The following is a 123,678-nucleotide window of genomic DNA, read 5'->3' on the forward strand; positions in this document are numbered from 1 at the left end:
AAAGCAAAGGGAAGAAAAGGGAAGAAAAGAAAAAAACGACACCACAGTATAGGCCTTTTCATCGCAGGGATCACTGGAGCATCAACAGGTGGGCTACCGGAGGCTTCTGCCAAGTTTCTGTTGACTGACTGGCCAGTTCAGCTGGATCTCAGTATGACTGGGGAGGGATAAAGGTTCAATACAGCAGGGCATTACAGAGGATCTGCCTGCTTGGCCGTGAGGCAAGGGTGTCTGCCTTTGTCAAGCTCTGCAACCAGGCAGTTAATCATATCAATTAATAAGCAAACAGTGACAGCCCCCCCCCCCCCCCCGCCCCCCGCCTCTTAAAGGGACACAGTCTTGGCTTGACAAATTCAATACAGAAAAGATTATTTAAGCATGCATCTGTCCTTTTACTTTAGGTGAATTACCCTGTGTTTTATCTTTAACAGCTTTATAGAAGCCTTATGGAGGATACGTTTGGACGTAAGCAATCCAATGACATGTAATAATGCAAGCATTTGATTTGATTGTATCGTTCACAATGAGTGCCTGGGAGTCAGGTGATTGAGAGAATTCTGAATCAACATTAAATCTGGGTGGTTTGGACTTGACATTAGATTAGAAACCTCAAATCTGAATCTGGGGATTCCCATGAAAACAAGCACACATTGACGATTACAAAACGATGGACAAAATGTTCTGAAAGATTTTCTGTGAACAAATACTAAATCAGCCACCATCAGAGTGATTTTTTTTTCTAAAAACATGCCTTCATTTTTTCCATATTTACCATGTTCAGTGGTCTTGCCAATAAAGAAAGTTTCCCACAACCTTCATAACCGTACACCCAGTTCACTCAGTAAAGTCAGCAACCCAGAGAACAATGAGTACCAAGGAGCATGCAGAGCAGAGCAGAGAGAAGAAAAGCCAGCTATAATAAAGACTCCGGTCCAGTCACCCTCACACAAAACACTTAAATTAGTTTTCTAATAATCCTCAGCTCAGTGTTTTACATGACTGAGCTGGATTAAGCTTTTTTAAAATTAATTAAGCACTTAATTAATTAACTAATTAATTAAGTTATTTAATGAGACAGATGTGGCTTATTTTTGAGGATTAGTAAAATCACTTGCTGACTAACCACATGCAACATTAATTGTGAGTGTTTCTCTCTCTTTCTTTGACTGTTCTTTAGCTGTATTATTTAGATTTTTTTAAATAGGAACAGTCAGAAAAGACGACACACATGCCCTTCCCATGTGTATTTGAGATATGTCTTCTGCAGATACGGTCTGTCACAAATGAAAAATGCAAAGGGGAATGCATGGTACATGCTGAGTGATTTTAAGTCACTTTGATTTATTATGCTTGTCAGTAAACGATGTGACACAGAAAATGTTAACATTCTTTACAGATTACAGAAGGAACACGGTACTCAAGTTGAGAGATAGAGTACGGTTTCATCTGAACCCAACATGTGTGAGCTCAAAAGCAATTCAAACTGTTTAAAGGTATCTGCTCCCTGCGCCTCTGCTTTTCAGCATTTCACTTTTTCGTTTCTGATGAGTGGGCGATTTAGTATTATTACTACAATCTACTACCACTGAAGAGCTGTATTCTTAAACAGCATACCAAAACACCAGACTCATGTCCACATTTCACAAAATAACTCCTGAAAAAAAACCTTCAAAACTTCTTGAGTAATATGTAGATAAATTCCTCCAAACATTTGTCTGATATGTAGCCTTTCCTTTAAAAAAAGCATCTGCCAGAAGTCAAACTCTCTTCAACTCCTAGTGTGACTGGAATAATCAGAGGGGATTAGCCAAGTTAGCCAACAGTGTTACATTTCTTTGCAATTACAATGAGGCTCCTCTGGGTATTGAGGTTAGGAACACTTCTAAAGCAAAGACTATTCAAATGAGCTGGAATGTGGTATAGGATGTTGACCAGGCCCATGGTATTTCCTCGAGGAGAGTCTGATTTACACACTTGCCAATGCACTCTAGTCTTTCAAAACAAGTTTTAAGCTCCCGTGTAAGTAAGTGTGTGTTGATTTACAAATGAGGAAAACAAGACCCCATTTTGGCCAAAAATGCAAAACAACTAGATCATTTTACCCTTGGACAGGTGATGTCAAATTTGATTCTATTCAGTGGACCAAATTTAATACTTTATGATGTTAAACAAGGACATTATTTTTAAAGGTAGCTATAATGCCTTCATAATGTCGTTATAAACCTGTTATTACATGTGTATGTGTTAAAGGCCAAATAAAGAGAAAACCATTACCACAAAACCTTAACGTTCCCTCTGAGTTACAGTAATATCAGACCCGTCTCAAAATGTAAGAGCAGTCTAGACATAAGTAACCACTGGGATAGCATCAATACTTGGGAAAAGCCAACTGATATAATGGACTCTAGCAGCTATCAGGGTCAGTGTTACCATAGCCATTATCTTTAAGCAACTACTGTGTGTGCTTCTGCATTATCACAGGTCTGAGACTGTGAGCAAGTAAAAACAACAAAACACTAACAAAAACACCAGCCCCTCTGGGATTTCAGCATCAGGGGATGAGAAAACTATGCAGTCCATCAGATCTAAGCAAAACCAGTGGGACTGTATATACACACAGAACACTGCAGTTGACTGTGTTAGTTCTGAAAGCATGAACAAAGAGAATAAGGACAGTAGAACACATAACACCTGGGACTAACAGACTTATACTGATTACATGTTGCTATGGACAGAAACCAAAATTTTTTTTGTATACTTGGTTTATATTTGTGTATACTTGGTCTACTCCCTATTAGTAGCCTGTAGTCCTGTCCTTTGATGAGAGTTACATTATAGCTGATTAGTTGGAATATTTCAGTTTAATGTTAGAGTGAGTCATGAGCCTCCAGACATAACTTTGGGTCGGGACCTGCCTCAGCGAGACACATCCAAGAATTTGTTTTTAAGGCACAACCAAAGGGTTTAGTGAATCATTTTGTCTGCCGTTCCGTCTGAAACATATGGCCACGTCTGCTGTTCGTGTTTCTTGGCTCGGCTTTCTAATTGGGAAATCTTTCATATCATTGCTTAGGTTTTAAGATGTCTTTAGCAACGTTGTAAATCTGACATGGAGAAGGGCCTCGTAGAGAATAGCATTGTCCTTGTCTAGAATGCAGAGGTTTCAATGGCTCAGACAAACTACGCCATGGCCAGGATCATCCAAAGACAAGTTTGGATGAAATCTCGACTGATTCCTTAGGCAAATTTCCGCTCCCATCTGTTAAAATGGCTCCACAGTTAACCTAGTGTCACTGTCATTGTGGGCTGAGTTTTCATCATTCAGATGGATGAACGTGTTGATCGATCGAGAGTTCCTGAAAATATCCCAACGAAGCTTGTCACAAACTAAAGTAAGCACTCGAACCAAGTGGTCATGATTTCTCAAACCTTTCTAAAACATGGCTTGAGGCCTCAGTTGGAGTTGCTGTTGGCTTCATAGTAGTCACTCTGGCCTGTTTCCTACTTTTTCAGTCAACCGGCACACGGGCACATACCAGTATAGGCAGTTTAGTGATGTTTAAACAGACCATCTACCTCAAAAGTAACAGCGCTCCAAAAAATATTAAAGCCTTTCAATTTATTTTTTTCATACATACCCCTAATACCTCCAGCATTGTATTTTCCAATAGTATGTTCCACTGTGTTTTCCAATTTATGGAAATTATTCACAGTACTCTCATGGAATGCAGACCTTCCTGTTTAAAATCTTCTATAGCTTGGCCTGACTTGAAAACAACCTGAAATTAATACAGACCAATCTCAAAGGTTGCTTTTGCTTTCCCAGAATTTTAGATCATATTGGCCTAAGATAGATTTTGTACATCACTGGCATTGCAAATGCTATTCAGCAATCCTGCTCATGACATGGAAAGCAGACATCTCAGTGGAAACATTTGTCTGCTCACCTCATATGGCTGACCCCAGCTCCTGCATGCAGAGAACTTAAAAAGCATTCGTCCAATCCTGTCTTGGCCCCGCCCTCAGGCTCCCAGTGGTGTGGTGTTTCCCTGAGCCTCAGACATCATTAGTGGCTTTGGGACTGGAGGCTGACGGTGCGTCTACACCGTGGCTGCTGTCTCGGTCTTTAGTCGTCTAAATCACACTTTTTTAGAAACTTCTAGTCAGTCCCCGACCGGGGCTGTCAGTGTCAAAACCTCAACACAGGCATCTTCAAACATTATTCTTCTTCTTGTTACATTCAGACTGGCAGTGGGAAAAAAATGCAAAAAAATGTTTTTCTTAATACACATAATATAAACTGCACAGGAAAGCTGCGTCAGGACTTTTAAAAGTGCTGTTTCAGAAGCAGTAGGGACTTTGTACTATCTCACAAAAATGGGAAAGAATGAACCACTGAAACATCAAAATGAAAACCCTCCAGCAAGTCAAGTCCAAGGGAGGTCATCCGTATTACACACCTTTGCAGGCATGTCAGTCATAACGTATGGTTCCTACATGTCTTAATGTGTATTTGGTATCTGACCCTCCGTGTACTCTGAGGGGAGGATTGGCGCTGAATGAGAATGAGCAGGTAAACGGAATACTAGGGATGACTTCCCTTAGTGAGCTTGTCCCAGAGGGGCCCCTTGTCATGGTTTTTGTGGAATGTTGGAAACACTCACTCAAGAAAGATTAGGTAAATATGGGTTATGAGATCTCAACTGATTTTCTCAAATACGCCAACTTTCGCATGATGTTTGCATGAAAAGAATGATAGACTCCTTCACTTGTAGAACATATTTAGCGAAAGGTAACATCTACCAGAAAGAGAGCGTATAAGCTGTTGTTGATGTACATTTCTCTTTCAAATGTTGTAGAACCAATATGAACTTGCATGTTGGGACATGTTGTTCCTCAAAAGGCTTTCTCTTCAGACATCTAGACATGCAAATCCTACCTATTTTTCTGTTAAAAGATGTGAAGAAATGGAAAGAAACATTCCTGAAGTGGTCATATTCTTACTGACACTAGGAAAACATAGCAAACCAGTGAGCTATGCCATCCTAATGGGACAAGGGCTAATTGTTTTCACTGTCAAATCATGTTATTTTACAATAAACGCCAAAACATGAGACATTTGTAACAAAAACCGTCAGTATTACAAAGTTGTGTTCAATTTTATAAAGATATCATTCTTCTTACATTCATGGTGTTTTGTTTACATTTATATAGCATTTCATTGGACTGTGAGAATGTATAAAACAGCTCTTGCCCAATCAAAACAATCATTATTCAACGTCAGTGTTTCTGGACGATGTCATCCCATCACTCTGGATTTCCCAAAACTCATCAGCATAGACAATGAACATTGGCAATGTCTCCTAGCCACAAGAGTGGAACATTTTCAGGGTTGCTGAGCAACTAGAGAGCACCTTAGTTCGGCTGGGTATAAAAGAGCAACAATTCGCCTGCAGCTAGTATTTGCCTTCAATCAAACAATTCCCCTGCGCATTTCAGCACATATTATATTTTACACAACACAACGCTGCCACGGACACATCACATCTGCATGCCAGTAACAACACTCAACTTCAACGTTACATGCATTAAAATGAATGATCATCACAACTGTGCTGTCACTGTTTTTGATTTGTGTCAATGTTTTATTTAGATCGACGTAAAGTGATTTTACAGCATTCGAATGATTTGAACTGAGCTAAAAAGTAAAGATCTTCCCAGTGAAGCATATGGAGCTTCCACAATCAGTTACTGTACGAAGAACAGGAATAGGCTGCAGCACTGCTGCAGGGTGAAGTTAGATTTTGGGTGAATGAAAAATTTCGTGCGTAACTGTTTCATAAAAACTCTTCTAGCAAATTTCACACTTTTAGAAGTCCTGAAAGGGTCAGAACTTGGTGGATGATAAATACTTGTGTAGAAACAGCAATGCAATACAAGAGAAAACTTGATGTTATCAACCTATGAAGACAATTTCACTACCATATTTTAACTAATGCTGAGGTTTCTTTTTGATCATGGCAAAGTTGCTCAAATCATCCACACCCAGACTCATCCACTGATGTAATCTGATGAACATTAAAAATTCTCATATCAGCTACCATTAATTTGCATTTCAATTTGAATGGCAATATGAATAAGTATACAACAATCATATTAGAATTATACTGACTCAAGAACACAATGACACCAAGAACACAAACTCAAAATGTGCAACAACTAATTGGACATGTGTTTGAGAAAAGTTTCAGATGAATACTTTCCCTATGAGCTACATTAGTTGTTAGCAGTAATCTATGAGTATGAAAAACACGTTCATAGATTGTCATACACTGATGTTAGAAAACTTAGATGGATTATGGTTTATGAATAACTAACAATTCAATTTCCTTTTCATGTTCATCAAAGTGCTGCTTTTTAGGACATTAGCAAACAGTTCTGACAAACAGAAGCTGTCAGATATGTGTTAGCTAGCATTAGCGAACATTAGCAAAGGCAAATCAGGTGACCACCAAAGAAAGGATGACGTTGCTCAGTGCGCATCTGTCTGAAACTGACCCTGAGTGACCTCTGAAGATGATTAAACAGGGTGGGGAGTGAGGAAGTCTTGCCCTGTTCTGTCAGCAGTTTGATAAAAAAAAAAAAAGAGGCTCTTCCAGGCAGTGGGGTCACTAAGGGCAGTGAAACGAGGTATGCCCAGCACCTCAAAGGTCCACATTCTCCCACCCCGGACCTGTGCAATAGCTTCACCGGGGCCTCTTTCAGTAGCTTTATCTGGCAATCCTGAGTTGACAAGTGACAGCACTGAGCAAGCAGGGAAGAAGAAGAGCATTATGATCAAAGGCCCGCAATAGATACTGGGCAGAAGGCTATGGGAGGAATAAGGTTCCTCACCCATCCTGATCTCAGTACAGGACAATGAGTGATAGAGCAACCGAGGGAGCAGCAGAAGAGAAGAAATGGATTCAGAATGGTTCCTGCTTACTCAAGTACCCATGGAGGACCATTAGGCATGGGTTTTAACCTTTCTATTGTTCCCCCACAGCAGGTAAGATGCAAACATGCATTAAAAGGTCAAAAAAAGAAAAGAAAGAAAGAAATTACTGCCATACTCAGTCCACTAACTTATCTCTATCAGACTTCCAGAAGAGGTGGGGTGTGCAAGACGGGAGAATTGGCAGTAGAACAGACAATCCAAATCTCTTATGAGATTGTGCAATCTCATAGTTGCCAAGTTTTAACCCCTCTAAGGTGTGTCCAGGACTGCAGGGTGGGAGTTATCTGATTACACACATAACTGCCACACAAGGGTGTCTCATGTACAAATTTATGGCTGTATTATCTGGATTTACCCTGAAAAAATGGAACGGGCATGTTACGCATCACCTCATGATTCAGTTCAGTTCAATCCAACTTGATCTGAAGAGCACTGTTTGTGACAGACATTTCCCAAAACAGCTTGTTTGAAAAAGACCAAGTCTAAGATCTTGTTTCGGAGATGTCCACAACAAGATTCTTATAATTCCTTCTGAGGGACAAGGAAACACCAGGGACAAACAAGGGGATGTGTATGTATGTATGTATGTATGTATGTAATATGTCCTATGTGAAGACGTCTTGCTTTACATACTTATCAGTACAATGAGTTCTTGCCCTTTATCTCTTTATCTCAAAAAACTCTGTAACTGCAAACAGAGCTGGGGCATAATTAGCCTCTTTTTTAAACAGTAGGTTACGTCTCACCTTGTCTAATGGCATTTTTTACCATGTCACAAATGTGCTATTGGGTAAATTTAGAGGCCTCTAAACATTAAGTTATATTCTAATTATTTCTAATTAGTTTTCATCAGATTTTTGTAACACTTAAACACAGTTTGCAATAGACATCAAACACTACTGGTCAAATTAAAATTAATAATGGAAAATATTTCCTTTTTTTGGAGATATACCAGTTCACTGAAATGACTGGACCATGAAGGGTGGAAGCATCTATCAGTCACACACTTGAAAACATTGATGAATGTAACACAGCATCAGCTTTTATTTAATTAAATTGGATTTATTTTCTCTGTTTCAAATCAGAATTGAACACAATACATTCTGTGGACAACAATAATTTTAATAGACTGCTAGGTGAAGACTGGAACCGTACATTTCTGTGAACGTCTGACAGTTTGCCCAGTGGAATCTGTGTCACTCTGTCGCTCTGATCAGCAGCTTGTACCTGAATCACTCTTATGTTCAGACATGACAATTTGTCAATCAGTGTTTCAGTATCTGTGTGTGGAGAACATAAGAGGTCCATGCGAAGTTTCACCTCACTTCAAGACATGTCTTCTATTGGGTTGAGTTCTGTTAACCTGAATATAATCTGAATTATTGCAATCAAAACCAAGCCAATGATAAACCAATGGGAATATCTACCATAAGGAAGTAGCTGACCACATCTTTAAAGTTAGGGTCATAATGTAACTCAAGGATCGCTCTTAAGCTTCATTTCTTTTAAAGCAACACTGGCACCTAGTGGTTTACTGTGATATAAATTAATATTACGTCAAGCAATCAAGACAAACAGTTGTGACAAGGCTGAGGCAAATTATTCATTATTTTATTAAATAAACCAATAAATAAATAGTTGGCAAAATAAGGGAGCCCTGAAATGAGAGGGCAAGTGTCTAAGGGCTTTTATGAACATACTGAAGGGCTGCAAAAATGCTTTTAACTCCAAACAACTGCACACAACCAGGCTTTGTCCATCCTTCCAGCCAGCTTAAACAGATGGAATTTAAGATGTCAACAACTCGCTTAGAAAGCACAGCTTCATATAACACTTTACACGTCTGCTGTTATGACCACTGAGGGGTGGATTCGTTGACTTGTTTTTCCCCAGCTCGCTCAGAGTTCTCTGGGGCTACACAGATGTTCCAGTCTATGAGTCAGCACCTTATGGAACATGAATATGAAATATCACACAGAAGCTGACCTGCCGCATGGAGAAAGCCCATCCATCCAGCTGTCTGAGGGAAGGTGGTGAGAAGGTCTTTCCGTTGCTGGATGATATAAGGTAGGATGTGCGAGGGCCGTTTGTGTTAGACCCACCAGGTTCAGTGACTCGAGCCAAACTTTTGTAAGGTCGTAGCTCTCCCAGCTCCCCCGGTCGCCAGGGCAACCGACCCACCTCATAGTCAAACGGTGGACTGTTTAACACAGCAGCCTACCAGACATATGGAAGTGGTGCCTGTTTTAAACCCACTACAATCCATGGTAACGTTGAGTAATAGCATGACAGGGAGTCACGGCATGCAGTTTTTGAAATTGCTAATACACAGGAGTGTGGAGATGTAAACAAGTGAAAACGAAGACGGGTTGAGTTTGGAGGTATCTTAAGGACAGGGTGTAGTGCTCCTACTTAGTACACCCAACTCATCGTGTTCCCCCAGTATTGGAACCAGATCCCTGTCCAGGGCATACTGAAATACTACCTTGGAAGATCATTTATCAAAACACATTTTCAGCAATTTGGGAGAACCTTGGTGCAATCAATGAATGGCGGCTTACAAAACAAATACACAGATAATCACTAGGTGTTAAAAGTTCTGACATGAGTGTTAAAAAAATGTGCCGTGTAAATGCCCAGATAAATCAAGTTGCCCACGTTTTCTCAAAAGATGTTTTGCAGTAGCAGCATAATCCCCAGTAGACCACATTTGAAATGGATAATTGGTCAGATGAAACACTATACAGCAGCAGGAGTTTAATTAAACAGAATGGCCGCTGTACAGTTGATGTGTGGGTTGACCCACCCGCGGTACAAGCTTTGGACTAGGCTTGCCCTTTACGTCATTCCTGGATGACGTCATGTTCCCGGTGAGGTCACTATAGGCACATAGAAGTACTGTAATATTGACATAAGGTCCTGCTGTTGCCTGCAAGGGGGAAAAAGTGAGTGGCATGCAAGAAAATCTCTATGGTCAAACAACGAGGATTTAACAGCCTGGGAAAAGAGACAACCGTAAACAATGTTCCTTATTTAGAACAGCGCACTAATCTGAATTGTGCGTGCACTTTTCCTTTTCTTTTCTTTTCTTTTCTTTCCTTTTTTTGTTCTTTTCTTTTTTTAACGTTACCTCCATTGTGTTTAAATGATAGACACCCGTAATTGCCCATTAAGCTCAGCCTCTTATGAACAAAAAAGAGAAAGATGTTTGCACAATTTCCTTGAAAGCAACGATTGCACTGTCGTCATACTGTCTAACTGCGTAAACCTGTGTCTCATTAGGCTGGCGTCAGAGGATCAGGGCTATTCCAGCGCATCATATTATTATACCTGCGAACACAGCTTTGGACGATGGAAGAATCAGAAAAAGAAAAGTCTAAGACAGAGCCATGTTGGCTTAAAAGGAAACAGGTCGCATTTTCATTAAATTCTTCCTCATCGCACTAATCATTTTTCTCATTCTTTGATGACACGGGTGTGATGACGCCTTGCTCATACAACAGTATCCCTGTAAGACGAACTTGGATTTGCACGAGAATCTCACGGCTGGCTTCTCCGTTTATCATACAAATAACTGTGGATATTTTGAAACTGAACGTAACCGAATTTGTCTTGTTACACATGAACACGCAGTTAGTTAAACAGAAGGTTTTCATCAATGTTTAAACACAGTGCAGTCCTTCGTGCCAACGGTTACAGCAGGTGGAAAAAACCTGTAATTCACACTCGAGACTACCTCTCTGTATACAGTTTTTCCAGAAAATTCTCACCACTCCCATGAATCAAAAACAGAACTTCGATAGGTTCTTTATTTATTTATAAGGCAAGAATTACACGTCATTCGGTTACAAAGTAACTGAGTATGAACAAGTAAATATTTTGTCATTTTAAAAAAGTAATGTTGTTTATTCAGTCACATGTATGAACAAGTGAGTGTGGCGTTGCCTCGGCCTCTAATAACAATACAATATTAAGCCGATAATTGGCAGACATTCTGAACAAGCAAACGATGTTTTTTTTCGATTTGGAAATTGATATCATGAATAAACGAGCAATAGTTTAGTAGCCTGGTGATAGGCAGTAATACGGTATCAATACAGTAAAGACATTGGCTGAATAGAATGATCTTTCCTATCATATGTTTTGGTTTATTTGGTTTGTTTACTTTTTGTGTCGTCTGTTTGTTTGTGTTTGTTTCTTTACTTTCAGTTGAAGTTACGGTACATGGTGGTAAACGCCTGGTTTGAACATGGTGTGTTGGTCTAACTTTTTGTATATAAAAATTCTCTGCTGGTCGTGAGGTATTTTATGATTTCATGTCCTCGTGCCCGCCGGGATTACAATTAATCTCCCACCTAATACCTTGAGATATTATGCTTGACCCGAACGAGACGGTTTTTGATGGACATTACCGGGTACCAGGAATTCAAAAATTACACCGAAGAAACAGAAAGAATTGCTTCAGTTCCACTGTGAAACCTTAAGCGCATTCTCCCTGTCTCATTCCTCATACTGACTGTGACGGCATTCCGCCGTCACACGCTAACGCTGCGTGAATCTGTCTGGCTTTTAATGACCCGAGTGAGAGCCTCCGCTTCTCCAAAATGGTAAACCAAAAGTATCAGATAATATTAACTGTACTTTTATGTGACATATAATCAAAAACATATAGATTTAGATGGGTCACTCCAGGAGAGAGTTAGAAAAATTTTGCACGTCGACAGCAAACCTTCAGCCAATACTCACAATAAATTTATTTTACTGACTAAACAGAAGAACCACAAGGTGGCGATAAATACAACAAAATCTCAACAGAATGCCAATCTGTACGGCCTCTTTCTGAAAGAAAAATCAGATAGGTGTTATTCCGTAATTTTATGGCCACGTTTAAGTTTCATAGCCTGCTATTACATCAGAGTTAGACAGGAATCTCTTTGTCTCCCTCTGGATGAAAGAAACTTGTGTAAAAGCGTGTCAATAGTGCTATGGAGCCAGCAGTTTTGGACTTACAGAACCTTCAGGGTAGAGGTTGGTCACTTTCTATTTAAACCTGTGGCAATGACCCCTGAACCATTTGCCGCCTTACTGTTCAGGTGTAAGAAACTCGTCTTCTGCACATACAGGCACTGGTCCCAGTCTATACGCAAACACACCTGATGCAGCCGATGACAGCTGTGGTCAAACAGTTATGATTTCATGAGGTCTGGAGAAATACCATGCTTGCTTTGTGGTTCCGTAGGAGAACAAGCCGCTGCCGTTATTTCACCTAGCCAGGCGGATGGAAGGATGGATGAAACAACAAACTGTTGATGGTTGAAGTGCAAACTGACATTAGTCGTCAGTACGACCTAGTTATTCTCTTCTCTTGTAATGTCATGTGTTTAAATCGAGGAAATTGTACAAAGAGGTTATAATACAGCTCAAAACAGTACGTTGAATCAAAAGCATTAATTAGTGGTTAAAAGAAATATTTCCATTTCGCTCTGTAAGACCGGAAATAAGAGTCAAGCGCTTTAAGTACGTATGCTGTATCATGACAATGTATTACAACAAATACGCTCAATTTGGCTGTTGATGGACTCCTCAAGCCGGTTAAATAAATTTGTTAGGTCCACCTTTACTGTTAAATAATACCACTGGCAAACGTCGTTCTCACTTTTTTATACTAAAGTAGTTTTGCTCCCCAACAGTGATGCAAATTGGTTTAGGCTAATTGGTTTTAATGCGCTATATGTTTAGGATTGTGGTTTTTAAACCGGAATCACGGCGTATAAACTTGAATCTGTCATTATTTCACGCACAACTATAAAATCCCGTTCCCTGAGGTTTCTTCATCACACTGACGCCTTTCATATGATTTTTAGATGCCATAATAATAATAATAATAATAATAATAATAATAATAATAATAATAATAATAATGTTATGTGAACAATAAGCTCGATTAAGTTCGTTGATTTAGGGAAAAACCTCGGAGCAAGTTAATCAAGCACCTCTAAAACCCTCTTCTAATGGTCTAACCAGAGCTGTTTTTCGAGATGTGGAACAGTGACGGGACTTTGAAAGGTCATCAAGTGAACCGCCTCAATATCAGCCTAAAACATGTTTGAGTTCTGTGGACCAGTATGTCGATGTTCCTGTTTTATAGGCTACCCTGGAATCTTCCACATCGATTAATAGCAGCTGCACAAATTCTATGCCCTTCTTTTGAAATGAATGTCCTAATACGAAATTGTTTGTAAATATTTCTTAAATGTTTGTTGATAACCTAATTAGGCTCACTTAGTTGACCTCTCATTACACTGTATTATTATTATTATTATTATTATTATTATTATTATTATTATTATTATTCGGACACAACCCGCTGCCAATTTGATACGAGTAAACGAAATTCTGGTTGGGTAAGAGTGCAACTATTTCTTATGTAGCAATTCGCTAATTTATTCCAACAGCGAATAGCAATGAGTTCAAATTGCTGGCAAATTTAACAGGGTGGAGCGACTTAATCCCATTTGATACCGTGTATTTTAACACCCTGAGGACTTTGTACACACTCAAAAATCCTTATATAATTGTGAAAAGCCTGTGTTCTTATATTGTTACATTTCTCAGAGTTTAGAGAAGTTTCTAGAATAGCCTAGACAAGATAGCAGTTCTCAGTAACTCAAGAAAGCAGAAGTTCCTCTACTTGTAATTAAAAGGAAAAAACACTGGCGAACAAAAAAAGACAGACAAGAACTAGGATTGCAGGCTAACAGCGTTTCACACATTTTCATTTTTGCATTTTAGCGGTTTCAAACTGGGGAGTGAAATCCGGACAGGTTGTTATAGCTACCCAATCCACGGGGGGTTGTGATGTCTATTTAAAACCCCACTGACTCCCCCCTCCCGCCTCTGCCTTTAAACTACATTATATATCACCCTGTGCTTACCAATGCCCACACGTCCCAATGAGCCGTAAAACACTATCTCCAGAAAATTAGCTCATTCTCGTCTGTGTGTGCATGTGTGTGTGCGTTCAGGCTGGCTGACTCAGGGAAGGTGAGCGCAAAGGAACAGTATCATCAGAATTTCCCCTTTGGCAATACCTGCTGATTGGGTCCTAAAAGCAAGCTGCTCTTAACTTTTAATATTTGCCTCCCGTATTCTGCCATGACTGGTCGCAGAAGATCAGTCCTCTAACACGACTTAAGTACACGGCGAGAACATACTGGTCAGCGCCGATTTTTTTTTTCATTGAAAAACGCGTGAGAGTGTGTGTGTGCGCGCCCGTGCGTGCCTGTTTTGCGAAACTTTTTAAGGATGATATACGTTGGATGTTTCCTGTTTCTTTGTGGGCTTACTCGTGTCATGGCAAGCTACCCAATCTGGTGGTAAGATTTATTTCTTTTTTTTTTCATCTCCCCTTCTCTCTCTGTGTACACGTAAAACATTTTAGGAACTGATAGCAATTTAATATCATTAACTGTGCAATTTTGATCAAAATGTGAGTCATTTAAAAAATTATCGTTTCCCACTTCACTACTCCTTTCCTTTGCTCTTTGTATTACATTTTCAAGGAGAGTGAAGTTATATAAATGAATTCACAATGTCAACTGACAGAATTAAGTTGATGTGTAAACTCATACGTTGACACGGTCTTTTGAGGCTGGCTCTTGCGCTTGTCAAATGAATTTAAAGAGAGTAGCACGTGAGCTAATGACGCTCTTGATTTAAAAGCACAACTGGATAAAGATGGAGATAAACATTTTCGATTATAGAAAATGCTTTTGTGAGTTTAGGGCAATTTTCTGGAAAGGGTTAAGATTGGATGGACCCGCCTGTGAGGATTTTACCTTGGATTCTTTTTTCAGCAACAGGTGTTTAACTGATGGGGTCTATCTATCTATCTATCTCTCTGTCTGTCTGCCAGTCTGTCAGTTTATCTGCAAGGCGACTTGTGGTCCACATTTAAATAAGATGTCCGATTTAAAATATCCTTCATAACAGATATTATTTTGTGAAATTCCTGGGAAATTCACAAGTAAACTATTACTGAGGGCTACAACTACAGATGAATAGTGATGCACCGATTTTCTGAAATTAGCAGAAGAAGTCTAAAACGTAGTCATGCCTAATATTTACAACTTTTTTGTACCACATTGTGGAAAAACGGCACCGCAGTTTGGCATAACTGATTAAAAACATCTGTACCTTATCTTTCCGTGACCGATAATCTGATATTGTTTTATTATACGTAATAAGTAGGCTAACAGATTTGAACATTTTAGAGCTTTGTCAGAATAACTGGCCATGCAGCACCGAGAAAAACGCAGAGATAAATGAATCAGGGAGAAATTACATCACAGGATAATTAAAGAAAAATATAAATAAAAACATAGGCTATTTTCTTTTGTTTTGCACAAATACGCAATGATATAACAATAATGATCTCACTGTTTCTCTTTTATGTTAATATCTCTTAAAATTGTTAAAATAAAACCGAGCATAAATTATTCGAATGTATAATGTATGAACATTGTAGTGTCGATAAATTAAAAACACTCAGTCACGTGATCGGTAGATAAACTTGTGGACCTGCATAAACATGCAACTTCATGTTTGTGAGCAGTATTACAAAGGTTATTTACAGTATTTTAATTTACAATAACTTATGTTGAGCTTTAACCTACCAACTGAAACCAAAATTAGAAAAAAACTAAATAAACAATTGAAACAAAATAATAAAATCATTATTGTTGCTGTCCTTGCTGCTGCTGCTGAAATGTTTTAAGTATTCTTTTGAGCAACATTTTAAGGAGCATTCATGTGGAATCTTTTACAGCTCAGAGAGAGATAACAGACAGAGAGAAAAGAGAGGAAAAGCATAGGCTAGAACTTACACAGCAAGACAGTAAAGCTGAGCTTTTGGACCCCTTCAAAAGCTATAATTGACTGGGCTATTAGCCACAAAGCAGGTTTCTCCCCTGCCATCAGCTGTTACCTGTCTGCCCCGGTTGATGGCTGAAAAGAACTGCTTTCTGTTTTTTTTCCCTCAAAGTAATCCAGGGGCTTCTTAAGACCCCCAAATCAGCACAGCTCCAGAGAGAGAGCAAATTGCCCAAACTGCCAATAAACCAAAAAGGAGATGAGGTCTATGCCTGACCTAATTATAGCGTTGCTGGGGCAAATTCGAGGATTATCAATATCAGTCAACCTCCATCGTTATCTTGTCTTACCTTAGACAGTAATCATGAAAGTCTCTGTGAACTTCTTTCAATAGTCTCCCAGTCAACTTCTTAGGGAATTTCCTCAGAGGTATCTTGACTTGAAGGCAGACATTTTTCTAAACTTTGAGTGAAAATTATTGTCAGTTTAAATCAGCATGGAGAGCTATTAGTGCTTGAGAGAAACTCAAAGCTAAGTGTTTCTGTCAGATTACATCAGAACTGTTTACTGTGTATGGAAGCCATGACCTTTGTTTGGTGGCTTCAAACAACCCCCCTCACTTCTCAATATACATCAGTCTTAAAGAGGGGCCAAGTCTTTTGTCTTGAGGAAGGAAGAGGCAAAACACATATCCACCAGTCACCACTGCCTACCTGAGACTGCCAGAGCTCCACTTGATAAAAGAAAACAGCCTCTGGCAATGAAACAAAGTCAACAACTTGGGTGCTTATGATCTTGGTTCAACAGGTGGGTGAAGGCACTGACCTGGATACAAGAGAAGGAACTCTGCTGCTCTGCATAACAAACCCATTTAAAATAAAAATGTAATAAATAAATAAATAAGCAGCTAGAAGTGACAGGGCTTGGTTTTAAATACTATTAAAGAACAGAAATGCACTGTAGAGAATATTGTTTTTAGGACCACTGTGTTTTGTATTGTAGCTACTCGTGCAGTTTACAGAGAATGTTCGTGAAACATTGCGTAAGGCGTTCTTGTAGACAGTTCTTGTTGTGTCATAAACTGGTGCCAAATGATATGTTCCAAGGATATTTCAAGAATGTCTGCTCAAAATATTTAGAACATTCTTTGAGTGTGCATTCTGCAAGTGCTGAATAAATATCTCTGCACCTAAATCGCATTCTAATTTTTTAGGTGAATGGGGGAAAAACACTCCCTGCAACTCAGAGTTAAGTCTTCCTCCGAACTTTACGAGAACGGGACAGATCTTTGTTCCCAGAACATTCACAGACCATATCCTCATTATCCTTGAGGCTCTGAGAACTTTCCTAGAACCTTTCCTAGAACCTTTCCTAGAACCTGATATTATATAAGCCGTATAAGTTTTCTAACCACTGCCACTGCATCCCCACTACTTTGACAGTCCCCCAGCTGTTCCCTCATTGCACTTTGCTGCTTCATAGGAATCAAATACCCAGTAAATACATAGTCCAGTCTTTGAGGGGTTTGGGCTACGGTCTGAACCTAGACCATGGAGAACAGGTCCATGGCTGTCTGTCAGCTACTCTCAACTTGACACAAGTCAGGCTGACTGCAACCACAACCCCCCCCCCCCCCCCCCCCCCCCCCGCCCCCGGCCCCCCAACTCCAACCCACCCCACAAACCCAAGCCTCCTCCACCTTCCCAACCCCACCTTAAAAGATAAATACCTGGAGGTGAAAGCTTGTCGCACATTCCTTTTCCCAAACATGCTCTCTTGATGTCAAAGTCGGCTCTCTGGCCCCGGGGGCCCAGGAGTAAAGTGGTAATTCGGAGGGTGCTCTTGCTTGGGCTTGCTAAAATATGCATTAAAAAACCTGGGCTGAATGCACTTCAGATGAGAAGGGAGAACAACTCTGCCATGGACAAGAAAGAGAGAGCAAAGGGCGGTGCTTGATCCTTCTCTTTTTTTTTTAATTAGCGAGAATGAAATGATTTGAGAGGAAAGTAAACAAGTGTGTGACGCGGAGAACAAATCTTGTTTTCTATCTCGATTTTTGTTCTGAGTGGCACCTCAAATATTCCTGTCAGGTTGAGAGGGGGTTAGGCAGAAGTTTAGGAATGCAACGTCTAACCACAAACAAATCTACAGTATGCAAACGAGAACATAATTTAAGAGTGATTCATACTTCATTCAAAGGAAAATGCCATAAAATGCTTCTTGAATGCTCATACTAACCACATCAGATTAATTCAGATCTTTGACATACACACAATAAGAACATGGAAATCAGCAGTGCCAATTTTCCACTGTGAACTGTGTACCACGTTTTAAATCAGAGGAGTCTCATGTTGGTGTTTACTTCGTTACAGGAACTTTTATAGGTTGTAAAGTCAGTATAAATTTAGTCCTATCTTGAGAATTTTACAGGATCACTGAAATAAAGCAACCTAAATTAGAAGAAAAGTTGTTTGAGACAGCTGCGCATTCCCTTAAAGTAAGGATGCTCAGTATTATCTTTTTTTTTTTTAATTCTGGGTCTAGACTCTAGAGTGAGATGTAAATTGTTTTCATACATTGCCCTTTTTTTCTTACTATTTACTGAAGTATACATCACTCCAGTGATTATATCAATTTCATAGGCAATGACAGACAAGCAGTGCCCAAACGCACGCCCAAGACAACTCACACCGAGGACTGTCATCGATACACCTGCTCATTTCACTCAACAGCTGTGATGTCGTCCAATTCATCAGGGTTCCTGACGATTTGAAAAAGTATGCGATGGTGATTCTTCCAGTCAGTGTTACCTATTAATTAGCCTGTTTTCTTATGACTGAGGACTGAAACGATACCTCACAGAGGCTGCCGACGCTCGATGTCACATTACACCATGACTAGTTTGTCCTCGAACAAAGAGATTAAGACTATTTGATTACTTGACCTATGACGAATTAGCTTCTGTTTGAAGTTTAGAGCACAACACATGTGTTTGAGGCAAGTACTGTGCCTGGATACTGGTTTCAAACTCTGCTAAAACGCCTGAGGGTACGCGCTGACAAGGGCTAAAGAAAGGTCAATTCGTAATTGGAGTTACTTAGTGAACAAATGTCCTAGTTCCAGCTACACCCCTGCTAGTCTGACAGAGGGAGAGAGAGAAGGAGAGAGACAGAGAGAGAGAGAAAGAGAGAGAGAACCACTCTTGTTCATGTTCTTTCTTGTTTCACGTTTCCTCAGATGATAAACCAAGGGACCTGTTTAGCTCACTGATTGAGAAACTTTGTTAAATTAGCCTGACTCACCACTCGGCCATTTAGAGGATCAGCTTTAGACGGCATTAAATGTTCAGTGTACTTGGTTACCTATTTAAATAAACTCAGACAAGAGTCTGCATGAGCTAACATCAAAGCAGTATGAAGGAAACAAAAAAAAAAAGACGTTCACCATCACAGTGACTTCTGGCTATGCATGCCTTTGTTCAAAGTATTCTGTTAAGGAAACAAAACTTAAATGTTACACCTTACTTTACAACTCCAGCAAAAGACAAACACAAACCAATAAGGTGGTGTTATCTCCAAGGACAGGCTGTTTTTTTTTTGTTTGTTTGTTTGTTTTTTGGGGTTTTTTTTTGATTGAGTAGTATAGTGCCGTGGCTTTTGCAACTAGATCAGCGGTTTACAGGAAATCTGAATGAATCCTAACTTTTACTTTCCTGAGAAGGTTAATTGCAGACGACAATACGTTCTGTCAATTTGAGAGTGCCTAAGTACACTCAGAGCCCCAGTACACTCCACAGGGGTCAGTCACCAACATGCTTGTTGTGACTAGTGATTAGCCTTTAACATAGCAACAAAGGTCAACAGGCAGTGATCTAATTGGGTTGCGCAAGAATGCTCACACCTTCATTCCCTCCACCTTTCAACTGTCCAGGTCAGTATTCTGCTCTGGAAACTGCAATAGCAAGAAGTTTTCATTCGCTCTGCCTTTAAAAAGAACAGTCAGTGTTTTGTCATTTTTTTCTGTTTTCACATTGAATCCTTCCTCTGTGTGTGACCATTGTCAAAGAATGTATGAACGTGCAAACAGAACGTCCTTTAAAATCCTGGCCTTTACATCTCCAGGATGGACAGCAGATCTCCAGGTCTAACTCAGCTGTGATTAGGTGCACCGGTCATGAACTGACAGAAGAATTAACTTTTGAGCAGCCTTTAACAAAACTTTGTTAAAGTAAAAGTTTAACAAAAGTTCTTCCCCTACATCTTCTTCTTCTTCTTCTTCTTCTTCTTCTTCTTCTTCTTCTTCTTCTTCTTCTTCTTCTTCTCCTTCTTCCTCTTCTTCTTCTTCTTCTTCTTCTTCTCCTTCTCCTTCTTCCTCTTCTTCTTTTTCTTCTTCTTCTTCATTTTTTTATTCATTTCATTAGTAAGTTTTTATTGTCCGTTGTATGTTATTCATTGTTTGTCATCATCTCAAAGCACTCTTTTGGGTAATCTTTACAAAGTCAAAAGTGGGCACAAGCTAAGTCACTTATGAATCAGTTAGACATATTGAACAGGTAGAAAGGACAGATAAACCACAGGATAAAAATAAACTGCAATTCACCTATTTAGCCAACAAACTGATGTGGAGTTTTCTCTGTGTGTGACTTTGCCAGGGCCTTTGTGAGGCCAGAATGATTTCATCTTCAGCTATCACGGGCTATCAAAGCTGGCCAACTTCCACGTAGTCTCAGATGGTCTCAGATAGTCTCACTGTCTGATGTTACTGAATTGGTCTCAGGACTCTTCAAGTCAGCTTTCCTCTGAGTTTCTTCAAAAGTATTTATACTCGCAGAGAAGGCCAACAGCTGAGTGCCCAAAGCCGTGAGCCTCAAAGAACTTCTCAGCCTCAGTGTGTTTGATTGACTGTGTATAGAGCAGCTGAGTACACGGAGAAATAAGGAAAATCACCTCATTATTTAAATAATATCAGTGAATGATTTTATTTTAGGTTGAATCATTTTAGTTTAGAGTACTCATTAAAATGTCCTGTTACTCATTTCTCCTGGCTATTTTTAAATGTTAAAAGACTGAAAACTAAAGGATACCTTTAATCGTTTCTACAACATGCAAATGATATGAGACAGATGAGAGGGAGAGAGAGACAAGGTTTCACAATACAAAGTTCAAAGTCTTGCATGTGTTTGGAACACCACCTGAAAACCCACAGGGAGTCCTTTGATTTGTCCACAGGTAAAGACAGAGAACCATAATTCTTGGACTGACTCATGTGACCCACACCTCTGTCTGTTTGTCTGTCTGTTTGACTGTCTGCCTGCCTCTACATTTGTCTCTGTCTGTATGTCTGTTTGTCTGTCTGTCTGCCTGCCTGTACATTTGTCTCTGTCAGTCTGTCTGTCTTTATGTCTGGGCCTTGCCTAACTTTATCGAACTCCAAACATGCCCAAGAGGGAAGCAGTCCAAGTAAGCTAAAGTTGACATTCATTGTGTTAGCACATTGTAGCTTAGCACAATAATAGTACTTAAGAGGAAAGTGACATGACTCACAAAGTGGTATTATGAGATTAGACCAAAAGAAGTCACCTGGTAGCTGTTTATTGACACTGTGTTTACTGCTGCCTCTCATGCACAAAGTTTTTCAACAAATTGTTTTCTTGTCAAAAATTGTAGAATTTTTCAAGACCACGTGCACTGGCTCTTAAGGTGACTAACTGTTCCATCATAAGTTTAACAGCGCTTCTTCTCTTTGACCTGCTTCATTATGTATTGCAGTAGACATTTGCACACTCACCCCAAAAATACAGTAGACAGGAAGGATCAGAAACCAAAATTCAAGGTTCCAGATTACCAGAGAGAGCTCTTTTGGGATGTGTGGAAACTTTCTAAAATTGCCTGGGAGGTCAAACTTTTTCTGGTTAGAACAGTACAGTTGCTGGCTGTGTCAAGCCGATCGGCAATGCCATGAATGCGTGAATGCAAACTGTTGTTCTTTCGCAATGTTTTTAAAGTGTCATTGCAAGATTCATTTTCATTCCTCAAAGGGACCACAAAATTCACAAAGTGACATATCTTGAGTGTCTCGCAGGTACACTGATGACATAACAGGGGGGTAAAGCAGTAGCAACATTTTCTGTAGCCACAACAGTAGTAAACCAAACTGAGTATGCAAGTAAAGAGCCAGCATGTTTGTACTTGCAGTTGCCTCAGCTTAGCACCATCAAAGGACAGGCAGGTTCAAAATGATACACCACAAACCTCCTCTGATGCTTAGTCAGGCTAATGCTTACTGTATCAGTACCCTTAAGCCAAGGGCTTGTTTAACTCACGGATGGTTAGAGGTTTGTGTTATGGTCTTTAATGATAAGCTGCCTTGCTCACGCTCTCAGCTCCGGGTCCATAAATTGTTCCTGATTCACTGAGGCCTTTCATGTCTGGGTTTCTTTGCTTTCTTTTTTTTTGCTTTTTTTTTAGGTTCAGCTCCTTCTTGAAGGCCAAAAAGGGATCAGTAGAGGGAAAGGATTACACTAGTATCATTTATAAGTAAAAGTCTTAAAACAAAGAAGAGGCTTTTGTACTCTGAATCTCTGAAAGTTAGACCTGTTATCCATGCTTTGACATTGAAAGCATTTTGGTATCTTCCATGTAAACGATTTATTCTATCATATGAACAGTGTGGGGTTTGTGTGCAAGTATTAACCAACAAAACATATTCAGTGATCTTCAGTAAGAAGAAAGGAAGTAGCCCTGACAGTTAAAGGCCATTGTTAATAGACCTGACGCTACACCTGATTAACACCCCCCTCTCCCCAATTCTCTGCCTGTGACAGGTCACTGGCAGTGGGTCACCAGTACTCCTCACTTGGCACCCAGCCCATCCTGTGTGGCAGCATTCCAGGCCTGGTGCCCAAACAGCTGCGCTTCTGCCGCAACTATGTGGAAATCATGCCCAGCGTGGCGGAGGGTGTGAAGATTGGCATCCAGGAATGTCAGCACCAGTTCCGCGGACGTCGCTGGAACTGCACCACCGTTAACAACAACTTGGCCATCTTTGGACCGGTGCTGGACAGAGGTAAAGACTAAAGACCTCTAAAAATGTTTTTTTTTTTTCTTTTTTTTTTTTTTTTAGTATCCCCACAATCCATACATCAATCTAAATATGACTCATCTTCTGGTGCTTACATTAAGCTGTTTTGATAACACTTTGCTATTCACCAGGTTTTGGAATTACACGTCAATTTCTATTAACTCTTCTCGACAGACGTGTCAAAACACACAAACCGCGTATACATTGCTATGCAGTGCAGCCTGTCATTGGCATTGCTATGTAAATGTCGTCATGACGAGTCTATTTAAAATGACACCTTTTGACAGATATGAGGTCATGTGCTTTGCTTTATAATAAGCATGTCAATAATCCACTATATTCAGAAAGATCAGAGCCATTTCCTTTGCTCTGCCACGCATCAGATACGTCTAGCTCACGATTCCACACGTTTGCTTTCATATAGGCAACTCGTATGAGTATATAAAGAATACTGTTGGCTCACCAGTGAGATGTTTAAGTTCCAGACAACTTATTTCTTACTGTTTTAACCAGACACTCCCTTGTGACTGAGTCCCCCCCCCAGTTTTTTTCCTCCACAATACAGAAAAAACTACATACGCATATTCTCATTTTCAAAGATATGATATTGTTGTGTCTTGTTGTATATGTCATGGTGGCGTAACTCTCTGACCTCCTAATGATGATAAATAGCGCTCCGTGTTCGCTTTTTTGATTAGACGGCTTGTTCTCTTATCCTCACGTATCATTTATTCGGCCCTCCTTAATCCTACTCTCAATAGGCTTGTCAGATGCACTGAGCTATGAGAAATTTGGATAGATGTGCGTTGCGTGTGTGTGTGTATATGTGTGTGTGTGTGTGTGCGGGTGTGTGTGTGTGTGTGTGATGTATTTGCGCGCACGGGAGGGTGGAGTGTGTGTTTCTTTGACTCACAGAGGGAATTCCCTTTTCTCCATGCTTTCTATCCTTCAGAAAAGCCAAATTCCTCCCCGGGTCATTCACTCAACTTTGGTTATCATTACCAGTTTCAAGTGAAATGCTCTGCAAAAGATGTTTTTTCAGTCATGCCGTGTGAAAAAAGAGTCATTTCAGAGCACACACACACACACGCACACACACGCACACACACACGCGCGCAAACACACACTCACACTAAGTCATAGTTTAAAGTAAGTAAACAGTACTGTTCTCAGGAATGGATTGCATATCAGGCTGAATATTTGCTTAAGGTGCGACTTTTCTCAATTTTGTTGTTTCTGTCTTTTTTTTCTTCCCCAAGGTATTTTGAGAACACAAAGGTGGAATTCCATAATGATGGATTCTTTTTGTTCTTATAAACCTTAGTAGACAGTGATGCTTAATTGAATTATCAAGAGATAATTAAAGTCAAATATGCAGCACTACTTTCCACGTTATGTAACCACATTCCTCAAGGATAGATGGATAGATAGATAGATAGATAGATAGATAGATAGATAGATAGATAGATAGATAGATAGATAGATAGATAGATAGATAGATAGATAGATAGATAGTTGGGTAGATAGATAGATAGATAGATAGATAGATAGATAGATAGATAGATAGATAGATAGATAGATAGATAGATACGTAATGTATAAGATGAAAGTAATGAATACAAGTAAGAAAAACTTCCAATAAAATAGTATTAATTTTTCTTAAATGGATTTGACACTGCAGGGTGTGAAACCATCGCTCCTAGTAATAATTCCTTATGTGAACACCACACTTGTTCCATAGTAACCCATGGTGGCAGGGAGGATGAAGCAGGGAGGAGAGTGTAAGTGTGGAGGAGCCAGGGGTGGAGCAGAGGATCATTTCTGTGCTGGGGAAGGTGGGATTTGCTGGGGTAATTGCTTTTTATAAACTCTCGAGCAATTGTTACACTGGTAGAGAAGGTTCACAGAGAGTCTGAGTGGGTCAGTAATGATTGGGGGGTGGGGGGTTGTCACAGATCCCCCCGAGCTCATTGTGGCGTTAAAAGCAACACCCATTTCTCTTCATACACCCCCCCCCCCAACCCCCCTCAGCCTAACTTGCAGGGGTTTGACTGGAAGTAATGGAGGTGTGTTTAGGGGAGGGTGGGTCTGAGTGGGGTTGGGAGTTGGGGCAAGGAGGCAGCCCTAGTAAATCATTTTGATTGGATTAAGGTCGCTGAGGCCCTTAATAACGTGAGAGGTCGAAGCAGCTAAGATTAAACATTTTGGTCGAGGATTTGGGAGGGGGGTTTTGGGAAGTGGGGTCTTGAGTGCTGGTTTTGAAAGACCACAGTACTCTTCAGATCTCTTTTGATGGGGTTTAGAGTCTCTGAGGCCTTTTTTCAGCTTGATTGATGTGGTTGTTTGGCCATTGTGTGCTGCTGTGTCTGTTTGTCTGCGGCAACAGACGGATGCATGTCAGTATCCTCCTTCTACTTTTTCTTTCTGACAAAAAAAAGAAAAGAAAAAAAGATATCGGCATAACTTTACCACACAGATTATGATTGAGTTCTTCCGCCACTTCTGGAATTAACAAGCTTAAGAGCAGCCAAGACAGCAATGCTTTAACAGAAGAGGATTAATGGAAACAAGTATTGTTCATACCATGCATGTTTCTTACTGCTCATTTTTTAAAGATTTCTCCTTTTTTAAAGGAGATTTTTAAGGATTTCTCCTTTTCTAAACACATTGTCATCCGTTCTCCTTTTAGCCTGTATTACTGTACATTGAGTCGATTGGTTCTAAATTTTTAAGTTTTTTGTAAGGTTTTTTTTTTTCTTGAGAGGACAGTTTGTGGAAAAGGAAAGTGGGAATCACACATAACTAAGTAGCTATTATAACTCAAAGGGTTTGGAAAGACTGAATGGAAATTACACGTCATGAAAGCATGACTGTCATTTTCATATGCAGGTTCTGACAACTATCAGTACTGCTTCTTTTTTCGCTCTCTTTCACTCACCCCTCCTTTTTTTTCCTTTCTTACTTTTTTCTGTCTCTCTCTTGCTCTCTACTTATCTGTTTTCCTGTCTTTCTTCAACTTCTCTTCCTCTTGCTTTCTTTCTTCTTGTTTAAAAGTCAGATGCTTTGACATGACAAGGACGGTTTGTCGAATTTCAGCAATTAGTTTGTCGCAAGGTTTTTTTCACAGGCTGATTTCCTGACATCACTAGGAAAAAGACTGACCACGTACAAAGCACATTTAAGAGAGCGAGAAAGAGACCGAAGATTTGTAACCTTTCATATTGTTTTTTCCTCTTTTTTCTTTGAAACCATGATCTTTCTCTCGCTCTATCTCTTCCTGCCCTCCCTCGTCTGCCCATCCATTCCTGAGGGCTGCCTGGAGCTACGTCTGCGTCAGCCTTCATTAATTTACATTAGCCAAAGTGTCAAAACACAGCCCTGCAGGGACGCTCTCTCATGAAAGGAGAGTCTTTGCAGGTGTTCTCTCAGGGCAGGTCCAAGTATTGGAGCACAAACCATACAACAGAGCACAAGGTAGATATAGGGTTTCACTGCCACATGCAAGCTGTAATAAGATATGAGAATTAATAAGGCTGCACCCTTCCACTATGTGTTTGGTTATCTAAACCAACTTGCTGGAGGAAAACACCGATTTACACAGACACACACACACATGCACGCATGCACATGCGCACCACACACACACACACACACACAAACAGAGAAAGACCATCTCAAAATCATGCGCAATTTATCATCTTAGACCTGTTCAGAGAGACAGAAGGGGGAAGTTTAAGTGAATTTATAAGCTGGTTGGCCATTTAACTGAGACAAAGGGTCTGTACAATAATCTCCTGAGGCAGGAACAGGTCCTGGTCATTCTTTTCTTCTCTTTATCTTTGGTCTAGAATCTGAAAAGTGAGAAAAGGGCATCATGCCTTCTCCTAAAAATATCACTTTGTCTCATCATTTTCATAATATTCAGATTACATTTAAGAATATTCGAATTATTTGATTTACATTTTTTTTATCTGCATAGAAGTAACCCATTCCCATCAGATTGTTGTGCTGAGGACAGCATCATGAGATGATCAGAAATTAACATGAATCCAAGACAGGGAGAGAATTTACAAAAAAAAGCACAGTTAACATGCTTCCCAGTGCTAATACCCCGCACTAAAAACCAACTCTGAAAAAGGTCAGGCAACCTGGGGTTACGACCTTTGCCCGCAGGAGGAGAAACTGTTACAATTTAGGATGTGCTAAGAGCTCCCTGCTTTTCATCAAATGCATGTTTCTCCATGCTGGGGTGGGGTGGGCTGAGGTAGGGGGGTCAGCTTACTGGTATATCATTACCTCTGGTTTAGAGAAAAAAGAGGGAGGGGGGAGTGGTAAATGGGGTTGATGGGGGAACCTTAGCTCCACCCCCCTGCTGGGCTCCCTGCCCGTGGCACAATATCTCAGCAGCCGTGAGATTAAGCCAGAGAGAAAGCGCCTTTCTCCATTCACACGCCCTTTGGATTGTTTTATTAAAGCATTTGAATAGGGATTTCCCCCGTCTGCCGACGAGCCTGGTCCAGGCCAGCACATAGTTCTCCGTTGCTATGACTTAACTTGGTCCCTGCTAATCACCAGCCAGGGCAAATTTCATATAAAATATCGGTGGCCCTTTGTGCGGCTAACGCGGCGTGACAGTGGCAGCACAATGGGAGATTCAAGCCCACAGCAGGTAATGGAGGACCGCCTGCCAAGCCAGGGTCCGGGCTAAAGTCGACCGTAGGGTGGGCGACAGGGGCCAGGGTTGCCGGGGGCCGTTGTCACGAGCAATCAGTATAATCGGGCACTTCTGATCGCATTTCTTCCACAGATAACGATCCATACCACCTCCAAGGTGCTTGCATATCTCTGTTTAAGTATGGTTATTCTTACCCACCCCCCCCCTTTTTCTTCTTCCTCTTCTTCCTCTTCTTCTTCCTCCCCCTTTCCCTTCTCCCTGTCTCCTCTTTCAGTCTGCCGTATCATTGTCACAGTCTGCCTTACGGATTTGACCTGCTCTTTATTGGCTTCCTGATCATAAAAAGTGGGCGACTCAGTGGGTTTTAAATTGAAATTGAATAGCAGTCTTTCAGGGCCAGACCCTTCACACCTCCAGCCCCTAACATGGCTAGCCTGTGGATCTGTGGATAGGGAAAAGGTGGCAGATTTGAACAAAATGCCGATAAAAGGGGATTTGATCTTATGAAGAGTAGATCTTGCTTTACTTCTGGATTACATTTTTCGACACACTGTAAAATTTTCATCTGAGTTGCCAAAAGGGTTTTGATTGACTGCGCTGGCACCATTACCAGTGGTTTTGATGTTGGTTTAAGCGTAGTCATCATTCACTACCTCTGTCTTTAGTGAAATACATTAAGAAGCTAATGACATATTTTGTGATATGACTTGGGACACTTCAGAATACATGAAAATGCTCCTGTAGCATATTCACAACCAGCTTTCAGCTTTTGAAACACCTTCTTTTCAGAACATGACCCTTTTTGCGCAAATTATAAGAGTTGGAACAGTAGCTTCTAAAAGACATGTACTGGCTCCTACCATGCACCTGAAATGATGGATATTAACGATGGCACTGATACAAAGCTAACACTATCAAGTCTAACATGCCAAGACACAAATTCTCATTGTTTGTCAGTTTTACTTGAACAATATAGAGTGAGTTGGGTTGGGTGCTGTATTCCTTTTTTTTTTCATCATCAGTTTTCCTTGCCCCCTAATTTCTAAACCGGTTTAGACCTGCAACAAAGGAAGACTTTCATTCTCCACAAGTCCTCTCCTACCCTTCTCTCCCAGCCGTGCAAGACTGCACAAGATCTAAAAATATTTCAAATTTGCCGGTCACATTAGGCAAACAAGGCTAAAGCAAGGAAGACGTTAGCATGGTCTTTCACTATGGACATTTTTTTCATTATAAAAGTGACCTAACATTCAAAATTACCTCAATGGAAAACACAGAGACCTTCGTTGTATCAGTATTTGGTGGAACAAACACTGAGCTGTTGCACAGTTCCATATAGTGCATCATGGTCATAAGTAGTGAAGCTGCTGCTCTTATCTCTTTAGATTCATAATAGAGTCGTTTTAATTATAGTTCTGGCCGCCACATTCTTAGCCATAACCCCCTAGGAGAATGAGTAATCAGTCAGCTATTCCAGACATAACTCACGCCTTACATAGCAAACTACACTGTTAGCATTTACCGCAAAGATTCCTTAATCACCTGAGAGGAATCTTTCCTATCTGAGCGGATGACTCAGGAGTGAAGGATCATTTAAGGGACTGGTCTGAGAAAGGTATGAACACATGTCTTCAATTAGATGCAAATTATGATGATAAAAAGATGATGGAAGAATTAAGAAGTTCTCTCTTGTTTCCGTCTTTGATACTCGTAATTTGGTGTTACCAAAAGGATATCTCTGACTCTTTGACAAACATTCTGGATAATAAGAGGGGCTGTGTGCACCAATCAGGGATGTCTGTCCAACCTAACAACAGACTCTGAATATCTCCTTAACAGTGTTCTGAAAAACAACAGCAAGTTGGCCACCTTAGATTAAGCTGATTGCACTTTAACTATCTTAACCTAGATACAGCATGGCTTGTGCAGACAAGGTCCCCTTAGGCACAGTGTGTTGAACTCCTTGTTCATTTCCTTGACATGTTCAGGATCTGATTGGCTGGGCCTGTTGATGATTTCATGAATTTACACAACAGCTGCACAGAGGCAACATACGCTGTGCAGCGAAGACATGCATAAAATCAAAAGAGTTTTTTTGTTGTTGTTGTTGATTTTTATTTTTGTTTTTGACAAGAAGTGATTATGCAACATCAAATTGTCATGCTTTTTGCCAAGATCTTGATAATTAGGGTGATCTGCTGAATCAGGCATTTTGGTGTTGAGTTAGAACAGAAAACTCTTGCTGCTGCTGCTGCTGTCTGGGTGGTCTGAGGAAACACTGGTCTAAAATAACAGATACAAGAAAAATAAACGCAATGGCTTTTCCCTCTCTGTCTCCACAGCTACGAGAGAGTCTGCTTTCGTCCACGCCATTGCTTCTGCCGGAGTGGCTTTCGCCGTGACTCGAGCGTGCGCCGAAGGTTCGGCCACCATCTGCGGTTGCGACACGCGACGTAAGGGCCCACCAGGGGAGGGCTGGAAGTGGGGGGGCTGTAGCGAGGACGTGGAGTTTGGAAACATGGTATCCCGCGAGTTCGCAGATGCCCGTGAGAATCGTCCAGATGCTCGTTCTGCCATGAACCGACACAACAACGAAGCTGGGAGAATGGTGAGAGACGCTGACACTCTTAACTCAAAATTAACTACTTCTGTAAGTTTATATGTAACATTTATCTGTAAATTCAGCTATTTATATAACATTAATAACACTTATCAGTAAATTTAGCTTTATATACATTTAACATAAGTAACATTGACCTCATGGATAATACTCCACTAACATCACCAGCTGGATAAGCTCAATGGTAGTTTTTCCTTATTTATTATTTTTACTGTTTCAAAACTGAAAGACTTTAGTGTTGTATTTGTTTTAGCTGTTGTTGATGTCATCTACATGCGGAATAATTACTTATTCATCAATAACTGTGGTATCATCATAATTTCCTTATTGAAGATGCTCCCTATATGTCAGGTTAAACTGATACATCCACTGGCTCATGTTAGTTTAGATCCATAGGCCGTCCATTGCTCAAGTGTATCTTTATCGTGACATTAGTCTTAATCCCACACCTAAAGTTCATGTCTGTCTTCCCTTTAGTCAATCACTGATCACATGTACCTAAAGTGTAAGTGCCATGGTCTGTCAGGGAGCTGTGAGGTAAAGACCTGCTGGTGGGCACAGCCTGACTTCCGTGTGATTGGCGACTACATGAAGGACAAGTACGACAGCGCGTCAGAGATGGTGGTGGAGAAGCATCGGGAGTCTCGCGGTTGGGTGGAGACGCTACGGCCCAAGTACCCCTTCTTCAAGCGGCCGACCGAAAGCGACCTTATCTACTATGAGAGTTCGCCCAACTTCTGTGAGCCCAACCCAGAGACGGGCTCCTTCGGCACTCGGGACAGAGTCTGCAACCTGACATCACATGGCATCGACGGTTGCGACCTTCTCTGTTGTGGCCGCGGCCACAACACACGGACGGAGAAGCGCAAAGAGAAATGCCACTGCATCTTCCACTGGTGTTGCTACGTCAGCTGCCAGGAATGTATGCGCGTCTACGATGTCCACACCTGCAAATAGACGCTACCTTCAGCTACAATCATCCACTGCGTAACCAAAAGTAAGAAATACGACCTAGAGAGGGAGGCTGTTAAGCAACTGGCTCTCACAAGCCCCTACGGAGCCTATGTGGCAGAGCCAAGCTGAGTTTGACCATCTGTATCTTCCAATCCACACCGTAAAGCCTTAAGATTACCTTTATTGGCATGGCAATTGGCTGAATTGTCACGAAAAAGGAGCTGCTCTGCACGTTTTTGAGGCCTTCAGAGGACCACGCTGCTCTGAGGCATGCCATTAGCCCAGTTCTCGAAGGGACCATTGTCTTGCAGAGGTCTGCAGTGGGTGGGGATAAAGGGCAGACTGGACTCTATGGGTCCTGGAGCTCTGACAAATTAAGGACACTGAGTCTTTGACAGAGAGGTGATTTTTTGTTGGCATGGGGTGTGTGTGTGTGTGTGTGTGTGTGTGTGTGTGGTGGGGGGGGGGTGCCCTGCCCTGCCCTGCCCTGCCCTGCATTACAGTGGTAGCACACATCAGTGTTCAAACTGTTAGCTCCCCCAAAGACAGCTACAGCTACAGCACTAGCGGTCCCATATGACAACGTGTCCTCAACTGACTTTCTAATGTGATATCTTTCTTGTAATGTTACTAATGATAGCCATATTTCTAACACACCATTGTGAAAGCTATTGTATTTGCTCTTTACTGAATGGCTTTGGTGCTCCAACATGATTTTTTTCTCACTGCTAGAAAGTTTAAAGACAACACTTCAAACAGCATGTATTATTTTCCATATTACCTGTGTACGGTCATTGCAGATCATTAGGGAAGAGGTAGTCATTTGAGTATACTACTAACAACTTACTAACAGTAGGACAAGAATGCACTTACACCTGAGTTAATGTACAGATGTTACATTTTTTTTGTGTCAATGTGTTCTTGAATTTTCTGCTTTTTACAAAAAAAAGAAAGGAAAAAAAAGAATTACAAACTATTGCTTTTTTTTAATACTGAGAGTTCAAAAGTGTTTTCATATTTTTGAATGTTCTCCATCAGTTCCATTTGTCCATTGTTTTTACTATAGTATGCTGATAGACTGGTAAACTCTAGCATGGCCAAACTTTACCCAAAGACAAATGACTTTTATTCAGTTAAAGCACATGATGTAAACATAGCAGTCTTAACTGAGTTTGAAAAGTCAGCACTTGTGTCGTAAGGTTGAGAATGGAATTCATTCTCTTTTACTTGTCTAACAGAGTCAGTATTAGTTATATTCTAAGTCATACATTGTCTCAACTTGAATATATTCTATATATTCTGTTTGCTATATAGGTTTTAAGAATAGAAGTACAGATAGGCCTGTAGCTAGAGAAGTTTCCACTGTGCTAAGCAGCTGATTTCTGGAATAAATGAAAACTAAAAGGTGTTTTCAGCTTCAATATAGCAGCCATGAACTGTCACTGTGAAAGAGCTTTGGCGACAGATATTTCAAAATTTGTTTAGCATGTGTTACTTTTAGCATGAGACCTATCCCCATTCAGTCTAAAAACAAGCAGCATCTTAGCGGTAATTCAATACCCTTGCCCCTTTCTTATGCTGCTATCTAGTATTGGATTTGTTGTGTGTGTGTGTGTGTGTGTGTGTGGGTGTGTTTGTGTGTGTGTGTGTGTGTGTGTGTGTGTGTGTGCATGAGTGTGTGTGCACATCTGCTCATATTTGTGTCCATGTGTGTGTTTTTAATGTATGTTATAGGTGTATTTTCTTCTTTCTATGAAAGACACTGTGCAGGCATAGCTATGAATTAAAATGTGAAGTTTTTTACTAATTCTTTTTTTTTTCATTCAAATGTTTTTGTTTGTGTTAACCAAACAGACTTGTATTATGATGGTTGAGTACGTAAAAACTGGTTCATCTTACAATACATTGTCCATTGCTTTTGGATTTCAAAACTGCAGATTGCATGGACAAATCAGAACAGCCTTTGGAGAGGGTTTAATCTTGTATGTTTTAAAGGTACATTGTGATGGTTATTAGATTAACACTTATGACTATAACATGACATCGCTGACTACTGCAATAGATTTGTATAATTATTGTGGAACCTACACTTTTTAAGGATCACAGTAATATTTGGCCTTGAAAGTGCAAATAGTTCAAGTCTTTTACAGAAGTGTTCTTCTACCCAGTCCTCTTGTCATAGAAGTCACTCGTGCTCACTTCAACCCAAGTTCAACCTTCATCAATTGGAAACGATCTGGAAGCTTGTGCCCACCACAAAAATCATCAAATTTTATTAGTATGACTCAGTGACCCTTGGCTAACAACTGAATGACCACCTTGTTCTTCTCAAATCTGTTCAAGTGCATCTACATTTGATCCTTCATCTGTGTTTGCTTTTTTTCTTTCGTTCTTTATGTAAACGTTGATATGTTATGGTGTCAAATCCAAAGTTTTGTACAAAGTAGTGTTGTGTTTCTGTGGATTTCTGATCTGATTTTTTATGATTATTTATTTTACATTAAATGTATATATTAGTAAGTAAGAGTATATATTTGCTGATAAATTCACTTGGTACAGTGTTGTTGTTCAGTAACACTGTAACACAGTTGTTGTTACAGTAACACTGTAACAGTTTTACCTCAATGTCTGTTGTGCTTCTCTACTGACCACACATCGAATGTGCAGATTGTCCTACTCGCTTTATTAGGATTATAGTTGTTAACTTTGTAACAAAATAAAACTAAATGTTTATAAAAATTTACGTGTGACCCATTCTTTCTACCATACCAACACCCACCAACAGTGTTCTGGGAAAATTGGCTTTGCTTCCAAACAGGCAACCTCACGCACTTGGTTATCCTCAGATATTGCAGATACGCATTGCATACCTTATTTGACTATAAGCTCAGTTTTAATACATGTGAGATCATGATGATAATGCAAAAAATGTGGGGAAAAACAGTCTGTCCACTGCCAGTCTCCAACAGCTTGACTTGTACACAGCATTCCCTCTCCTTTTCCATATGCCCAGGGCAGCATTTCTGTTCAAATGGGACTGCATGCATGAAATGTTACCAGAAAGGAAGCTGCTCCTGTCTATATTCTCTTAAAGGAGATGGACTGTGTCTGCCATTTTATGTTTGCTTAAAAGGTAGAAAAAGTCTCTAACATGATATCAAAGTGTGGTAAAATGACAATTTGAGGTGTTTCTCCTGTGTTGAAGATATTTGAAAAAGTATTCACTTAGTGCAGCTGATATCTTCTGAGGCATTCTGGTGCGATGCCTTGACTACTAAAGAAAAATCAATGTGATTCCAGTTCAGCAATGAGTAAGTACACTCAATGAAAACTACGCTTTATATACGTATGTATACATGTATTTATACATTATACATATATATCTATATATGCATACAAACACACACACACACACATACACACACACACACACATACACACATATATATATATATATGTGTGTGTGTGTGTGTGTGTGTGTGTTGTGTATGTGTGAGTTTATGTATGTGTGTATATATCGATAGATATACAGATATAGGTATATAGATATGTATAAGTATACATACATTTTTAGATATATACATATATATATTTACATATATAACGTGTGTGTGTGTGTGTGTGTGTGTGTGTGTGTTTTCACTCCATGTCGTTTCTACAAGATAAACAGATATAGGTATATAGATATGTATAAGTATACATACATTTTTAGATATATACATATATATATTTACATATATAACGTGTGTGTGTGTGTGTGTGTGTGTGTGTGTGTGTGTGTGTGTGTGTTTTCACTCCATGTCGTTTCTACAAAAAAACTAAATAAAAAATAACAACGTATAAAATTCAAGTTATTGAAAGTCATGACACCAAAATATTTCTGCTATCTGTCATAACCTCATAATTTCACAAGACGCAATCAATCAAATCTTGGTCTTAGCTGTCTCATAACCACACAGCATTTTTCCACATTGCACCAGTCAGATAGCCAAGGTGTTATTGCTGTTTACATAAGGCTTTTTTTCTGTATAAGATAGTTGTGTGCTTACAGCCAACCATTACTGCAAAGTTTCACTGTACTCCATACATACATGTCTGAGGACAAAGTTCTGACAAAGTTCCCATTTTAAAGTGGCCCAGGTGTAAGTACTTTGTCTTAAGTTTTGAAACAGTGTTGCCTGAGGGGTCAATACAAAGAATTGAAATCACACAAGTTCTATTCTGTCTGGGGCCTTCACACGATACAACATCTGACAGTGCGGCTTACCTGTGTGGAAAAAAAAGAGACAATTCCCTTCTTTTCTCACCTGAGTAAAGTAAGGAAAACATGCAGCTTTGAAATATTTTTACCTTAAATTTTATACAACAGACAGATTGCTCTCTCAACCAGCCCCATGATTCTCTTTTGAGAGTATGGAGGTCATTACTGTATCAGACTTTCTGTTGTAAGAGACGTTCCACATCCCCTGCTGACCAGGGATAAGACAGAGGAATCTCACATCTCAGGAAAGACAGCCAAGCCATGCAAAATGTTATTAGGACCTTAACATTAAAAATGCCCCAAAGATTAAAATCTGGGGTGACTTGTCAGTCTGAACCACAATTAGAGGCTGGGAACAGTCCACATTTGAGGACAATACCATTCATTCTCCCCAGGATTTTTTTTTAGGGGGAGGGGGGACGGGGGGAGACACAGAAATGCCTTGATAATAATTTGATTCCATTGAGAGAGTGCAGCAGCCAGCTGAGCTCTTTAGGAGACAATGAGAGAGAAATCCTTAGTGGTGGCATGGTAGCAGTGAAGGAGATCCGATCAGGCCAGAGAAGATTAGTCGAATATAGCCCACCAATGTTTAAGCTCAGCAAGGAGGCTCCGATAACTCATTCTTCCCGCACAATATCCCTGCCCCACACCGCCTCTGGACACTCTCTAATGTCACCATTTCACTCAAACGACAGACGCCACTGCTTTCCATTCACTGCTTTCATTCACATTCCAGGTGTCATATCCTACATGTTTGGCTGTCATTAAAAAATGCTTAGACCCCGGCAGCCCCTGGGGGCCCAAGGAGAAACAGTTTCTTTTTTTTTTTCACAACTTGTTTAGAGTGGACTTTTCCACGGGACTCCTGAGTGGCGTGTCTGGCTAATGTACAACCTCCAAACACACAAGTCAATCTTACAACTAGAGTTCATTGTTTTGAAGTCATATTGCACCCTTTTTTGCTTTCTGCAGTCAGATATCACAGTGGAAGCCACAGCTGACCGCCCTCTAGTGGTACGACCCAAAGAGGTTAGTCAATGTTAACTAGCTAAGAAAAGTGCATTACCGCAATTCTTGTATGACGAATAGACCAAATGACGTCTACACATTTAAAGCTTTAGCCACATAAACTGGTACTTAATTTTATATTGTAAATATAAATTGTGAAGATCATGGCATTTAGCTCATAGAATGCTGCGTAATGAGTAATTCACATAGTTTTTTCATTGTATTTTATGAATCCATTCAGTAATGATATAAATATGTTTAGCTTTAATGTATTACATATAAATCAGTCAGACATATCTTTGACTCACCTTTGAATGGTCAAGCTGTTAAAGCGTATCCTGCTATTTCTTGATTTAACCAGTGTGTTTCCAAATGGTGCTATATTTTCCTTAGTTTTAATATTTTACATACATAATATATGAACTGTAGCAGCTAAGTGTTATGCCAATATATAAAGAGAGATCTCAGCATTCAGTTTGTAATAACATGATATCTTAATGTGACTCATGGTTATTCATTTACTTGTAGCTAACTGCTGACTGTAATTGCCCACTCTGTGCTAGCTGGATAAATGTGTTGTATGGTCCATTCATTGTCAGTCAGCTCACACTACTGATGTGAATAGTCCCCCTACCGATGTGTGTGGTGTAATCTACCGTTGCCTCAGAGTGAAACTCCTGTACATTGTGTGAGTTAAGCATTTAAGCATTTGCTTCCACCATGGATCCTAAGCCTTTTAAAGGACAAAGTTTACATCCGAAAAGGGAAATTCTGTTACTCTTCCAGCTTCCAATTAGAAGCTGATGAATGGACACACGCATATCAGTTGCATGGAGGTAGAAAACGCTTCGTCCATGGGAATCAGATTCAAGGGAACGAAGGGTCGGGTGAAGGGCTGCTTCTCCAGGCTTCTACACAATGACGTACAAACTTCCATCCCTCCCTTTTCACGCAAAGAAGGATAGAATAAAAACAGAACAAATCACTCGACAGTTCACAGGCCTGACTTAAATGTTGGTACTGGCACCTTGGCTGTCATGAGGGAGCCCCCCTCTCCCACACAGCAAAGCAACATAACAAGGCTGTCACAAGTGTGAGAAGCATAGAGTTAGCAGATAGTTACAAGAAGAAGGCGAGTCCAACTGCACCATGGAAGATGACACTCATAGTGTGTGAGAACTTTAACACAGTCAAGCACCAAAGTGGCACCACCCAATAACCATATAAATGAGAGACAATGGGCCTAATTGCAATCAGTGGTCTCCACCTTTTTTTTTTCTTTGTGAGCGCTGGAGAAGCATGTGATTTAGCAGTCTCTTTACATTTGAGTTTCCCCTGCATTTAAAGGTATCCTGGCCATCTCTGAGGAGATCCATCTCAAGCTGAGCACACAACACAACACAACACAACACAACACAACACAACACAATACAACATGATGTTCACCTTCTCAAGTGAACAGGGAGGAACCACAGTTAAAAAGAACAGCAAAAAAATACGGAGACATCACACTTGTATTCAAACATTCCTTTCTTTCACTATCCCCAAAGCTTTTGATGTTAGAGGACGTAAGAGGCCTTTAGGGGTACAGTTAAACAGTAATTCACATGGCGTTAACTGTTCAGGTTGGAATTCTTTAAAACTGTCACATTAGAGGTCTATAACGGCAAGGTATAGAAGTTTAAACCCTTAACCAATTTACAATGACTTTATAAAATTCCATATTTAAACATCATAAAATTCATTTCAGTTTTATACTTTTTATACAATTTATTTATAAATGAATAGAATACATTTATAATACATTTAATATTGCCATTCTGTGTTTCAAGGACATTAACTGTAGTAACAAAGAACATTGTAGGCTTTGCTAACTCTGACTGTAACTTTAAGCCAACCTTTTTTTGACACTGCTTTTTCAACAACAACAACAAAAAAAGTTTCACTCACATCACATCAGGTCACGTCAGTGCAATAAGACACTGAGGGGGAAAAGGGTTTTTTTTTTTTTTTTTTTTCAAACATCAGTTTCGCTGTCCTCTGGTAGGAGTTGGTGAACAGTATCAGGTAATGAGTACACAGAGACCTCCTCTTCATGTTGATTTAGCAGCTTGTCATGTTTTGACTGCTGGTGTCCTGCAAACATGTTCTGGTGGAGCCTTGGCACACTCAAATGAAAACAGGATTAATAGCAACAATAATGGTAATCATTTGAGAAAAGTTTGCCCCGTTAACATTACCTGAAAAACATTTTTACAACTGCATTGCGGTCCTCTCGGGAGGACCACACCTGTGAAAAGCTTCTAACTGATTACAGGAATCCAACAAGTCAGAGTGAGTAGTCTCTCACGTGGCATTTAACATGTCAAAGTAAAGTGTCAAGACTTATAAGTGAAGTATAACTGAAAAAGAAACTGAAAAAAGAAAATCCAAAGAAGACTCTGGAATATTCTACAAAGGTGTAAAACAAATACATAAATTTTCCATTTGTGCTAAACCACTAATACTGTAAGTACCCAGTTATGAGATTTGTCGTGTTCCAACTGGTTCATCTGTAATTGTTTTAACAATTTAAACATACAAATGACTTAAATAATTGTAGTCTATAGTAAATTTCATGACATAAGTCTAAAAAGTAAAGAAAGACAAACAAGGCAACTATGTTTAATTTTTACTAAAAAGGCCTCTAGTGAATAGACCTCACAGAGCTCTTTCTATGCGTGGGTGTTTTATTGTGAGCCTATCTTTGAAGTGGTAACTTTTTGATGTGTCTGTGTGTTTCAGATTGAAGGTAAGCTGCCAGGCATGGTCAAAGCCTCCAGACAGTTTATTAGAATACTGCTGCGAACACTGCATACAATGTAAGAAAAAAAAAAGAAAGAAAGAAAAGAAAAAGTGGTAGACAATTAACTTAAAAAACTGATGTGAGGGCACTTTTCTTCACAAAAAGTTAAAATATCTTGTTATGTTTTTAAGACACAAATTTGACAGATACATTTTCCTCATTCTTGTGTATGGTTTTACAATGGTATGCATTTGGACAACATTGTCAGTTACCCTAAAAATCATCCTAAACATGTACTTCCAAAGACTATGCGTCTTGAGACTCCAGTAGCAACTGAGTTGTGACTTTGTTTCAACAGTGTAATTTGCCATGTTAGTGTTGTGATCAGAGACATTACTGTGGGTCTTTAGCACATCCACTGCCTTTGGCTGGACTGGCATGAGAAACCCTGAGGCGGTACATCTGAAGCTTCAGAGTGACACAGCTGTGTGCTGTTTTTCACTTAGCCATAGAGATGTGCTGGGGTTCACACAGTTAGCTATGAAAACAAAACAAGTAATCATCATGTGATTGAAATGTACCTCAAAAACAGCTTAAACCCACATTTACACTAAATAAAATGAAAATCAGCCATTCATTTCACAAACTTGATCTGACGTTTTCTTTGGTGAACAGAAAAACAAGTTGCAGCAAGAAATATCCTGATGTGTATCTACGTCAGTAGTCGTGCTATCCTCTCCTTTCTTTGGGGAGAAATGTGAGGAAAGTGTGGCCTGTTTTGGGGGGGGGGGCGGGATGAACAGATCATCACCTTGCTTTGTTAATGAGAGTGTAAGTGTCATGAGAAGAGCCCCATCACCTGGAAAGAGCTTCTGCGTCTGTTTGATGTGTCTGTTTTCATTGTTAACAAGAACAAAAGGAATTTCACTACCTTTGTACTTACAAGGTCATGTTAGCTAAAAAAGAGAGGATAATAGCAGGAGTGCATGCAAACAAGGAGGGAGGGGCGGGGCTGGAGTGGGGGGGGGGGGACTTTCCCTTAAAGTTTAGTCAGTAATGTGACATGACCTATGGCTTAGCCATGCAACGGAGACGGAGGACAGTGTGTGTGTGTCTGTGCGTGTGTGTGTGTGTGGTGGCGGTGCCCAGGCAGGTGAAGCACGTGGAAATTTGCTGGTTTCACTCCACGGTAATATGGTTGGGTTGGTTTCATTCGTTGTAACTTCAAAAATCAGAAAACCCACAAGACAAACAAGTTAAGTCATTTTGAGTGTTTCTTTTTCTTTTTTTCATGACTCTTTTTCTGTGTTTCTTTTTATTGTGTTTCTCATTTTGAGTGTTTCTGTTTTTGATGACACAATGATAAAAGGCTTACCTCTTTTTCAGTCAGTGATGACATAAGACGGCCACCATACATCTGAGGATCCTTAAGGTTGGATCAGTTATGGGAATGGAAGGGTGTGTTGTAAAAATCAGAAACACTCTGATGAACACAGTTAATCAGTTGTTATGGTACTCGGTTTCAGCATGAGCTCAGATCATTTTACAGTCTGCACTCTTCAGAAGTCCCGAGCTTAAAAAACAGAATTGTGTAAATGGAGCTCAGGCCAAATACACTTATTCCACAATAATTTCCTCAGCCTCAATCCCAACATTTTACTTTTAATCATATAAGTCATTATATTCATGTACTCATTTTTTACATACTGTCAAGTCCAGTTTCATACAAAAAACACACTGGCACACAGCAAGACCACGTGAGACTGAACAGCACTAAAAAGTTATGTTGTTTCCCGGTCTCCTCTACAATATACACTTTTATATCAACGGAAGTATTTCCTTATTATCAGCTTTTGTAAGCATGTCATAAAACGTCTTATACAACAGAGTTGGACAACTGACAGACATCATTGAGTCAGTATCTGTATCTACGTCATTTTGTGTAGATATGACTGGGCAGCCCACTTGATAGAAATTTTGTGAAAGTAAAGTGTGTGTGTGCGCTTGTGTTGTGTGTGTGTGTGAGTGTGTGTGTGTGTGTGTGTGTGTGTGTGTGTGTGTGTGTGTGTGTGCGTGCGTGTATGCATGTTGTGAGTGCATTAGCAGTAGCCAGTGAGTGTGTGGTCAGAGAGAGAGATCCAGAGGGTTGAACAGAGGTCAGACACTGGGCAGGGGGTGGGGTCAGCTGACTCCCTCAGCCCCTCCCTTCTAACAGCATGTAACAAAAGTATCAGCATACAATAGTGACATTCATATGAATCATAGCACTTCATTTCAAACCCACATTCATTCATTCATTCGCTCTCCTGTTCAGTGTAGTGTCTGCCAGATCTGTGTAGAACAGGACCTGGTAGTCAGCTGTTGACAGAGAGAGAGAGAGAGAGAATTAGAGGAGTTTAAGTATGAACATGACTCATGCTGTTGTTCTGGACCATGCCTGTGTACTCCATCCTTTGGTAAAACTCAGTGTGTAAACTGTGAACTCAAAGAACAGATCAATCATTTTTCACCAATCAGAAGACAAGACAGGGCAGGAGGTAAGCTTAGCATGGACGACTCTGAGGACCAGCGTTGAATGTCCAAACATCACCTGGTCAGAGCACGGTTTCAGAAACTCATTATCTCAAAAAAAGAGATCACATTGTGCCCAATAAATAAATAAATAAATCAAACAGAAAACAGAGTGACCCGGGCTATTCCTTAATGGGGCCTGTATGTAATTGCCTGACTGAGGGAGCCATATTGTCCAGGTCCTTCTCATTTCAATTAAGTAAGCTCCATTTAATTAGGACTGAGAGCTTCCCAAAGGGGGTTTATTAGATTTGTTCACTTTTAGGGCTCAAAACTATTGTTTGGACTCCTTTGGCACCGAAATGGAACTGCTCCCTCAAAAAAAAAAAAAACCACAAACCCTGCACCCCTGCTGTCAAGTGGGGGATTAACTCAGGGGTGGGTGTATCAATGACAAGGTGACTGAGGGATGGAAAGAAGGAGACAAGGAGGAGGAGAAAGAGAGGGAGAGAGAAAGAGAGGGAGAGAGAGAAAGAGAGAGGGAGAGAGAGAGAGAGAGAGAGAGAGAGGGAGAGAGAGAGAGAGAGAGAAAGAGGGGTTATCATTAATGGGGATCAGGAGCTGTCCTCCACCAGTTCACACTGATTTCCTCACAAAGGGAGGTGCTGGCCTTCCCACTGATTTTCCCACACTGAACCCCAGGCTCAGAATTCCAATCGACCCCAGACCTGCAATCTCCTGACGTTTTTTTTTTTTTTTCACCCAGGCTAAATTACTAAGCTGGCCCATAGTTCACAACACTGTAATTGCATTTTAGTGCTGTTTTTATTGAGGCTGCCCCCACCCCTTTTTTTTCCTCCCCTCTTACACAAAGCATGAGGGTGCTATTGAAGGGGGGAGAGAAAAGAAAGTGCCTTCATAAAGGCTAAATTATTTGTTTATTTGGAAGGGGCAAACATTCGGGACTAAAGAGAAATTTAAAATTTAAGATTAGGGAAAAATTGTCAAAACATCGTGAGTTTGTGGTCAACTGTCCTATGCTACCCATGGTTTCAGTGTTTTAAGTTATTCTGCTGAATTCATACAAAGCATCAGCGAGGGGAAAACTCTGATATTTAAGATCAGGATGTGACCTGTAATTTCACTAATTTGCAAAAATTTCAGTTCAGATTTACAAGGCAGCATGAAAATTTGACTAACCTTTATATTATTCAGTATGCCTCAGATGAGATTGTATCACAAATGAAATGGATAATGTTTGACTAGCATTTGACTAACTGTCTTGAATATACTAGGCACAGAACAACTCAAAACTCAAACTAAAAAAAAAAAATGCTGAGCGTTGGATCATTAGCAAATTCAGATTATCCGAGGGACTTTTTTTTTTTTTTCAAGTAGAACAGAACATACATCATTACCTAAATATGAGAAATAATTTGTTGTATTTGACGCTATTTTTGGTGGAATCTGACTGGTTTTACTTGGAGAATCAATTTGGCTTAATGTCCACAACAAAGCAGTCCAAAGAAAACATGTAATTATAGGATTTATAGAGATTTACTTGCATTCTTGGCCCAGTCAACCTGCTGCTCATTTCTCACATACGGTTTCTCTTCAACACAAAACACAAATTCTCTACGTCCTAGTGCTGGACAACCAATCAGTGATTTTAAAGGGTGACAGAAAAGAGACTCGGTGCAGGATTAAGGGAGGTGAACAGGATTGAAGGATAAGAGATTCTTGGTGTGAATTCTTTTACTTTGAGAGACGGAGGGTCTTAGTGAGGATTTGAAGACTCTTAGACAGCTTAGTGTCCTTGGTTGGCTGAAGGTTTCATGGCGTATTTTCTGCCATACCCAGTAATACACACTCACTGAGTAAATACACACACACAAATGCCCACTTCGTGTTTCTGTTTTTGTTTTTTTCACTATTACTCTTCCAGTAATGCCAATAACATTGTAGGGATATTTCAGGCAGCACTCCATCCTAAAATGTTAATTTCAGTTATGTTAGCCAAGACAACATCATTACAAACATTTGACCAACAAATGAAAGACACACATACACATACACGCATGCACGCACACACGTGCACACACACACACACACACACACACACACACACACACACACAGACACACACACACAAATATGCCTCCATTCCCCCTGGGACTCACAGCCAGCCCTTGTAATTATGACTCTGAGTTGTTCAGTTCATCTCTGACCTCATCTGTACATCTCTTCTTTTCTCAGTCCCACTGTCATGTCTGAGCCCAGTGGTGAGTGTCAAACAGGCTGTCAGCGGGGTTCAGGTAAAAAAAAAAAAAAAAGAAAAGAAAAGAAAAAAGTCAGCAAAATGACAAGCCTTCACATTACTTACAGCAGGAACATCAGAGAGGTTACTGCAGTGAGTGGTTACTACCGTGAGAGGTTACTACCGTGAAAGGTTACTGCAGTCTGAGGTTACTGCAGTGAGAGGTTATTGCAGTGAGAGGTTACAGCAGTGAGAGGTTACTGCTGTGAGAGGCTACTGCAGTGAGAGGTTACAGCAGTGAGAGGTTACTGCAGTGAGAAGCTACTGCAGTGAGAGGTTAGAGCAATGAGAGGCTACTGCAGTGAGAGGTTACTACAGTGAGAGGTTAAAGCAATGGGAGGTGACTGCAGTGAGAGGTTAGAGCAGTGAGAGGCTACTGCAGTGAGAGGCTACTGCGTGAGAGGTTAGAGCAATGAGAGGTTACTGCAGTGAGAGGTTACAGCAGTGGGAGGTTACTGCAGTGAGAGGTGAGAGCAATGAGAGGTTACTGCAGTGAGAGGTTAGAGCAGTGAGAGGCTACTGCAGTGAGAGGTTAGAGCACTGAGAGGTTACTGCAGTGAGAGGTTAGAGCAGTGAGAGGCTACTGCAGTGAGAGGTTAGAGCAGTGAGAGGTTAGAGCACTGAGAGGTTACTGCAGTGAGAGGTTAGAGCAGTGAGAGGCTACTGCAGTGAGAGGTTAGAGCAGTGAGAGGTTACTGCAGTGAGAGGTTAGAGCACTGAGAGGTTACTGCAGTGAGAGGTTAGAGCAGTGAGAGGCTACTGCAGTGAGAGGTTAGAGCACTGAGAGGTTACTGCAGTGAGAGGTTAGAGCAGTGAGAGGCTACTGCAGTGAGAGGTTACAGCAGTGGGAGGTTACTGCAGTGAGAGGTTAGAGCACTGAGAGGTTACTGCAGTGAGAGGTTAGAGCAGTGAGAGGCTACTGCAGTGAGAGGTTAGAGCAGTGAGAGGCTACTGCAGTGAGAGGTTACAGCAGTGGGAGGTTACTGCAGTGAGAGGTTAGAGCAATGAGAGGTTACTGCAGTGAGAGGTTAGAGCACTGAGAGGTTACTGCAGTGAGAGGTTAGAGCAGTGAGAGGCTACTGCAGTGAGAGGTTATTGCAGTGAGAGGTTACTGCAGTGAGAGGTTAGAGCACTGAGAGGCTACTGCAGTGAGAGGTTAGAGCACTGAGAGGTTACTGCAGTGAGAGGCTACTGCAGTGAGAGGTTACAGCAGTGAGAGGTTACTGCAGTGAGAGGTTAGAGCACTGAGAGGTTACTGCAGTGAGAGGTCAGAGCACTGAGAGGTTACTGTAGTGAGAGGTTACAGCAGTGGGAGGTTACTGCAGTGAAAGGTTACTACAGTGAGAGGTTAGAGCAGTGAGAGGTTACTGCTGTGAGAGGTTACTGCAGTGAGAGGTTAGAGCAGTGAGAGGTTAGAGCAGTGAGAGGTTAGAGCAGTGAGAGGTTACAGCAGTGAGAGGTTACTGCTGTGAGAGGTTACTGCAGTGAGAGGTTAGAGCAGTGGGAGGTTAGAGCAATGAGAGGTTACTGCAGTGAAAGGTTAGAGCAGTGGGAAGTTAGAGCAGTGAGAGGTTACTGCAGTGAGAGGTTAGAGCAGTGAGAGGTTACAGCAGTGAGAGGTTACAGCAGTGGGAGGTTAGAGCAGTGAGAGGTTAGAGCAGTGAGAGGTTACTGCAGTGAGAGGTTACAGCAGGGAGAGGTTACTGCAGTGAGAGGTTACTGCAGTGAGTGGTTACTGCAGTGAGAGGTTACTACCGTGAAAGGTTACTGCAGTCTGAGGTTACTGCAGTGAGAGGTTATTGCAGTGAGAGGTTACAGCAGTGAGAGGTTACTGCTGTGAGAGGCTACTGCAGTGAGAGGTTACAGCAGTGAGAGGTTACTGCAGTGAGAAGCTACTGCAGTGAGAGGTTAGAGCAATGAGAGGCTACTGCAGTGAGAGGTTACTACAGTGAGAGGTTAAAGCAATGGGAGGTGACTGCAGTGAGAGGTTAGAGCAGTGAGAGGTTACTGCAGTGAGAGGCTACTGCGTGAGAGGTTAGAGCAATGAGAGGTTACTGCAGTGAGAGGTTACAGCAGTGGGAGGTTACTGCAGTGAGAGGTTAGAGCAATGAGAGGTTACTGCAGTGAGAGGTTAGAGCAGTGAGAGGTTACTGCAGTGAGAGGTTAGAGCAGTGAGAGGCTACTGCAGTGAGAGGTTACAGCAGTGGGAGGTTACTGCAGTGAGAGGTTAGAGCAATGAGAGGTTACTGCAGTGAGAGGTTAGAGCACTGAGAGATTACTGCAGTGAGAGGTTAGAGCAGTGAGAGGCTACTGCAGTGAGAGGTTATTGCAGTGAGAGGTTACTGCAGTGAGAGGTTAGAGCACTGAGAGGCTACTGCAGTGAGAGGTTAGAGCACTGAGAGGTTACTGCAGTGAGAGGTTAGAGCAGTGAGAGGCTACTGCAGTGAGAGGTTAGAGCAGTGAGAGGTTACTGCAGTGAGAGGTTAGAGCACTGAGAGGTTACTGCAGTGAGAGGTCAGAGCACTGAGAGGTTACTGTAGTGAGAGGTTACAGCAGTGGGAGGTTACTGCAGTGAAAGGTTACTACAGTGAGAGGTTAGAGCAGTGAGAGGTTACTGCTGTGAGAGGTTACTGCAGTGAGAGGTTAGAGCAGTGAGAGGTTAGAGCAGTGAGAGGTTAGAGCAGTGAGAGGTTACAGCAGTGAGAGGTTACTGCTGTGAGAGGTTACTGCAGTGAGAGGTTACAGCAGTGGGAGGTCAGAGCAATGAGAGGTTACTGCAGTGAGAGGTTAGAGCAGTGGGAAGTTAGAGCAGTGAGAGGTTACTGCAGTGAGAGGTTAGAGCAGTGAGAGGTTACAGCAGTGAGAGGTTACAGCAGTGGGAGGTTAGAGCAGTGAGAGATTAGAGCAGTGAGAGGTTACTGCAGTGAGAGGTTACAGCAGGGAGAGGTTACTGCAGTGAGAGGTTACTGCAGTGAGAGGTTACTGCTGTGAGAGGTTAGAGCACTGAGAGGTTAGAGCAGTGAGAGGTTAGAGCAGTGAGAGGTTACTGCAGTGAGAGGTTATTGCAGTGAGAGGTTAGAGCAGTGAGAGGTTACAGCAATGAGAGGTTACTGCTGTGAGAGGTTACTGCAGTGAGAGGTTACTGCAGTGAGAGGTTACTGCAGTGAGAGGGTAGAGCAGTGAGAGGTTACTGCTGTGAGAGGTTAGAGCAGTGAGAGGGTAGAGCAGTGAGAGGTTACTGCTGTGAGAGGTTAGAGCAGTGAGAGGTTACTGCAGTGAGAGGTTACTGCAGTGAGAGGGTAGAGCAGTGAGAGGTTACTGCTGTGAGAGGTTAGAGCAGTGAGAGGTTAGAGCAGTGAGAGGTTAGAGCAGTGAGAGGTTACTGCTGTGAGAGGTTACTGCTGCCTGGCAGCTACTGAGGTATTTGATTTAGCCCTGAGGAGGACAGGTGCGTTCAGCAGCAGCACGAGAGAAAGGGGGGGGGGGAGAGAAAAAAGGTCTTCTCTTTGAAAGTACAGGTGTTGGCTAGCAGACAAGAGCAGGAGTTAAAGCAACAAACTCAGTTCTTCAATTATCCTGATAATTTACTCTGCTGATCTTGATCTGCAGGTCTGTGTGAGTGTGTGTGTGTGTGTGTGTGTGTGTGTGTGTGTGTGTGTGTGTGTGTGTGTGTGTGTGTGTGATGATACTGCAGATAACTTGATACTAGACAGCAGACAGCAGTCTTTAATGCACATTAGATAGGCTGAGCTGACCTTTTTAACTTCAAAGTGGTCCATCCATTTATCTGACAGAGACTCATTAGAGGACTTGGAAGAAGTCTTTTCTGTTAAAACAAGGTGGCGGAAATAGTTTTTCCTTTCCCAAATTGTTTTCTTATGTGTGTACTCTGCTTGAGAAAGCCCGAAAACAAGTTAAAAGCCTCATTTTGAGGAGTTTTGTTTGTTTGTTTCTTTGTTTGTTTGTTTTGTCAATGTTATATCAGCAGATTAATATTTGCTGACATTAAAATATGGTCTTTGTTGTTCACATTCTGAAACACAATACATCAGTATGTGTATATCAGTGTGTGATCATTGCAGGCCTATTGAGAGGCAGCAATTTCACATTCTGTCTTACCATCATTACACTAGTTCACTTCCAGTGAGGACAAATCAGAACCTCACTAAAATTATGTACCATATTAAGGAGCCTACACTTGCAAGAAATGGGTTTTCGTCAGTTTTATATCTAAGCTTCCCATTTAAAGAGATATATTTTGTGCTTTAAGACTCAATTACCATCATCTTAAAGGGTTTCAAAATTATTTTAATTGTAATTATGATGTACCACAAAATAAATGAGAATTAATTTAATCCGACCAGAATTTAAGATATGTTCTGAGACAGCTGAGGGAGTAAGAACTGAAACTTTCCACAGAAGGAATCCTAAGTGTTGCAGAAACAAACTGAAAAACATTTATAAAGAGCATTTGAAAACCACAAGAAATGACATTGGCTGAGCTTCTGATGTACCCATCAGGAAAAAAAAATTGCAGGAATTGATTTATGTCTGAAGTACATGTCTTTCCACATATCTCAGTGTCTTCTGGTATCTTCTAGAATGTGGAATTGTGCCAGGTGTGTACCAAGTGTTTCCAGACAACAGAGCTAATTAACTACCACTCTTTTTTTTTTCGATAAAGTGGAGAGAACCGCCCCATATTAGATCAGAGATCTGTTTTTTGGGTCGAGCCCTTTGGACTTAACTCCTCTCTCTGGCCTCCATTTCACTGGCCCTCTGCAACATAGCATTTAGTGGGAAAAACTCAGTGGCTCATGAGTGTGACTTTTGAGGGACTTTTATCCTTGTGCAGAGACAAATACATGGACTCAGGTAAGGTCACTGATCACCTGCCACGAGACTGACAATAAAAGGGACTATGCAAAAGGAAGAAACCTTTGATGCCCTAGATTTACCCTGAGCTGGGTCTCTGCTGTGTCTGCTCCAACAAGCCACACATTCCAGCCAATTATCCAGGCTAAGGTGGAACAGGTTCACACATTTACTTACTTCCTTTACAACTGTGCGCCACTGTTTCATGTTCAACCCAGAGTGTAACATGCATGGTTAAACAAGATACACAGAGATGTGTCACATTTCTAAAAAAAAAAAAAACAAACAAACACTGGAGTAATAAGTGGGAATGTTTACTGTGTCCACATAATCAGACTGGCTTGTCTTGGCTCCACATTTCCCCATGTGGCTGAGTGTAACTGAGAGACATCTTTTACATTTGGCCACTGGTGTTGAAGGTGTGAAGGTTTGGGACTTCAGTGGAGCACACCGCTTATCCCTCAACACATTAGCAGCAGTCAAAAAATGTTTGTGTAGACTAAATGAAATGACTAAAAACTAAATGAAAGCTATAACGACAAACATAGCAATCATAACAACAGCTGTATGAGGCCATTTTTTTTTTCAGCAAACATTGTACAAAATACTGGTTTCCTTTGTGACCGGACATCACCTTGAGCTTAAGACTCTGATGGAACTTTCCACATCTTGAAAACAAGGCCAATACGGAGAACCATCGAGGAGGCAACGCACGTTTCCTGACGTGACACGAAGGAAGGATGCAAAATGTTATGTAAATCCCCTTAGTGACCTTTTCAGGCTATCGACAATCGGTGCACAAAGCTGATTGGCAGCCGACACTGTGGGGCTCATTTATCCTTTGCCCCTGCTCCCGCCTCTCTCCACATCGCCCCCTACTGTGCAAGGCGTGGGGTAGAGTGCCCAGCGACCCTCCTTGCCAACACGTAGATCTCAGCATGGTTCCTCCCATGGCAAGCGATGGGAAAGGGGGGAAGGCTTGTGGTAATAATGTTGTGTTTGTTTCCTAACCTGCACCTCTTTGGGACTTTGTCTTTGACAATACACGAGAACACTGGACGCAGAGGGGTGCATCCACGCCTGTCTCTCTCTGTTCGTGTGTTGCCCGCCTACCCAGTTTCCCCCCCATAATACCATTCACAGGGTCTCTGTTGTCACCCCCCGGATGGTCCCCCCAGTAACTTCTGATGAAGAGAAAAATGGCAGAGTGCTTTTTAGCATTGTCATCTTTCTCACGAATAATTTTTGACAGACATCTGTAACACATCACACTTCTCAAAGGCCAAGCAATTCCTTATTATGCCGAAGTTTCCTCTCAACACACACATTTACACACACACGCACGCATACACACAGAGACACATGCATTCATACACACACATCCACACACACACTCTCACACACACACACAAATGTTCTCTGTCGAGTCCACAGTTCTCAAGCTTCACACTGTGAGGTTTTCTCTCGTTCAGGCCTCCTCTCGGAGGGGAGCATGGTTGTTCCCTACTGAGTCACAAGCCACATTTCCTACTGAGAGCCTTGTTTTGTCTGTTGGCGGTCTTCCTCCATTCACTCTTCTCTCCAAGCGGCCTTCCTCCCCTGGTGTGGCTGCAACACAAACCTAAAGGGATTTTTCTCACATTTGTGCCTGAATCACCCTTATAAATGTACAACAACCCCAATAACAGCTCCAATAGTAAGGAGTATTGATGGTGTTTCAGATATGGGTCTGTGTTATGGTATTTTCTCTCTCTGAGATGGTGTGGTAGATAGGCATCTGTGAGATGGTGATTTAGATATGTACTTGTGAGATGGTGTGTTAGATGTCTGTCTGTGAGATGGTGTGTTAGACATGTATCTATGAGATGGTGTGTTAGACATGTATCTATGAGATGGTGTGTTAGATGTGTATCTGTGAGATGGTGTTTCAGGTATGTATCTGTGCATGGACAGATTTTAGGTCTCTTTTACAGTGTTGTTTGGACTAGTATGTATTGGCATGGAGCAGTGTGTATGGGCATGGAGCAGTATGGGTGTGTGTGTGTGTGTGAGAGAGAGAGAGAGAGAGAGAGAGAGGGAAAGAGAGAGAGAGAGAGACAAAGAGAGAAACAAATAAACAGACAAGGACAGAAATGTGTGTGTGTGTGTGTGTGTGTGTGTGTGTGTGTGTTGGGGCTACTTTCAGATATATGCCCCCTGCTCTCTCACTCTGTAACCCGCCGTCTGCTCTTCAGAGCTGTCAGTATTTAGACAGATGTGAGTTGAAGACAGGATTCAGCGGCCAGTCTCCAGGCCAGCCAATCTGTGAGACCTTCCTGTTTCATCCACACTGGATTTCCTCACACCATTTCACTGAATGACAGCGCTGGCTATGAGAAGGCATCATCTGCCTGGATCCCAGGCCATGGTACGTTCGCAAATTACTATTTCAGATTAAAGCTGTATTATTGCTTGCATTTTAACCGGGGCAGGAAACTAACATCCAGTGTCGGGTTTTCAGCAAAACCCTGACACTGGGAACATGTAGCTTGGCCAAGGGCGGCCTTTATGTTGTAGTGGACATGACGTGTTTTATTGAAGGACACAACAGCAAGGGGCTGCACCAGGGTTGCATGATACATCAGATGTGGAAGCAATATGATTTTGGCCAATCCTGACCTTTGTTTGTCGGTCTCTGGAGATAAATTCGACTGTAGTGGGAGTTTAACTGTTTGTTTGTTTATTTGTTTGTTGGTCTCTGGAGATAAACTCAACTGCATTAGGAGTTTAACAGTTTCGTTCACAACCGGGTCATTTCTAACTTGGTTTACCTCCCATGGCAAATGAATCCCCTGTTTTATGGTTTTCTCTTTGTTGACTGAGATTACTTAAGTATTCATAAAAGAAAAAAAAAACCCGACTCCACAGACACCAGATGAATTTCTGGTATATCTGCTCAGTATTGATTCTAGCAAATGTCTGTCTGATTTTCTCTGTATAGTTGGTTTGGGGGGGGTGGGGGGTGGGGGTTGAGCTAATTGCTATTTCTCCAACTTCTTGTGGGGTTGGATTGTCCCAAAGTCATAAAAGTACAGCAGAACCTTGACTTTCTTACAATGCCATTTCTGTATTTCTCCTAAACTGTGTCTCCACCCCACCTGTCAGCCTCTACAGGAGAACTGTGACAAGCTAAGGTGGCATCCACTGTCATCATCATTTATATTTGGAAACATTTGTTCTCAGGACAACCACACTTTCGCATCTATTAGATCAGCTTCATCTAGTTAAAGGCTTATGGCCTCAAAGTAGGTCTCTGGCAGCATCTACAAATTTTTGGTTTTGCGAAGTATTTGAAAGTATTACTCCATTGACAATACAATGACCGTGACAGTGACGACACTCTCCGTTTCTGTCTCTCTCTCGTGTGGGTGTTTACTCTGTAAGTCACTGCATGGAAAAAAATCTAGTATTCTGTTCAACCGGTCTTTTGATGTCTAAATATACTCAGGTGGCATTTCTATGGCTAAGTCTATTCAGGTGGAATTTCTATGGCTAAATCTACTCATGTGGCATTTGTATGGCTAAGTCTATTCAGGTGTGACAGTCAGTAGGGGGCTTCATCAAGTACTCAGATCAATCACATTTGTCCCAACTTTACTGTGCCTATAAACTAGCTCAAATAAAGTGAGGGTACTTTCTGTGTGTATTTATAGGTAATACCAGGCTCTGAAGCAGAACATGCGGGCGTTACTCTGTTTTCAGAGCTTATAACGTCTTTGTGTCCATGTGGACTCAATATTGTCAGTTAGTGTAACCGTGTGGTTGTCCAAATGATTTTGAAAGATCAGCCTGAGTTATCATTTTGCCATAAATGTCAGCCTCCATTTCATTAGTGCATGTACAGGTTAAGAAGACTGACATGCAGTGTTAGCTATGATCAAGTCTTTGTCTGTTCCTCATGTGAAACTTCCAATCCACATTAAGACATCAGTTTCTAAAGAAACTGAGGACTCACTCACACACACACACATGCACACGCACACGCACACGCACACGCACACGCACACAGGTTTCTGCCTCTGTCTGTATATCCGTCTCTCTCTCTCTCACTCCCTCTCATCTTCTTTTTTTTCTCCTGAAACACTTTCACATTCATGTCAGTATACAAGTGCCACACAGAGTCATGCCATGAAGACGTTCAGGTGTTAGCGTTTAGTTTTAGCACAGCAACAGGGTACGCAAGCTTGTCATAGACAAAGCCACAGTGTTTTCTGTTAGCTTAAATAGAACCGACAAAGTGGAACTAGAGAGGTTTACAGGACATAATCTCAGTGGAAATCAAGGGAATACTCTGAATTAAAGCGTAATCCCCATGAGGAACAAAAACAGTTGACTCATCTGTGTAGCTCGCTACATAGACCTTTTAAGTGCATTACGCTTTGGGAGTTAAACGTTGAAAAAATCATGTCTACAACTGTAGTAAAATCAAAAAGGCTTTAAAGTAAACTGCCTTTACACTTCATTAAGTCACAAAACAATAGAATGTCTTGCATAATTTTCTAGAAATAGAACAAAATAGATTTACTTTATAGTGTAGAACAATTTATAATTAAGAAAGATTTTTTGCTCAATCACAAATCTGATTTAGCAGCTTAATTTACCCATATATCAAATACCCATATATCAAACAGACAAATATACATCTGTTCTTCATTTCTATTGTTGTTTCAACTGTACACAAAATAATAATTTTTTATCCAAGTTTCTCTGAGCATAACTCTATTTTGTGGTGTAGGGAAAGAGCCTGGCACATGTATCACATACGTTTTTTTTATCCAAAATACTCAGATCAAAACAGGAAAAAATCGTTTGTGAGCTCATACCATTCGTGGTTTTCACACGTCTTTTGACACCACTTTGAACAAAGACATGTTTACAAGTCAATTATGTGGCTTGGATTTGTCCCCAGCTCTGTAATTTTAGGCCAGTGCTACTAGGTAACCCTTTCAAGTCAATAATTGGTAGTTAGCCAGCCTGACAGAGGTAGAGGGTGCAATCATCTTCAATATGGAATGTACTGATCTATTCCATCTATGTGGGTAATTTGTGACTGATCTCAGAACAGCTGAGAACTGCCTTCACCTCTCCGCTGGCCTTTAGCTCTGATCTCAGGGATGATCTACCAAGTTTTTGATGAGGTGAATCAGATTTGCTAGTTAGTGCTGGACAGGCACAATATAGGTAGCCAGTCCACAGATTGTCCACCAGCAGAACTAGGAAACACCATTCTCAATGTATGGAGAACCTTCTAAGACAGCCTCACCCTGCTTACTTCTGAAGACTCTCCACTTATCTCCACAGCCTTCTCTTTTCTCATTAATGAACCATTATCTGGGGTCATCACTTTTTTATAACAGAAATTTGTGAAATTAAATGTAAATTGGACAAAAACATGATCCCTTATTTATAATACAGGCAATATATTTGCATGTGCATAGTGGGCTTGATGATACAGGGGAAAATCAAATGTTTAATTTAGCTTCACTGAGCCAAACTAGTGTTGTCATACTCACAGCAAACAAACATGCCCTCGGCATTTCTATAACTCTTGACATGGTCTGTGTTTTCAGCAATAACACAATGACAGCTGGCTGATATGTCACAAAATTGTCTTTTGTTTTTCAATGTGTTTGCTTGTTTTTGTTTTGTTCAGTAGAGGACTTTTTTTTCACATACTGTGTAGGTGAAAAAAAGTGCAGGAAAGAAAGAGAAAGATGAAACTGGCAATTATGGCTCACAGAAGGATGAGAGAATAAAAGCAAAACGGAGAGATCACAGGGACAGTAATATTTGGTACAAAAAAATATACTAGAAATCTGCCACATCTGGAGGTGCAATAACCAAAAACTCAGCTCCAGTAATATTTGGTACAAAAAAACATACTAGAAATCTGCCACATCTGGAGATGCAATAACCAAAAACTCAGGTCCAGTATTATGTAACTGGGTTACTGTGTGTGGCTCCTCTGCATGTTCCCTACCCACAGTGCAGGACTGTCCAATGCTGCATCCTGCACTGAGCAGCTCCCTCTGGTGGATGCAAGCTGACATAACCTCATCTACCTTCCCCATGGTCACAGATCTGTCCAACTCACTTAGCTAAATAGGGAGCTTGAAAAAATAGGAATTATTTTATGTTATATCAAAGGAATAAACATTGTTCTATAGACAGCAGATTCAATTTTTTATGACATGAATGACCTTGAAGAGTTAGATGATTTTTCAGACCTCCTCCCAAACCTAAATCCTATACCATCATGACGAACTTAGGTGACTATTAATAAAAATATTTGTAAAAAATTAAAAAGTGATGAAAGTTGACTTATTTAGTCTTATTAAGAACCCAGTTATACTCTCTGGAACAAATGTAACCTAATAGAAAACAAAATGTACTAACATGTGCATATGCAAAGGTATTTTAAAGATAAAACATACAAATGAGATTATTTTAAAGAAGTAATTTCAGTTTCAGTGTGAATCTTCTCAAGTTGGCTACATTTTTTTGTGTAAGTATCCTACTTGTACACTCTCCTGTCAATAGGCACCTGTTCCCTCCAAACACACAGGAGATATTGTACTGTGGTACAGTGCAGGAGTGATACTTTTGGGCCCAGAGAGGAGGTCTGGAGCTTCGCTCTTTGGCCTCCTCCCCCATAGTGGCAGCAGCTGCAGGCCTGAGACCGTGAGAATACCTCATGAAAAGCCAACTGTCTTCAAGAAACCCCTTGGCCTTGCCCTCAATTGATTCTGGTGCCACTACTGGTCTGACCACATGAATATGAGCTATTGTATGCAGGCGAGACATAATGTGAAGGACCAAAGGCTTGTTCATGACTCTGCCGAGAGCACCTGGAAAGGAAGGCTTGTTGTATTGATGCATCACTATAATGGTGTCCATTTTGGTTCTAACAAGGAATATTTCTCTAAAGATGCACAAACTGAATTGTATTGTTCAACTTGTTTCTTTTTGTTGTTGTTGTTGTTGTTGTTGTGGTGTTGGTGATTGTTGTTGTGGTTGGAGCTGGACGCTGTAGTCAGTGAGAACAGTGACATGATTCAATGCATTGTGCTGCTGAGTGTTCTCTATACAGCTATGTCAGCCGTAAGGCCTCTGATGTCTGACGGTATCCTCCCTGACTCAACTGATATTTGAGTCCCTGAGATGAGTGCTGTTATATGAACAGTCACTACACACCTAGCCACACGCGCGCGCACACACACACACACACACTCACTCTCTCTCTCTCTCACACACACACTCACAAAAAATCTTTACTCTTACCACCAGTCCTTCTTCAGTTTAAACTAAAATTACTTGTTATTGTTTACAGTTAATTGGATGGAAAAAACATAAACACTGTAGCATAAGTAACTGTTCCTTTTATTGCTTATGCCAGTTAGGTAACTTAGAGGAAAAAAACAGGTTTGCTTGAAGAAAGATAGCATAACAAGGTAGCATGACTGATATAATCATGTAGGCCTATTATTGAATCTACCGAAGAGCTCTTTTCTCTCTTTCACTCCTCCAAAAGTGCACTACCCAGGCGAAAGGCAAATGGCAGTCATTGTGTCAACCCACACTAAAACAGGCTATGTAACCCAGCAACAGTGACAAGTCTACCGCAATGACGACCTTTCATAATGATCCTAGTATCGTTTTCATTTGTGTTCTCTAAATTTAGTTGTAAGACTCCTTGAAAATCCCTGCTACTGGCTCATGTGAGTCTGGAGTTGCTCAAACTGGGATGATGAGAAGAAATGAGGCCGGGCGTTTTGCTTGCAATCGCGAAAATAAATGTTCGCGACATCTTCAAGCCATTGACAATTCAATGACAGTGGTCCTCCACCCCGCGGCGAGGAGAACTAGAATAGTAATGGTGAACTTGACCTGTCTTGCGGAAGTGACTCTACACGTTTTGACGTGGCTAAAGGTCCGCCATCTTGGAAAGGAAACGCCTTGAGGTTGAGGAAGAAACATAGGAGCAAAATTTAAGATATTCTTTAGATACTCCTGCTTCAAGGTATTTTTCCTAACATTATAGAGGTATGGATATTAAGACAAGATAAGAATTATTCTGGCATGTAAATAAAATAAAACGTGTTTGAGTTGTGTTTTAGAGACTTTTATATGCGTTGTAAGTTTCAGTGCGGCTTAGCACTCTGTAGTTTACTTATGTGCTAGCCAGTTAGCCAGCATTTCAAACTGATTCTGTTGGGTTTTTGCTAGCGACTTACATGCGAGGACAAGACTAATTTTGATCGATAGTTGCATACAGTTATGAATGTTTCAGAAAGTTTTTAACGCGACTGGAAGTTATTCAATCGGTAGAGTAATTTTGTCGTGTGAAAGTTTGTTTGCCACGGATGGCTGTCCACCAAGTTACTTATGACCTCGATAGATGTGTAACTTTGCTAACAGAACTGCAGTTGTAGTTGTAGTATCAAAGTCGGTACGTATTCTCGTCTCATTTAGGTTGGAAGTGCTTGTTTCCGTACCTGTAGATTTCCAAGATCGTGCGTCACAAAATAAGCTCCTTAGAATGTTACGGTAACTCTAAATGTTAGTAATGGAGGCTTCAGTCTGAGACATTATTTTTTTTGTTGTTGTTGTTTTTTTTAAACATATTGGAGTTTTTGAGAGTTTGTTAACCGAGTGTCAATCGCTCAGGCGACGACAAAAAGTGACAGGTCTACAGACGGAGCTTAAAATTAGGTAGCACTTGGTGACAGCTGATACCGAATGATTAGCGCTATCCAGGTTTTATCCCTGTATGCTAATGTTTTAATACAAGTAAGCAGAGTGTACACACTGTAAAAAACCGTCAGAATGACTTCTAAACTGATTCATGTGTTGTTGCGACAGTAGTTACATGCGGAGTCAAGAACAGGGAGGTTGCGTGAAGGCTTAAAGATCTGTACAGTATCAGCGTAATCGTGGCATGCAGATGAAATGCATCAACAACATACAAAATCAAGGGCTTAAGAACAGATGCCTCTGTGATCAAAGTGACACAAAACAGGAGTCTATTTATGGCTTTTGTTTCATGAATAAATGAGGTAACTGTAGACACATCTGCATTAGCTGGTTAGCTTGATATTGTTAAGTTATAAACTGGCAACATATAGGTATTTTATCGTAGCTCAGCCGGTGGCATAGCTGCAGACTCCACTTCCAAGAATAAGACGTGTGGTAACTGGTCATGACGCCTTGTTACTTAACTTTGGGACGAATGCCTCTTAGGTTCCTGCCTGTAATTGCTTGAAAATTCCAACTCTGTTATCCTTTGCGTGGTTATTTACTCAAGTTATCTGAATTTTTCTCACATTGTTTGTTTTTTCTTAAGCAGTTAAGATAAAAGTTTTAAAAGGGAATATTTAAACCATTTTTATACAGTTATGGGTAAATAAACTCTAGGAGTATACAGACTCCAAGTTCCAGGTAGTGACCTAAATGATCAATTGCAGTTAATTGTGTCTGTCACCAGAATGTCTGTTTTTCCCTAGTTCAGAAAGATTGATTTAGACATCTGTTTTGAGTGGATGAACCCTAGCCTGCTAATCCAACACGTTTATTTGGTCCAGATTCCAGCAGGAGGGAAGCTGTCACTCTCCAATCATGGGCAATCTTTTTGCGAGCCTCTTCAAAGCCTTTGGCAAAAAGGAGATGAGGATTCTGATGGTGGGGCTTGATGCTGCTGGAAAGACGACAATCCTGTACAAACTTAAACTCGGAGAAATCGTTACCACCATTCCAACCATCGGTAACTGATGTTTAGTTGTTTGGTATTGTCGGGTTCTGCTCTTTATCTCTAAATTTGTAACAAGGCACCACGTGGCAGCTGAAAGAATACACAATGTGACTGCGAGTTTTTATTTTGCACTGTTTCTGTGTGTTCTTTTCCAGGTTTTAATGTTGAAACGGTTGAGTACAAGAACATCAGTTTCACAGTGTGGGATGTTGGCGGTCAAGACAAAATTCGACCGTTGTGGCGTCACTACTTTCAGAATACACAAGGTAAACACATCTGCTTTGAGACTGTTGTTAGCTCATACGAAATCCTCACTGTAAACTTGGTTGAATGATTGATTCTTAACAGTGGGTTCGTTTGGTAATTTTTCTCTTGTTGTTGTTGTTGTAATTTTTTTTACTAGAGTCCATTTAACAAAAATTGTAGTATAATTTGTATATGTGTACAGTTATCCTAACTGTTGAATGAACATGTAAAAAACAGTTCAGCCTTTGTTCCCTACAATATTTTGCAAATACATAGTGTGTATAAATTTGTATATTGGACAAAAATATTTTTTAAATGTGAATTGTGCTGTATGCAGTTTTCTGCAAGAGAAAAGACATGGGTCTAATTACCGTGATAATATATATATTACTACAAACATAACCATTCAACTAACCTGTCAAAGACCTAGTCCTCAAACATGTTTTCAACATACAATAAGGCATTTCAGTGCTGTTGGAGCTCTTCCCCCATAAATGTTCTCTCTCTCTCTCTCCCTCTGCCGATAGGTCTGATCTTTGTGGTGGACAGTAACGACCGGGAGAGAGTGAGTGAAGCTCGGGAGGAGCTGATGAGGATGTTGGCAGAGGATGAGCTTAGAGATGCCGTCTTATTAGTCTTCGCCAACAAACAGGTATGCCAGTCAAGATGATAGTAAATGTCTCAACTATTGCTTTCCAGCAGATTCTTCAAAACCACGCCACCCTCTGCTTTTCGATTGTTTTTGTTTTGGACTCTGATGCATTCAGTGTTATGACGTGAGGGCTTAGTGATAAGCCAAATAAGGTGCATCAGTGTATCTGAAAAATTAAAAAAGTAACTCCGTACGGGCCTTTTTTGCCTTGAGATACAAACTGAGAAACATACAGATGTGTCTGAGGGCTATTGGGAAGTGGTGGTTTATGTGTAGGTTTAACCTGTTGACCTGTCTCACCCTCTCAGGACTTACCAAACGCCATGAACGCTGCAGAAATCACAGACAAACTGGGACTGCACTCTCTGCGTCACAGAACCTGGTACATCCAGGCCACCTGTGCCACCAGTGGGGACGGCCTGTACGAAGGACTGGAATGGTTGTCAAACCAACTCAAGCACCAGAAATAACCCCCTCATTTTCCCTGTCTCTCTTTTTTTTTTTTTTCCTTTTTTTCTTTTTCCCTCCAGTTAGTCAACCTCCTCAACACTTGCTCCTCTGTTGCAAACTGAGTTCCTTTTGTGGTTTTGTAAGACGACAACAACAGTAATAAACAATGTGGAGGCTTCTTCTAAACCGCATAACAGTAAATAATAAACTGGTCACATCCTTTTATGTGAGGATGGAGGCCAAACATTCTCTTAAGTCTCGAAAGCTGTCAACCCTGTTATTTAATGTAAATAATCAAGTTTTTGAGGCAGCTGATTGAGCACTCTGATGCAACGTGTACCTTTCTTGCCTTTCTTCCTCTGTCCTGTCCTGAATCTAACCATGCTGAACCAGCGTATAGATCAAGCAAAAAAAAGGGGGGAGGGGTTAATAATGATACATTAAGGCCTGTTCAGATTTTTTTTTTTTTAATTTCAGATTGCCTTTTAAAAACTTTTGCGCTTAAGATATGAATTACATGTACTGTAAAGGGAGGGAGTCCTTTTTTCCATTTGTCTGAGGTTTGAGAGAGAGCAGAGGAAGCCAACTAGTACAAACACTACCTGCTACAACTGTGCATCCATTTTAGAGGGAGAGTTTGTAAAACCCAGTGGTTCACCTGTCTGTCAGCCGCTGGCGCTTGTGTCCTGTCTGTGCTGCTTTGACAGTGATCTGACATCACGTGGTTCATTCAAACTTCCAAATCCGTTCTCTCGTATGTTGACTCTCTGAGTGAAGAGCAGGCTTCAGTGTACGGGAAGCTCCTGTCTCAACTCTTAGCCATACTCTGTGGCCAAGCATTTGGTTCTGTAGCCTTCAGCCTTTCTCGCCTTTAGCCTCTTACCTGGATGTTGGAGATCGTCACTGCCTCAGGTTAATCATGGTTTGCCTTTGTAAGAAACAGAAAGAAAGAAAAACTGATATAGCAAAATGCACAAGTATCCAAGGGTTGTGTGGTTTTTGTTTTGTCTGGATGTGGGGGGTTTGTTTACATTTTTAGTTTTCCGGATCATCTGATCACTCACTCTGTGCCAAGGGGTTTCGGACATGTGTGCTAACAGCCACCACTATAAACCTACGCCACTGAGATGTCGTCTGGGCACCTCATTCTCCATCTCAAGCAGAATCTTGTATACAGTTAGGAAGGATGTCAGGGAGATGCCTTAGTTTAGGCCTGTTGCCTTCATATCTATGAAACCACATCTTAGGTCTGTTAATAGCAATACTAAGCCAATCTGATCTCAAGAATGCCTTTATAGTGGTAGTAGTGCTTGATTTTTCTGGAGTCGCTTTCATGGGGTTTACTAATGTTATTCCACAGACAAGCATATCGTCCCCCAGTTTTACTGGTCAGTTTGTACATTTGACAAAACTTGAAGCCACATTTATTTTTGGGGGGGTTTTTTTTGTTTGTTTTTTCCCGTTGTTCACAAGAATGCGTTAGTTTGATTGACACTGTTAAAACTGCATCAAGGGTGAGAACTGTATGACTGTATGTGAATCTTTTATTTTTCCTTTAGTGTTACTTAACATGAATGTTTTATATGTAAACTTTGCTCTCATTTTGACAAAAAAAATTTAATTAAAGACATTAAAATAAAAGCTGGCTTTTTGTCAACTCAGTGTTTCCTTAATTGCACTAATATTTCCCTCTAAGGGTCAGTATGAATGTTGCACCTTTGCAGTGTAAGTCTCTATCTGTCTCCCTGTTTCAGACACATTTTGCCAGATTTGACTGGTTTTACATGGACTAGTTTACTGCAGATTATCCCTACATTGTTGTAAAGTTCCGGAAGGGTTTATGGCTAAGCCCACGTTCCTCAGTGTCTGAGTTGGTCATTCCTCGCATTACTTTAGAAGCCTCTCAGACTCGAGGCAAACCTCACACATGGGTATCACAAAAGCTCAACATCCCAATATGGGAACCTGTGTGTATAAACACACAATCTCTGGGGGAAAAAAGTGATCAATTTAGGACTAGTTCATGTGTCTAATCATGATACAGTTGTGCCTACAAACCCGCAACCTGTGTCGAAAAGCCTTGAATTTGGAAGGGGAAAAAAATGAAACTGGAAAGCGCTCATTGGCCTTTTCTTCTCAGCTGAGGGTCATAGTTTGTCTTTAATGTGTTTGACAGTTACTTTCATCTCTGCCCCCAGTGCGACAGAGGCTACTCTGTCAGAATGCAGTCAGCAACAGGCCAGAGAAGACCATTCACCCCATGACTGTACTCACACAAGACTTTCATACACACACCTGTCACACAAAGTCACCTCAAGTCTCATACAAAAGTGTGCTTTGGCAAGAAAAAAAGGAAGATGTAGTGTGTGCTAAGTATGATACAGGAAACATTGTTCATCAGCTCTACAACATCAGATTCTACAACAAAAGAAAGCAACGACACACTCTCCTTATTGCAACACCTGTATTAATCAACAATGCCTCAGGTTTTCAAGTCAGCATAGTTCCAAAACACTTCAACTTTTAAAATTTCATCTCTGAAAGCTATATTAAACTGTGACAATCTCTTCCAACACTGAAGTAGAAGCTTCTCTTTAGCATTATTCTCTCTCTCTCTCTTCCATTCCATTCCATTCATCTCATCAGCGCCCCAGCATCCACTCTGCCTCTCCAATGTCATAGTCTCTTTAGCATGTGACAAATGGGAGTAAGAGGGCCTGTGTGGTCAACATGCCTGGCCTAAGCACCTATGTGTATGTGTATGTGTGTGTGTGTGTTTGGGGAGCAGGACAGGACAAGGGGGAGGGAAAGTAATCTAGGACAACGTTCCTTTGGCCTGATTAGGCTGCCATGGATAATGCAGCCAAGCCCATAACGCATGGCAGGACAGCGCGAGGGTGGGAAATGAGGGGTGTACTCTTTCTCTTTTTCTTTCTCTTTCTCGCTCTTCCTTCCAGGGTGGCTTTGTGTGAGGAGCTCCTGCTGCTCCTCTGACTTGGGCCTGTGTGTGGCGTTCCAGCCCGAGAGAAAGGAGCGGCCTGCTTTTTCGCACTCGTCTTTTGTCCTGGCTTTGCTCTTTTTTTCTTTTTTTTTTCATAGCGCAAACCACCTCAGGTGCCAGCCAACAGATTGCCCCTAAAACCCCCACCCCACACACCATGCTTCCTTTTCAACGCAATTCAAACACAAATGCAAACACTCCACTGCCTTAATGGCTACTGGAGTACATTCCAATGGTGCCTCAACAGTCAGAGAACAACACCCTGGAAAGGAAAAAAATAAAAAGAGAGGGGGAAAAAAAGAAGAGAGCTAAGTTGATTGAGAAAATGAAGAAGAAGAAGACTGAATGAGGGATGAATAAAAGGGTATTGGAGACTAAATCTGTGAATGTCACATTAAACATAGCCGTCTGAGGCCTGTGTATGCACACAGCCGGGTTGGTCTGTATGAAACAGGTTACAAAGCCAGTGTCTTCAGTAATATGTACACATAAAAAAAACAGTTCATTTATTTCAGATTATATACAAAAGTGAGAGCATAGTGAAGGAAACACTGATCAGACAGCGTCGCTCTTTTGATTGCTAAATAACTAAACAATTTCTAAAACTCTTACAATGCCCCCCTGATCTCTCTTCACAATGTGGACTTACTAACCCTAATCCTAACCACAGCAGGGTTTTTTTTTCATAGTGCAAACCAGCTCTGTGCATTAATCTGAACCCAGGTGTAAGTCCATCTAACTGAGGTGGAAGAATCCACTAAAGTGTCACTCCACTCAGGTTGGGGTCTTTTTTTCGAGGGTAAAGTCCACAGCGTTGGGCATTTGGTGCTGGTGCAGGTGGGGGGGGGGGTGGGAGGAGTCAGTCGTCTGAATCTGTGTCATGTCGCCGCCGGTGGCCTTGTGTGGCCACTGCATGGGGAGACCTTCGGCGGGCAGCATGGCCCGGGTCACGGGACCCCCCGTCGGACGACGAGTCAGTGTCGTGCCTGCGACGGGGGCGCTGGACTGGTGGGGAGGGGGAGCGGCGCTTGGCCTTTGAATGGCTGTCACAGCCCCTGGCTCCACTCTGACTGCTCCATGATGGATTAGGACTGCACTGGTCCCTCTGCTCTCTTCTACGTCTGGGGAACACAAACACATGCCCAAATACAAATATTAGTGGCTGATAACGCCATGAATATATGTATATATGGTTATTGTACATATGGCATCTATGGTATGGATGTGCTCATATACGATTACTGTACAAATATTACACAGTGTGTGTGTGTGTATATATATATATATATATATATATATATATATATATATATATATATATATATATATATATATATATAAATATAAATAAAAGGTATCTATGGTGTGGATGGATATATTCATATTTGATTATTATATGTGATGTGATGTAATCAGGTTGAAATTAGGTTCTGTTTCCCTGTTTTTCACGTAGTTGGAGTGAACAATAGCATTGTCTCACATCAAGCACCCACCAGCACTGATAATATACTCAGCCAGGAAACTCTCCAGATTTTGACACAATGTCACTTTGTTCTTTGATATTATCGCTCAAACCATTCATCTGGCATTCCTGGTATTTAATTTTTCTGCACCTAAACTCTTCCCAGAAAATTCTAAATGATGGAATTATTGTAGAACTAGGACTCTGATGAGCCAGAGGTGAAATGAGGCAGACCAGGACTTTGAGAGAGGTGTTGTTCCTGAGGGCTGGATGGAGAAATACTATGCTAAGACAGTGAGGTAAGTGTGCCCACAGAGTGCACTTACCACAGAAAATGGCAAACATCACTCTGAATTAGTCACATGGGATGGGAGACACGCTTTCAAGGACAGTCTTCCACATGTGCTTTATTCTTTATATTTGAATTCGTTTTAAAGGTGCACAGCGCCACCTATCCACTGTCTCTGGGATAGAGACTGTGAATACCAAAAAAAGAATAGGTAACAGCACACCATGACGAACACTGGATAACACCAGTTTCTGATGACTGGACACTGAACATAATCTGATGTCTGGACACAGTGCTCTACACAAAAGAAATCCATGGCAAACTTATGCAACAGCTGCACAGTCTGACTTTTTTTTTAAATCTACAGCTCAGACATTAGTTCTCAAACCTACTGCTATTACACAGCATAAGGAGTCAAGTCTACTGAGTCAAGACCAGTGAGTCAAATCCAGGCAATCTGACGAATGCTGAGTCAGGTTGCTGAGACAGACTGTGGCAAAGACTGGGGCTTTGGAAGAAGAGGGTTGATTATCCATTTTTAAATGATTATAGGTTACTAATGATGATTATATAAATGATTCAAAAGAAGAATGAAGTTTGATGATACAGAACCATATCTTCCCATTTAAATTCTTGATGTTCCTGACGTAGACTATGAAAAATCAAGAAGTTCTGCTTGACAGGCAGCTCTTGGGAAATTCTAAGGTCAAACCAAAACCTTCATGAAATGGGAATTTAGTGCCCCCAAGTGGAGAAAACAGGCAAATGGACTGATGCATCATCACTTTCATTTTTGACTACAACTGAAGAAAGAGTGAAGACCACGTACCTTTTACTGTCACTGTCTGACTCCGAATCTGAGGAGTACTCTCTTTTCCGATGTTTCTTCTTTTCCTTTTTCTTCTTTTTCTCCTTTTTGTTCTTTTTTTCCTTCTTGCTTTTCTTGTGGCTTTCATGTCTGGGGATGAAAAATAAATATAAAGCATATAAAAATGAATACAGCCAACCACTGAGTGAGTACTAAATAACAGCAGTTTACTCAAATGATCAACAACTGTGAACACTGTTTGAAAAGAACATCCCAAGGAATCCAAACAGAAAATAGTTTGGATTCCTCAGATTTCAAAATCTGCGAGAAACGTCAAGATGGTTCTAATGAGTGTTAATCTCCCTAACACTTTGAAGGAGTGTGGAGCACAACACTGTCAGCTTTATACCAAATATTACAAAAAAGACAATAATTAAAACATGCAAAAATCCCGCGGTTTTATTTTTAATTTATGACACTCTTCTGATAAACTCTTGCAACCCATTACTTTTGGTCAAATGGTGTGTATTCTCTACCTTTTCTCTATGTCTTCTTTCTGTATGTCCTCTAAAGTCTTTTTAATGGTTGCGACGGGAGGGCCGTCAGATTTGTGGTGCTGTGAAAATGAAAGGCAGAATACAGTCATTTTAGTTAGCATGTAATAGTATACATCAGTATAATCAGTATACAGTATAAATCCATCAACAATGATTCATCCACTACCAGATTACAGCTTGATTCTCTGTGTATACATTTACAGACACTTTCAGGATTCTGGGAATATTTACCGTAAAGACCGGCAGGCCCAGTTTAACAGCTTCTTTTTCTTGCTGGGACAGAACCATTTTCCTTGTTCCTGCACTAAAAACATAAAACAATTATTTTTACTCAGATTACATTTTAAACAGCTAATGACTGGTACCTACAGCCTAAAAAGAAAAGATAAACAAAAAGCCAGATATGATCATTCAAAAGGTGGCAGAAGGATATTTTGCAGCTCATGTGTTACATTAGTGAAGAAGACTGTCTGAATTTGTCCATTTTGCATACCTGGAGCTTCCTAAGCCAGACACCCTGTCCACATCACGTTCATCTCCACCACCCTCTCTCCTGCACACGTCCGCCAAGTCCTAGAAAATGAACATGGAAAACCTGAATTACCTCAGAGAAAAGACAGGCAGAGAGCAATAACGCAAATGGTGTTAGATGGAATGTCAGAATACAGCAGGCAAAGAGAGATACCTCTTTCGTAAGTCCAGTCGGTTGTCTCTTGACACTCTTGTGCCCCCTAAAATTGGCAAAAACATTTTATTTATTCGTAAAAATCTGAAAGGGAAAAATCAAGCAATTTTAGATAAATACAAGTCGTGATCATTACTGCTGACATTATATTTTGCCATTATTCGAAGTTTCCACGTCATTTTTTCTTCGCATAAAATTTCAACTCACAGGGCTGCCATCATAGCTTCATGCTCTGCCTCGCGCACCGCCGCGAGCTCCTGCTCCTTTGACAGGGACGCACCGCTGTTTTTCCCTTTGGCATACCAGGTTAGGTCTTTCCCCTTCTGCCACCGACCAACGGGTGCCATGAGCGAATTTCCTGTAAAGATTATTACACGTACGCACTGAATAAAAAGGGGCATGTCCTCAGATACAAATGCTGATTAAGTTAAATCTGTCCAGTGGAAACACGGAAGAAGGTGAGAATACTTGACTTTAAAATTGAATGAATGACAGAGTTCGTGAAATCTAAAACTGCTAGTGTGATTCTGCCAATAAAAGGAGCCTTTGATGCGCCAGTAGCGTAATTCGACATCCTTGCGCTACAAAAACAGCGTGACTCTCCTTGGCAGCAGTGTGGAGAGCGTTAGCTACTGCATGCCAGTGGTACACTAAACTAACTGGCAATTTCCGTAATACCGACAGAGTATTGGCGTCAAATAGACATAATATATAGGGGAAACTAAAAGGCAATGTGATGAGAGACGACACAAAGGGAAAGGGTAAGTTCACAAATTTAACGGCCAGAAGCGAAATCGCTTCGTCCACGTCTCCTAGAAAAACACGTAACGGTACCCTCATCAAGATAAACGCTTCGTGGACTTGACTGGCGAGAAAGCTGAGTTGGCACACAGGCGAACAAAATAGAAGTAAATATGTAAATTGGCACCATTTTGTGATAGGTCAAAGTGGTATCTGAAATGACTTCCTTAGCTTAATATTGGCCGTCTCGTGGTGTATTTTACGTTAGCCAGCGTACTTACTTTGTTCGCTAATCTAGGATATGGATAGTTTGTACATTCAACCTGAGTGTCCATGTTGGTTAGATTGTCTTTTAGTAACTATTAACTATGTTACAAGTAACATTAACGTCTTGTTTAGTATATGAAGCCACATTTTACCAACCAATTGACAAAGCGGAGAACTATAAGGTTGTGAGGAGTTGAGATGCAGTTGCCCGGGCTGTCTTCCTAGTTAACTCGCTAGTCATTTCACTTACCCAAGTAGTTTTCACGGTGTTTGTCGGTCTTAACATCATCCCAGCGGAACTGATCTTGACCTCCCCTTACTCCTCCAGATCTGGACGACCCAAACATTGTGTCTTTCAGGCTTGATCTGTTAATTAACTTGAGGTTTTTTTTCAGTTTGCTAGGAGGCTTAACACGTGTGTTATCTCTTCGAGGCCTTCGCTTAGTGAGCTAGGTTAGCTAGCGTAAGAACTACGCAAACGGTAGATGTTCCGTAAATGTCCGTTCAGCTGTATAAAGTCGGTGTTAAGTGGTTATCTGTAAATATTTTCAGGAATTCCGTATAGAACATGTTTCATAATATTAATTCACCAGTGTACAGTTTACAGAAAAAATTGCTCCTAAAATGACTATCCTGGAACAGAGGCTACGGCTTGTTATTGTGGCAGCGAGCTACAGTACTGGACAGATATGAAACGCATCTGTTTGTCTCGTAATACAGGTAGTGGTAAATCCAGACGTCGTATACTTTTGTAAGACGCGCGCAGCTCTTAGACGTTTGTGGGTGAACCCGGTTTTGTTTTGGCTCCTCGTGATGACGTGCGTGAACATCCACTAATGGCTCTCACACGGAAGGCAGTTACTTGACGGAGTAGAAACGTTGGAGACGTTTTCCAAGTCCTTCTCCACATTCCATCCCGATGTATGTGAGGTTTTTCTCCAGGTTTTTCTCAGGTAAGATGGAACGATATACTGACTTGGCTGATGTGAGTTACAGGAGTAGGTGAGGTGTCCATTACGCTGCGCGGGTTGCATCGCCCGGTGACCGATACCATCCTTATAATATACTGTCTGGCGAGGAGAAATTCTGAATGTCTTTAGTTTGTTGAGCCTCCCATGTTTGTTTCGTAGAGGTGCTTTCCTGCCATTATTCCCTGTTTGTCTGATTTAACATTTGACTTTGAAAATAAGGTGTCCTAGCGTCTTGTCCGTTTCTCAGTGAACCGAATGTAGCCAAGGGAACAGACGCATCAACTCCTCAAAGAGCGATTGAATTGTCGCATATAGGCCGTGGATGTACAGACTGTGCACTTAAGTGGTTTAGATGGTCTAACTGTGAACAAATTCAAATCGTTCAGTTTGCAATCTCACATATTAAACACGGTACATTTAATGAATGTCACTTGTCTGTTGGCCTTGACATTGACGTTTTTGCTTTATAAATATATCTATAATGTATCCGTACTTTATATAGATTTAATAATAATCCATATAGGTTTAGTAGTGTCTAGATCGCATTCATCTAACATGGAATTAGACCTCGTTTCACAGCACATTAGATTAATCTAATAAAGAAGTAAGTAATCTCACATGATGAAAGGTGGGTCACATGTAGATATTGATCACATGTCAGGGTAGCAGATGCTTCCTATTAAAACTCAGATGTCAGGTTACGCACGCGAAGTTTTTTTGTCTTTGTTTCCATGTGATTTTCATTCTGTGTCTAGTCTTTCTCTGTCTCAATCATTCACCATTTCAGACAGTGAAGGAGGTTGAAAAACAGATTGCAATTTACTGGAGGACCAAGAGATGTTAGTAACCCTCAGTGGTTTATAATGACAGGATCAAAGTCAATGTCAGACAGAGGTCAATGACCTATTGGTATGTGGATCTGATCTCTCCTCTATAAAAGATATTAAATATGCTTTAGTCACGAGCTTGTTTAAAGTACGCCCATATTTGGGGCATTCCATTACAGTAACTCGGGACTGGATACACGTCCAATAAACAGATACATACTTTCGATTCCAGTTTTTACCACTGGAAAATAAGTCCAAACATCTACGGACAGCATGCAGTTTTCCATCTTTCCACATGTGACATAACGGCCTGTGATATCTTTTCAGCACTAACAGTTAGCCTGTCCATTCACATGGGGCATTATGGCTGCTCAGGTCACATAGCACTGACTTTGACGTGGAAAAGGAGCTGTGAGGATTTCTACCACTGACACAGTCAAAAGCCTCTGTCACATGCAGCTGTAACAGAGAAAGCTCCCCTCACACAATATGCACCATCCCCTTTCCACCACAACCAATGACAGAGAAATCCTCCCTGCTCATGCTGTTGTCAGACTACTCAAGTCAAGAAAGATGATTAGATTTATAGGTATCAATTACTTCCAAAAACCTTGGCAAAATAATAATGTTACATTATGCTTGGACCAGAACTTTTTTGCTATCCCGCTTTTTGCTTTTTTATTATTTCAGTCATGATCATAGATGTTCATTTGAGGATCTAATGATGATAAGGGCTTTAAATGGGATGAAGCGACAGAGATTCAAGCTAACTGATTGAGAAGTGGTTTTGTTTTGACCACAGGGATCTGTGTACACTAATTTGTCGCAGTAGTGGTTGATTACTCTGATGTCAGCCAGCTCTTGCACGCAGCAGGTTTCTCAGCGCTGAATTAACATCAAGTGTATTTATATGTTTGTCTGTTTATATGTTTGTCTGTTTGTTTATGTCCCGTATGTTCCTGTAGGTTATGTTGTTTATCATGGGGGGGTATTTCAAAAAGCAGGTTTAGTGGAAACCCAGAGTTAGTTAACTCAGAGAAAGTAGTAAACCTCCTAATAGAAGAGCCCTATGGCTTCATTCTCCTAGCAAAACAAAGCCATAGAGCTCTTCTGTTAGGAAGTTTACTACTTTCTGAGTTAACTAACTCTGAGTTTTCACTAAACCTGCTTTCTGAAATCCCCCCATGATCTAGACCAGTCATATAAACACTCTCAGGTTTCACTTTCCACTGATGAATTTGCAGTGTGCCCTCTCTCTGTCACGTTAGATGAAATATAAACAAAAACACCGCTAATTTACGATGTCAGCTGCAATAATTTTTGTGAACTACACTAAAGCAATGGCATGAACAAATGGCCTGTAATATCCTCTATTGATTTTCTAAAATTTTTTTAGAGACATTTGATTAGGTGGAAAGCCAAGTATTACCGGTTTGTTCCCACATATACTAGCAAAAGAGTCCAAAGTCTGTCACTACTGGTTTGGCATCCTTTTTGAACTGAGCAATAGAGCAGATTCCTGTCTGCCACTCAGTTCCAAATCATTAGTACAATCAGAGCTTTGCTGATTTTACAGAAGGCATTGTGTGAGGTTTTTGACACCAAAGGAGCATTCGGCAGAGTTGCTGTAAGTCCCGCCCCCATAGACCTCTTTCTCTTGTGTCCATTTGAGAAGAGAACAGTATTGAATACAGCCATTTCTTCTTTGCTCTGCCCCTTAGCACTGAGAAATGGTCGAGTACGAGACTGTTACTGGCGCATTTGGTGAAAGTTCTCAAGTCCGCGTCATGTAGTGTTTCCCAAACCTGTCCGTGAAAAAACCCTCAGACACTGAGCCGCGTGGTGGTTCCTTTCAAGCGCTTACCACACCTGACTACCTGGTCACCTAGAAAAATGGAGTCTTCACGTAGCGGAGTCGAAACGCAGGGACTGCAGATTTGGTTAGTGACTGAGCAGAAATCCAGCATGCATGTCTGCAGGTTGGACTGTGTGTATTTATTACAGGTAAATCAAGGAGATCAGCCCATGTTACGCCCTCCGGTTGAGAGGGAATAGCAACAGACACAACCTGTCTGCTGAGGCTGTGTGATTGGCTGGGACTAAGACATGGTATCTGCAATATCACAAAACATACTGGCTGCATAGGCTGCCAAACAGGTTTCTCATGCAGCAAGCTGATTGGTGGAAAACATACATATACATATCCCCATTTGTCTATTGAGTGGTTTGTTCTTCCTCATACACCCATCGTGCGGGAAGGTAAGGAAATATACATTTGCTTTATCTTAAATTTTCCATTTATTCATTTAGCAGTCACATTTATCCAAAGCGATCTTGCAGAGAGGCGGAATACAAACCAAACGCTGAAGAGCTGTCTGTGGCTTAAGTGCTGTTGTTAACTTCTGTATTAGACCAGATACAAGAGCAAGACGCGTTAAAGGAAAGTAAGAGAGTGAACTACAGACAGATACAAATGGGTCTATATCCCTATAATCAGTGTACCTCCTCACATAAAGTATCACAAAGATAAGTGCCGAGTAGTACCCGTCGCAGAGGGAGGAAAATCTACTTTCTGAAAGTAAAAAAAAAAAAAAAGCACATGGCAGTCATTGTTTAAATCCTTTTGCAAGGACAAATAGTTCTTAAATAATACAGGGAGCAGGTCTACAGGATGGGGTGTAAATGAATACAGGGAGCAGGTCTACAGGATGGGGTGTGAAGTAGTGACTGGTGTCCTGGTGCAAAATGGTTTAATGCGACCAAAGCAAGCAAAGGAGATTATGAAAGAGAGTTGGACAGACTGAGAAGGAACATTCTTGTGGTCTGTTAAACTGGAAAAACAGAGCCTGGTCTTATTTTTGGAGATTTGTTGTTATTATTTTCTTTTTATTGCCTTTGTGTGTGAAGTCCTGTGTTACTATGACAGGAGTGAGATGCTCGTTAATGAGGACAAACAAGTGCTCTCCAATCAGTGGTGTGGAGTGAGTTTTCTTCCATGGCAGCGAGTGATAATGAACCCATGGGTGTTGATTGGGTGCTGTCTGAACATGCCCCAGTCAAAGGCCACTGATTGCAATTCTCTAAATAACCTGAGGCCCACTTAGAGACCCCAAAATAACACTTTCTCGCCCCTCATTTTTGAACGTTTTGTTATGCATATTGTCCCTATATTGAATAGATCTATTTAGTTCTCATTCAGATACAGTTATTCTCTTAAAAAAAAAAATTAGTTTTTAGCAGCATATACTTGAAGTGCAAGGCTTTGTATTTTTCTTTTCACGGTCACATGATCACATCCATGTGTTAGCTGCTTTATTTACATGATACCTCTTTTTTTTTCCCTCTGTCCCCTGCCCTCTTCTCTCTCTCCTCCCCTGATCTCTCTGCGGTCCGGGCGGGGCAGTGATGGCAGGACCGAGGCCTGTGGTGCTGAGTGGGCCCTCAGGGGCGGGCAAAAGTACCTTCCTCAAAAGACTCCTCAAAGAGTTTGACGGCGTCTTCGGTTTCAGCGTCTCCCGTGAGTGCTTCACAATTGCTATGAACAGCTTCAGCCCTCAAACTGCCATTTAACACTGACATAGAATAGTCACTGATTGCCTTATATTGTTTTACACACTTTCCCAATTACTAGAATTGGTGTTGTAAAAGATAATGTGGAGCAAATCCATGTGTGATGCAAGATTAGAAGTGTGACCAACAGCGAATGCACTGGTTATTTATATTAAACATTATAATTATGTATTATGTGCTGAACGGTATCTAAATTGCAAAAAAAGGTTACTGAATACTGAAATAGCACAAACAGTGAATTTCCTCTTCAACTCATTCATTTTCAGTTTCACTCATTCTGCAGTCGCGTGTGTTATATTGAGAGTTTGGGCAGACGTTATTCAAGGGTGTTACCCTTTTCTAAAGATAAGTGAGCTGTAGTAGGTACAACTGGCAGTATTTTACCAACCAATTTTTGATGACACATTGGTAACTGTGCAGTCACAAGAGTCGACTGTGATTATGTTTACTCGTAGAACTAGCTCTGGAATGTTCCAAACAAGACACTGATGGGTTAACACTTCTGTTCCTGCTGATGTGTTGCCCCAGTACACTAAAGTATAACCCAGAATCCTCTTCTCTCCAACAGATACAACACGCAACCCCCGTCCAGGAGAGGTGAATGGCAAAGGTTGGCATGTAGAACTATCCAGACCATACAGTAAAGATACATTCTTGAAAAAAAGTATCCTATTTTCATCTTTTGAAATTCTGTTGTTTTCCCCCTTTTGTTGTAGATTATCACTATGTGACCAGGGAGGTGATGCAATCAGGCATTGACAGAGGGGAGTTTATTGAGCATGCAGAATTTTCAGGGAACATGTATGGAACAAGGTAATAACTCCCCCTGCTGGCGACTGATGGTACTCTCAGTGTCAGTGCCATAGCTGAAGCTTATGATGCATTGTATGGAATTATTAGCACTTTGGTTTTGTATGGGTTTTTTTTTTCTGTTTGATTTTTTAGAAGAGGTTCTAACAGGTTTTACTGTTTAATTAGACTGTTGAATCTGATTTAACTGACTGAAAAGGTGTTGTGTCATTGATGGTGTTGTGTTTAACAGCAAAGCTGCTGTCCAGGATGTTCAGGCTAAAAACCTGATCTGTATCCTGGACATTGACATGCAGGGGGTGAAGAACATTAAGAGAACAGACCTCAACCCCATCTATGTCTTCATCCAGCCTCCATCGATAGAAGAGCTGGTAGGAACTAAAGACTAAAGTGAAGAGATTTGACTCTTCCCTTACTCCGCCTATCCAACAGATTACATGCATATTATTTTCTTCTTTTTTGATTCTTTCACGTTTCTGAATGAACACTTAGTATCACGCACACTCTCTTTAAAATTAATGTCTGTATTTTTATAACATATAACAAACCAAGGGTTTGAGGTACCCCTTCACTGACATGACACCGTTGTGTGTTTCCTGTAGGAGAAACGCTTACGGGACAGAAAAACAGAGTCTGAAGAGAGTTTACAGAAACGTTTACAAGCTGCTCGTGTGGACATGGAGCTCAGTAAGCATATTCCCAACCCCCACCCCCCCAAAAAGACTAAAATAGACCCAAAGTCTGTGTGGAATTGATTTACTGTTTTCAAGTACAGATTTTTTTTTCCCCCAAAAGTGTTCATTATATGTGGGTTTTTTTTATTTGTTTTGTTTTGACTGGAGCATTTTCTTTGAATGCACTAGGTAAGGAAACTGGCCTGTTCGATGTTGTCATTGTTAACGACGACCTTGAGGCAGCGTATGGGAAACTGAAAGAAGCCCTTCTGGAGGTAAGAGTGTAGTATTGAGACAAATGATAGTGATCGTTTATTCATTTGGATAAGAGAGCAAGATGCCATGAAACTTGCCTGCTGAGAAGCACAGTGACATCCACACAAAAAAGAGAGGATAAACACAAAAGGGACACCCCCCAACTTTACTGTCCATTTGAGTTGTCAAACAGTTGTCTTTAGGGGTACACACACACACACACACACACACCCACACACACACCCTCTTCAGCCCACAGGGATTCACAATAAATAAGATTTGTTTGCATTAACTTTACTCATTTCTCAGCTCTGCCTCAGTGCAAACACAATACAAATACAAATCACTATATAAGGACCTAATAACACTTATATAAATCCGTTACACTATTGAGTCGTGTAATCACAGAAAAATTTAGGTTGAATGTATTTGATTTTTTTTTTTTTTTTTTACTGTGACCTAAAGCTTTGAGACTTACTTTGAGAGCAAGGACTGAACCTAAAATCCTTTTAGTAATGAATTTGCCTTCCTTGTTTTCTTGTCTCCTTTCAACTAACAGGAAATCCAGAAAGTCAAAGACACCAATTAGGCCTTGGTAACACAAAACGTACTGACCACAGCACCACTCCAGGCACTCCTAACATCGTCCATACCGGAACATTCCGTCACAGACTGGTCCCTAAAGAACCACGGGAACTTAAGCTTAGTTGGACTTTACTCTTAATGCAGCTGGACAAAACCTGCAGGGTAAAGCTATTCCATGTTTAGTAATTCATTCAAATTATAAGGATAAGGAGACCATTTTTATGCTACTTTTATACCTTGATCTAGTGATTTAAAACCCTCTTTTCGCTAAATATTCTCTTTTCTTTTTTTTAAATTTTATTTCAGTGTAGTGTCAATAGCTTTTTGTTGTTATTGCTTTTTGTTTTAAAATACATACACACAAAGGGACTCCACACACCTCTGATCCAACCAGCAGTGTGTATTCATGCAGCTCATATGGAACATTGTCACTCATTGATGCTACTGTTGGTCTTATGATATTAAAAGCTCTTAATGCTGAAGTCATGAAGCCTTTCACAGCACGGCAGAAACCTAGGCGTTTCGAAACCTCAGAAGACGTCTGTTGCTTCACAGTGGACAGCCCTAGTTCCCTAAGATAGCCTTTCTGGTATTTCTTTGAACTTTTCTGTGGGAATTATTTTTTCCTCTCCCATAAAAACATGTGGAGCATGCCATTGGTTGGCCTGTCCAGTTTACCTGTACATACGAATAGGCACAATAAGAATAAGAGGAAGTGTACAGATGAACGTGTCGTGTTCATTGTATTCGTTTTGTCTTGGTTCTATTATTCAAATACTGCTCAGTTTCCCTGATTTGATCATGGCCTACTTCTCTATGGTGTTTGACAGGCAGCTATCAAACCCAGTCTGAACCTTGGATTATGACAGTTTTCCACATCTCCCAGCACCACAGCGGTTTTCACATCTTTTCTACCATAGGGAAGACCATTTTTCTCCCATAATGCAGCTGATCTCAGGAAGTGAACTCGGTGTCTGTCTGTTGCATCTGTCTCTGCCCATAGCCGTGAATGGTCCCTCGAATGAAAAGACTCATTGACTTGGAATCAGTAGATGCACAAGTGTGGTCACATTGTGGCTGCAGTTGGTTTTGTTCCTGTTTGTTTTATTTTGTTGAGTTTTTTTTTTTGTTTTTGTTTTTTGGGGGTTTTGGCTCCTCATGCTTTGGAGATACAACCTGACAAAAGTCAGCGAGAATAACCAAGGAAAGGGCCAAGATCTTTCCTTACTAATTGTTAACAGCAAATGTCATGATTTCAGAGCATTTTTACAAAACACAACTCTCAACCAAACAGTCTGTACCTGCTGCTTTTGCATTCTTCTACTCTTTTTATTTGGGGGGGGGGGTGGGGGGGGTGTTTGTTTTTGGGGTTTTTTTAACTATAGTTTTTTGTTTGTTTTTGTTTTGTTTTTTTACATTTTGCATTTCTTTATAGACGTTTTAATCCATTTTAAGGTAACTTGCACACTCTTAGAATAGTCTGAGTTAGTCTTCTTAATTTAGCTGATTTAATATAAGGAGTAATTAGGAAGGAGAGGTTGCTGTATATATCTGATGGCTCACAGGAGGGGCTTTTAAACACCTCCTGGTTCTCCACATGACTGACAACACTAGAGGAGCACCAGTTCCTCTATCCTCATCTCTCAGTAGCCACAGAGTGGCTTTAATGAATTTACTGCTTCTAACAGTCTCACGTAGTGCACATGGAGATGCAAAAGAGCCCCGTAATGTGTAGGGGACTTCAAATGAAGATCTTTGGCTGATGGAGGGAGAAAAAAGGAACAAAAGAATGTCTATTCAGTTGTCGATTGTAGAATAGCACTACAGTGACTAAAACTGAACACACATGAACTCAGCGTTACTTGAAACTGCTGGTCAAATGACTCCATGACTTGCCATTGTCGCGAGTTTTTAGTTTCTTAGGTCAAATTCATTCCTGTCTGCTCCTTAAAATTTCCTTATAAAGAACTCATTTTAATCAGGTGTCTCGTATGAACAAAAACAATGAAGTAAGCGATATGGTGCAGGGTAAATAAGATTGATGTAAAAATGCATTTGTTTTTATGTGACAGATTTTGTTTTCCATTTACATGTACTTTGCAGTTGTAATTAAACATCACCAACTATACATGACAAAACAACATTGTCTTGTCATTTATTTCAGTATATACAGTTAATTTCCTTACGTGTTTGTTATTGCTGTATCTGTCTGAAAGAATGTGGTACTATGTCATTTTTTTTTTTTACATTTTTTTTCTATCAACACTGGTAGATCAGAGTTCCCATAACTGAAAAAAGTACAGTGTAAATGGATGGAATTGAAAGGCTACTTCACTTGTAATCATATCCAGAAGGGGGCAGCAGAGTGCGCAATTGATCCATTGCAGCAGTTCTCATTTCCCACTGTGAGGAACAAGCAGACGGCAGAATTACGCTCTAGCCCAGACTTTTCTAGCCTGATTCAACTTGTCTGCATTTCCTGCTGATTGCCAAGCTCCAGTCTTCTTGAGCTAAGTAGGCTGATGCTAGACGTCAGTCAGAATGGGCAGTCTCTCGGATCCATAGGACTGGAATCAAGCAACAATGCACAAAACTTTAAGGAGGAATGTAGACAAGGCTGCAGTCTGAACTGCATAAACTCTGAACGCAGACAACAGGAGCTAGGGGAGCTGGTTAAGTATGTGGGAACTCTTTGGGTACTAACCCCAGGTCTGCCAGCCTGCCACTCATTTGAGCATAACTGATAGAAGTTGCCCCCTAAGACCCTTGGTCTTTGACATAGACCATAGTAAATGTGAGTTCCTCTGGGAAGAAAGGATCTGATAAAGAAAGAAAAACTGTAACATTACTTGTGTAGTGACCAGAGGACATCGCGAGCTCTGAGAGAAAAGCTGGCTGGTTTTGTTTGTTCTAAAAGTTCTAGTTTTCCATGTGTTATTGGTTGGACAGTTTTGCAGTTCCTTTATCTTAGGAGGATGATCAATCAATGCTAGAAAAGGTTTTCTAAAGTTTTTAAAGCCAGTTACATTTGTAAAATACTTTTACAGTGGACATTGTCACAAATGCAATTTTTTATAGGATAACAGGGCTAACACCTTCAGTGAGCAAGCCTTGGGTTTCCTTTTGCTGACATAGGAAAAAACCTTCACAGGGGCCAAGACTCAACAGGGGGAGCCCATCCTCCTCTGTTTGGCTCTGGGATAGTTAGGGTTTCTTTCTCACTTATAAAACCCACCCATGCTCCACAGTGGACTGGCCCATACAAGTTCAGAGGTAGCCCCACCCACTGCAAAGCCACTGTGGGAAAACTTTTTTCTCTTCCTTTTCCCAGTTACTCATTTCATCAAGTGTTGTATGAAACAGATGACATAGACTATTTGTTTAACATAAAAAAAAGTGTCAAATTTATAGTTTATTATAAAATTTATCTTATACTTTTATTAAAAAATGTTAATATTTTGATGGCCAGCCTGAGATGGATTTGGAACTTAAGGGGAGTGTCAAACATTTTTGTTGATTTCATTTGAGACTGAAAGAAGGCAATGGGAAAAAGGAAATTATGTTTCATTCAGAATTTCAAAAACAGAGATTGCATATTTCAGTCTCTTCAGACTTCACATTAGTCTATCACAGTTACTGAGCATGGGGACACCTCTACCAGGAGTAGCCAAGGCCAGAGTTTCTCTTTGCTGTCTGCTGTCAGTGAGGCCAGTCAGATCCTCCTTCATGCTTGTCAGTGAGACCAGTCAGATGCCCGCTGTGTCTCCTGGCATTTTTGGTGGTTCCATGGTCCCGCTCCATCTTCTAAAGCAAGGGTGGGCAAATCCGGTCCTGGAGGTCCAGTGACCTGCCGGGTTTTTGTTTTCACCTCTTAGTTACCTGTTGATTTTCACCTTGCAAACAGGTGTCTACTCTCTTCAGCCAATCACAGATTGTATTTAGTTAGCTGACAAGAAAAACAGCAGGACCATGGCCCTCCAGGACCGGATTTGCCCACCCCTGTTCTAAAGCAACACTGTTTCTTTCCCTGCCCCCCACCCCAGCTCTAACTGGAGCAGACCATCCTGAGACAACACCCCCTCTTAAATGCATTAAACAGTGACTTTTATGCTACTGTGACAATGATTTTAGATTACTCAGTCCCAATAGACATTAGTGAGTTAAGTTTTAATTTATTACTTAATAATAATAAAATACAACAGTCAATAATAAACACCAACACTGAAAAGCAAACTTTGTGATTCACTGCTACAAGTGAATTTTGCCTCAAATTAAAAAAAAAAAAAACATAAGAATGGTTTCTTTGTACAAAGTCATGTAAATTCTGTTTGCAGATTCAGAGAAAAAAATATGAGATGTGCTGTTCGATGCCTCCAATGAACAGTCTTGACTTTTAGGTCAAGAGAGTGAGAAAACTTACACACTATTACTCTAGATTACTCTGTACCTCCTCTATCAGTAAAAAAGATCAAATATGAGGCACACACATTTTTAATGTTACAGTCCAGCAGTTGTTTAGATAAAGGCCCACTCATGTCATTTTCAACCATCACATGTAAAAATAAACTGAATGTAACGGTTGTTTTGCACCACTTTCAATTAGATACACACACACACAAGGTCCAGAGCACAGGTTTCCAGTCCAAAAAGATCAAAAGTCTAACGTAATGTATCGTCACTGGACACATGGGTGCACCGTGTCCTCGCTGCATTTAGGCTGTAAAACGACAACCATGTCAGCTGAAAAGTCCCCACAGTTCCTCTTTCATCAGACAGATGCAAGATGACCGTGTCAAATCCGCAGCGATGTCAGAGGTCAACGACCCTTAGACCAGGGAAAATCACTCTGAGCTTTTCTTTTTTTCTTACAGAGATTCCACACTTTTTAAAACACTAGCCAGCACTAGTCAGGAAACACATTTATGACCATCTGACAACAGAGGCTGTGTTTACATTCAGTACACCGCTTTGTAAAGTCTGAAAAACAAAGTACAGTAAGATGTAGCAAGTGCTAAACACTGATATTTATGCTGTCGCTGATCCGCTCTCATTCATTTACACACACATCCAGTTTGGATGCATGTAGTTATAGCTGTGTGATTACAACTGAACTGTGGCACTATTGAGACAACATTTTGACACTCTCGTGTCACCGCGGTGACGGAAAGATCCAGTTACATGTGATATAGATTCACTTGCAATTCATTTGCACTTCACTCATAAGTTAAGACACTTTTGTCTGTGTGCAATTTTCCAGCTGCAACAGTTATACATATAAAAGAGTTGTATAATTTATATTGATCAATCATAACAGCCCTGTGATTTTCTATGACATGTTACAACAGTGAAGTGCAGCAAAAAGTTACAGTGTGAGTGAAAAAAAATGGAAGAGTCATTTCTGAAGGAGTTGATGAATCTCCTATATTTCCTAAACAAAATAAATAAATAAACAAACAAACACGGAGCAGTCAGAGTACGGCCACACCTCCGTCACAGCGGCTGGTGATCATATTGCCGATTTCTGTCCAGGTGTCCAGGTGGGGGTCATAGATCTCAACCGAGTCCACCGTCACCGGAGCGGAAAAGTCTCGACTGGTTGCTCGCCCCCCCACCGCGTACAGCAGCCCGTTAACGGCTGCTACTGTCACTCCGGCACGAGCCACTGCCATGGGGGCCACCTCCACCCACTTCTCCTGTACGGAGCAGCAGAGAAAAAAAAATCATCATGTACCATATCAAAAGACATCTCATCCTTTCACTTGGCATGTCACATAAAGACAGTTTACAAGACGTCACCTCCTTCTCTGTCGCATGTCGGGTGAGATTGTAAATAACTGAAGATAAACTGCTGCCCACAAAGCAAAGGAATGATACAAAGCAATGAAGAAAAATTGGTAGAGACGTTACAAAGAAAAACAACATAATTCACCTCCTCTGGGCAGTATTTCTCCACGGTTTCCAGAGAGCCCAGTGCCTCGTTCCAGCCTCCCACGGCGTAGATGCAGTTGTTCAGGCTGGCAACACCCACGTAGGCCCGTCTGGTCACCATGACGGGCAGGGCACTCCAGCGGCGGGAGATGGGGTCGTACACCTCCGCGGAGCGCAGCTCCGTCCCCTCATCACTAATGCCTCCTATGACGTAGATGAAACCTGTCATGTTTCCACAGCCGGTGCGAGGAGGAGGTAAAGAGAGAGGAGGTGGAGAAGGGAGCATGTTGAGGAGGTAGACAAAAGATAGTGTTGAGGAGGTGGAGAGGAGGTTAATCCGAAAAAATATTTGGAATTTTTTTTAAATATACCAAAAAACCCTGAATCTTCAGTTCGTGTAAATTAAGACAATTTTATTTATCCCTAATTAGTCATGTCTATTTTAAATGATAGCCTACACATTAGAAATATAATTCAACATGTGTGTTACATCTTTAAAAATGCTGCATTCATAGTGTAGTTATGTATAAAAAGTCTAACATAAAACCCAGCACAACCCTCTTTTTAGTTATTTCTTTTTTTAATACTACATGGCAATGTAAGCTGAGAAATAGCAAGGTGTTTACTGATCATATTTCACATATGATGCATGAATGTTTACCAACAATTTCGCCTTTATTTTAAACGTGGGATTCCTTGCCTTGCATCTGTCTCTCCACTGTTGATGTTAAACTACAGCTCCATACACAGATGTCATTTTTCCATCTTAATTTTGATTTAAACTGTTATCCAACTCTTTGCTTCAATAAACTGTTTGCTATATATACGCAGCTAGCACCTTCCTGCAATGAAAATGGTTTATTTTTTTAAATACTCAGATTGTTATGGTGGTAACATTCAAATGTTTACATAAATTTGATGTGAATTTCACTGACAGGACAACATCTTTCCACGTATATATTTTTGGTTGTTTGTTTGTTTTTTTGTTGTTGTTGGGTTTTTTTTCCCCACATACCCTGCAGTTCACAACAGCCAAAATAGTACCGCGGTACAGCCATGCTGCCAATTACTTCCCACTTGTTCTCCTCAGGATCATATCGCTCCATGGTTTTCCCAATCTCCGAGCCGATCCAGCCCCCTAAAGCCACACATACACAGGGGTTAGGTCACCGGCCACACAGAACATGTTCATTAAGAGACCACCTCCTCTGTCACTCTCTTTACTGCAGTATTACTAAACATCAAATCAATTCAAACTAACTTAAACTAAAACTCTCCTGTCACTCTCTTTACCGCAGTATTACTAAACATCAAATCAATTCAAACTAAATTAAACTAAAACTCTCCTGTCACTCTCTTTACCGCAGTATTACTAAACATCAAATCAATTCAAACTAAATTAAACTAAAACTCTCCTGTCACTCTCTTTACCGCAGTATTACTAAACATCAAATCAATTCAAACTAAATTAAACTAAAACTCTCCTGTCACTCTCTTTACCGCAGTATTACTAAACATCAAATCAATTCAAACTAAATTAAACTAAAACTCTCCTGTCACTCTCTTTACTGCAGTATTACTAAACATCAAATCAATTCAAACTAAATTAAACTCAAACTCTCCTGTCACTCTCTTTACCGCAGTATTATTAAACATCAAATCAATTCAAACTAAATTAAACTAAAACTCTCCTGTCACTCTCTTTACCGCAGTATTATTAAACATCAAATCAATTCAAACTAAATTAAACTCAAACTCTCCTGTCACTCTCTTTACCGCAGTATTATTAAACATCAAATCAATTCAAACTAAATTAAACTAAAACTCTCCTGTCACTCTCTTTACCACAGTATTATTAAACATCAAATCAATTCAAACTAAATTAAACTCAAACTCTCCTGTCACTCTCTTTACCGCAGTATTATTAAACATCAAATCAATTCAAACTAAATTAAACTCAAACTCTCCTGTCACTCTCTTTACCACAGTATTACTAAACATCAAATCAATTCAAACTAAACTAAAAACAACAAATCAATTTCAAAACATACATAGTATCAATCCAAATGCACATCTACCATGATTAAATGGATGAAATTAAAGGGAACGGGAAAAAAATGATGTTGTGCTTATACTGAGACTATCTGATTGATGGTTCATTGATGATGATTGAATGAATGTGATTAACAGTCACACATTGGCTTAGCGACACTACAATCATTTACCCAGGGCATAGAGAGCTCCGTGACATGAACAAACTCCGACTCCACAACGTGGGAAGTTCAGGGAAGCCACTGCGGCCCACTGCTTGGTGACTGGATCGTACCTCTCCGTGCAGTCAAAGATCATGGAGTCTTTCTCCCCTGTGCAGGACCACACAGAACCACCAAGTTACATTTTTTTGTCCTCTCTAGAATGTCGACTGTCATTCATTACTAAATCGTGTTTCCACAGTCACATATAATCATTAGTGGGAGTATTCAATGGGATCAGTTTTCCAGTAACACCATAGCATTATGATGACTGGTTGATTATGTAAGAAGTGTCCGTCTCGCCCTCAATATGTCTCTGTCACTCTGGCACCTTGAACTTTCTGAGGACTCTTGTTCAACACTCCAGTTATTACTATATGTAACTGGTCTCATCACATGAACTTCTCCATTCCTCCAAATCAAAGACATCAAGCAGAAAAACATGCAATTCTTCAATGCAAATCTCAAATTAACATCAACCTGAGGGCTGCACGACGAAGCAAGGTTACTGGTTTATCCAGGCAACTTCTGGTTAAGTTAACTCAGAGTAAGTGGTAAACCTCCTAATAGAAGAGTCCTATGGCTTTGTTTTGCTAGGAGAATGAAGGCTTTTCTATTAGGAAGTTTACTACTCACTCTGAATTAAATTAACCAAAGGTTGCCTGCATAAGCCAGTTACCTCGCTTCGTAGTATAGCTCTCTGGCCATGTCATGAGAGATGATCAAATATCCAAGAAGTACATTTGTTCTCTCTCTAATGCTCTCATACACATACACACTCACCGCCCACCACGTAGATCATTCCCTCCAGGACGGCCACCCCGAGGCCACTGCGGGCCTGATGCAGGGAGGACACAGTGGTCCAGTACTGACTGAACGAGTCAAAGCGCTCCACACAGCTGAGGGCTCGACTGTCACTCCAACGGCCGCCCTGCAGACGCGTGTAACCGCCTGAGAAACAGAAAGAGAACAAACGGGAAGAGAGAGGGGTATAAGTAAAAAAAAAAAGGTAAAAAAAAAAAAATTTTAAAATACAAATTCCAAATGGCATGTAAGACTGCCCAACAACAAACTGACCCCTCACTTTGACTCCATCAAAATTTTCAGTTCAAAGCTCATTTCTGTAACTAAGTGACAATGAAAAAAACATTTTAAAAAAGCACATATATATATAGTTTATATATATACATATATATATAATATATATATATATATATTTACACACACACACACACACATATATATATATACATATATATATTAGGAGTCTGCATTTAATCCATCCAGCTGTGAACAGTGAGCAAATGAGCACACACATAAACCCGGAGCAGTGGGCACACACACATAAACCCGGAGCAGTGGGCACACACACATACACCCGGAGCAGTGGGCACACACATAAACCCGGAGCAGTGGGCACACACACATAAACCCGGAGCAGTGGGCACACACACAAACCCGGAGCAGTGGGCACACACACATACACCCGGAGCAGTGGGCACACACATACACCCGGAGCAGTGGGCACACACATACACCCGGAGCAGTGGGCACACACACATACACCTGGAGCAGTGGGCACACACACATGCACCCGGAGCAGTGGGCACACACACATGCACCCGGAGCAGTGGGCACACATACATACACCCGGAGCAGTGGGCACACACACATACACCCGGAGCAGTGGGCACACACACATACACCCAGAGCAGTGGGCACACACACATACACCCAGAGCAGTGGGCACACACACATACACCCGGAGTAGTGGGCACACACACATACACCCGGAGCAGTGGGCAGCCACAAGGCCTACTTGCTCACGGGCACTTAAGCTGTGAATGTCGAAGGAGGGGAAAGCAGTGTTCATTCACTCCCCCCGGCCACACTTTTTCCTGCCCGTCCAGGGGGTCAAACCAGCGACCTTTCAGTCCCAAGTCCGCTTCTCCAGCCTTTAGGCCATGGCTATATACCATATACATACATATATGGTGTATGGTAATGAGTGATGAATATAAGTAGTTTCATTCTCCTATCTTTGATTGAGCCTCAACTTTTCATCTGAGCTGCAGGGTAAGAACGATAAAATCCCATCCACTGATCGATTAATCAATGTTTTTAATCCATTATTAATCTGAGAGAATATGTGATATGATTTTACCGATGGCATAAAGGTATTTGCGGGCCTTCCTCCTGGGCCTGGTCTTGGCTGGGTGTAGCATGCTGAGCGTCTTGTTCTCTTTGGGAGACTTATTGACCTCTGTGTACTCCCTGAGTAAGGTCTGCAGCGCCACCCGCAGGCTGAAGTCTGAAATGCCTGTGAAATGAGAGAACACTGCTCATATTAAACTCTGGCCAGAGCAGGATTCACAGGTTAGCAGGGCAACTATCAAGCTGACATGTGGTTGTATTTGTCACAAAGGTGATTGGGTACATCACCATGGGAACTCGTGCTCCATGCCTAACCTGCTCCAAAACAGCCTGACTGAACCTGTCTTCTCCATGAGCACAGGAATCTGGGCCTAAGCCAATCAAAACTGCAGTAAGTCTGACGTTACCTTTTCTTGTAGAATTCAGTAGTCCCATTAAATAAACTGAAGTGAGTTCCTTGAATTCATTTAATGTTAAATTCACTTATCATTTATACAAAGATGTTTACACCTGCTGAAGAACACACCAGGAGCAGGAGCAGGAGCAGGAGCAGGAGCAGTGGGCAGCATGCCTGGGCCTGGGGGGCAGTTGGGGGTTAAGTGCCTTGCCCAAGGGCACTTCAGCCGTGGTCGTTGTGGGATGGGAAGGCGCTCTTCACCCACTCCCCCTGGTCCGGGGATTGAACCAGTGACCCTCCAGCCGCAAGCTAACCATTAGGCCACAGCTGCCCCGAATTTATAGTGTTTAAAACACTGGAAAGCGAAACAGTTATTTTCGCCTCTTTAGAGCCTTATGCATCTTTATTTAACTTTATACCACGTGCACAAGGTTTGTATGATTAAGTTCTGTGTAATTCTGTTGTTAAACAGCTTTCTAAATTGCAATATATCTTTCTTTTTTCTTTTTGCAAAAAGTTCTCAGCATTCAGTGAGTCTCCAGGGATAGACAAAACCCATGACCTTTGACCTATGAGAGACACAGAGCTTCCGATTGGACAGAGCAGGAAGTCCTTCAAGGCTTGTGCTAATCCACCAGAGTAAGGAGAGGAGATGAGCCTAAGGACACCCTGTCACTTAACCACACCTCCTCAGGGGAGGAGGAGTCATCACAGAGAGGAGAACTCCCCAGTCTCAATCCTTTCATTTCTTTCCTGTTCAAATGCCTACACTACTTTTACAAAGTCTATGTCATCCAAAGAGATTTGGGCAAAAGACATGATATGCTAAATCATCATTTCTGATAAAAACTTAAGTTGACTTTATTTTATCTGTAAATATCATGACCCACCATCTCTGCTCATCACTGTTGAGCTAAAAACCAAGGACTCAGGTAGTTTCACATTTCTGAGTCTCCATTTATCATGGAGACACTAATCATTCAGAGCACGAATCTCCCTTTTTTTCCAGGATAGCACTACGCCTCTAACCCTCGATATACTTGAAGAGCCTTTGGGGGGAGAGAAGGGGGAAGCGAACAGGGTCCAGAACTTCCACGACATGCTTCTTCCGTCGGCTCACGTCCTGCAGCAGCCAGTCCATCGCCGCCGTGAAGACCTGGTACTCATCCTCGATCCGCAGCTCCTCGCTCCGCAGGAGCTTCACCAGCTGCTCCTTCGACAGGCTCGAAAACTCCTCCGCAGCACACACCTGAGGACAAAAACGGAAAAAAACCAAAAACATCTGACTCAAGAGGATGAGACGCTAATGGTGTTTCAGGTTTCGACTCGCTTCTTCACAAATGTACAGTAGAGTGCTGATAAAATAATTCTTGTTTGGTGACACAAAAGAGTAACAAACCCAAAAAGTGCCTGTCCACAAATAGTCTACCACTTAAGATTTTCAGAACTGATCATCATTCATATCTCAGCTGTCTGTATCATTTAGTTTATGAATTTATTGTAGTTCTTTTTAAGTAAAAAAGAGAAATCTTTAGGGTAAGTTCACCTCTAGGAAATGGACATGGATGTAATTTTCAGTGAATTCCAGTAAGTCCATGCAGCCTATGTGTTCCAGGAACTGATAGATGCCCACGCAGTTTGAGGGATCCATCTGAGTCCTGAGAAATTCCCCACATATGGAGACAACTTCACTCAGCTGCAACATGTCTGCGGCCACCATCACCTCCTGCACATTATCCACGGTGACGTCAATAGTGCCTGCGAGAATCAGCGTTTACAGAGAGAAATGGCCAAAACAAATATGATTTAAGTGAAACTTAAGCTGTCAAAATTTGAGAAACACACGACAGTAACTGTAGAGTTGTCCACCTCAGCGTTTTGAGATTGATGTTGTCACGGATATACGTTATATGGCATGACGTGAACTTTAACACACCATTTACCTGTATAAATAAATTCAAGGAGCATCTCGAAAATATCAGCCTCCACTCCAGCAATCCGCACTTCCTCTTCTCGGGCCTCGCTCATCGCCCCAGAGAACAGCGCTGCGAAGTACGGTCCGCTAGCGGCCAGCACTAGCCTGTGAACGTTGAAAACTCGTCCGCCGACGAGCAGTCGCACGTCGCAGAAATCCGCCCGAAGACGCATTTTGTTCATCTGCGCCAAAAGCAGCTGCGCGTGCTGCTCAGAGGCATAGAGTGCCCTCTCTGTCGCGTGACCTGGCCCTGTTGCCCCCGCAACACTGCCCCTGCGAAACGGAACGGCGGCCAAGGGAGGGGACGCGCGCGATGGACACGATGAGGACATGGTTGTATATGCTGAGCTGTGGTAACCTCAAACAGAGTGTCGCTGCCTACGGCGTGACAGGCCCTCCATCCATTCAACCTGAAATGGAACGGGACAAAAATGGAACCCTATCCAGATATTTGTTGGATTCCCGTCCACCAAGAGAGTTTGATTTATGAGGGGTAATTTCTGCCAAAATTCAGTTCAAATATACAGTGGAGACCAAACTGAAAAATAAACTCGTCAGCGATGTTGTAAACTCCACTTCATGTTAAGTTTGAGATAAACGCTGAAAGTTAATTACTAGGTCAACGTGTCACCAGTGGGGTAAACTACACTTTAGCTAGCCTGTGACAAGTTTGTTACAAATTACACCCAGTGGAGATTAAGATGAGAATATATAGCAGAACATTACAAAACCCAGGGAAGCTGATGGTTAATACGTGGGGTGTCCATGCATGATAGTGAACATTCTCGAGGTATGTGGTTACAAAGCATTCTCCACTGAGCTTTTAGACTGGTGGTGACATGACCTAGGCCTCTAACTGTAGCAGATGAAACTTCTGCATTAGATGTCATCGCTACAGATTCGCGTCATTATGACATTTAACACGAACTGCAATGTGTCCATTGCTGAGTGTTCAGGCACTGTACTGTGATAGGTTTATTATCTGTACTGCATGTCTGATTGTTTCTGTAAAATGACCCATGGTTTGTCCATACTTTACGTAATACCTTCAGTTTAAAGGAACCACTTTTCAGTAAGGGATGTACTTTTTAAAACCTCAAGACTGTATTTGTAAGCCAGCTTTCTCAGTTTGTTTTATAGCGTTAGCTTTCACGCGTTTAACTTCTAGACATCTCGTAATGCTTTTTTAATGAGGTTTTATTAGGTTACAAAGTTACAATAACCAGTTCCACTAAATGTCACATGAGTACTGTTGACGTGCTATGAGTAACGTTAACGTTCCAGTGTTCGTTGCCGGTAGGGTACCAGAAAATATGCTTTGATCCGCAAGTGTGACCAGAGTCTGTTTTATAGGCGTCAACACGAGAGTCATCTAACAATGTCACCGTCACAGTTTCACACCGCTATGTAGTCAGGTACTGTGTAAGCTTTTATTGCTGATAGCACGTATAAATTCTGACTTTAACCTCTTTAAGGTTTCGTAACACATCACTTAACACGAACGGTTCCGAGGCCTCCTAGATCCTAGTCAGTGTTATAGCTACACACCCAGCGCAGTCCATTCTCTGGGTTGTCATGCAAGCCTGCATCTGCAAGCCTGTATCAACTAGCGTGTTAGGAACATCCTGCTAGGAACAACCGATAAACTCTTGCGATGTATTTAGATAATCTCCACCTGATGAGAGGGAGAGATTATGAATTACTAATGAGGGAATACACTGACCTGCCAGCACCGTGTGATCGTCACTCCATCTGTTTAATAACTAGGTTTCTGTGCAAGCAACAAAATACGCAAACTTCCGTATGTCAATCTATTTTTCTGTCATCGGCTAGGTGACCTTGTGCTATAACAGACCCAAATAGCGGATCCGTGAAGACACTAAGAGGTTGGGACCTCTAAATAGCGGTTGATAAGACAAGTCAGTATTGTTGTGGGAATATTTTGCTGTCAGAAGTATCAAATAGTTTTAATCAATTACACTTTTTAAAGTTTCCTTTTTAAATAGGTATTACACCTCAGTAATATACAATCAAACGGTACATTTTTACTTTAAGTCCATCTTTAAGTCAGTAAGTCAGTCCTTGTCATCTAAATCAAGTGAATAATTCTTGTCTTTTTCTGCCAGGATAGCATAAAGAACTGCCAAAATATCATTTCAGCCAAAGTGTTATGGTTAAACTTTTTTTTTCACTTTGACATTTCATCTTGATCTACGACAAAAAAATCTCAGTTAAATACTTTATGATTCCATGTTGCAATGCAATAAAATGAACCAAAGTCCAAGGTAGGTGAATGCTTTTTACAGCCACTGTGTGTTTCAGCTCTTCAGCAGCTAGGCCTAATTTTAACAGCTCTCGTAAGACTTATTATAAAATGTTAAATGACCACCAAATACTTCCAATCATTTAATCAAAGCCATTTAAATTACTAAATAAAATAATAGAATTTAATGCAATTTAATACATTACATTTGATACAAAATTAAATTTTGTGGGCTCAATATCAAATATTAAATCTAATTAAAATTAAGTCTCAGCTACAATGAAACCCAAATAATGTTGTAGTACACTGAATGGTGAGTTTATTAGTGGAACTCATTGGGTACTGTGTTTGATCTCCCTTTGCCTCTGGAGGAGCCTGAGTTCTCTGGGGTCTGGATTCCATGTGGTATTGGAAGTGCTGGGCAGGGATGCTAGCCTATGCTGATTGGACAACAGTAGAGTAACCTAAAAATGCCCTAATGGGTTGAGGTCTGGGGTCTACACAGGCTCTCAAATGGAAAATGAATGCGCTGTTATGTTCCTGGAACCATTTTGAGACCACTCATGCTTTTTGACTTTTTGCTTTATCGATGGCAGACATATCCATGTGTGATAAAGGTAAACTGTGATGGTGAGCATCTGCATTCAAATACACTGCAACATCCAGGTGTTACTCAGTGAGTATCATAGGTGTCTACTGTGTGTCAAGAAAGCATTCTTCACACGTTTACACCACTGCTGTCAGCCTATGCCACTAACACCAGGTATGAAAGGACCATGAACTCATGCTGCTTACGCCAAACCCAGAGATATACGACCCAAGACAGAGCACCTCACTCCTGAGAGTCATACCACACTCAGAGTTCTATAGGTCACACTAACATTGAGTCAAACATTAACTGGATCCCTTCATGGTTGTCTGTCTGTTTGTTTTATATGGCAGGCCGGAGTCATGTGACTTACTGTCTGTAGAAACAATTCATGCTTTTTTTGTGTGTGTGTGTGTGAATGGGTTGGTGTTTCTTGTGGTCTGCCTGTTGAATGTTTATCAGCCACATTGAGAAACTGCATATTACAGCCTATGTCAAAGTGCGCTGTTTTCCTAACACATCTAAAGACACACTCTTGGCACTTTTAAAAATACGTTGAGTAAAAATACAGTGAGATGATTAAAATTGTTCTGCAACAAGTTCTACAATGTGTTGTGAAGTAAACTTATTTAATTATTATTGTTGTTCATTACATTTTGTAATTATTTGTTAATTAACACTGCTTTTTCTCAAGGCTGTCTATAATGTCATGCAGAATATAGCTAACTAAATACAGTGAAAATCTAGAACTTAAAGCTAACTATTTCAGATCTATGCTTTAGTTCAACAGAACCTTATAATTCCAGTGTCTTCACAAATGGAACCAAGTGTTTCGTGAATTATACAGATGCTTTAAACACCCACCCTGGATACGACTCAGTCATTAGTTCACCTGAACGCATCATCGTCAAGAGTGACCTGAAGGACACCGTCACCTGGACATGGTTCAGACCGTGATAGTTTGTAAAATTTGGCTGTTTGTGCCTCTGTGTTTGTGTGTGTGTGTGTGTGCGTGTACATACATGTCTGGCTGTTGGCTAGCGGCAGCTCTGATTGGTTTCACCTACTGGCCCCCATCTACTACGAGTTTCTTCTAGACATTCGCCAGCCACTGCCAGTGAGACAGCTGGCATCCAAAAAGGGGCTTCCTGAACCCCTAAACCTGATTTAATTGAACATCTGGTCCTATAACACCTTAAGTGGATGATCTGAGGGGCTGGTGGTAATATTTGAAAGCAAAAAGACCAGAACCTGTAACCTCCAACCAAGTCAGCCTCCAACCAGTTCTGAAAAACTTCAAACAAAAAAGAAAAGAAAAAAAATCACAAGTTGGTCTTGTCTGTGGGCATTTTACTAAATACATGCTCAAATGATATGAGAGACGAAGCTTATTCAAGACTTTTGCCCTCTGACCAAGTGTTACAGGCAGTCTGTGTGAGTACTTGTGCCTGCTGCTGACAGGCTGATGCTAAGTGCATCCAAGGACTTTCCCTCTCTCTCACCCCTGTCTCACTTGGCATACCTTTCCCTTGTTTAACTCTACCATTTCTAATGCCTCCCAGGTTTGTCTTAGACTTAAGACAGATTTTTAGCTTGTCTACCATCAGCGGATGAGCCAGTGGACTAACTCGCAAACAGACAGCACACACACATTAAACCCTGATCAAATCCTCAACCTGCCTTCTAACAGTAACAGAATGTACTTTCTCCAGTTGGTTCAGTAGGAAGACTATTCTATCAAGGGATAATGCCCAGAGACCTGAAAGTCCTACCACCATCATTTAAAAAAAAAAGAAAGAAAAGAAGAAAAAGAAAACGCTTTTGAATTGACAGCAGTGAACAGTTTAGATTGGAGTTGCCCAAATCTAGCCCTGGAAGGCCAAAGTCCTGCTGCTCTCCATGTCAGCCAGCTACGTATGGTCTCTGATTGGCTGAAGAGCACACACACCTGTTTTCCAGGTAAAATAATTAGCATCTAATTAAGAGGTGAAAAAGCTGCAGGACTTTGGCCATCCGGGGCTGGATTTGGCATGTCCTCTGGTATAGACAATAAAAACTGGCACCCTATTTGGAAAACTGGAGAATTTGTTAGAATTCACACTATATGGTTGTAAGGAAAGTGTTGTTTCTTATTTTCAAACAGTAATGAGAAGCTGCCTGGCACTGCTGCATGTGGATACACAGGTGTGATGTGGATATACTGGGAAGGGAGAAATTGAGGGAGTGTGTGATTCATTGTCACAGGACTATGACTTCATCAGAAAAAATGTAGCCAACCTCCAGCAGAGCTAATGATGTCAAGTAACCATGTTTTAACTACAATAGTCTGTCAATTCTGTGTCTGATGAAAAGATGGTCGGTGTGAAAAGGTTAGTCTAAGACATGAGGTATAGACCACACACACTGCACAGACGTAACAAGTGGGAGCAATGCCATGCCACACACACACACACACCAGCCCTGCCCCCACGGTTAAGCCAGTCCGCATTGCTGACACAGATGAGGGGGGTTAATCTATATCTCAGGTCTCCAGAAGAGATGTCTTCAGAGAAAATCCTCTGTAGATCTGCTGCAAGAACATCCCGATCTCACACCCCACCCTAATCTCCCATTATGGACCTAGCAGCTGTGAGGTGATCAGCCACCTGCTGGTACACAGCGAGCTCCCAACAGCCACACACTGGAATACCTCACTCTCGTTTGCTAAGCCTGTTTTCTTGACTTTTCTCTAGTTCCCTTTTCCATGCCTCTTCCCACATCTTTTCCTTTTTCTCTCTGTGTCCCAGCTGAAGAGTTAAGATTTCCTGATTTTAGTCCGCGTGACTTGAAAACTGAAATCTGAGTGAAAAACTGTTCATATCAGCTTATATGCTGATCATTTGCTGACCCTAAGCTGCATAGGAATCAAACACAAGAATGAAAAGTTCTGAGAGATTTATCCCTCTTCCTTAGTCAGCCACATCTGATGAAACAGTTAAGAGTTGTATAGTTTAAAAAGGAAGTGCTAATGATTGAGAGCAATAACACCATGAAAAGCGGCAAAACTACTTAACTCCTTTTTCTGACATGATCCATCTTAAAAGAAAACCAGTAATGTACAGCATTCAGAGAATTTAAATATTTTAACTAGTTTATCAAAGTCAGTATGCTTTTTGTTCTATTGACCTTCCATTTTGGTATGATATCATGTCCCCACAGTCTGCAAACACAAGCTCATTAAGTCTTCCTGATTCTGAAGAGAAGTGGGGATTTAATGAGAAAATAAAACATTGAGGGCGGAACAACTGCATATGCCAAACGGCCGAAATGCTTAAGGTTTAGCTTTCAAGTCAAGGCAAGCTAAAATTCCAGCCCTACTTGGTTTCTTTCAGCTCTCCCGAAATAACATCTGACTCGTTATAAGCAAATATTTGGTTCTGCCTTAAGAAAAGTGAGAGAGGAAGTCCACCCCTGCTGATATATGAGCTCATTGTAACCAGTACCTTGGTATTTGCTGGTTACATAGATGGTCTGTCAATAAAACACTTGGATTTCTAGTTTTTAGTATTTTTCAGCAAAAACTTCATTCACCATACCAACCTTAAAAACTGCCATAAAGGGTGGCATAAAGTCATGTCATCAATGAATTTCCCGTACAGGGACTTTTAAAATGTCAGATGGGGGTGGGGCAAGCACCCTATTTCCTGGCAGTGCAAAATTTTCTGATGTGAAATCTTGCTGATACAATTTCTCATTTGTTCTCACAGTAGGCAGGACCAAGCAGCATCCTGGCCTTTGTCAGCTCACTTAAGTATTGACATACTTACAATATACACAAACAACAATTAAAAAATACTCATCTGCTGAGACATAATGAGCAGGAAAATCTCGCTGACAATTTAATTACAAGGTCATTGTCAAAATGGATCACATATGGACAAATGTGAATTTCCATTAAAAAAATCACTTTTTTTTAAACGCAGAGAGTTAAATGTATTTAAAAAGTACAAAGACAGTAATTTGAAGCATGTTATACTGGTATGCTACCCTACTGTACTGTGTATACATACCAGCTTTTCTCTTAGATGCTAAAACTGAGATCCAAGCACATAAAAAGTCAAGGTTCTTGTCAAGACTTATTCACATTTTGAGCACAGTATCTTTGGCAGAGAGTGGAAAACTGTCATAAAAAAATTCAAGTGTCGCATTACAAAACCCCCCCACACCCCTAAAAAATAATAATAACAACAGTGATAACCAAATCAGGTATTAACTGTAATCGCAAAACTGTGTAACAATGTGTCAATTTACAGTTCTATTTGACAAAATGAGAATAAAAATTCAAGCTTTCGGTCCACCATAGATGAGGCATCATGTCAAAAATGTCAGCGTATAAAGTGTGGTCAGTCAGTCTGGTCAATGTATAAAAATATCTAAACTGTCCATAAAAGAAATGACCATAACCACAGACTCAATATATATGTCCCTTGAACATATAATAAAGCCTCAGAGAGTGTGTGTTGTCAGCAGAAGTTCTGACAGTAAACATATCTACATTAAACACTTCAGTTAGTTCACTTATGTGTCCTAAAGATTGTGACGGAATGCCATCACCATGGTAAAGTGCCATAACAAATGTCCCCCAGCAGGTGGGGGACTTCGGGAGGCTTTCAATGGAAAAAGCGCCGCTCTCTGTCCCAGTCCGTCCCTACCTGGAACGTGAATGGGTGAACAGATCAAGTTTTACATCTGTAGGGAGAAAAGCCACAGTCCTAGCTCTGAATGCTGGGTGCAGTCATGTGGACTGGGTAGGCAAGCCGCACATCCAAAGCTCGGTTGTGCTGGACGAGAGAGGTGTGGTGGTAGTGCAACACAAGGTCCTTCAGAGAACTGTACAGGTCATAGGGCTCAGCAAAACCATAGCCACGTGATGTACGGTAGATCACACAATGTCTCACCTCCTCGTCCACCCTGCAACGCATAGAAACAACCCTATGATTACACACATTGCATCAGTTCAGACTTGAGACTTAAGACTCAGGCTGGCAGGTTACTGTTATAAAGGCAAGCCTGAACATTGTGGCTTTGGTGAAACCTGGTCTTTCTTTGTTACTGACAATCGGCTATAAACCGAAAACTCACACAACAGAGCAGGCATAGCAGCCCTTCTTGCTGCTGCTGCGGATCAGGAAAGCTCCAGAAGGCTTCCCCTTGAGTAGCTCCTCCGCCTGTGCCCGGCTCAGGTCGCCGACAAACCAGCTCGTCTCCTCGAGGAGAGCCTGGTACTCCTCAGGATGCTCCTGCGTCAGGTAAGGATCTCTATGGAAACGTTAATCAAGACCCACTCAAGATCTCAGTGTGCGTGAGGGGGAAACCTCTTTTTAAAAATGTATAGCGCAGCATTTTGAGGGTTTACTTAAAGCATTAGCTCCTGGGGATAGAGCGATTACCTGAGGGCATTAAGATAATACCTTATTCATGCAGCAAATCCATTACGCAACTATACAAGAACTGGATCATCAGTACTCATCAAACCCAAGTGTCTTGGGTTTTGCCACAAGTTTATTTTTGTTCAAGGCAATGTGGAAGTGGAGCATTATCTCACACTTACCCTGTCTGGTTCAATGAGTCATCATGTGAATGATGCTGCTCATCAAAGATCTTGGTCATCTCGTTTAGAGCCTCGATGGCCTTTTGCCTCATCTGGATTTTCTGGACACAAGGAGACAAAGACATGCGTGTCAGTGGGTTTCAGTCAGGTTTATGTGTCGACTCATAGATTAGGTATTTGAAATGAATAAATGGCACATTTATAAATAAGGTTCTGGTTTTGAGTCTGCTGCATGTGTTTTTTTTTTAATTGTAATACACTAACGTTAGTTTAGCAAGTACCGATTCATTTAATACTGACCACCAGGTCATCAACATAACGCAGATACACACGAAGCCCTACATATACACCAACAACTTAAGGCTGTCCAGTGTAGCCAAAGGTTCATGTCACAAAACAATTTCAAATTGGAATAGTAATGTATGCATCATGGTGGTTCTTTTTTTATCACCTTCTAAAATCTCCACATCTACCAGTTTGGGGTTTTTTTGTGCGGCGGCATATGCTTTAGCCACTTGATGTGGTAGCCTACATTTGTAAATATGAAAATAATTTTCTTTACAGGCCATCTAAGATTAATGACAGCTGAACCGTTCTACTGCTCAACACCAAACTCACCTACAGCTGTAATTACTGTGGCATATTTCAATTCTAAGTGTGCTCAGACATAGAATTTTGGCTGAAACGTTACAGAACATTCCAGAATACACCTAACCTGTAATGTCTTTGTGTAGATGCTGAACAGAGGGTCGTTCTCTTGAGTCTTTTCTTCAAACTGATGGCAATATTCCAGAAGTTTCTCTGAAGTTGTGTCCCAGCTCTTACTCTTGACAATTTGGTCCTGAGAAATCATTATATCCACACACATACATATATATACGGTTAATAAAAACTGCTAATTGTTGGTAAGCAATAATAGTATTCAGTCCCTTACTAGCACAAAAATAAATATAAAATATAGGATTATAGCATCTCTCTCTCTCTCTCTCTCCGTAACACATACATGAACACACAAGCACACAAACACATTCGATGACCATCCACTCCAGCAAGATTCTGAATGCAAACAGCAAACAGAGAGGAGAGGAGAGATGACTTTTAAAGTCACTAAAAAAAACACGTGAGGCTTTAAACACGGTGTTAGAGGTCATGAGCTGACGGTCACTAGCCAAGCCCAAGCCAAGCTGGACACCCACCGGTCTGAAACGGGACAGAGGGTAGGCGAGTGTGACATCAAGAGCTGCGTTGTACTGGACTAACGTCCGGTTCCGAAAATACTCAATGAGCTCCACCACAGAGCCAAAGGTGAACGGCTCTGAAAATCCATACCTCCCATCTCGGTGGTGGATCTTGATAAGCTTGTTGGTGCCGCTTTTCCTGAGAGGATTTGACAAGTGTGGAGTAAGGATTAGTCTCAGCCTGTTACCATCTCCTTTAAACCATTCAATACTAAGTGCTTATGGCTCCACCAGGGCCTTAAATGAGGATGCAGCAACCCACAGTTCTCAATATTTACTCCTGTAATCCTCTGCCTTTACCTCAGAGTTAACGTGTAGTCTCCCCGCGCCTTCGTGGACGCGTCACGGACAAGGAAAGTACCATCTGGCATGTCCCTGAGTTTCTCATTAACATCCTCCCTAAAAGCCATAAATAAATAAATGAGTAAATAAATAAAAAATAAATAAAGTGGAATGATGATTTGTGGAAATGGCAATAAAACAAAATGATAAATCTTATAAATAAACAGGAGATGTAAATTAAACATAAATGTGTGAGTAGGTGTGTGTGTGTGTGTGTTTTTAAATATGTGATAAATCTAAATAGCAGGGTCTATTATTCGTGTACAATAAGGTAGCGATATTATAATGATGCAGTTGCTCTCACCTTGATATATCACCCCAGTACCACTCAGCATCCTCTAATGAGTAGCTCGGCATTTCATGGGGTAGAAGGTAATCATCAGACACTGGTACCAGCTCAAATGGAGGTCCTAAAAAGCAAGAGGAACAATTAAAGTTAATTTAAATACGTGCCATCCCTAACACTAACAAGATTACCCGTTTATTGAACAAATATCAGAATATTAACTAAGTCTTTTGTTCAAATCTGAAAGTGATTACGAATTTAATTTTCTTGATAACTCGTTACAGTTATAAGAGGCCAAGTGGATGCACCTCCTAAAACCAAAGAAGAAAAGAAAAAAAAGACTTCATCTCTGAACTTTGATTGATCGGCATACCTGGGTTACTCAGGTTCACTTTCATTTTCGTCTAATAAAAAGCTAATTGACATACGGCTGACATAGCAAAGAGAACGACAATATACTGAAATAAAACCAGAGCAAAATGATGATACAGCTCTCTGTTCTTCAGACTACAACAAATCCCACTTAAAATCAACTCACGACAGACACTGTTCTGAAAAAAAAAACACTTAACTAACTTCTTAGTGTTTTACCATAAAAAAACAAACCTTACACACACACAAAAGCACTGGTGACAGGAAGCAGTTGGTGTAGTTGCTAAGGGCAATTCAGGATCTGCCCACAGTCAAGCAAGATGGTTTCAAGAAATGCAGGTTGCCGTTTAAAGTAAGATTATCTCATGCGAGTGAACCGGTTGGCAGAGTGACAGCGAGGTAAGTAGACATGCCCACAGTCTCCAGGGCTTGCCCTCACTGAACTCAATGCTCCCGTAACACCGTGACCAGAGATGGTCAGACTACATGTCGGGACATGACTTATTCTTTGGCTTAGGCGAAGTGTACAAGAGTACGGTCCCGCCACACAGACCAACATTTAGGCTACAGTTTACGTAGTCTGGGGCCTACAGTCTCATATGACGCTGTTAGATAGACAGCCACATAAAATAAAACGAGGAAAAAAACAATGAAGCGACATGACAAAACTTTTTTTCCAAAAGGGTTATCCTACCTGAGGGAACTTGGTTCATTTCGATGTAAAACAGAAGTTCGGTAGGATATGACATTTTCGCTCCAAAAGCTGCTCCGTGTTTCCTAAATCTCGTACACCCACACAGTTTGACAAGTAATCTTTTAAGAAAAAAAGGCAAACAAAACGTCCATAAATGATCAGACTTGACAACGAAAACTCATTTCTTCTTTAGTTCATATGTCAGTCAGTTGCTCCGTCATGATACACACGAGAGGAAATCCCCCTGACACATAAGAAAATCCAACAGAGCCGCTGTATTGTAAATCTTTGACTTGAGTTGAGTGTTTTCGGCAAGTTCACTGACGACTAGTTGGACGAGCGAAGATTTCCTGCATTGGACGCATCTGTTTCGTATGACTCGTCAAACCTCCAGGGACTTTCTAAGCAGTCCTGGGAGATACCATCATTTCGATACCCGGGGTTGCCGTGATTTTGAAAAGATAAATTTGAATCTATATTTTGTGCTGTATTAACACGTAAATGTATCAGTAGAAATATACATAGATTCATATGTTAAGTATGGTTTAAACTGTTCAAGTGTGGGGCGCAGTGTCGTACAACGACTCCTGAGAGTTTTTATGGAATATAGTCCCCCCCCGGCTGTAGCATATTCCACAGAAGACGTGCGAAATCCGAGGTGACCAGTCCTCATCCTCAAGTTGCTAGGCGGCTTTGTGAAATAATCTAGTCCTAAACTAATAAGTAAGGCATTGGCACGAAGTGAAAGAATTTTTTAACTATTCGGTTCCCGTAAACGTTAAATTAAGCGCTCAAATACAGTTAAATCAATCTTTCTTTGAACGAATGTGACAGTCACAGTGTGGTAATCTACTGTTCTGTGATCTGCACCTGCACAGTGTCTGAATTTGTCAGGCGACTGCAGGGAACCTTACAGTTATCAGTTGAGGCCAGGTTGCTTACCTCTATCATTTTCTAAGAAAATCTCCCTCACATATTTTCAGCTGGCTTCTGGTTTCTCGAGACTGCACAAAACGTTTTGTGTGCCTTCTTAGGTGCGGCTAATGCCTCACATAAAAAAAAAAGATCAGTGTGAAATTCAGTGCTGATGAGCTGTGATACATCCAAGAGGATGCGACCCCCAGGGCGTCCCTTTGTCGTCAAAGAACAGCGGGACGAAAACCAAACGTTCCCTACAGCCCGTCCAGGTGTTCTCAGATTCCCGCCACTCCGGTCTATGTCCTATAGGACACGTAAAGCTTCAAGATATTTTCATCTCAGTAGGCTACTTAACCGTCTTGTACATATGACTTGCACGATTCCTCTCACACTGGATCTGTCATTCCAACTGAAACAGAGCCCCTTTTGTCTCTGATACGTCACAGGAAAAAATCTTTCTTTTTAATGATAAGATAAGCATCTGATTTTTAATGCAGTAACTGCTGACTCAGTCTTGGCACGTAATACCTACACTTGCTTTGAACTTTCACACACTATTCAAATACACGTTTGCATACAGTATTCAAATTTACACGCGATATTCAAATACGTGTGTACTTCAGATAGTCATTTTCCCAACTGCTTTACAACTGAGCCAAATACTGGCTAAGAGAATGCAAATTGGATCGATGTAGGCCTAGATCATGACATAACAGTCATTTGTCTGCAAAAATTATTTTTAAAAAAATAAATAAATAAGAAAGGTATTTTGTTTCTCCTCATGTTTTTGGGCAGTACTCATTATTCTGCATAATTATTTTGTATACTCATTATTCTGACATACGGCAGTGTGGTCAGTATTTTGCATAAAGTCTTCTATCAGATTCTCTCATCCAAGATGACTTAGAGAGTGTGTAACAGTTTAATGACAGCATTAGTTGTTGTATGTGTTCGTATGTAGGTGTGTTTGTCCATGACTCAGTGTGGGGGTGGAAAGGGTGTTGGAATGCCTCTTGTCTCTTGTCCCCAGATTTAGGCAGACCTGATTGGATGAGGATCAGTAGAGCTAAGAGAGGAGCTTAAAAGACTTGACGAATGCGACAGACCTGCCTCAAACACCTATTTACTTTGGACGACTGTTCTGCAGGTATTAAAAGGCATTCTCCTAACAGTGCATCAACTCTGAGTAGATGAACAGAGAAAACACACAGTTCTCAGTGTAAACTGAGTAATCACAAATGTTATCTGCCAATTTTAGTGATCAAGCACACATTTGTTATAACACCACCTTGCAGTTTGTTGTGGGTTCAGGTTTGGCCGCACACCTTGTACAGTAGTCCAAATGTTCTTACTGTAGGTTCATAACAGCTGAATGGTAACCATGGAATTAAAACAGAGAGAAGTTCATTCCATTTTTATCACCCTTTCTGTTACTGATTTTCTATTTGTTCCAACAGTGCAACAACTGATTTATAACAAAGGGCAAAATGATGAAATTGCTTTGCACAGCAGACTGCAAGATCATCCTCACTGAAGTTTAGGATAACCATGGGGGACACCCAGAGTCGATGGTCTTGCAGACCTGAGTCAATGCACTTTCTCCCTCTCAGTAGCACCATTGTTGATGAGAAACATCCCGTGTCACTGCGTTTTAGGATTTAGGATTTATTTCCTCACCCCGTGACATGACTGTCACCTCTGACCTGGATCACTATCTCAAATTTTCCCAAAACTGAACTTCTGTGGGTCCCTCTTTCTTCTTAGATTCTAACATTAATTGCTGTTCCATCAGCATACTGAAGAAGAAACAATGACATTAAAGCTATGTGTGGGGCTGTTACAGAGGATAATTTTTCAGTCAAACACTCATACGCTTAAAATAATGTGTGCTAGATGTGAATAATGTGCGTACCAAAATGTTAATTAATAGCTCCACTCAACATATTTTGACCTTTATGTGTATATCTCGAGCGTACCCAGAGAACATAAATGTAAACCGATTTGTCACTCACTGGCTGAAAACTTTTCTCAAAAGACACCAGTGGAGAACAAAAAAGTCAAAATACCATGTTGGTACACAGCTCACCTGACAATATTTTACACTTATTGTAGACTAGATGATCATTTTCAAATTGTCTCATCCAAAAATGTCAGTCATGTTGTAATACTGCTGTCGTTTGGAGTGAAAAAACTGAAGTCGTCAAAGAGCATTTCTTGGGCCACGACCAGTGATCCTGAGTCAGGTCACACACACACACAAAAAAAGCATTGTTTACACTCTGACTTTTATTGCAGGCTACAAATCTCCACCACACACACACAGTGCCTGCAATGAGACGAAAAGCCCTCTAACAAAAGGTCAGACACAATCGCAAGGGCTTGGCCCTTTGAACTCTAACCTTTAGCCCAGATGACATCTTTAATACCTTAAGGTTTCTGGTCACTTCTACTTGAATCAAAGTTTAAAAATACACAGCAGTACAAGAAATGTACTATATTGGACAGAAATATTGTATGTTTAAAAGTTTCACAGAGGCAGATTTGTGTATTTGTTCATATTCTTTATATTGTTTTTGACTTCATGAGATTTTTTTTTTATCAGATTGGGTACATATTGTGGAATGAACAATATATGATATTTTAGTTAATATGGGACATATTTTTAGGCTAGATTTCAACGTGAATTTAAGACAGAAATTCACTTCCCTCTTCTTTGTGTAGATATTTTTGTCTCAGACTATCAGTCTGTTCTTTGAAATGATGCTTAAATACAATTAACAGAGATCCTTACACAGTTCAGATCAGATAGACTGAAGTATACTGCTCCGCTCTGTGGAAGGAATTGTCACGGCTTTGTCGTCGCTCTGTCGCTTGGCTTTATAAAAGCTCTATAAAAGCTCTTGGATTTATTCGCAAACAAATGGAATTCTGGGAGATAACAGTAGTTAGCCTCTCAGCTTTGATCCTGTTTAAGGCTGTGACAAACGGTTAGTCCCATTTCAAAAGGTCAGAGGGCAATATGTTGGGCTGCCCAGCAATCCCACACTCATCCTTGATTTAAAACTGCTAAATGCATTTTTAAGATGTTCAGCACATAGTACAGCACGACACAGTAAGGAAAGCACTGTAGTTTGGAAGACTTATCTTATTTGAGTAAAAATCTACTCATTGTCCTGGTAACCCGAGTTTAGAAGAGGGTGTGTTGCATAGAAAAATACACATTGGTAAGAGTTTTGTTGAGAGGACATACTGGCCAAGATATAATCTGAACCATAATCCTAACCCTTAATCTATTCTTTGTCTTAGCCTTAAGCCATGGCTATGTAATTAAGTTAGCGTTTTACTGTTTGCAAACATTTGTAAAGGAAGCAATGTGCTCTTCCATTCGCGGTAGCTCAGTACTTAGCACTGTTGCCCCACAGCAAGAAGGCTCTTGGTTTGACTCCCGGTGGTCCCAGGTCTTTTCTGTGTGGAGTTCTCCCCATGTTTGCTTGAGTTTCCTCCAGGTGCTCCGGTTTCCTCCCACCATTAAAGACGTGTATGCTAGGCTAGGATTAATACTCCTGTCTGACGAACGTACTGGCAAAAAGACCTGGAGTTGGTCCCCAGGCGCCTGCGGCTGCCCACTGCTCCTAGCTCTTGTGTGTGTGTGTGTGTGTGTGTGTGCTCACTGGTGTCTAGATGGGTTAAATGCAGAGGCTGCAGTTCACTGCTCACTGCTGTAGTGTGTGTGTGTAACCAATAAAAGTACTTCTTTGTCCTCTTCTTTCATGTTTTGCACAGTTTAAATTTACATAGGAGTTGTAAGTGAACCACAACAACCACAAACCATGACTAAAGTTTAATCCCACAATCTTCCCTCTCTATTGTGATCTGTGTGTGTTTAGCCTGTAACTGACTAGCGGCCACCAGAACGCAAAGACTGCTATCTGATTTCTTAAATCTGTCGAGTGTGCTTAAGTAAGCCAGTATTGTTGCGGTAACTCTGCAGTAAGAGGATTGAGCAGGGCAGTACAGGCTTACAGGCGCTCTGTGGCCTCTCTTAAGGCAGGAATCTCCAGTCGGTACGAGTAATGAGTTAATGCACTTTTCTGAGTTACGTGTTCTATCTAATCAGGTGGAATATAAGTTTCCCTCGCACGCAGGCACATTGCCCAATATTTGGAGCGTAGGCGCTCTAACCTCCAGTGGGATGCTCAGGTACCTTAATCACAGGCTTCTGTTTTTGAATGGACTATTTATTTGTATTTATCTAAACAGCATGATGAACTAATTGATTCTAGACACTTCCCGGACGTAACCTGAAGATTATGTCTGTGTAATAGTATTCCTATATGTCTTTTATTTTTTTATTTTGTCTCTTTGGAACTAAAGGTGTTACTAGGGCATTGGAATGAGTGAGGGCTGTTCTGCCAAACTGCACTTTAATGTTTTATGGAATCTCTGTTCTTATTTGCACATTGCAGGAATATTGAATTGCGCGCCTGCAATGGACTTGCGACCTGTCCAAGGTGTTTCCCCACTTTTCGCCCAAGGAGTGCTGGGATAGGCTCGAGCACCCTGCAAACCTTAATTAGGATAAGCGGCTTTGAAAATGAATGAATTGTGTGTTTTTACATGTGAAGCCTACTGAATATCTTTCACATACTTACATACACATTTGATAAGGGTTTTCATTTGATTTCAGTTTTGAGTTTCTAAGATCTGAAAAAGTGATGTTTCTTAGTGCATTGTACAAGACATGTCAAAACTTCTCAGAACATGAAGGCGAAAAAAAAAATCTGCAAATTGCTTTATCTTAGACACGAAATTGAACTTGGAGCTCATGTTGACAAAATGACAGAAATGCTTTGTTTCTAATCTCAGGTATATGAGAGATCCTCTCTTTCAATTTCTCATGTGTAAAAATGATCACAAGATGTCGTTTTTAGCCTCTTAGAATATTACAGTGTAGTTTTAATGACATATCAGCTTGTACAGAATTCTCATTAGAAAAGAAGTGGAGAATAATACAGCGGCTCAGCTACCCTGACACTGGATTCCCATGTTATTTATATATTCTTTATTTTAAATTCTCTAATTATTTAATCTCTCGGTGACTTGACAGTTTCTTACACTTCTGACTTATTGAATGTTTGACTAATTCTGTTCCAGATCAGGTTCTTAGACACTCCACAACTGTCTTGTTTAATTTTTCACAGTGCCAAACAGCAAAATGTTCTCAAAACGTCTTAAATGAAAAAGACAGAACGACCATCTAAACAACCAGTAAACCAGCGCAGCAAGGATATTTGGTGTGTGGAACACTCTGAGATTAGTTGTGCATTGTCTTCTGCCTGTCAGGCAGGTGTACCCGCTCTGGTTCAAGGTTTACAGGCGGCCACAGTGTCCAGCATCGCACCTGTGACCTTGAGCCAAGATCACAACCCGCAAACATCCGGGCACACCCCAAACCCTTTAAAACACAATTACAGCAGCTGTGTGCACTGTGTGAAATTCTGTGTTTCAAAACCTTGTGGTGTTGCTGAAGGAACATTGGGAAATGACACAGCTTTAATGGGAGCTATATGGTTGGGATGGGATATGCCTTCAGATTAAACATACAGAACAACTTTTCCACTGGCCAAAGAATGAAGAGCAATGAGAAACATAGTTGTAATATTATAAACTGGAGACCATGTGGCTGTATATTCAGGAGTCAGCCTGAGCTCAGCTGTTGGTGACTGCACTGTGTGTGACACAGGTCCAGAGGTCCCATTAATGCCTCTCAAATTCACATCAATGTGACAACTAATTCAGATTTGTATACCCTAGAATACAACTACCACCACTACAGTTTCTACCACAACCACTACTACTACTAGTAGCAATGCTCTTACTACTACATGTCTAACTACAGCTTCTACTATTACTACTAGTGCAACTACTACTACTACCACTAATAATAATAATAATCGTAATGATAATAATCATAGTAATAGTACAACCATAACTATAACTACAACTACAACTCCTACTACTGCTACTACTACTATTACTACTACTTCTACTACTGATGATAATAATAGTACAGCCACAACTACAACTACAACTCCTGCTACTACTACTGCTACTACTAATAATACAACTACAATTACAACTATTACTACAACTACTGTTACTACTACTACCATTGCTATTGCTGCTAATGTTGCTACTGTTGCTATGAAATGGAGATTATGTGTGAACGTGCACTGGCCACTCAGTATTTAGAGTAACATATTGTAGTCTGTGTGCCCTTACTTAAATATTGACATTACATTGTAAATTGTACAAATGGTTCTGGGACGCATTGTCCAGACAACAAAACTCAAGGCAAGAGACGAAATGATTAAACGTCATGACTTTATGGAACATCATGAGATGATTTCGAGCAGAAACACTAGTAAAACCTGTGTGTGTGTGTGTGTGTGTGTGTGTGCTGATGTTCTCCAATGGTGATTCATTTTGTTTAATGTCTTCAAGAGTCTTCCACACCTGCACTGTGAGTCATGCTGTTCAAATTTCACAGTTTATGTCTATTTCTGTGTAAATTAAAGCCAAAGAGGATTAAACAAGACTCTTCATTTAAGGTTGCAGTGACCAATAAAAAAAGTTACTTTAGGGCAATGTCTTTGTGGCATTTTTCTTTGTGGAAAAGATAACCCAAAACAAGCTACAAAATGAATGATAGGTACAGAAACACCACTGCCCTAAAAGATTTGGTGAGCCAATATCAGTTCATCAAATAAAAAAAACTGAGCAACATGTATTCCTGCCTATGTGTCTCTGCTCGTGCATGTCCATGTGTGCACATGTGAGTATATGTCTGGTGTGTGTGCATGTGTGTAAGAGAGAGAGACAGACAGACAGAGAGAAAGAGAGTCCGGAGTGCAAGGCTTTGTTATATCACCATAACCCAGTGTATGTTTCACTTAGACAGAACACAGTTGGTATCAGACAATGGTACTGTCTTCACCATTTCCTTTAAAACCATGTTATGTGACAACCTCATGAATCAGCTTTGACTTCCTTCAATGCTTTGACCATTGCCTCCACAGCACCTGTCTCTTTTAAGCCTTTTGACTGAATATCAGTGCCTTTCTAAGTTGTTATATTCTGGGTCACTAATTTCGCAGAGACTGCTACTGCCATTAAGATGGGGACGTGGAGCTCCAAGTGGAGCTCACATAAAATGACTCGTTGTCTTAAAGCTTGCAGTTAGGATACAGGCTATTATATTGACGTTTTGTATTGCAAACATACTTACAACACTGTATACAACACATTCAGGAATTACAGATACATATAATGCATTAGTACTACTTTGACAAAACACATGATGCATGAGGTAATAAATTTTAGACGTTTTTGTCATAACTAAAGAGAGCTGAAGCGTTTAGAAGTTGTTTTAGTGTTACTCGGTAAAGAAGTGAAGATAGATTGAGATCTGTTTAACACAGCGAACTAAATTTCGGTTGATTATGAGTACCTGAATCTTTGGCGACATCTAGTGCTATAGTTGTAGTAAAGACCCAGGGAAGGTAAAGGAGATTTCTCTGAGTGTCTGTCCGAGGCTGCGAAACGAATCACGGTTGGCAAGACGTGAAACTAATACTCGGCCGTAACACCCGGCCTTTTTTCTACTTATTCAAGCACATCTAACTGTTTCTTTGTATGAATGTCAGAAAATGTTCTAAATGTATCATAACAGTCTTAGGCACCGCCGCAGTCGTACGGTGATCATAACACTATGACGTTTGACTAGTGACCAATCAAAGTCGAAATGACCAATGACCAACGAGGAATGGAAGATCAACCTAACCGCTATCCGTATTTAATGCAGAAGCGGTTTGTCAAGTTGTCTAACTAAATGTAACAATTATTTTCGTTTGCCTTCAGAGTTTTACAATGGTTACAGTACACACAAAGTTTTCTAAAGTTGAAGCGGCGACGTGTATTTTTCGCTGACATAGGAGGGGTGGTTGACTTGAGGTCATTTCAGAATTACTGGATATATCTGATATCTGTAATTATGGTGAGTGGTTCTGACCGATCGGTATGCCTCAAGAAAAGTGAATCCACTACCATTTGCTTAATGTTAAATGAGATACTGATAGTGCAGTTTAGTCGGGATGTTATTGTGGTCCGGGATTAGGAGCTTTAAACTGATTTAGCGTGCTGACGAGTTTGTCTGCTGTAGATATAAAAAGCAACTCGCCATATTCATGCTTGTGTTGCGTCTAGAAACGAACGCACTAGTGAATTGAATCGATAGTACGTTTTATATTGTACAGTCAGGGTCCTTTGACGAATTCTCGTGAAATACGTTTACGTTATTACGTATTTCCATGTATAAAACCTGTTTTGCGTTAGGGAGCTCGAGTTGCTCACGGTTGTACTCTCATTTAATTCTGTGTCAGACCTGTTTTACTTTACAGAAAATATGTATCGTTATGTTTTCAGATAACCTGGGGGTGTTTCGATTCTTCCAAGTCAGTATCTCTTAAACTAATATCACTCGAGGCAAATGATGAGGTCATGAATGCGGTTAAGCGAACTATAGTTTGTACTTGTGGAAAGTAGATATTTAATAATTTATCTTCAAGAAAGAGTAATCACAAAATGTTTCCGAATAAATCTAAATCGTTTCCGTTTAGTTAAAATGAAATTGTTCGTAATCTGCTTTGTCTTTCATTTGATTTAAACGATGCCATTCAGAAACGCTACATTTAATCCCATACAGCATGTACAGGCGCACTGTTGAACAGCAGTAGGCCAGTTGAGTCTGTAGTGTGTGTGAAGTTTGGTTACATACATTTAGAAAATTCATAGGATTTTTGAACTATGACGTGCGTAGTAGGTCTCATCAAAATGAAACTGGTCTCTCTCAGAATGAGGAGAATCCCCTGTCACTGGCTGACATCTGCCAGGCTTGCATCTGCCATAACCTGGAACAGCTCTGTACCCGTCGAACTGATGGCACCCTGCATTTCCACCAATCCCCTGTGTTTCCACAGGAGCTGTCTGACCAGCTGTTACACAAAATGGCAGATGAAGGTGAGTGAGTTTCACCCTGTTGCAGCTGAAATACCCCTGACAAAGACAATCCATTCCATTCCAGTCTGCTGATATACCTGTAAACCATACCATTAACATTCTCACTGACTCACTGATATCCATGCGTAAACTTGCTTATACCCTTGTCTTTCCCCTTATCTCTTCAGGGGTCCTAAATGACAGCACCATTGGAATATTTCGGTGTCTTGAACATTTCCGGTTGCGCAGAGCTTGTATCCAGTCTTCCTGTGTCTCGCCTGAAGGCTTCCGCCAGACACTCTGTCTCCATCGGCTCCAGGAGCTGGACGTCTCCAGAGTCACAGGCCTGGCTGTCTCCGACGTTCTCTCCAGCCTGGCCAACAGCAAAGACTGCAGGCAAGGCCTTCAGCGACTGGTGCTTAGTGGTCTGAGCCTTCTCGGGGAGAATGCGGAGAGCAGCCAGCTCCGCTTCAGCTTTCTCCGAGGTTTAAGAACCCTCTGCGTGGCTTGGACGGAGCTGGATGATGCCGGACTGGAGGACATCTGCACACTCCCTTCCCTGGAGAACCTGGACATCTCGGGCACTTCCATAAGCGATCTGACATCCCTGCTCAACTGCCAGGCCAACCTGCGTTCCCTCACCGCTCATGGACTGAGGAACCTGGAGATGTCTGCCTCCAGGCTCCTCTCCGTTCTCAGTAAACTGGAGGCCCTGAGGCACCTGGACCTGTCCAATGACAGGCTGGTGGCAGACGGGGACGGGATGGTGCAGCAGCTTTTGGTGCAGCCAGGGGTCCTGCCTGCGCTGGTGTCCCTGGACGTGTCTGGGTGGAGGGGCGTCAGCGACGCTGCGGCACAGGCGTTTGTCGAGTCCAGGCAGGGAATGAGGTTCATTGGTCTGTTGGCCACAGGGGCTGGTGCCTCCGAATTCTTCTCCAGAACAACCAGTGTTAAGGTTTGAGCCAGGACTTGTTACCTTTACTCAACATCAGGATTGATTTAGTGATTTTTAAGAAAATTATACATTCATGTTGTTGAAATGTAGCTGACAGGCTAGAATATTTACTCAGTCACATGTCAGTTTATGACTTGAATTGGTCTTAAAACCTGTTATGGTCTTACTGAAGGTTTCTTATTTTGCTTTGAAGACTAGGACTGCCCTAGTGCCAATCTTGGTTTACGTACTGTTTCAGTTCCTAACAGATGAAATTCACAGCCACCTTGTTTCCTGCCTACTTGCAGTGTCACACTGTACACTAACAGTCTCATGTCTAACCAGTACCAATACTCTTTCTGTTTGAACCACAATCACAGTGTCAGACCGATCTGGATGTATCTGTTCCCACAGGTGGCAGGCGAGGCAAACCTTGGCCAGATCTGTGAGGCCCTGCAGAGGTACAGAGAGAGAGAGTGCTTCATGCGCGAGGCTCTCATCCACCTGTACAGTCTGACCAGTGACCTGGACGAACCTCAGCCTCATGTCTTAAAGGCACAGTCATTTTCCTCTAGCCACTCAGGCATCTTTTCCCACTCTGGTTCTTCAGGAGTGATACCTGGTCTTTCTGAGTTTAGCAGACTTGTGCAGAACCCATCGATATTAACTTTATTCCGACTTACACAATGTGTCTTTGCCATCATACTCATGATGAGCTGGCTTTTTTAACCAGCCTTATGTGGTTGGTTTATGTAATATCACCTGCGAATATTCAGTAGTCTCAGTCAGGAATCCGTTGGATATTGGTGAGTGATATTACATTTTATTTTTTAATTAAAATTAAAGAATGTCATGCAATTAATTTAATTTAATTTAATTAATTAATTCAATTACACAAAGATGTATATTATATTATATACGATGGCCATGTTGCCACGGTAAATAAATAATATTTATTTATTTTAAACCCTCTTTTCTACCTGTTTGGTATCACCAACTCCCAGTTCTAGCGCCTGCCTCCTCCGAAACATGCAATGTCAGCCATCGCTCAGTTTCACCTGTCCAATTTACAGGCATCTCCATGGTGACATGGCATGTGTGGAGGCCTGTGCAGTTTCTCTTAGACTTTCAGTGCTACTGTACAGGCACCACAGTGCAGGTGGGAGTCAATGTGACATCTGCCAACCTGTCAAGCTCACCTGCCCAGACCACAGCCTCCTGTGCTCTTTGTGATGGTAAACCTAGTAAACGTTGTGGTCTTACCACCAGGAACCCTGAGTGTCCCCTGAATGGGACTAGTGATAATAACTGGGTAATATGCTGAAATAAAAACATCAGAGAGTTGGGTTGTTATTACTGTCTATGTAGACAGGAGAAGAAAGGTGTTTGTTGAAAGGTCATAAGTAATTCAGATCATAATATAGAAAAGAAAACTATGTGTGCTATGTGAAGAAATGGTAAATGTCATTTCGTACATTTGCAGCTGGTTTCCATGGCAATGCAGAGTCACCCAGAGTCTCTGCACGTTCAGCTGGTGGCCACTGCCTGCGTCTTTAACCTGACCACTCAGGATCTGGCCATGGGTTTGCCCCTACGCCTGCTGGGAACTGTAGTTCAGCAGCTGCTGACAGCCATGAGGAACTTCCCCAATCATGAGCAGGTACATAACACAATTCTTACATATGCACACACACAGAGTGGTATCTCTGCAGCCATCGCAACATTTATAGCAATACACAGTAGTGTTACAATTCTGCCTCTCCATACATGCACATGCACATACACACACAAACTCACATTCAAAAACTTCATTTATCTGATTGGTTTTCCTCCCCTCCAGTTACAGAAGAACTGTCTGCTTGCGCTCTGCAGCGATCGTATCCTGCAGGACGTGCCCTTTGACAGGTCACTGTCGTTCATCTCTGCATGTCTAAACTAGTTAGGGGTTTTAGCCTCTGTTTGAATCCTAATTTTCTGACCTCTCCCCCAGGTTTGAGGCAGCCAAGTTGGTGATGACATGGTTAAGTGTTCGGGAGAATCAGACACTGCAGAGGATGGCAGTGGCTATCGTCTCCATCCTGGTATCTAAGGTAACGGCAGCTGTAGAGGAACTCACTGATGCCATAAAAGACTTCTGGACACATTTCCAGAATGTTCTATGGTTACATGCAGAGCATGAGCAGGTAGCGTTGAGAAGTGCCGATGGTTTAAAAGCGGCCTGACACCCTTATTGATGTTCGGCGGTTGTTATTAAAGTTAATAAATCTCACCGTGTTCGGTGCAAGTGACCTTGAAGCTATAAAAGAACCTTTTTAATGAGCTCACCATGTACGAGAAGGAAATATCTAGAACGTTCTTTGATGTAGTAGATTTCTCCTTGAATCACAACATGGCAGGAATAATACATCGATTGTACCTTGTATCTGAAAGCATAAATGACTCAGCATTGACGTATCAGTAAAAAAGTCCTTCAACAGTGTGCGGTACAGCAGTGCACAAACCATGGTGTATACCCACAGCATCAATCTTGCCTCAGTGATGTGGCATTTACTGCTAATGGTGCTACACTGCAGAGTGGAGAAACTCTGAGTGTGTGTGTGTATGTGTGTGTGTGTGTGTGTGTGTCTATAGTGGTGCTCATTGGAAGACCCCTAATGCTGTTGTTTTTGTGTGTGTGTGTGTGTGTGTGTAGCTCACTGTAGAGGAGACCACGCAGCTTGGGGCTGAGGTTTTCATCATGAAGGTATTCTTTTATTTCTTGTTTCACTGCAGTTTTGCTTAGTTACCTCTGAGTTTGTTTCCAGATTCTTCTCTCATTGTCTGCCCTTCCTTCTCTCTTTGTCTCCGACCACCCCCCCCCCCCCCCACCACCACCACCACCACACACAACACACACACACACACACACACACATACACACACACAGCAACTGCTCAGTATCGTCCAGCAGAAAGCCTCCCTGGGTGTGGTCGACCCCACACTGAAGTTTGCCCTCAGTGCCCTGTGGAATCTGACGGACGAGACGCCCACTGCCTGTCACCACTTCATGCAATGCCAGGGTCTTGAGCTCTACATGGAAGTACTGGAGGTAATGGCCAAACAACACACATAAACACACGCGCGCACACACATACTCACACACTCACACATACCCACAATGACACAGACAGTAATCCTACCCATATAACTGCATTACACTAACATAAGCAAATAACCAAGCAAATACATCCATACACTACACTCTGGTATCTCTATATGATGATATCCATTTGGTATTTAGATACAAATAATTAAGCAATGGCAGAGGGTTATCTCACTTAATTGATCTGAACAGTCGTGCGTCTCTTCTCTATCCCTCTTTTGTCCTTCCTCCGTCTCTCGCTGCAGTCTTACCACACTGAGTCCTCCATCCAGCAGAAGGTTCTGGGCCTTTTGGTAGGTCTCAGTTTCCTAGCGGTCGTCTGGGAAAGACAATCTATGTCTAATGTATAATGTTTGTGTTTCTGTACTGTGTTAAATGTGTTTTAGTGCTGAGTAAGTGTGTCTCTGTGTGTCCGGGGGGGGGGGGGGTACACTCAGTCAAATGAATCCAAGGCAACAACAATCTAATTCCTCTCGTTTGACTCTAGGTGGCAGTCTTGCTCTCTTCTAAGTGGACATGTGATGCGAGTACCGCAGCATGTTTATTAAGTACTAAATACCTAAACAAAGCAAGTTTTATGTTCTTTAAATCAAGCCGAAACCAGTGAGAATCAAATTTGGCCCAATGTAAGCTGAACCCATTATTGGTTCTTCTTAGGCTGAGAACAGGTATCCACTCTCTCATTTATACATTCAATTACAGCCAACAGACTGAGGACTTGTAGTTTAATTACAAATTACTGGAAGCCTCACCCCTGTATTCCAAAATAATGACTCCCCTGCACTCTTTCCTTGCTGAATTTCCGAGGGACTACACACAGTCATGTTATTAGGGGTTGACCAACATGGGTTTTCAGGGCCGATACCAATACCGATTATTAGCAATCAAGGAGACCGATAAGCGATATTTGGAACCAATATACATTTGCAGTAAAGATGAAAATCCCATTATCAAAATTTAGAATGACACAAACTCCAACACAGAACTTCGTTGAAATGCCTTTAAGCATAAGTTTAATTAAAAGACAACTTTTCAACATTATCTTAAAACAAAAAGTGCAGGGAGCTCCCAGCAGCATTTCTTATAAAGTTAACTGAAAAATTAATTAAATAAATAAACAGATAGATAAATAAATAAATACATACATACATACATACATACATACATAAATAGAGGTGACTGTTCAACTCTGACAACTCTACACCATCTATGCAGTCCATGTATAGATTAACACAAGCCTTAGATGCAGTTCCATTACGTCTAAAGTCTCTAACGACAATATCTCTCACCTCTCTACAACAGTAACGTTACTAGTAGTCGTGGGTTGAGACTGAGAGTATGACTGGCCCTGGTAAGTGACATGCAAGAGATAACGTTATAGCCTATCAATTTTATTGCTAATCAGGTGGCTAAATTATGGACCAACAAATGGACTTGTTGGCGCTTGCTATTGCATTCAAGTTAACTAGTTAATTATTTAACTAGTCAAGTTAATTATGAGCATCGGCTACCTATAACATGTAGAAACACCAACTCATATGGGCAACTAATGTCACGTTCGCTAAAATAAGTTCCAGTTGCAGTGGCACCAACATTACTCAAAGATATAGCTATCGCTACATTAATAAACTCTATTGTCTCGTTAACCGTATATCACTGCAAATAAAAAGTGCATTATTCGGGCATTTCCTGTGCAACTGGGAAACTGGGGTTTTTGCAACTTCATCGTGGAGGATTGTGATGTTTATTGCAACTTTGGCAATATCTGCTGCTTCACCTTCAAGACATGGCTCCAGTGGGCCCCGGTATGCAAATGGGTTCCTCTGTGCCCGTGTGTAGCACAGTAGCCTTCAGTGTTGACAGGCTATTACTCATGACGTCTAACCTATCAGATAGAGCTGTGGGCGGGACATTTCTTTAGGCAACAGAGGGGTGACTATAAACAGAGAAAGGCGGCTGCATCAGAGCCAAAGTAGTGTGTCTTTAAATTAATTTATTTTATCAGCAATCGGATAAAAAAAATACCGTTAACGATAATCGGAAAAATGCTGAATATTGGCTCTGATAATCAACCAGGCCGATAATCGGTCAACCCCTACATGTTATTGCCAGTGTGAATTTTTATCCTGAAATATATATACATTTCAGTTTATTTTGTTGCTTTAATTTTGGACGTGCTTTGCATATTTTCAAAATGAACTTAGCATCCTTTCCTAACAACAACAAGATTCATGATTGTGTTGTCCCGTTTTCTTGGGAAACTCTGACTCTGCTAAATTTGATTTTACAGAAAACTTTTCTGTAATGTTTAATTTCCACAAAAAGCAGTTGTAAAAGGAGTTTTGTCTTTGCAGTGTAGCATATTTGAGTCACAGGTAGGGTTGCCACCCGTCCCTTATAATACAGGATTGTCCTGTATTGGAAAATAAAATGCTGCGTCCTGTATTAAATCAATAAGGGACATGATTTGTCCCGTACTTTCGTACACGTCGTTTCATATATACACTAGGTCTTCACAGTGCTGAGAATAACATTACATCAAGTAAAATCAAACCAATTATACAAGCGGAGAGGGGAAGTTTAATGCAATGGTCAGCTATAGACCAACAAGTTCTACGTGCTGTGTTAAATTGCACATCAGTGTCATCATTTCCATTAGGTGTAAGTCTAGGCTGAATGATCAGTGGATCACTTTCTCTGACGACAAATACAAGGTGAACTGTACAGTTTGCCGTCACACTTTTTCGGTCGCCCATGGGGGGCTGTTTGACCTTAAACAGTACGCTGCAGGTGCTACCTGTGTCCAAGCAGAGCAGACAACACGGAGTGGAATCGGTCCACTCCTTATACCTCAGACTTCCCCCGAGGCGGACATGGTGTATTGTCTAATTAATTGTATATTGACAACTGTAGCCTATATTCAGGGTTTGAATGACAGGGGGGTTGGGGAGGGGTCTGACCCCCCTAATTAAAACTTGTACCCCTCCAAAATAGGTAAAAACAACAGTTCGGGGGGTCAAAACATTTATATATCCTATGCTATACAGCCCTGGAGAAGAAGTTGACCCTCCCGACTGTCACTGTATAATTCGCACTTTGCCTATATTATAGCCTACGTTAGCCTATACCACACAGTAACCAATACAGATAGCTAGACAATAATCAGTGCAAATATCATCCTGATATTCCATCCATTCTCTTAGATTTTGGGCTGGAGGGCTGAAGTTATTTATTTTACAAGTCAGAAATATGATACAATATATAAATATGACAATGTACAATTTAAAACATCTAAATAAATAACCCTATCTCTCTATCCTGTATAAGCCATAAACATGATACGCTTTTAAAAATGTTTTTTTTTTCTAACTTAGAAAAAAAGGATCACAGTATCCTTTTGTGTTTAACAGCTTAATCCATACACATTTTCAGTCCAATTAATGACGCCTCCTCTACAGGTAAGAGCTGCAGAGTTGACACATGCATATCACACTGTCACACTGTCAAGCAAAACCTGAGCTAGGACTTGCGGGGGGGGTGGGTGTTCTTGGGTGCGTCCCTTGTCACAGGTCACATGTTGTCTGTCAGGCAGCTTTGCAGGCTGAATGTAATAGTCACGTGACCCTTCTTCAGCATGATGCCTGTGTTTAAGTGCCATGAAGACTGTTATAAAAAGGCACCGATGAGAATTGGGCTCTTTTCAGTCTCGTCTCCTGGTCTTACTCAGAATAACGTAGCAGAGGTGGTGGAGCTGCGGCCGGAGCTGATGGATGAGGACCTGGTGGAGCATGTGCTGAGTCTTTTGCAGGGGGCAGAGGTGGAAGTGGGCGTCAGCTACTTTGCGGGGGGGATCCTTGCCCACCTCTGCTCCACAGGAGGACCTCCCTGGAGCCTGGATGCAGAGCTGCACCAGGCAGTCCTGGACAAACTGGTGTGTACTCTTAAGGCAGAGACAGAGAGAGATAGTGTATATGTGCACATGGTTTAGATTTAGATGATAGTATTGAGCTGTTTTCACACAGGCACTACGGACTATAACCGCAGAATCAGGTTCGCATTATGTCCGAAGTTGCCCGTTCACACATGCAACACACAGCAGCAGATAGTCCGAGTCAGATGCTTTCACACATAAAATACTCCATTTGGTTTAGGAGGGGGGTGGCGCCTGGGTAGAGCATGCAGTAGGCAGGGCATGATGCAAAAATACTCTGTGAAAATCGCACTGTTTTGTTTACAACAAATTAAAAAAAGTGGACGAGGCTACTGACTTTTGTCTGACGAATTCGGCCCTTACTGACAGAAGTTCCCGAATCTCATCGTCTCTCCAGTTAGACATTTTGGTTGGCGTCTTCATGTAAATGGCCCTTCTTCTTCACCCTCGGGTGATTGTATTCTGCAATCACCATCGAGGGATCTGTGGTGTTCCCCACCACAGCAGCCAAAAACCTAGGCGTAACCCTCGACAACCAGCTAACCTACTCCGGTCACATCGCGGCAGTCACTCGATCCTGCAGGTTCTCCCTGTACAATATCAGGAGAATAAGCCCATTCCTCACACAAAAGGCGACCCAGCTCCTGGTCCAAGCGCTTGTCATCTCCCGCCTGGACTGCTGCAACGTCCTACTGGCTGGCTTACCGACCTGCGCCATCAGGCCACTCCAGCTCGTGCAGAACGCCGCTGCACGCCTGGTCTTCAACCTCCCTAAGCACTCTCATGTCACTCCACTGCTTACTGCGCCCCACTGGCTTCCGGTAGCTGCCCGCATCCAATTCAAGACACTGGTACTGGCCTACCAGGCAACAAGAGGCTCCGCCCCATCATACCTTCAGTCCCTAATAACTCCGTATACCACTACTAGAACCCTCCGCTCTACGACCTCTGGTCAGCTGACGGTCCCCTCACTTCAGGAACCCGGCAGCCACTCCTCCCGACCATGCCTCTTCTCCGCCGTTGCCCCTCGGTGGTGGAACGACCTCCCTCATACAGTTAGGACTGCGGAAACCCTCACCATCTTCCGCAAGAAACTGATAACCCACCTCTTCAGAACCCACCTATCCCCCTAAGCTAAACCCCCCTTCCTTAAAGGAAAAAAAAACCACACCTTGTCTTGTATCTATGTTTGTCTAAAGAATTCCAGGGGCGCAATACGAAGGGGTAAATTGACGCTCAGTCTTTTTAGCGATGTCGGCTTATGAGGTATTAGGAATCCGACTGATGCACTGATTGTAAGTCGCTTTGGCTAAAAACGTCTGCTAAATGCTAAATTGTAAATTGTAAATTGGTTTCGCACCAGTCGCATGTTAGAAATGGCATCAAGACGCTGTGCATACTCCAGAGCATAATCCGCTCTATTCAAACATGGACCCAAACGAAGAGAAAATGGAGTTTGTACCAGGGGGCTGGTAGAATAAAGTCCGTTTAGAATCCGAGTCGACTGATTCGGACACTTTTGTTCACACATACAGCCCCTCTGGTTAGAATCCCGATTATTTTAGGGTTGCAGTGCATGTGTGAAAGGGGCTTTGGACTGGAAATAGAATTTGAATATATGTGTGTATGTGAGAGTGTGGATACATATATAAACACAAAGGATAGCAACTGTTTGTATGTGTGTGTGTGTGTGTGGTTATGTGTGTTTTGGAAGTGTTTCCAGCAGACTTATTTAGCCCATGGTAACTGGTTGTTTGACACTGTGGGTGTGGCTTGAGGGATAGCCAGTAGGGAATATAAACCTGTGTTATATTTGTGTCCAATGTGTTTTGATGTTGACAGCATGTTCACTCTCAGCCTCACAGTCACTCTCCACAGTTGATAGATTGAGTAACACATCAGGCCTCAGGTTGGGCACACAACAGAAAGGCCTGTTTCGTTTAATAAAGGAATCCATTGCCAAAAATATACTTTCACATAGTTACCTCATTGTATTAAATATCTTAGACCAAAAACATCTAACAGAACGTAACTCAGAATAGAAGTTCCTATTTCGTTAATTAAGTAAAGACCTAAAGAGATAGACCGATTATCTTTTCTCACTTGCCGGTTGTGCAAATGCAATACAATTGAATATTATGAATTTTACTGAAAATAAACTTAAGGTCAGTGGACCATTGAGAGACTACATTTCCCATCAGACAGTGGATACAGCTAAAGGTCTGAATGACCCAGTGGGGTCCTGTCCACTAACAGATCAACATTTAAGTGTACTGTGCAAAACCATCTCTCTGTAATCCCTGAATGAAAAACACACTGACTGCATGGACTGAAACACACAAAATCAAAAATAATCAATTTGCCTGTGATTAAAAAATAGTATAATTTAATCTTGGATGTCTTGTCAGACCATCTGAATTCTTGACACTGTAATGTAAGCAGAGTTGTCCACATTTACCACTGTGTTGACAGAGGAACCTTTAGGCTGTTTGGTAAATAAAGGAAATATTTGACATGAACATCAAATACATGCAGATAAAGCAGAATCTGAAATATGGATCAGAGTGACAGTCTGTCTCACCACCAAGTCAGTTACTTTTAGAGATAATCCTGAGTCAAAAAGAAGAAAAAAAGATCTTAAAGACGTCAGAAAACCATTTCCTCTTATTTGATGGATAGACACAAGACTTGGATGAAGAGCTTGTATCAGTTGACAGTGATGCTCAGTCAAAGCAGTGATAATTTCTGTTGTGTTCATCCCAAAGCCATCCATATGTTTCACTGTTTAAAAAAAAGAAAGAAAGAAAGAATAGCGGTCTGTTTGAGGGTTTCCTGACTTGCCTGTCTGCACATTCTCCATAAGAGGCATATTTGGTTATGTTTGGTATGAATTTCCCTCTGGCTATATCTAATTACCACAGGAAAAATGACCAAGGTTAGACAAAGTTACAGCTTTTCAGCTTTTTTAAGTCTTTCTGCGTGTTGCACTCTAAAGATTATGATAACCGTTTGTGCACTAATAAGAAACTCAGCTTATATCTCATCACAATTGCAAAAACTAACAAAAAAAAGACAAACATGATGTAACATCTGTTTACTACTCACTCATCTGGCTGTCCAGTCTACCAACCCAGCAAAATACTTCTGTGTTTAAAATCAAACTACCTCACTCACAGTTTCAAAATACTCTTCTGTGTTTAAAATCAAACTCCCTCACTCACAGTTTCCTCTGTGTTTTACATCAAACTCCCTCACTCACAGTTTCCTCTGTGTTGTACATCAAACTCCCTCACTCACAGTTTCCTCTGTGTTTTAAATCAAACTCCCTCACTTACAGTTTCCTCTGTGTTTTAAATCAAACTCCCTCACTCACAGTTTCCTCTGTGTTTTACATCAAACTCCCTCACTCACAGTTTCCTCTGTGTTTTACATCAAACTCCCTCACCCACAGTTTCAAAATACTCCTCTGTGTTTTAAATCAAACTCCCTCACAGTTTCCCCAAATTCCTCCTGTCACAGCTCCTGGCACTCATGTTCATCTTTTTGTCATCTTGTTTTTGTTCTGTCTCATCTTCTCCAGTGACAAGACGTGCAGTAACAGGATCCTGTATAAAACTATGTGTGTTCTGCTCTGTCTACAGCACTCTTCCATCCTGACGTGGAGTCCTCCGGAGCGGGAGATGGTGTCTTATCGGTAAGTGTCTCTGTTAAAAAAATGAATAAATGTTGACTGTTTGAGGCAGTGAGGTGACGGAGATAATACATAATGACAAGTAATGTGATAATAATTTTTGACTAACTAGTTATAAGGCACCAGAGAAGAGTCAGAGAGAGAATGTCAATCAGTTACAGTTTTACTGAAGCCAATACCAACTAGGGAAACAAGAAGATCAGGGGTGGCTGCCTACTACCAGGGTTTAAGGCCACACTTAAAGCAAGCAGAAACAATCAAGTGAATACAAAGCAACTAAGGGTGTCCTCACACTTGGTTCCTTTCAGGCCTCTAAATGAAGTGATTAGTCAGCATTTTTTGTGCATATGTGAACACTCCAAACACAGTTACACTCTCACACTACCACCAGTCCATCCTGTTACAAATACAAGGACCTCTGAGTTTTGTGGTTTCATGTGAAGTGTAAAAAAAAAAGAAAAAAAAAGAAATGGTGACAGTAGTATACTATAAATGTAATAAAACCTCAAATTTATTTGCATCATTGATAAGGTTGAAGACGAAACAACTGTGAAATAGTTAATACCAGTACTATACTCCACTACGTTACAGTTCCCACTTCACAAATATCCAAAAAAAGGCATGAGCGATTTAAAAACCTTTATTACAATGTCAAGGTTCTGCTCAACAACTGATTACTTTGTTCACTGATTATTTAGTTCAGTGACGTAAGCAGAATTACCTTTGTTTAAATAACGACACAGTCAGCTACTTTGCTACTCACTTATTTCAACCCACAACTAAACAGACACCTGGGAGTGTGAAAGGTAGAATGACCCTTTTATGCCTTGCTTCACAGCTGAGTGAAAGTTTTACTTAGTTTTAGCCCTGGGGCTGACGGTAGTACATCTGTGCTGCTTTGGCTGAAGGACAGAAGCTGTGGGGTTTTCCTGTCAACCCCTGTTACGTGTTGTGCTCTCTTCAATATACAAAGAAAATGGAGCTCTGACTTCCACTGGAAGATGAAAATACTGGAATTCTCATTAAGGTTAAACTATATTGTCATAGGTGGTGCCAAAAGGGTCTTGAGTGGTCTGCACAGCTGAAGCACTGTCTCTAAGTGCAAACGTTTGGCATTTGTGGTTCGAATCCTGTCTGCGCTTTTTTTTGCCAACTGTGGCTCAGGGTGCAGGGAAATGTCATGTTCTCCTGGGTGGGGTGGAGCAAGGCATAAAAGGGTCATACTACCTCTCACACTCTCAGGAGTCTGTTTAGTTGTGGGTTGAAATAAGTGAGTAGCAAAGTAGCTGACTGTGTTGTTACTTAAATAAGGGAAATTCTGCTTTCACATTACATTTATTTAGCTGACGCTTTTATCCAAAGCGACTTACAAGTGGGGAAATAATTCAAGCTCCAGTATAGTGAGAGACCTATGAGTAAGCATTAAGTATTACATCTGTTCAAAGTGCAAGCAATAAGTGTGAGTTTCTTTCAAGACAGAGGCAAGAGTGTAGGTAGAGAAGAACGCAGTAGGTGCAAGTAAGGCATTTTAGGGTGTTAGAGGTGTTAGGTGTTAGGAGAGGAGGTGCGCTCAGATGAGTCTTCAAGAGGTTCTTGAAGATAGAGAGGGATGCCCCTGCTCTGATGGCAACTTGTTAATCAGTGAACAAAGTAATCAGTGAACAAAGTAATCACTGAACAAAATAATCGGTGAACGAAGTAATCAGTGAACAAAGTAATCACTGAACAAAGTAATCAGTGAACAAAGTAATCACTGAACAAAATAATCAGTGAACAAAGTAATCACTGAACAAAATAATCAGTGAACAAAGTAATCACTGAACAAAATAATCAGTGAACAAAGTAATCAGTGAACAAAGTAATCAGTGAACAAAGTAATTAGTGAACAAAATGATCGGTGAACAAAATAATCAGTGAACAAAATAATCAGTGAACAAAGTAATCACTGAACAAAATAATCAGTGAACAAAGTAATCAGTGAACAAAATAATCAGTGAACAAAGTAATCAGTGAACAAAATGATCGGTGAACAAAGTAATCAGTGAACAAAATAATCAGTGAACAAAGTAATCAGTGAACAAAATAATCAGTGAACAAAATAATCAGTGAACAAAGTAATCAGTGAACAAAATAATCAGTGAACAAAGTAATCAGTGAACAAAATAATCAGTGAACAAAATAATCAGTGAACAAAGTAATCAGTGAACAAAATAATCAGTGAACAAAATAATCAGTGAACAAAGTAATCAGTGAACAAAGTAATCAGTTGTTGAGCAGAACCTTGACATTGTAATAAAGGTTTTTAAATCGCTCATGCCTTTTTTGGGATAT

The 123,678-nt window shown here is 41.1% G+C and overlaps 7 protein-coding genes across 9 annotated transcripts in view; 4 read left to right on the plus strand and 3 right to left on the minus strand.

Moving 5' to 3' along the window:
* The first annotated feature begins 14,302 nt into the window (after positions 1-14,302).
* Positions 14,303-31,200, plus strand: wnt3a (wingless-type MMTV integration site family, member 3A). Its single transcript, XM_030774020.1, has 4 exons — positions 14,303-14,373; positions 22,692-22,933; positions 29,966-30,231; positions 30,721-31,200. The coding sequence occupies exons 1-4, from the start codon at positions 14,303-14,305 to the stop codon at positions 31,198-31,200; spliced, it is 1,059 nt and encodes a 352-aa protein (XP_030629880.1).
* A 25,744-nt stretch (positions 31,201-56,944) lies between these two features.
* On the plus strand, positions 56,945-61,725 carry arf1 (ADP-ribosylation factor 1). Of its 2 annotated transcripts, none has more exons than XM_030773096.1 (5): positions 56,945-57,016; positions 58,578-58,756; positions 58,900-59,010; positions 59,518-59,642; positions 59,951-61,725. In XM_030773096.1, exons 2-5 carry the CDS (start codon positions 58,612-58,614, stop codon positions 60,110-60,112), a joined length of 543 nt encoding a protein of 180 aa, XP_030628956.1. In that variant the 5' UTR covers positions 56,945-57,016; positions 58,578-58,611; the 3' UTR covers positions 60,113-61,725. The 2 variants fall into 2 exon arrangements, with proteins under 2 accessions (XP_030628956.1, XP_030628954.1); XM_030773094.1 differs by having other exon boundaries at positions 56,952-57,039.
* Positions 61,726-63,917: 2,192 nt separating this feature from the next.
* Positions 63,918-68,286, minus strand: c5h1orf35 (chromosome 5 C1orf35 homolog). The gene is made up of 8 exons (XM_030773091.1): positions 68,153-68,286; positions 67,102-67,252; positions 66,895-66,940; positions 66,703-66,782; positions 66,441-66,513; positions 66,189-66,268; positions 65,674-65,802; positions 63,918-64,214 (listed from the first exon to the last, which is right to left on the minus strand). The coding sequence occupies exons 1-8, from the start codon at positions 68,247-68,249 to the stop codon at positions 63,953-63,955; spliced, it is 918 nt and encodes a 305-aa protein (XP_030628951.1). The 5' UTR covers positions 68,250-68,286; the 3' UTR covers positions 63,918-63,952.
* guk1a (guanylate kinase 1a) lies at positions 67,622-75,866 on the plus strand. Of its 2 annotated transcripts, none has more exons than XM_030773092.1 (8): positions 67,622-67,655; positions 73,104-73,217; positions 73,839-73,880; positions 73,987-74,083; positions 74,313-74,451; positions 74,683-74,767; positions 74,944-75,029; positions 75,569-75,866. In XM_030773092.1, the coding sequence occupies exons 1-8, from the start codon at positions 67,631-67,633 to the stop codon at positions 75,596-75,598; spliced, it is 618 nt and encodes a 205-aa protein (XP_030628952.1). In that variant the 5' UTR covers positions 67,622-67,630; the 3' UTR covers positions 75,599-75,866. The 2 variants fall into 2 exon arrangements, with proteins under 2 accessions (XP_030628952.1, XP_030628953.1); XM_030773093.1 differs by lacking the exon at positions 67,622-67,655 and adding an exon at positions 68,822-68,855.
* Positions 75,867-81,062: 5,196 nt separating this feature from the next.
* ipp (intracisternal A particle-promoted polypeptide) lies at positions 81,063-88,632 on the minus strand. Its single transcript, XM_030774793.1, has 9 exons — positions 88,269-88,632; positions 87,872-88,083; positions 87,355-87,574; positions 85,939-86,094; positions 84,558-84,725; positions 83,748-83,885; positions 82,538-82,660; positions 81,524-81,744; positions 81,063-81,287 (listed from the first exon to the last, which is right to left on the minus strand). Exons 1-9 carry the CDS (start codon positions 88,630-88,632, stop codon positions 81,063-81,065), a joined length of 1,827 nt encoding a protein of 608 aa, XP_030630653.1.
* Positions 88,633-95,903: 7,271 nt separating this feature from the next.
* On the minus strand, positions 95,904-99,755 carry pik3r3a (phosphoinositide-3-kinase, regulatory subunit 3a (gamma)). Its single transcript, XM_030774794.1, has 8 exons — positions 99,675-99,755; positions 98,627-98,732; positions 98,281-98,379; positions 97,939-98,119; positions 97,458-97,583; positions 96,743-96,843; positions 96,274-96,450; positions 95,904-96,102 (listed from the first exon to the last, which is right to left on the minus strand). The coding sequence occupies exons 1-8, from the start codon at positions 99,727-99,729 to the stop codon at positions 95,904-95,906; spliced, it is 1,044 nt and encodes a 347-aa protein (XP_030630654.1). The 5' UTR covers positions 99,730-99,755.
* Positions 99,756-108,507: 8,752 nt separating this feature from the next.
* zyg11l (zyg-11 family member, cell cycle regulator, like) overlaps positions 108,508-123,678 on the plus strand; it is a 17,148-nt gene continuing 1,977 nt past the window's right edge. The window contains exons 1-12 of the mRNA XM_030774559.1: positions 108,508-108,648; positions 109,505-109,670; positions 109,838-110,604; positions 110,998-111,138; positions 112,067-112,243; positions 112,424-112,488; positions 112,574-112,673; positions 113,276-113,326; positions 113,510-113,671; positions 113,971-114,018; positions 117,453-117,656; positions 121,298-121,350. Of these exons, the coding sequence (XP_030630419.1) occupies positions 108,646-108,648; positions 109,505-109,670; positions 109,838-110,604; positions 110,998-111,138; positions 112,067-112,243; positions 112,424-112,488; positions 112,574-112,673; positions 113,276-113,326; positions 113,510-113,671; positions 113,971-114,018; positions 117,453-117,656; positions 121,298-121,350 (1,937 nt within the window). The 5' untranslated portion in view covers positions 108,508-108,645. The remainder of the gene's footprint in view (positions 108,649-109,504; positions 109,671-109,837; positions 110,605-110,997; positions 111,139-112,066; positions 112,244-112,423; positions 112,489-112,573; positions 112,674-113,275; positions 113,327-113,509; positions 113,672-113,970; positions 114,019-117,452; positions 117,657-121,297; positions 121,351-123,678) is intronic.

This window comes from Chanos chanos, chromosome 5 (genome assembly GCF_902362185.1).
Source record: "Chanos chanos chromosome 5, fChaCha1.1, whole genome shotgun sequence".
NCBI classification, from domain to species: domain Eukaryota; kingdom Metazoa; phylum Chordata; class Actinopteri; order Gonorynchiformes; family Chanidae; genus Chanos; species Chanos chanos.

What these genes read in the sequence shown, in the direction of transcription:
- guk1a (XM_030773093.1), top strand. Translation starts at nt 68,822, where the DNA reads ATGTATGTGAGGTTTTTCTCCAGGTTTTTCTCAG. An exon ending in CTTCGGTTTCAGCGTCTCCC is followed by an intron (nt 73,218 to 73,838) that starts GTGAGTGCTTCA and finishes TCTCTCCAACAG; the next exon opens with ATACAACACGCAACCCCCGT. An exon ending in TCGTGTGGACATGGAGCTCA is followed by an intron (nt 74,768 to 74,943) that starts GTAAGCATATTC and finishes TGAATGCACTAG; the next exon opens with GTAAGGAAACTGGCCTGTTC.
- arf1 (XM_030773096.1), top strand. Translation starts at nt 58,612, where the DNA reads ATGGGCAATCTTTTTGCGAGCCTCTTCAAAGCCTTTGGCAAAAAGGAG. An exon ending in CTACTTTCAGAATACACAAG is followed by an intron (nt 59,011 to 59,517) that starts GTAAACACATCT and finishes CTCTGCCGATAG; the next exon opens with GTCTGATCTTTGTGGTGGAC. An exon ending in TAGTCTTCGCCAACAAACAG is followed by an intron (nt 59,643 to 59,950) that starts GTATGCCAGTCA and finishes TCACCCTCTCAG; the next exon opens with GACTTACCAAACGCCATGAA.
- c5h1orf35 (XM_030773091.1), bottom strand. Translation starts at nt 68,249, where the DNA reads ATGTTTGGGTCGTCCAGATCTGGAGGAGTAAGGGGAGGTCAAGATCAG. An exon ending in ACACCGTGAAAACTACTTGG is followed by an intron (nt 67,253 to 68,152) that starts GTAAGTGAAATG and finishes TAATCTTTACAG; the next exon opens with GAAATTCGCTCATGGCACCC. An exon ending in CGACTGGACTTACGAAAGAG is followed by an intron (nt 66,783 to 66,894) that starts GTATCTCTCTTT and finishes TTCATTTTCTAG; the next exon opens with GACTTGGCGGACGTGTGCAG.
- wnt3a (XM_030774020.1), top strand. Translation starts at nt 14,303, where the DNA reads ATGATATACGTTGGATGTTTCCTGTTTCTTTGTGGGCTTACTCGTGTC. An exon ending in GCAAGCTACCCAATCTGGTG is followed by an intron (nt 14,374 to 22,691) that starts GTAAGATTTATT and finishes TGCCTGTGACAG; the next exon opens with GTCACTGGCAGTGGGTCACC. An exon ending in TGGACCGGTGCTGGACAGAG is followed by an intron (nt 22,934 to 29,965) that starts GTAAAGACTAAA and finishes CTGTCTCCACAG; the next exon opens with CTACGAGAGAGTCTGCTTTC.
- ipp (XM_030774793.1), bottom strand. Translation starts at nt 88,632, where the DNA reads ATGTCCTCATCGTGTCCATCGCGCGCGTCCCCTCCCTTGGCCGCCGTT. An exon ending in CCTTGAATTTATTTATACAG is followed by an intron (nt 88,084 to 88,268) that starts GTAAATGGTGTG and finishes TGATTCTCGCAG; the next exon opens with GCACTATTGACGTCACCGTG. An exon ending in AGAAATACTGCCCAGAGGAG is followed by an intron (nt 81,288 to 81,523) that starts GTGAATTATGTT and finishes TGCTCCGTACAG; the next exon opens with GAGAAGTGGGTGGAGGTGGC.
- pik3r3a (XM_030774794.1), bottom strand. Translation starts at nt 99,729, where the DNA reads ATGTCATATCCTACCGAACTTCTGTTTTACATCGAAATGAACCAAGTT. An exon ending in GACTACACGTTAACTCTGAG is followed by an intron (nt 98,120 to 98,280) that starts GTAAAGGCAGAG and finishes AAATCCTCTCAG; the next exon opens with GAAAAGCGGCACCAACAAGC. An exon ending in CTCTGTCCCGTTTCAGACCG is followed by an intron (nt 97,584 to 97,938) that starts GTGGGTGTCCAG and finishes ATGATTTCTCAG; the next exon opens with GACCAAATTGTCAAGAGTAA.